Raw genomic sequence first — 144,179 nt, 5'->3', positions numbered from 1 at the left:
AAATCAAAGTACTAACATGACTTAATCAAAACCTTTGTCCGTCTGTAAAGCACATAACACTCATTGAATGAGCACACCTAGACCCATAAAGCATAAAGAACTCCTAGAAGGGCAATGGAACATCGTGTTGAGGGAAAAAATATGGAGGACTAGTGTAATTGAGTCAGAGATGAGAAGTAAGCAGCAGTCTACTAAAACTGTGCGTTATAATGAGTGTTCCTCTTGCGGGAGAACCACTTTCACTGCATGAGAGACTTACTATAACCAATTGGCTGGTTGAAAAGAGCGATGGACATGCATGTAAACTCAACATGAATGTCTAGGAGGCCCTCTTAATGAGAGGAGACCATTCACGCTTCTGGAAGAGTTCACAAGTGACCAGGATGGTGCACAAACCTTGCACAATGCTGTGCTTCCCCTTAAGGTGTCCTTCACCATGTTTCCCCTTAAGGTGTCCTTCACCATGATAACAAGTCCAGCATCTAAATGTTTATGTAGGAACTGAGTGTTGATGAAATCAAGACCAAAAAACTCTGCTGCCCAAACTATTGTCCCTCAAAACCATTTAGAAAAGTTGTGATGTTTGGTGTCGGTTGACTGTATTTACAGCAAATGGTAGGGAATGAATACGAATGGCATGGGTATGTTGACCGACTCGATCCCAAATTAAGAATTGCGTCTAATCCATCCTAATCTTTTTCATTTGTTTTTGTTTTTTCTATTCGCTACTTTGGGAATCACCTTGTCATAACTTGTGGATTGATAACAAGCTATAATTTTGCTTTCTTAACCTTCAGCTATTTCTTTCTTCATTAGGAAGCCTACTTGACTCGTGCCGATCATTTAAGACTCGTCGGTGAAGTCATTTCGGTCACTGGGGCTTTTATACTTTTGCTGAGTGAGGTAAAGAAACCTTTACCGTGTAACATTTGCTAAATCATTCAGGGTTGACCATGTTTTCCGATTCTCCAAGGACGTCCAGGATGCCCTTGGAAAAAAGGGAGACCTCCCAATCCCCTTGTGAAGTTGTCATTTCTCTCAGACGCCGCTGAAAGCTGGCATTTCTTTCTGAATATTTTATGCACATGGCAAAGTCCCGGTGTCCTGATGCACATTCAGAGGGAGGGAGCCAAGGGGGTGAAATGGGACATAGCCTGCAAAAGAGGGCATGGGTGTGTAAAACATATTTTCTCCCAACGCTTTTGACCAGTTTCACCCGTTGGAAGTGACCTGATCATTCATGTTGTGACTAAGTTCATATCTTAGCTCTGGCCTAAGGGTCTTCTCGCCTGCTGGTGGGCAAGTAAGCCCTCTCCTTTAATTATTTGGTCCATAATTCTTACAAAAATCTTTTTTTTTCTTTCTAGATTTCACAGACCTACAGAATAGGTGTAAAGCACTTCATCAGCCCTATGTTCTGGAGGGATCCATTCAACGTGATCAGGTAAAAATTTTGTGTCCTAAAACCCTGAGCGCATGCTCTATCAGAGACATATTTCAAATATTTAATTCTAGGTCCATAAATCTTTAGAGGTTTAGCGTTCTCTTTTGCAAAGCTGTATATCCTGTTTTTTTGCCCCTCGGCCATATAGTGATTATGCAACTCCCCAACCCGATCTGTCTATCACTATAAATTACGTCATGCCTTGATCTGTGTTGAACGTCCCCTGCCTCAGAGTAATCCTCGACTCCTTGTCTTTCACACCGCACATCCAAGATCTTGTGGTCTCCAACTCAAAAATATTTCCAGAATTCGTCTTTTGATCAACCGTCAATCTACAAAAATGTTAGTGCATGCCTTAATCATCTCACACCTCCACTACCTCCAGATCCAGTTCAAACTACTGACACTGTCCATAATGTCTCCTCCATAATCTTTGGTCCTCTCAAGACACCCTTTTCTCCTACGTTTATACGTTCCTCACCCGATTGCCTCCAAAACTTCTGAGTGTCCCCCATCCTCTAGAATTCTGTGCCTCCAAAACGTCCAATTATCCGCAACATTCGGAACTTTCAGATGGAACCTGAAAACCCATCTCTTCATGAAAGCTACAGCCTGCAATGGCCCAGTTGCCGCCTCACCAGCACCGGAGCTACCGCAACCCTCTCGACCTTCTGTCTCCTTCCCCAATTATCCTGTAGAATGTAAGCCCACAATGGCAGGGCCCTCTCTCCTCTGTCCTGCCCTTTTTTTTTTTTTTTAGTTTCTTGACTGTAATTTGTTTGTTTTTGTATGTAACCACATGCACGGCACCATGGAATCAAATGGTGCTCTATAAATTAATAGTAAAAAATAAATAAAATTCTGGCTGGTTGTTGCCACCACTAGGGGGAGCTAAGAAGTGAACTGTATACTTATTATTAAATTCATAATTCAACATAGAAGAGGATTCTTTACTGTTAGGGCAGTGAGAATCTGGAATTGCTTGCCTGAGGAGGTGGTGATGGCGAACTCAGTCGAGGGGTTCAAGAGAGGCCTGGATGTCTTCCTGGAGCAGAACAATATTGTATCATACAATTATTAGGTTCTGTAGAAGGACGTAGATCTGGGTATTTATTATGATGGAATATAGGCTGAACTGGATGGACAAATGTCTTTTTTCGGCCTTACTAACTATGTTACTATGTTACTATGTTACTATAATCGGGACCCAGAAATGCGCATTTTAATATTTTAAAAGAATCTTCCAATGAAAAAGAATGTTGCTAAATGAGCATAACTTATTAAACTTGGCAATTTACTAATATAGTTCCTGTCTGAGATGTGCCCCAATCCTCATCTGTAATCTCCGGCCTCAGATCAACAGAAGGCTTCTTACAGTTTCATTATCTGACATGGGACAGTTTGTGACCAGAGCTGTGTAAAATGGGGCTGGCTGACTGCTCATTTCAATAGCTAAACCAGCCCCCTTCTCTGTATCGAAGGCTGGCTTGGCTTGATAGCCTCCGCTTATCTGGTGACACATGTAGCATTATCCTGTCCTGTGCTTGATATTATTTAACCGCTTCCTATATTTTCAGAATTTGCTTTTCTTGTCTGATCGTGGCCATCTTCGTTCTGCGCTTGACCGATACAGAAGGAGAAGTGTTGCCCATGTCTGCGGCGTTGGTCCTGGGCTGGTGTTACATCATGTACTTCGCCCGTAGTTTCCAGATGCTGGGACCTTTCACCATCATTATACGAAAAGTAAGAATATAAGGGCAGTGTGATATAAAAAAAGAAAAAAATGGCATTATGGAATTTACCTGACTTGTATGGCATGGGGATCACGGCACCAAAATAAAATGGGAATGGTTAGTCATGTCGACTTCCTGTATGTGGCACATTAGTATATGGGAGGGGGAAAACTTTTCAAAATGGGTGGTGACTAGTGTTGAACATTCTGATACCGCAAGTATCGGGTATCGGCCGATATTTGCGGTATCGGAATTCCGATACAGAGTTCCGATATTTTTGCGATATCGGGATGAATATTCATGTGTAAAAATAAAGAATAAAAATAAAAAATATGGATATACTCACCCTCGGACGCACCCTGGTTGTAACCGCTGCAACCGGCAGCCTCCGTTCCTAAGAATGAGCGAGTGAAGGACCTGCGATGACGTCGCGGCTTGTAATTGGTCGCATGAGCGGTCACGCGACCAATCACAAGCCACGACGTCATCGAAGGTCCTTCACCCTGCATTCTTAGGAACGGAGGCTGCCGGTTACACCGCTAAGGTCCAGGGTCCGCCGGAGGGGTGAGTATATCCATATATTTTATTTTTATTCGTTATTTTTTACATGAATATGGATCCCAGGGCCTGAAGGAGAGATTTCCTCTCCTTCAGACCCTGGGAACCATTCCAGGATCACTTCCGATATTTGTGTCCCATTGACTTGTATTGGTATCGTGTATCGGCGATATCCGATATTTTTCAGATATCGGCCGATACAATCCGATACCGATAATTTGAAATATCGGAAGGTATCGCTCAACACTAGTGGTGACTAGTGATGAGCGAGTATTTGTGTTCAGAGATTGTTTTCATCACCACAGCTGAATGATTTACAGCTACTATCCAGCCTGAGTACATGTGGGGGTTGCCTGGTTGCTAGGGAATCCCCACATGTAATCAAGCAGTCTAGTAGCTGTAAATCATTCAACTATCGCGATGAAAACTAAATCTCTGAGCAGTCATAAATACTCGGAGGTCACCCGAGCGTGCTCAGGAAAACCCGAGCAACGAGTACACTCGCTTATCACTAGTGGTGACCATGGCAGCCATTTTGAAGTCGGCCATTTTGGATCCAACTTTATTTTTTCCAATGGGAAGAGGGTCATGTGACACATCAAACTTATTGAGAATTTCACAAGAAATACAATGATGTGCTTGATTTTATTGTAACTTTATTCTTTCATGAGTTATTTACAAGTTTCTCTTTGTTTACAGCCATTGACTTGTCGCAGAGGTTGACACGTGAGGAGCGGATTTCAATGCAAGACACCCTACACAAGAAAACGGTCACCATTCCCATGTTGTTTAGGTGCATCCATATAAATGGGCCCGCCCAAAAAAGTTTGCCTGATCACTGAACATAATGTTCTGTGTAAACCGAGGGTCCTGTTCCAATTTTTGTTTTGCACATTCAGCGTGCCGATCTGGCATCAGTCAAACATCCCTTTGGCGGATATTAGCTACTCACAAATGGCACCCTTACAAAACGCAGCTGCTGCAGCATCTCAACGAGGATGACCCAGATCGCCGCGCTGAATTTGCAGAATGGGCGAAACAAAAATTGGGACTGGATCCTCAGTTTACACAGAACATGATGTTCAGTGATGAGGCAAACTTTTTGGAGTGGGCCATTCATATGGAAACGCCTAAATAACAAGGGAATGGTGACCGTTTTCTTGCGTAGGGTGTCTTGCATTGAAATCTGCTGCAATGACCCAGGCACTGCGTTCACCAGACATCAACACAATTTCTATCTGCTCCTCACGTGTTAACCTCTGCGACATGTCAATGGCTATAAACAAAGAGAAACTTGTAAATAATTCATGAAAGAATAAAGTTAAGGTAAAACCAAGCACACCATTGTTTTGTTGTGACATTCTCAATAAGTTTGATGTGTCACATGACCCTCTTCCCATCGGAAAAAATAAAGTTGGATCCAAAATGGACAACTTCAAAATGGCCGCCATGGTTTCCCCCTGTCCCCCGCCTGCAGTTTATGAACAATAAAACATGGGACTTGCTCAACCTTGCCAGGTCCAGCCAATTAGTGACTTCTGCCTGAGCTGATAGCATGAGCCACTGATCTGTGATTGGCTGCAGCTCTGTCTACGAGATGTCAACACTGCAGACAATAAAAGCCACCAAGAGCAGCGGTGGAGACTCAGCACTGAACCTGGGGAGGGTGAGTAATAACCAAACTGGGAGACGGGGCATTTCAAAAACTAGGAAACCTCTCTTAAAAAAAAAAAAAAAAAAATTTAAAAATTTACCAGTTTTCAAAACAATTAAATCTTCTACCTTTATTTACATTGGCATTACTTTTTTAACAATTCTTTTTAATTTATTTTTTAATAGTCTTGCCCTTAGATTGGGCTTTTATAAAGTTCTAGGAATTGGTTTCCATCTGCCATTTATAAATTTGGATTTTTTTTTTTTTAATTTAACGCTTTGCTCTAGGTTTTTCAGATTTGCTGCTAACTTCATTAACGGTGAGTCTGAAATCCAAGTCCTGTGTCAGTTGCCTTGCAATGAAGCTCTGTCTGTTCAGGCGAGCTGATATGTAGAAGCTGAAGTTCTACACAAAATTGTTAGGAAGGAATGGGCACTGGCACAAAGATTGCAATCAATGAAACCATTAATCAGAGAAAAAAAAAATCTGGCTGTGGACCAACAAGACTGAGACCCCCAATAAAGAGGATCCCAAATATTGCACTTGATTACTATATATTAAGTCTTCTTTCTTCTGTAATACAGATGGCCGCCAGTGATCTCTTGAAGTTCTGCTGGCTCATGGCTGTGGTGGTTTGCGGATACAGTTTGGGTAAGCCACGTTGATCATCTGCTTTTGTACTAGTTTACATCACTTCTAATCCTAAATACGACCCTGTAAAAAATAAGTTAAAGGCATTATCTCTTAATGACATCCCCAGCCCATATACATTACAACTTAGGTTCCCAGCTTAGCACAACGGTCTATGCATCAGACCGGATAACCAGTCTGTAGCAGTGGCTCTCATTCTGGTTAAAATTCAGTACTTTCTTGTAATGTTGTCTTTCCCCTGCTGTGGTCATTCACGACTTTCTTAAGAATAGGCAATGATCGCAAGCCAAAAAATAAAGATAGTGACTGTCCGGTGGGGAAAAGTTTTCAGCACTATCCTCAGAATAGGACATCAGTATTAGATTCCAGCTCTCCATACCACTGTCGATAAAGCAGTCTAAATAGGTTGTGGCTCACGGCCAAGCGCCTTGTCCACTCCACTTTTTTTTTTTTTTTAATTTTTTTAATTATTATTGGTGAGTTGGATTGAGTTGCAGTATCAGAACGGCCACTATGAAAAAAAAATGAATGTTCCGAAGCAAAAAGGATGCAGCGCTAAATGAAGAGCCGCAGCTTCTTTAATGCGTTGACCACAGGAAGTCCTGGAAGTTAGACCCTCCTAACTGATCTGCTTGTAATTTAATAATGTGATAGTCCCTAAAACCTTTTTTAAGGTCTATTCTTATCTCTAGTATTTATGGACTATCCACCTCTGGGGCCCGTATTGTTTTCAAGAAATCCCAGTCGCCATCACTTGTTGCCATTTTTCACGACTTCCATGGGAGTTCAAAAATGTCAAGCACAAATGTTCAAAACACACCTAAAAGAAAAGAGAGACGCGCATGCGCAGCCACCTCATTATTCCCAGTGGTGTGAGATGGGTGCAGTCGTTAATTTGCCATAAATGCTCGAGAATGGGAATACCTTTACCTATGGTGGGCACATTTACTTGGCAATTGTCTGAACTCCTACAAAAGTGATGAGTGCTACGCATGCGCGGTGTTGTGAATTCTGTTGTCGGGCTCCCTCCTGTGGTCATGAATGGTACTTCGGCTGGTTCTGTCCATGGACTTCCTCTGGTGGGTGTTTCTGAGTTTCCTTCCACAGGTGACTAGGTTAATTCGTTAGCTGCTGCTCTATTTAACTCCACTTAGATATTTGCTCCTGGCCACCTGTCAATGTTCCAGTATTGGTCTAGTTCCCTCCTGGATCGTTCTTATGACCTGTCTTCCCATCAGAAGCTAAGTTCCAGCTTGTATTTCTTTGGTTTGCTATTTTTCTGTCCAGCTTGCTATTTAATTTGTTTTCTTGCTTGCTGGAAGCTCTGGGTCGCAGAGGGAGCGCCTCCGCACCGTGAGTCGGTGCGGAGGGTCTTTTTGCGCCCTCTGCATGGTCTTTTTGTAGGTTTTTGTGCTGACCGCAAAGTAACCTTTCCTATCCTCGGTCTGTTCAGTAAGTCGGGCCTCATTTTGCTAAATCTATTTCATCTCTGTGTTTGTATTTTCATCTTTACTCACAGTCATTATATGTGGGGGGCTGCCTTTTCCTTTGGGGAATTTCTCTGAGGCAAGGTAGGCTTTATTTTTCTATCTTCAGGGCTAACTAGTTTCTTAGGCTGTGCCGAGTTGCATAGGGAGCGTTAGGCGCAATCCACGGCTATTTCTAGTGTGTTTGATAGGATTAGGGATTGCGGTCAGCAGAGTTCCCACGTCCCAGAGCTCGTCCTTATTATCAGTAACTATCAGGTCATTCCGTGTGCTCTTAACCACCAGGTCCATTATTGTCCTGACCACCAGGTCATAACAGTGCGGCCACCTTTCCATTCCTATGAAAATGGTAAAAGGTTTTTAATTACTGAACTTTTCCTTTTTTCTTTTTACTTTCCAGCTCTTTATGTCACCTTCCAGACAGTAGATCCACAAGCTTTTGGTGCTTTCTTCCCCTATGCGATGTCCCTAATCAGCACCTACTGTCTATTCCTCAATATCCTCAATGGACCGGCCAACTATACCATTGATGCCCCGCAGATGTACAGCCCCCTTTATGGCTCCTTTTGTGTCATCGCCTTCCTTCTCATGTTCAATCTGCTCATCGCAATGATGGGGGACACGCAAGCAGCAATGGCTAAGAGGAAGGAAGAGTTATGGAAAGCAGAGGTGAGCTGTCGATAGAAGGAAGCATTGGCAACCTACTATATAGCATAAAGTGAGTGGTAGAGACTGCGTTTGCAAATAATGTATAAAATGGGAAAATATAATTTTTGCTGAGTGACAAACGAGGGTAATTTAGCGATGCCAGAAATGTCCCAATTTTTTACAAAATTTCGTAAAATTTTCATATTTGTCAGTGTGGTTACAAGACCATTATATTACGGAATCTAAAATCCAATCCTGCTGGATTTTTGGTAATAAATCAAACAAAATGTTGCCAATGTAAATGTGAATCACTGAAACTTTCACATTTTTGGGAAATGGGTCAGACCTGAATGTTATCGAAGGAACCTATAGAAGAGGGGCTCGTTATACAGGTAACGGCATAGACTGTTGCAAACTGTCATATACACAATCAACTCTTCTCAAGTGGATGGGATGATCAAGTGGCCACACGAAAGAAATCGATGGTGTAGACCCTAGGTCACAGGCTTACTATACCTGTCCCCCACTTATTATCAGATCCTGTGTACAAGATTATCTTATTCTCACAGATTACTTATCTCTGCTGCTTGGATTTCTCGTTGACATCAATTAACTTTAGATCTATTATATTGGATGATGTATCCTGTTGTAAAATGTAGGAATATTGTTGTTGTTTTTTTATTCCCTATAGATCAGTGGTGTCACAGTAAAGATGGAGCAGACCTTTCCAAACTGTCTGTGGTTTGACTCCCAATCCAGTGAGAATGACTTGGAAGAAAGACGATATATTGGGTATGGGACAAAAACCTGACCAATGAATCGACCGTGTCCATTGTTTTTAGGTTAAATACCAAAACCTCCACCGTCAAAACCTAGAAAGTGAGAGTGGAGCTTCATACAAAATCTTACCGGATGTAAAATTCTTCTTTAGTTTCACTTTTAGCACTGTCATATTTACAAGATAACTCTGCTTATTCTGTCCCAGTCTATGCAGTAGAGCTGGAAAGTGAAATGTAGAAAACAGGAAATGCCAAAACTTGTGGGTAGTAACAAAAACAAACATTTCCATTTCTAGATTTATATTTACAAAAACTGATATGATGAAACAGATCTGATTTTTTTGTTTTGTTTTTGCAGAATATCTTGATCCTATTTGAAAAATAAGATTTTTTTTTATTATTTACTTATTTAGACCTGTAAAATATTTTCTGAACTATTTGTCCTTTCTAGGGTGGAGGAGCGGAGGTGGAACCAATCCCACCCACATGAAGTCAGCGGGTCAACTAGTGATTATGAATCAGATGAGGACAGCCAAACTCAGAAATCATGAAAGAGGGATCTGGAGCAGGAAATTCCAAGACGTCAATAATGGAACTGAAGTTGATGGAAAGTTGACCAAAACGGTCATATTTTAGGAGAAGAGATCATCGAGCTGTGATCTTTTTGGATTAATCTATAATAATAATTTATAATAATCTGAGCTATTGTGCATTGTTTTCTTGGCCTGATGAAGGCTTTTGCGAGAATAATTTATAGAAGTGCTCCGCAATAATAAATTTTTTTTCAATATACTTAATTCTTGTCATGTTTAAAATTAAACTGGAAATTAAGGATGAGCTATCCCTCTAGATAGCCTTGAATGAGGACCCTAGAATTAAACTAATATACTCATTCGAAACCCCCATTCAAGTCTATTGAAAGGGAAATTCCATTTTCAAGACAAGATTAGAGACTGAGGGCCCTAATTGTCGCTAAGATTTGGAATCCCACTCTTCTTTAACGGGTTGTTTAGTACTTGGATATACTCTTCTTTAATTTTGTGGGCCCTACTACATTTAAAACTTTAGACTCACCTCATGCACTTGGCACCTTTCTAGTTGCATTGGGGCTGGGGCTGCCAGAACTTGTTGGACATTGTTATACTGATGGGCTGCAGCGCCTACTTCAGATGAAACTGCTACAGCTTCAAAGAAAATGAGCACTGCAGCCCATCAACATAAAGTCACGTGAGTGCTGGAAGATATAGAGCTGGCATGGCTAGAATGACACCGGTGTGAAATGAGTATAACTTTTTTTTTATTGTCTATGGGGCATTATTAGATTTTAAAAGGGGTTGTAAAAGTAGTGGACATAGTAACATAGTAACATAACATAGTAACATAGTTAGTAAGGCCGAAAAAAGACATTTGTCCATCCAGTTCAGCCTATATTCCATCATAATAAATACCCAGATCTACGTCCTTCTACAGAACCTAATAATTGTATGATACAATATTGTTCTGCTCCAGGAAGACATCCAGGCCTCTCTTGAACCCCTCGACTGAGTTCGCCATCACCACCTCCTCAGGCAAGCAATTCCAGATTCTCACTGCCCTAACAGTAAAGAATCCTCTTCTATGTTGGTGGAAAAACCTTCTCTCCTCCAGACGCAAAGAATGCCCCCTTGTGCCCGTCACCTTCCTTGGTATAAACAGATCCTCAGCGAGATATTTGTATTGTCCCCTTATATACTTATACATGGTTATTAGATCGCCCCTCAGTCGTCTTTTTTCTAGACTAAATAATCCTAATTTCGCTAATCTATCTGGGTATTGTAGTTCTCCCATCCTCTTTATTAATTTTGTTGCCCTCCTTTGTACTCTCTCTAGTTCCATTATATCCTTCCTGAGCACCGGTGCCCAAAACTGGACACAGTACTCCATGTGCGGTGTAACTAGGGATTTGTACAGAGGCAGTATAATGCTCTCATCATGTGTATCCAGACCTCTTTTAATGCACCCCATGATCCTGTTTGCCTTGGCAGCTGCTGCCTGGCACTGGCTGCTCCAGGTAAGTTTATCATTAACTAGGATCCCCAAGTCCTTCTCCCTGTCAGATTTACCCAGTGGTTTCCCGTTCAGTGTGTAATGGTGATATTGATTCCCTCTTCCCATGTGTATAACCTTACATTTATCATTGTTAAACCTCATCTGCCACCTTTCAGCCCAAGTTTCCAACTTATCCAGATCCATCTGTAGCAGAATACTATCTTCTCTTGTATTAACTGCTTTACATAGTTTTGTATCATCTGCAAATATCGATATTTTACTGTGTAAACCTTTTACCAGATCATTAATGAATATGTTGAAGAGAACAGGTCCCAATACTGACCCCTGCGGTACCCCACTGGTCACAGCGACCCAGTTAGAGACTATACCATTTATAACCACCCTCTGCTTTCTATCACTAAGCCAGTTACTAACCCATTTACACACATTTTCCCCCAGACCAAGCATTCTCATTTTGTGTACCAACCTCTTGTGCGGCACGGCATCAAACGCTTTGGAAAAATCGAGATATACCACGTCCAATGACTCACCGTGGTCCAGTCTATAGCTTACCTCTTCATAAAAACTGATTAGATTGGTTTGACAGGAGCGATTTCTCATAAACCCATGCTGATATGGAGTTAAACAGTTATTCTCATTGAGATAATCCAGAATAACATCCCTCAGAAACCCTTCAAATATTTTACCAACAATAGAGGTTAGACTTACTGGCCTATAATTTCCAGGTTCACTTTTAGAGCCCTTTTTGAATATTGGCACCACATTTGCTATGCGCCAGTCCTGCGGAACAGACCCTGTCGCTATAGAGTCACTAAAAATAAGAACTAATGGTTTATCTATTACATTACTTAGTTCTCTTAGTACTCGTGGGTGTATGCCATCCGGACCCGGAGATTTATCTATTTTAATCTTATTTAGCCGGTTTCGCACCTCTTCTTGGGTTAGATTGGTGACCCTTAATATAGGGTTTTCATTGTTTCTTGGGATTTCACCTAGCATTTCATTTTCCACCGTGAATACCGTGGAGAAGAAGGTGTTTAATATGTTAGCTTTTTCCTCGTCATCTACAACCATTCTTTCCTCACTATTTTTTAAGGGGCCTACATTTTCAGTTTTTATTCTTTTACTATTGATATAGTTGAAGAACAGTTTGGGATTAGTTTTACTCTCCTTAGCAATGTGCTTCTCTGTTTCCTTTTTGGCAGCTTTAATTAGTTTTTTAGATAAAGTATTTTTCTCCCTATAGTTTTTTAGAGCTTCAATGGTGCCATCCTGCTTTAGTAGTGCAAATGCTTTCTTTTTACTGTTAATTGCCTGTCTTACTTCTTTGTTTAGCCACATTGGGTTTTTCCTATTTCTAGTCCTTTTATTCCCACAAGGTATAATCCGCTTACACTGCCTATTTAGGATGTTCTTAAACATTTCCCATTTATTATCTGTATTCTCATTTCTGAGGATATTGTCCCAGTCTACCAGATTAAGGGCATCTCTAAGCTGTTCAAACTTTGCCTTCCTAAATTTCAATGTTTTTGTGACTCCCTGACAAGTCCCCCTAGTGAAAGACAGGTGAAACTGCACAATATTGTGGTCGCTATTTCCTAAATGCCCAACCACCTGCAGATTGGACAACCCTTTTAATTTAATAACCTATCTATTTTAGAAGACTTTCCAGAAATAATTCCTTAATTAAAATGTATCACCTAATCAAAGGACTGCTGGGGCCCCTATCGAGAACAGGTCTCGGAAATTTCCCAGTGGACTACAGTGGTGCCCACACATACACCACTGCTCCATTCAATCTCTACAGGACTGTTGAGGTTGGTTAGCTCAGAAGTCTGCTCTGATGAGGCATTTCAGACCTGCGTTCTCAGGATCGGATCAAACCCCAACTGATACGCAAGTTATCACCAATTCTTTGGATGATGGTAACTTTTCACATTGGTAATAATCCTTTAAGACATTTGACTTTTTTTGTCCAAGAAACATTTCTTGGCCAAGTGTTTTTTTTTGTTGTTTTGTTTTTTTTTTTCCAGATACTTCATCAGGAGTTAAAACGAGAATTGATTCACTTTTCTTGTATACATCAGCAGAGAAATTTTGGGCAAACAGACACTGCAGGTCCCCTCACCAATCCATGTGGAGGCTCCGAGTCCACAAACAGAGACAAGGCTAAACTGAAAACTTAAACAAAGAAGAATCCAAAACCAAAGTTGACTCCAAAATAAAATGCACACCTTCTTTCATACAAATTTAGGTGACTGCACAGGGAACACAATTAACCCAACTTGCATTTCTTAGGCATAAGCTATGACTACGAGAAAAAGTACTTTCCTGCTGCGACCAGGATCCAGAGTGTTAATTATCAATATATCTGATCACATAATCCCCCAATTCTGCGATCGGAGAGAGTCAAGAGGTCCCCATATAGAGTAGATGTTTGCTAAATTGTGACAAAAAGGGAAAACTGCTTTCATGAAGGACTGTTACGATTTTACCGCCACAGAGACCCAGAAGACCCCAGGGTCTGATTTCTCCTACTCTTGCACTTCACCTTCATATTATAAGTAGTGTCAATTTCTCCTGGAAGCTTTACTGCATTAAGGCTCAGCAGTGCACTGTTAGCCACTCCCATTTCCTATATAAATAGGTCCGGGCTAGCACTCATTGTCAGAGTTGGCTTTTCCTGCATGGCTGTAAGTTGTTGATTGGTGGTTGTTATTTGAGAAAGCATTTGGTGGATTTATCTGAGACTGCTGCTAAGTTTTGAGCTTGTGATAATGCCCTTCTCCTACGTTGGTTTAACACCATCCTCCAGTCCCAGTTGTTTACCTCTGTTGTTTGTGTGTATATTTGTATGATTAGTATTTTCTTTTATCCTTGTTCGTATTACATTATTAGTCTGGTTGGTGTATTATGGCACACTACTACTCCCCTTTAGCCTGGGTTGGGGAAGGGTACAGACTGAGAACAGATTCAGGAGCTAAGGTAAGGTATGTGGCCCCGGTGTCTTCTCCATCAGAAGTAATTCAGGGAACAGGGTGAGCTAGGGTGCCCTAGTCTTGGGAACAGAGAAGGAGCCCCTGATCCTGGGACACCTGACAACAGAGTCGTGACATTAGTTCTGACCAAAACCATTTTTTGATCCATTACGGATCCTATCACTGTTCTGACAGGGCAACTGCAGCAGCTCAGCCTGGAGGTGTCAGATTTACTGACTGTTGTTTTACAGCACCCTAACACATCAGGTTTGGGGACTGTGACTCCCAGGCAACCCTTAGTGGAGCCCAGGATCGCTTTGCCTGACAGGTTCTCTGGGGGAGTAACACGTTTGTTGTTTTCAGGGAGGCCTGTAAACGTTACGTCCTTGTTACTCAGGAACAAGCATGGGTATTCTCTCTCCCATCCGACTCCCAGACATTCCAGATGGTGGAGGAATTTTTTCTGGCACTGAGTCATATATAAGGTGACCACGACCGCATCTCCCTGGCTGAGTCCACACTAAGTCAACTTCAGCAGTGAGACAGGCCGGTGGAGGAGTATTGCTCTGATTTTTGGAGGTGGTCCACTGACACTAAGTGGAAAGACGCACTCTCCATAGCCAGTTCTGTGAAGAGCTATCAGTAAGGGTGAAGGATGCCTTGGCCCTGTATGAGACTCTGGTTTCCCTTGAAGTGGCCATATCTCTGGTTATCGGGGTGAATCGTTGTCTTAGCCAGAGACATAGACACCCTCAATGTGCGAGAGGGACGAGGCCAAGGGAAACTTGGTCTGAGTCATCTGAGGAACATATGCAGTTGGGTGGGGCAACTCATTCTGGAAAGCAGTCTGTTGTTCAACGCAAAGGGGAGCATGTTTTTACTGTGGTAAAAAGGGCCATTTCGTGGACACATGTCCTTCGTTATCTCACTGTAAACAGCTGCTGGAAAACTAAGAAGTCTGGGTTATGGGGAGGTTAGTAACCTGGGTGTACATATCTCCTCCACAGGTAGGACACAATTTTTTCTGCCTGAAATCCATCTGGGTGATAATAAGGTTATTTATTTCTGCCTTTCTGGATAGTGGGGTGGGGTTTAACTTGATTGACTCTAGGTTCATCCAGGGCCTCAAACCACATGCACTGTAAAGATCTATCCCTATATTCCATCGACTCTGCACCCTTGAGACGGGTATTTTACTGAAGTCTGATTGGCTAGCCACAATGTGCACGCATAAGGTTAGAAAAAAATGTTTACAAGCATGCCACTCCTCTGAGCTTTCCCCACCCTTCCCCTCATCAAACACGTGCCCCACGTTCATTATACATCACCACTATCCTAGCCAAAGTGCTGAAAATACTTTATTGGCAACGCAAATATTTTCCCGCACTTTTTACCGAATGTTACCGATTTTTTTTTTTTTTTTTTTCTGTTTTAAATAAAAATTTGCTTGTGTTGCCGATCACAAATATTAGGTGTTTTGCATCTGAGAATCAGGAGAATTGGGTTACCCACTTACCTTTAGCCGAATTTGCAGTAAATAATTGACATATGAGGAAGATGTGGTCCAAATATAAGAGTGTGGTTGATCAGAGAATTTTGGTGGGTCCAGACCTGTGTGTTGGTAACTTGGTGTGGTTGTCCTCAAAGAACATTATTTTGAAGGTTCCTTCTTGGAAACGGGGTCCAGGTTCATTGGTCTTTAAAAGATTATGACTGTCGTCAATCCTGTAGCATTCCGCCTTGCCACCCACTTTTAGGATCGATAGTGTTTCATCTTCACCATCAGAAGAAATATAGGGAACAGGGCGAGCTAGGCCCCTTAGCATTAGGGACAAGGAAGGAGTCCCTGGGACACCCAACAACAGAGTCGAGACAAGAACTTTTTCCACTAATATGGAGTTATTAATGTCTGTCCTGTGAGGTTTTGCCTTCCACTGGATCAACATGTTAGGCTATAGTTTGAACTCGATGGACTTAAAGGGAACCTGTCACCCTCAAAATCGAAGGTGAGCTAAGCCCTCCGGCATCAGGGGCTTATCTGCAGCATTCTGTAATGCTGTAGATAAGCCCCTGATGTATCCTGAAAGATGAGAAAAAGAGGTTAAATTATACTCACCCAGGGGCGGTCCCGGTTCTGTTCTGGTCCGATGGGCATCGCGTCGCGGTCCGGGGCCTCCCATCTTCTTACGATGATGTCCTCTTCTTGTCTTCAGGCTCCGGCGCAGGCATACTATGTCTGTCCTATTGAGGACAGAGCAAAGTACTGCAGTGCCCAGGCGCTGGGCCTCTCTGACCTTTCCCGGCACCTGCACAATGCAGTACTTTGCTCTGCCCTCCACCACAGGGCAGACAAAGTATGCCTGCACCAGAGCCACAGTGTGAAGACACGAAGAGGATGTCATCGTAAGAAGATGGGAGGCCCTGGACTGGACCGTAACGCCCATTGGACCAGAACAGAACCGGGACCGCCCCTGGGTGAGTATAATCTAACCTCTTTTTCTCATCTTTCTGGATACATCTGGGGCTTATCTACAGCATTCTGTAAGCCCCTGATGCCGGTGGGCTTAGCTCGCCTTCGATTTTGGGGGTGACAGGTTCCCTTTAAGTCTACCTTCAACATTAAAAAAAAAAAACTATGAAATATTGTGCGGGCTCCTTAAGGTTGGCTTTTATCACAAAGGGTAGAAAAATGAAGAAATTATGTGGTCTTACTTAAGAAAGTGACAGAATACCTCTACGATAGGACATCTATTTCTGATTGGTGGTGATCTAGCTGGTGAGTTGTGGCTCCCTACACAAGCGGTTGTTGGTAGATTATCTGCGCAGGAAATAGATGTGAATAGTCTGCAGTGGAAAACTAGTGGTGTTGCCTCTTTATTCTCAGCCTCAGTGGTGGTCTTGATTATCGGACCCCCACCCATCATAAAACAGTTTGTCAGAGCTGAAAATTATTTTAAGTTTATAAAATCCGGAGCTGAGCATACAGCTGCACAGCAATACATGGAGCTGCACGCTCCGTTCCGGAGTGCCGGCGCCAGAGCTTGGCTTTCACCTACGAGACTCGGCCTTATCTCGCGTATGTGGGATCCCGGCCTAATAGGGAAGGAGACAATAGGTTGAGAAAGCTCCGGTGGTGTTGAGGTGACTGCTCCGGTGGTAATGAGATGGCAGGGGGTTATTGCAGGTTGTAAGCTTTTTTGAAGAGGTTGGTGTTCAAGTTCCATCTGAAGATTCTGATTGTGGTGGATAATCGGACATTTCGATGCACAGAATTCCAGAGGACAGAGGAGACATTTTGGATGTCATTGGGTGAGGAACGTACTAGTGTGGAGGGGAGAAGGGGGTCTTTGAAGGACCGTACGTTGCGTGTTGGAAGATATAGGAAAATTTGCTCAGAGATATATATAGGGGAGACAGATTATGGACAGCCTTTTAGGTCTGGTTTTTTTAACTATTTTATGGCATATATTCCATTCAGGTAAATGTTTGCTCTCCTCAAACCTCTTTAAAATATGGTGGAACTACAACGTGGTGCAGACAGCCGGGGTTATGCAGTTTAATAAATCCTGAGTGACCCTGTGGCTAAAAACAACTCTACATATGCTAAATTATCTGAATCATGGCATGCAACCAAGCCGTGCTTGTGAGGTAGTAGGTTAAATACCTGTGCAGGAATCTGAAGCTTCTTCTCCGCATATAGATGAAGATGGAGGGATAACCAGCTGTCAGACCAGACCGACAACAAGATTCAGACACTGTCCTGACTGAACCCCTCCGATCTGCTGGAGAATGTTCTGCTGGCTGATTCTTGCTGGAGGGCTGTTACTGGGTGTTATGTAGAAACCCAACCAAACTCAATACAAAATCCTACTGTTTACCAATTGGAGGCAATAAAAGTAAATCTGCCGATGATTAGTAATTTCTCAACATCAAATGGTTAAACCAGAATTTCTGGTCTTCACCGGGGCTGAACATTATTAGTGTCTAAACATCCAAGATGTAGAAAGGAAGAAAGAGGGAAAAGTGTGAAATTCAATAACCTGCGGATCCTCCATCAGCAGTAATCATCTCCCATCAGCAGTAATCATCTCCCATCAGCAGTAATCATCTCCACCAATCCTTCCCTGTAGCCACAGAAAAACGATGCACAATATTTTTTTTTGTTTTCTTACGTGTGTTGTTTAAGTAATTTGTCCTTCAAAGATCACAAGGAGTCCAGGGAATGAGAAAGCAACAAATGATGTTCTCTCCATTTCCTCCTTCATGATGAACCCTACGCCCATGTGCTCCTTCCTACATGATGATGATAATTTTTATTTTTATAGCCCTGACAAGTTCGACAGCACTTTATAATTTAAAGAAGACATAAACAGACGATTACAGAGAATCATGTAGTTCATTAAATACCAAGTATCAGTGTTGACTAGATCCTTTGGGGATTTGGATGCCAAAGAAGGAATATGCAGAGGGGAGAAGCGGAGAAGTAGCGAGTTGTCGACGGACTGGAGAGTTGCGAGAGTGTTAGCGGGGAGTTCATCATATACCCAAGGTCAACTCTGAAAACTTTTTATACCCAATCCTATTTGAAAAGAATTTTTGTTTTCCATGGAAGCTAATAAAGCCATGGTTAACATAGATGCCTTGATTAAGGTTAACGATCCGACAGATATTGAAATAATTAATTTTAATATGGTTCTAAAAAGGGTTAGTTCTAACTAGTAACATAGTAACATAGTAACATAGTTAGTAAGGCCGAAAAAAAGACATTTGTCCATCCAGTTCAGCCTATATTCCATCATAATAAATACCCAGATCTACGTCCTTCTACAAAACCTAATAATTGTATGATACAATATTGTTCTGCTCCAGGAAGACATCCAGGCCTCTCTTGAACCCCTCGACTGAGTTCGCCATCACCACCTCCTCAGGCAAGCAATTCCAGATTCTCACTGCCCTAACAGTAAAGAATCCTCTTCTATGTTGGTGGAAAAACCTTCTCTCCTCCAGACGCAAAGAATGCCCCCTTGTGCCCGTCACCTTCCTTGGTATAAACAGATCCTCAGCGAGATATTTGTATTGTCCCCTTATATACTTATACATGGTTATTAGATCGCCCCTCAGTCGTCTTTTTTCTAGACTAAATAATCCTAATTTCGCTAATCTATCTGGGTATTGTAGTTCTCCCATCCTCTTTATTAATTTTGTTGCCCTCCTTTGTACTCTCTCTAGTTCCATTATATCCTTCCTGAGCACCGGTGCCCAAAACTGGACACAGTACTCCATGTGCGGTCTAACTAGGGATTTGTACAGAGGCAGTATAATGCTCTCATCATGTGTATCCAGACCTCTTTTAATGCACCCCATGATCCTGTTTGCCTTGGCAGCTGCTGCCTGGCACTGGCTGCTCCAGGTAAGTTTATCATTAACTAGGATCCCCAAGTCCTTCTCCCTGTCAGATTTACCCAGTGGTTTCCCGTTCAGTGTGTAATGGTGATATTGATTCCCTCTTCCCATGTGTATAACCTTACATTTATCATTGTTAAACCTCATCTGCCACCTTTCAGCCCAAGTTTCCAACTTATCCAGATCCATCTGTAGCAGAATACTATCTTCTCTTGTATTAACTGCTTTACATAGTTTTGTATCATCTGCAAATATCGATATTTTACTGTGTAAACCTTCTACCAGATCATTAATGAATATGTTGAAGAGAACAGGTCCCAATACTGACCCCTGCGGTACCCCACTGGTCACAGCGACCCAGTTAGAGACTATACCATTTATAACCACCCTCTGCTTTCTATCACTAAGCCAGTTACTAACCCATTTACACACATTTTCCCCCAGACCAAGCATTCTCATTTTGTGTACCAACCTCTTGTGCGGCACGGTATCAAACGCTTTGGAAAAATCGAGATATACCACGTCCAATGACTCACCGTGGTCCAGCCTATAGCTTACCTCTTCATAAAAACTGATTAGATTGGTTTGACAGGAGCGATTTCTCATAAACCCATGCTGATATGGAGTTAAACAGTTATTCTCATTGAGATAATCCAGAATAACATCCCTCAGAAACCCTTCAAATATTTTACCAACAATAGAGGTTAGACTTACTGGCCTATAATTTCCAGGTTCACTTTTAGAGCCCTTTTTGAATATTGGCACCACATTTGCTATGCGCCAGTCCTGCGGAACAGACCCTGTCGCTATAGAGTCACTAAAAATAAGAAATAATGGTTTATCTATTACATTACTTAGTTCTCTTAGTACTCGTGGGTGTATGCCATCCGGACCCGGAGATTTATCTATTTTAATCTTATTTAGCCGGTTTCGCACCTCTTCTTGGGTTAGATTGGTGACCCTTAATATAGGGTGATATTATAGTGATGAGCGAATATACATAAGAATCCCCACATGTACCTATGCTGGCTAACAGATGTAAATCATTCAGCTGCGGCAATAAAAACTAAATTTCTGAGCCCTAAAAAATACTCAGAGGACCCCTGAGCGTGCTCGGGAAATCTCGAGTAACAAGTATATTCGCTCATCACTAGTTCTAACTAATAGTGATCAAACCACTTGTAGAAATTGCTTGAATTTTTTTTATCAATTTTACGCTTGATTAAATTAATTTTCTGTGGGAGAAAGAATATTAATATTAAGCAAATAGTTTTCCAAATCAAAATAAGTAAATGGTGATTTTCTTTGCGTTGTGCTTTGATGAACTTTTGACGAGCGGTACGCAGTTATTGTAAGGAAGCCTCCACTGACCAGCTCAGCGAGAAATTTTATGAAAAGGTCATTTTTTTTATTTTATTTTACCATGAACATACAGTTGGAATGTGTTTTCTTGGAAGACAAAAGCAGTTTACCGGAGCGATAAAAGAAGGTTTACAGTAAACACCAGGTTTAAAGAAGTGCTTGACTGACACTGAGTTTGTGTCAACAAGAGACTGTCCTACAAAGAGACTAGAACTTCTTCCCTGGGGTGAGTCACATGCGGAATAGATATTTCTAGATCTGAAATTTCTGAGATTGTCCCATTTATCTAAATGGAGCTTCTAGAAATCCATGAGTCTGACGAAGGTCCGGAATTGTGGTAGAAACGTCACATACATGAATTATTTGTTGAGATTCCATAAGAATTAAAGTCTGTATCTACTTTATTGGAGTGCTGAGCTAGTCATGTGTAAACAGGAGCAAACTCGAGATCTGGATCTGCTACAGAAGAAGATTCTGTGGGGTTTTTCATTTAACGCAAATAGAAAGGAAGAGCCGGCTCACCACAAAAGCCTATAGTCTGCCTGAGATGGGAATAGCATGGAAGACAGGATGGATGGACCACCACGGAGATAAAATCTTGAACATTTATTGAATCATCATAAAATTGTGGTAAACATCAATAGTGTCCAGGTACTAAACACCAATGCGTTTCTGAAGTATATAGCACCTGACGTCATGCACCAGAAACGCGTCGGTGTTTGTTACATAATTTTACCATAATTTTATGATGATTCGATAAAAGTTAAAGATTTTATCTCAATTTTTTTTTTATTTTACTCACTTTTATAGCACCATTAATTTCACAGCACTTTACAGACATCATCACTGTCCCCACTGGAGCTCACAATCTACATTCCCTATCAGGAGGTATTTGACATGTGAGAAGAAACTGGAGAAGCCGAAGGAAACCCCCACAAAGCCGGGGAGAACATACAAACGCCTTGTAGATGTTGTCCTTGCTGGGATCTGAAACCAGGACTCCAGTGCTGCAAAGCAACAGTGCTAACCACTGAGCCGCCATACAGTGCTAACCACTAAGACACCATGAAGTCGGATCCATCCTTTCGTCTGTTGTTATTTAATCTCCAACTTATCACCTTCTTTTCTTAAAGTGTTTTAAAATTATAGCTAATAGCATTTTAATCATATTTGTTCCATCCTGCTGCCATTGGGATGCCCGCCAGGACCGTGGGGTACTCTGTACCGGGTCCGGTACTTAAAGGGATGTGTCACGGCGGCGGCGACCCAGTCCATGGCCCTGGGCCCCCATGTTACAGGGAAGGTCTTTAAAGGGATTTGTGAAATAATAAAAGTTTGTGACGCCACCTGTGGTATTCGGTCAGTGGAGGGGTCCACTGGGGCGATGTTACGGCAGCTGGGATGGTGTAGCTTCCCACAGGTGAAGCTGGGTCCCCAGGTCTCCCGATCTAATTGATGAAGATGGTGTAGTAAGAAACAGAGGACACAAGGTTGCAGTCTCTTTACTTCTTTACTTGGTTTAAGGCAGCCACAGTCCAGGGCACCAGATCACAGGTGCTGGTGGTGGTCCGGCTGGCTTGGAAGCATCTCAGGAATCCCCCTAACCAGGTGGAGTTGGAAGCCTTCCTCCTAGCGCTCTGTTGTAGTCCCTTGCTGCCTTAGGCCTCTCACAAGGTCCTCACGTTCTCTCTGTCCCCCTTTAGGTGGGACACTAACCTGTATGACATGTGGCTCGAGCCTTTTTACAGGATCTCTATCATGCCCCGAGCTCTATGCATTACTGTGTCTTCAGGTGTCTATAGTGGACAGGTGACTTGCATTCCAGCTGTCCGCCGGTTTCTGCCGTTGGGCATAGAGTTACCCCCACAACCTCGGTCTTCCAGCTACCAGTATACTGCATTCAGCATGGAGGAAGCTCACTAGCAGCTTCTCTCTCCAGCTTTTTACTTACTACCTCATGTGGCTGCACCATCCCTCCTTTCCTTCCTCACTCCTCTCTCTCCTCTCACCAACTGTCTCTCCCCAACTGCCTAGCAACTGACTCCTCCTCCCGACCAGAGAGAGCAGTTTCCTGAAGTCGGGTGTAGAGCTCCCCCTTCTGGCCTGGAGTCAGAACGGTGTTGTATGTGCTGAATACCTGTTTAAAGGGATCCTTCCTGGTTTCCAAGCGTGACATGACTCTCACGGGAAGAAAAACAATGCCACTGTAATAGCCAGGAACCTGGTGTGGTACACAATTTTAACAGTTTAAAGTTGTCATTTGGTCAGAGTCACCCAGGATTCATAAAAATGCATATTCCCTGCTGCCTCTTTTTCTCTGTGGCTCCACAGTATTTTAAAGGAATTCCCTGGGATTGCAAAAAATTGACATATAATGCTCCTCATTTACCACAGCTCAACCCATACAACATGATTTCGTCCTCCTCTACTAAAATTAATGGAACTTTAAAAATACTCCATCCCGACAGTTTCATGGCTCTAATGGCATCCATCCACATGACTGTGCAGCGCCCCAGAGTCCTGGTCATTGCAGTAATGTCGGTCTGCCGCTAAGGGGAGTGATGTTATGTCTGATTGCACTAAAGGATTTCACCTGACCAGGTATCACAGCACACATTACACTTCACACTCCGGCCATTAGGGGGAGCAAAAGGCACTATGTATTAGGCCACTCCTCACACTGGTAAAACAGGGGGTCGGATAGGAAGTTAGGACAGAACGCAGCCTGGGAGAGATCCAGAGAGGACATGTCAGGGGTGGGTTCCTGACAGGGGCCTAGCAGAACGAATAGAAAGCAACGGAACCGCGCCTGCACTACCTTGCGGTGGTATCCTAAGAAAGGACAAGAAGAGAAGGATATTGTGGAAAGTGAGAAACGAGATCAAGCACAAAGGAGAGCCAGTAGGAGTCGTGCCTCGAGAACGGCAACTTCCTACTGAGGTGCGTAGTCGGTGACTGGAACACTGAGGAAGTAACTGACTCTATGCCTTACTTCAAATACCGCAGGACAGTTAATTATAGGTTGGCTGTCTACCATACATCACCTAAGCAGACATAGGGGGCAAGCATGGAGAGGGGCGTCTCTAGTGTCCCAGAATAGCTCCGAGACTTCCCGTCAAACGGGTGCGTCCTATCCAGATAACTTGGGGGATGAAGAGAGAGAGAGAGAAAGAGAAAGAATGAGAACAGAAGTTGTGAGGACTATCCAGAATGCTCAGCAGGGAAGAACTACAACACACAGGCGCTAGTGGTAGGCACTGATTTCCACCTGCAAAGGGAACTCTGAATGTGCCTTCGGACCGGCCGGTCTCAGCCAGCCCTGTTAACAGTGCTCTTGATTGAGGATCCCGAAGTCTTCAGTAAAAGGTAAAGAGACTGCAACCCTGTGTCCTCGTTATTAACTGCGCCTCACACCATCGCCACCTACACTACTGGGAAGCCCTGGGGACATACTTCACCTGTGGGAAGGTATACCATCTAGCTGCCATTACATCATCCCAGCGGACCCCACAGCAGCGTCGGTCACCCTGACCGAACACCACAGGTGGCGTCACGAACCCTTGACAACTACCATCAACCCCTTTTATTGGATGCCCCTTAGCAGGGTCACGGACTGGGTCCAGCCACCGTGACAACCCCAGAACTAAGACAGAGAGGACCGGTACCGAGAACCTGTGGCCCTGTGTCTGGGGGCGCTCCAACTGCTCCAGCCAATCCCTTGCTCAGCATCACTGCTGAGGCTGGGGATTGGCTGCAGCAGTCACTTGGTTAGACGCCACATGATCCCTACAGGGAAGTAAACATCCGCTAGGACCTCCAGAGAAATCACTAAATTTGTGTGTGTGTGTGGGGGGGGGAGGGGGGAGGGTGTAAACATCCACAAGGACCTCCAAAATCATCATTGGAGCCAGAGGTGATTTGTAAGATAAGCATCGGCTTTTAACTATATATGGCATATAGTCAAATCAGGTAAATGTTAGCCCTCATCAAACCTCGTTAAAATACGATGGAACTATAAAGTGGTGCAGACAGCCGGGGTTATGCAGTTTTCTAAGTCCCAAGTGACCCTGTGAGTAAAAATAACTCTACATATGCTAAATTGGCTGAATTATGGCATGCAACCATGAGGTAGTAGGTTAAATACCTGTGCAGGAATCTGAGAGATGAAGATGGAGGGATAACCAGCTGTCAGACCAGACCGACAACAAGATTAATACACTGTCCTGACTGAACCCCTCCGATCTGCTGGAGAATGTTCTGATGGCTGATTCTTGCTGGAGGGCTGTTACTGTGTGTTATGCAGAAACCCAACCAAACTCAATACAAAATCCTGCAAAATTATAGTTTACCAATTGGAGGCAATAAAAGTAAATCTGCCGATGATTAGTGATTTCTCAACATCAAATGATTAAACCAGCATTTATGGTCTTCACAGGGGCTGAGTTCAAATCTATTAGTGTCTAAACATCCAAGGTGTAGAAAGGAAGAAAGAGGGAAAAGTGTGAAATTCAATAACCTGTAAATCCCCAATCAGCAGAAATCATCTCCCATCAGCAGAGATCATCTCCCATCAGCAGAGATCATCTCCCATCAGCAGAGATCATCTCCCATCAGCAGTAATCATCTCCCATCAGCAGAGATCATCTCCCATCAGCAGTAATCATCTCCCATCAGCAGTAATCATGTCCCATCAGCAGTAATCATCTCCCATCAGCAGAAATCATCTCCCATCAGCAGTAATCATCTCCCATCAGCAGAGATCATCTCCCATCAGCAGTAATCATCTCCCATCAGCAGTAATCATCTCCCATCAGCAGTAATCATCTCCCATCAGCAGTAATCATCTCCCATCAGCAGAAATCATCTCCCATCAGCAGAAATCATCTCCCATCAGCAGAGATCATCTCCCATCAGCAGTAATCATCTCCCATCAGCAGATATCATCTCCCATCAGCAGTGATCATCTCCCATCAGCAGAGATCATCTCCCATCAGCAGAAATCATCTCCCATCAGCAGAAATCATCTCCCATCAGCAGAGATCATCTCCCATCAGCAGTAATCATCTCCCATCAGCAGATATCATCTCCCATCAGCAGTGATCATCTCCCATCAGCAGAGATCATCTCTCATCAGCAGAGATCATCTCCCATCAGCAGAGATCATCTCCCATCAGCAGAGATCATCTCCCATCAGCAGTAATCATCTCCCATCAGCAGAGATCATCTCCCATCAGCAGTAATCATCTCCCATCAGCAGTAATCATGTCCCATCAGCAGTAATCATCTCCCATCAGCAGAAATCATCTCCCATCAGCAGTAATCATCTCCCATCAGCAGAGATCATCTCCCATCAGCAGTAATCATCTCCCATCAGCAGTAATCATCTCCCATCAGCAGTAATCATCTCCCATCAGCAGTAATCATCTCCCATCAGCAGAAATCATCTCCCATCAGCAGAAATCATCTCCCATCAGCAGAGATCATCTCCCATCAGCAGTAATCATCTCCCATCAGCAGATATCATCTCCCATCAGCAGTGATCATCTCCCATCAGCAGAGATCATCTCTCATCAGCAGAGATCATCTCCCATCAGCAGATATCATCTCCCATCAGCAGTAATCATCTCCCATCAGCAGTAATCATCTCCCATCAGCAGAGATCATCTCCCATCAGCAGATATCATCTCCCATCAGCAGTAATCATCTCCCATCAGCAGTAATCATCTCCCATCAGCAGTAATCATCTCCCATCAGCAGTAATCATCTCCCATCAGCAGAGATCATCTCCCATCAGCAGTAATCATTTCCCATAAGCAGAGATCATCTCCCATCAGCAGTAATCATCTCCCATAAGCAGAGATCATCTCCCATCAGCAGAGATCATCTCCCATCAGCAGAGATCATCTCCCATCAGCAGTAATCATCTCCTATCAGCAGAGATCATCTCCCATAAGCAGAGATAATCTCCCATCAGCAGTAATCATCTCCCATAAGCAGAGATCATCTCCCATCAGCAGTAATCATCTCCCATAAGCAGAGATCATCTCCCATCAGCAGTAATCATCTCCCATCAGCAGTAATCATCTCCCATAAGCAGAGATCATCACCCATAAGCAGAGATCATCTCCCATAAGCAGAGATCATCTCCCATCAGCAGTAATCATCTCCCATAAGCAGAGATCATCTCCCATCAGCAGTAATCATCTCCCATAAGCAGAGATCATCTGAGATGATCATCATCATGTATGAAGGGGCAGATAGATGTCAGATAGATGTAGGGCTCATCATGAAGGAGGTATGGAGAGAACATTATATGTTCCTTTATCAGGCTATGGACTCCTTGTGATGTTTGAGGGACACATTATTTAAAGAGCACAAGTAAGAAAACAAAAAAAATGTTGTGCAACTATTTTCTGCGGCTACAGAGAAGGGTTGGTGGAGATGATTACTGCTGATGAGAGAAGATCTCTGCTGATGGGAGATGATCTCAGCGTAGTGTCCAGAGGCTGGAAGTGCTACCAGGAGACAGGCCAGTACACCAGGAGATGTGGAGGGGGCCGTAGGAGGGCAACAAACCAGCAGCAGGACCGCTACCTCAGCCTTTGTGCAAAGAGGAACAGTAGGAGCACTGCCAGAGCCCTGTAAAATGACCTCCAAGAGGCCACAAATGTGCATGTGTCTGCACAAACGGTGACAAGCCGACTCCATGAGGATGGTCTGAGTGCCCAACGTAAACAGATGGGGGTTGTGCTCACAGCCCAACACCGTGCAGGACGCTTGGCATTTGCCACGGAACAACAGGATTTGCAAATTCCCCACTGGCGCCCTGTGCTCTACACAGATGAAAGCAGGTTCACACTGAGCACATGTGACAGACGTGACAGAGTCTGGAGACGCCGTGGAGAGCGATCTGCTGCCTGCAACATCCTTCAGCATGACTGGTTTGGCAGTGGGTCAGTAATGGTGTGGGGTGGCATTTCTTTGGAGGGCCGCACAGCCCTCCATGTGCTCGCCAGAGGTAGCCTGACTGCCATTAGGTACCGAGATGAGACCCTCAGACCCCTTGGGAGACCATATGCTGGTGCGGTTGGCCCTGGTTTCCTCCTAATGCAGGACAATGCCAGACATCATGTGGCTGGAGTGTGTCAGCAGTTCCTGCAAGATGAAGACATTGAAGCTATGGACTGGCCCGCCCGTTCCCCAGATCAGAGTCCGATTGAGCACATCTGGGACATCATGTCTAGCACCATCTACCAGCGTGACGTTGCCCCACAGACTGTCCAGGAGATGGCTGATGCTTTTGTCCAGGTCTGGGAGGAGATCCCTCAGGAGACCATCCGCCGCCTCATCAGGAGCATGCCCAGGCATTATTTGGAGGTACAGACACGTGGAGGCCACACACACTACTGTGCATCTTGTCCTTGTCATAAGGCATTTCCACTGAAGTTGGATCAGCCTGCAATTTGACTTTCCACTTTGATTTTGAGCATCATTCCAAATCCAGACCTCCATGGGACATTTATTTTGATTTACATTGATAATTACTTTTATTGTTCTGAACACATTCTACTATGCAATGAATAAAAATTTGCAACTGGAATATTTTATTCAGTTATATCTAGGATGTGGGATTTTAGTGTTCACTTTATTTTTTTGAGCAGTGTATATATTATCTATCTGTCTATTATCTATCACCTATCTGTTTGTCTATTATCTATTATCCATCTATGTATCTAGTTTTTGCTTCTAGAATGCAACGATTATTTTATAATTACATTACATATGATGTCTTTATCCTGCTGACACCTAACTCTCTAACACGTGTTTTGGTATCATCTCTCGTTATGTGAACTCTTACCTCTGACATTGGCTTCTGTCTCACATGATCTTAGCTGGCTGATCCGGTTTTAGTTTGTCCATTTGATCCCACATCTAAATCACATGGAGCCTGAGCGAGTGCACTCGTTGCTCTGGTTTTCCTGAGCACGTTCGGGTGACCTCCGAGTATTTGTTATTGCTCAGAGATATAGTTTGCGAGCCCCCACCTAATCCCTGGATACAGTGTGAGCTCCCACATAGCCTCCTATATACAGTATGAGCCCACCACATAGCCTCCTATATACAGTATGAGCCCGCACATAGGTTCCTATATACAGTATGAGCTCCACATAGCCCCCTATATACAGTATGAGCCCTCACATAGCCTCCTATATACAGTATGAGCCCTCACATAGCCTCCTATATACAGTATGAGCCCGGACATAGCCTCCTATATACAGTATGAGCCTGCACATAGGCTCCTATATAAAGTATGAGCCCCCACATAGCCCCCTATATACAGTATGAGCCCCCACATAGCCTCCTATATACAGTATGAGCCCCCACATAGCCCCTATATACAGTATGAGCCAGCACATAGGCTCCTATATAAAGTATGAGCCCCCACATAGCCCCCTATATACAGTATGAGCCCCCACATAACCTCCTATATACAGTATGAGCCCCCACATAGCCCCCTATATACAGTATGAGCCCCCACATAGCCTCCTATATACAGTATGAGCCCCCACATAGCCTCCTATATACAGTATGAGCCCTCACATAGCCTCCTATATACAGTATGAGCCCCCACATAGCCTCCTATATACAGTATGAGCCCGGACATAGCCTCCTATATACAGTATGAGCCTGCACATAGGCTCCTATATAAAGTATGAGCCCCCACATAGCCCCCTATATACAGTATGAGCCCCCACATAGCCTCCTATATACAGTATGAGCCCCCACATAGCCCCCTATATACAGTATGAGCAAGCACGTAGGCTCCTATATAAAGTATGAGCCCCCACATAGCCCCCTATATACAGTATGAGCCCCCACATAACCTCCTATATACAGTATGAGCCCCCACATAGCCCCCTATATACAGTATGAGCCCCCACATAGCCTCCTATATACAGTATGAGCCCCCACATAGCCTCCTATATACAGTATGAGCCTGCACATAGGCTCCTATATAAAGTATAAGCCCCCACATAGCCTCCTATATACAGTATGAGCCCCCACATAGCCCCCTATATACAGTATGAGCCCCCACATAGCCTCCTATACAAAGTATGAGCCCCCACATAGCCTCCTATATACAGTATGAGCCCCCACATAGCCCCCTATATACAGTATGAGCCCTCACATAGCTTCCTATATACAGTATGAGCCCCCACATAGCCTCCTATATACAGTATGAGCCCTCACATAGCCTCCTATATACAGTATGAGCCCTCACATAGCCTCCTATACACAGTATGAGCCCCCACATAGCCTCCTATATACAGTATGAGCCCCCACATAGCCCCCTATATACAGTATGAGCCCTCACATAGCTTCCTATATACAGTATGAGCCCCCACATAGCCTCCTATATACAGTATGAGCCCTCACATAGCCTCCTATATACAGTATGAGCCCTCACATAGCCTCCTATACACAGTATGAGCCCCCACATAGCCTCCTATATACAGTATGAGCCCCCACATAGCCCCCTATATACAGTATGAGCCCCCACATAGCCTCCTATACACAGTATGAGCCCCCACATAGCCTCCTATATACAGTATGAGCCCCCACATAGCCCCCTATATACAGTATGAGCCCTCACATAGCTTCCTATATACAGTATGAGCCCCCACATAGCCTCCTATATACAGTATGAGCCCTCACATAGCCTCCTATATACAGTATGAGCCCTCACATAGCCTCCTATATACAGTATGAGCCCCCACATAGCCTCCTATATACAGTATGAGCCCCCACATAGCCTCCTATATACAGTATGAGCCCCCACATAACCTCCATTATACAGTATGAGCCCCCACATAGCCTTCTATATACAGTATGAGCCACCACATAGCCTCCTATATACTGTATGAGCCATCACATAGGCTCCTATATACAGTTTGAGCCACCACATAGCCTCCTATATACAGTATGAGCCACCACATAGCCTCCTATATACAGTATGAGCCACCACATAGCCCCCTATATACAGTATGAGCCCTCACATAGCTTCCTATATACAGTATGAGCCCCCACATAGCCTCCTATATACAGTATGAGCCCTCACATAGCCTCCTATATACAGTATGAGCCCTCACATAGCCTCCTATATACAGTATGAGCCCTCACATAGCCTCCTATATACAGTATGAGCCCTCACATAGCCTCCTATATACAGTATGAGCCCCCACATAGCCTCCTATATACAGTATGAGCCCCCACATAGCCTCCTATATACAGTATGAGCCCCCACATAACCCCCATTATACAGTATGAGCCCCCACATAGCCTCCTATATACAGTATGAGCCACCACATAGCCTCCTATATACTGTATGAGCCATCACATAGGCTCCTATATACAGTCTGAGCCCCCACATAGCCTCCTATATACAGTATGAGCCACCACATAGCCTCCTATATACAGTATGAGCCCCCACATAGCCTCCTAGATACAGTATGAGCCCTCACATAGCCTCCTATATACAGTATGAGCCCCCACATAGCCTCCTATATACAGTATGAGCCCCCACATAGCCTCCTATATACAGTATGAGCCCCCACATAGCCTCCTATATACAGTATGAGCCCTCACATAGCCTCCTATATACAGTATGAGCCCCCACATAGCCTCCTATATACAGTATGAGCCCTCACATAGCCTCCTATATACAGTATGAGCCCCCACATAGCCTCCTATATACAGTATGAGCCCCCACATAGCCTCCTATATACAGTATGAGCCCCCACATAACCCCCATTATACAGTATGAGCCATCACATAGGCTCCTATATACAGTTTGAGCCCCCACATAGCCTCCTATATACAGTATGAGCCACCACATAGCCTCCTATATACGGTTTGAGCACCCACATAACCCCCATTATACAGTATGAGCTCACACATAGCCTCTCTATATGTAGGAATAGCCTCCACTGCGACAGTGAGTCATGCTTAGTAGTCAATCCTTTTAAGGTTAAGTCCATTCTAGTTTTTATTATGTCCTTCCATATGCAATGACATTTACTGTATGTTTCTTTTTTCACAATACTTTTTAACCATATCTGTGGCAGCCACCTCTCTCCTGTGATCATGGAGATCACAGTCATCCATGATCGAGTATAGTATCCACTCTTACCAGAGGCCATTGTGCGGAATAGATCTATACTTGGGGTATGACGGAACTTCAGGTGTTTGCCGGAGACTGAAAACTTGCTTCTAATTAGTGATCAGGGGGGCAATGAATTGATGATAGAAGCCAGAAAGTTTGTAAGCCGAGTCTCAGAAGTGCCCCAAGAGTGGAGACACTAAGCTCACCGGGGTTAGGATCCCACTGGTTTCATGTACAACTTTACAACTTTGCTCATCACAAGGGCTTTCTGCGAAGCAGTGCCCATAGAGGATTCTCTCCTAGATCGGATATGTGTGGTCATCATGTTCTTCACTCCTCATCTACCCTGTCCCCTTTTCTGGAGGAACCAAACCCAGACACTCACCTTAGGGTGTGAGAAGCAGCACAGACTGGTTTTCCCAATGAATCAGTAAAGGTTGGACATTGGTCTATGATCCCTGCAGGGCCTTCTGACGCACAGGGTTGTGCAATAGGTCAAGGGTCCTTCTTACCTTCTTATTTATGAGAAGGCTTGAGACAGACGTCATTTTTGTGAGCCTTTCGATAGAAAACATGCATTCTGGTTTCCAAAAAAGAAATGGATCGTGTGTGTCCTGCTTAGAGTCTATTGGCCATGTCCATCTGAATATTTTTGTTTTTTTAAAGTTTCATCCTCCATTGCAGATGCCTCTTATCAAGTGACGTCCTCATTGTAGGATAATATGATGGATTTACAAAAATTCCAAGTGTTCGACAATCTTGTTGCGTTTGTCTCTTAAAAATTAATGGGCGCAATTAATGTTACAAGAAATTAAAAAAATCTGAGAGCTTCAAGTTGTTGGATCTCCAAAGTTTTAATTGTTGAAGGGTTGGAGAAAGTATGAAATGGCTGGCAATTACTTCCAGTGTAGCATTTACTGTGCAGTATTTTCCCCACTCTCTGTAAAGTCCGTACCCCTTTATTTACCCTTATTCCTACCTATTCTCTCATCTTATTTGGGCTGTTGGATTTCAGCAGTTCCGCAAAATTTTTGGTCATTGTATGGAGCCATACAAAGTCTCAACTACTATTCTCAGGAGCTGTAGGCAATCCTTATACAACCATATTGTGTTACAGTGTTATACTGTAGGCCGGTTTCACACGTCACTGGCTCCGGTACGTGAGGTGACAGTTTCCTCACGTGCCGGAGCAACTGACACACGTAGACACATTGAAATCAATGCATCTGTGCAGATGTCATTGATTTTTTGCGGACCGTGTCTCCGTGTGCCAAACACGGAGACATGTCAGTGTTCATGGGAGCGCACGGATTACACGGACCCATTAAAGTCAATGGGTCCGTGTAAAACACGTACCACACACGGACGTTGTCTGTGTGCAGTCCGTGTGCCGTGCAGGAGACAGCGCCACAGTAAGCGCTGTCCCCCCCACTGGTGCTGAAGCCGCCATTCATATCTTCCCTGCAGCAGCGTTTGCTGTAGAGAAGATATGAATAATCCTTTTTTTTTTGTTTCTCGTGTTTAAAATAAAGATCCCTGTCCCCACCCCCTGTGCGCCCGCCCGCTGTTCTTAAAATACTCACCCGGCTCCCTCGCTGGCTGTTGCTGCTTCCTCTCCTGGCCGCACCTTCTACTGTATGAGCGGTCACGTGGGGCCGCCGACTATAGTCATGAATATGCGGCTCCACCTCCCATAGGGGTGGAGCCGCATATTCATTACTGTAATCGGCGGCCCCACGTGACCGCATACAGTAGAAGATGCGGCCAGGACAGGAAGCAGCGCCAGACAGCGAGGGAGCCGGGTGAGTATTTTAAGAACAGCGGGCGGGCGCACAGCGGGTGGGCGGGGGGTGGGGACATGGACCTTTATTTTAAACACGAGAAACAAAAAAAAAAAGGATTATTCATATCTTCTCTACAGCAAACGCTGCTGCAGAGAAGATATCAATGGTGGCTTCAGCACCAGATGCAGGGGACAGCGCTAAACTTTAGCGCTGCCTCCTGCACGGTGCGTGTGGTACCCAGTGGGCACACGGGCGGCACACGTGTGCCGCACGTGTGCCACACTGATGTGCCACAGAAACGCACGGGCACACGGACAATTCCGGTACCGGAATTATCTGGACGTGTGGGACTGCCCTTCCTCTGTAAGAAATCAGCGGTAGAGTGTGAGCCACATAGCCGATGGGTGGCGCAATACAGTCGTGTGAGCAGCAGAACAACACACCAAATAATTAACATTTCTAAATCTTCCAATCCTGGAACTCGTCAACAACATGAAATCCGTGAGTTTAAAAAAAAATCTCAATTATTCTCTTTTTTACCTATTGCCCCGGGAGCTATCTACTGATCTTTGTGAAGCAGCCGCACAGACCTGTCTTCTGCTTCCTATTTACTAGGTATTTCTAGAACATATCGTTAATATTTCCATCATGTCATTTGTTCAGCACTGCAGGACAGGTCCGTTTCCTCCAAACTTTGCTGCCTCGATCGGCTGAGGATTCATCGTTCGTTAGTATTGACCACACTTCTTGTTACTACACTTAATATTTTCTCTAGAAATTAAAAATGTCTAAAGATATAAATATTGTATTTCTATCATTGTTGTCGACTCTCAAAATATTAGAATTTTACCAGTGGTGTCATAGAGTCCAATGCATGCTTGTCTGATGTATGGGCCCTTGTAGCATTCCAGAATCCAGGAAGAGATATCTCCCATGTAACAATGTCCACCTTACTGTAATAATGTCCCTCATCCTGGGCCATGTTCCTGTAGTAATGTCCCCCATCCTGGCCCCTTTCTGTAATAATCTCCCTCATCCTGGGCCCTGTTCCTGTAGTAATGTCCCCCATCTTGGCCCCTTTCTGTAATAATGTCCCTCATCCTCGGCCCATTTCCTGTAGTAATGTCCCCAATCCTGGCCCCTTTCTGTAATAATGTCCCTCATCCTGGGCCCTGTTCCTGTAGTAATGTCCCCCATCCTGGCCCCTTTCTGTAATAATGTCCCTCATCCTCGGCCCATTTCCTGTAGTAATGTTCCCCATCCTGGTCCCTTTCTGTAATAATGTCCCCCATCCTGGGCCCTGTTCCTGTAGTAATGTCCCCCATCCTGGCCCCTTTCTGTAATAATGTCCCTCATCCTCGGCCCATGTCCTGTAGTAATATCCCCCATCCTGGCCCCTTTCTGTAATAATGTCTGTCATCCTGGGTCTCTTCCAGGCATAATGTCCTCCATCCAGGGCCTTTTTTTTGGTATAATTTCCCCCATCCTGGGCACTTTCCGGTAATAATGTCCCCAATCCTGATGTAATGTCCTCCATCCTGGGCTTCTTTGTCGTATAATGTCTCCCTTTCTTGGTATAATGTCCTCCATCTTGGTCCCCTTTCAGTAATATATGTCCCCCATCCTTCTGTACTGTCCCCTTTTATAGTAATACATTAAGGTATAACGGCCTCCATCCTGAGCCCCTTCCAGTATAATGTTTTCCTTTCCTGATATAATGTCCCCCATCCTGGGCTTTCTCCAGTAATAATGTCCCTGTTCTGCATCTCTGCCCCAACAAACATAACAAAAAAATAAATGATTCTAGTCCCCTTCCCCAACTCCCACAAGGTGCAACGTCTTCCATAGCCAGCGCAGAAACTGTTATCGGACATCAGTGAGCAGGTGATCGGCAGCACATGACATCACCTGCACTCCGACATCATCTGCCAGCGTCTGATTGGCCGGCAGCATGTATTGCAGTGCAGGGACTCCACGGGTCTCTGTGCCACAATGTAAATCCTTGGACGGATATCCAGCTGAAATAGCTGCTGACATCAGTGGGGCTCCCCTCCCGCATGGGGCTTTTTTCCTGAAAAATCAGGAAATCCAAAGAAATGAGCAGGAACATAACTTGGTAGACGTGCAGTGTGGAGGAGCAGGTTCACACTGTGGCAATTTCACAGACAAAACCCAAGAAAAGAAAAAAAAAAACATTTCTTGGGTTTAGGTTTTGAAAAATGCCTAGTGATGGGAAGAAAGTGCATGTTTCTTCCTTATTGGAAGAGTCTCCTGGTGGAATCTGCTCCATATTAGGCAGCCTTGTTTGTCTGATCAAAAGGAGACAAAAAAAATACAAAACTCTTCAAAAATTCTTCAAAATACCGTATTTTTCTGACCATAAGACGCACCTTTTTTTCCGCCAAATTTGGGAGGGAAGTGTGGGTGCGTCTTATGGTACGGATGTAGCATGTGGGGAGGGGGGCAGCAGTGAGTGGGATTGCACTGTTATCCCACTTCAGGATGTCCCCACAGTGCTGGGGAAACCATGTGGTCCCGATGATTAAGTGCAGTGAATATTCATTAGCTGCTTCCTGCCCACCTATCAGCTGAGAGGTGAGCTGGGAGCAGCAAATGAATAGTGCACTTAAGCAGGGACACACATGGCTTCCCCAGCGCTGATTCCTGCAGCAGCTGGGGAGATCCGTGTGTCCGGGGGAGGAGGAGGCAGCAGCAGCAGGGTCTGGGGGAGAGAAGATCGCTGTACCTTCCTGGGCTGGAGCTGAGTGCTGTGCAGTGTGCACAAGGAGGACCTGTGATGATGTCAGAAGTGGGCGGGCTGGAGCATCACATGGCAGCACAGAGCCCTCCCTCTTCTTGACATCATCACAGGTCCTTCAGACTCCAACACTAGAATCTGCTGGCTTCCATTACCTGTGCTGTGGAAAGGCAACAAGAGGGAGGGCTCTGTGTGCAGTCATGGGATGCTTTTACCTCACCACAGTGTGGCTGGCTGCCACAATTAAGAGGTTGGTCTTTCCAAAACACAATAAAGCACTCTGCCACTTCTTCAAAGAACTATAACTCCCAACATGTCATAGGATCTGCGGGACATGCTGGGAGTTATAGTTTTCCCATGGGATTTTAAAGCAGCACTCCAGTGTTATTTTGCAGTGCTGGAGTGGTGCTTTCAATATAAGCCCTGTGCCCCATTCTTATACTCACCCTCCAGCATCTTCATATAGTACTTCACAGACACCACACTGGTCCCGCAGCTTCCCATATAATAACATACTATTGTATGTGGTGTTATTATATATAATAGTATGTTATTAAATATTTTACCACATTTTTTTGCTTCAAATATTTTTTTCCCTATTTTCCACCTCTAAAACCTTGGTGCGCCTTATAGTCGGGTGCGTCTTATAGTCCGAAAAATACGGTAATACTAGGAAAAGAAAAGCTCTTCCCCCAAAAATGCATTTCCTAAAGTTGTCTCTTCTTGGAAAAACCCAATGTTTTCAACACGTGGAAAAATTCTGTGTGCTCGTAGCCGACGGGTGCGTTCACAGGTTGGGTTTGTGCTTTTCTGAGCTAAAAACTCATGGATTGCTAAGAAAATAGCAGCGTTTTTTACTTGTGGGTTTTTTTTTGCATTCATTTAAATAGGTGAAAAGCACCAAAGCAATTGACATGGTGCAGAGTCAAATGGAAAAAGCAACGTGTGAACGTAGCCTAAGGGTATGTGCACGCGTAGGTGGGATGTCTGCGGATTTTTCCCGCACCTGTTTTTGTAAATCCGCAGGTAAACCGCACTGCGGATTACCTGCGGATTTACTGCGAAATTATTGCAGATTTTCCGTGGTTTTTGTGCGGATTCCACCTGCGGTTTTACACCTGCGGATTCCTATTATGGAACAGGTGTAAACCGCTGCGGAATCCGCACAAAGAAATGACATGCTGCGGAATACACAATGCTGCGTTTCCGCACGTTTTTTTCCGCAGCATGTGCACTGCGGATTTTGTTTTCCATAGGTTTACATGGTACTGTACAACGCATTGAAAACTGCTGCGAATCCGCCGCAAAATCCGCAATGTGTGCACACAGCCTAATACTACAGGGGGTTCATCCAAGGAATCGTCCATATCGCTGAACCGAGCTCTACCTGTTTGAGGCCATGAAGGGTTAATGAGGCCCTTAATTGCTGATGATGACATCTCAGGTGATAATGAGTGAGGGGAAAGCCCTTTGTTTGAGTTTAACCCCCTGTGGACTGGTTGTGTGTAAAGTGCCTGTGCTCCCAGTAACCAGCCCAGCAAGTTTATTAAGTTCAGCTCAGTAAAGGCATTTGGAGGAAAAAAACTGGGTCTGACCAGAAGCGAGAAACGTGGGTCCACGGACCGGAGGAAGCAGGGCGGCCGCTTCTAAAACACGAGGTCCGGGAGTAATTCCAGGCCTGGGAATATTGTCCTTATCGTAGAAGATGTCGGCAATTCGCTTGCTTGGGTAAGTCTCCTATTTCTATCCATTAGGTGTTTTACATTTGTGATATATAGTATCTCAGCGGTCTACAACTCCTAGCTTTTTACCTTTTGGAAAAACTACATCTCCCAGCATACTGTATATTTTAAGCCTTCACATTTTCGTTTCACATGTTGAAGTTTTTAGACTTTTGTTTTTTTGTTTTGTTTTTTTTTTGTTTTTCATTCCTTAGTTTATTTTACTCTTTTTTTGTGCTGCCCATTTTACTTTTTTTTTTTTTTTGGTAAAATAATTTTGCAAAAGTACGGTACTTTCAAAGAAACTCTTGCAATCACTAATTAGAGAAATGTTCCATAGTGATGTGCTCTTTGTTTTGTTTTTTTTCATGTCCGTATTATATTTTACTTTTTTATTTTTGCTTCAGCTTATTCAGTATTTTATGTACAAGGTCTCTGCGTGCGTGTTTTTTTTTTTTTTTTTTTGTGTTTTTGCTTTTTCACAGATCAAACTTGTATTTATTCTAAGCGATGGAGCTATTCCCGGTATTTATGCTGACCCAAGTGGTTCCCAAAACAAGGAGACCTGTCCGATATTGATCCGATTCTCTGCTCAGTCTCTCCAATGCAAATCTATAGAGCCATGAAAAAATTGGACAGCTTTCTTTGTGGTATCCAATTTTACATATTGTTTGTTTGGAAAAGCTTTGAAAAAAATCAATTTTTTTTTTCCACAAAAATCTGCTGAAATTCTGAAGGTAAAATTGAACACAAGGGTCCAACTGTTGAAGATTGGATCAAAAACACGGATGAAACTTCTCGCCCTTAGCGATCAAACTCAACAATTAATTTCATTCGGGCCTTGGAAATAAAACAGCAGACTGATGCCATTCATGTGTCATTCGAGTGCTATCCAATTTTTATTGGGTAATTGGTAGGAGAAACTTAAACTATTTGTATATATTCTTAAAAACGCAAAAGTAAAAAATAGTGCCATAAAGATGGATCCACAGACAAAAATTGGATGAATAGATCCATATAATCTCAAAAAACAAAACAAAAAAAAAGCAAAACTGAGACCAAAGTGTGTTCCGAACATGTTAACATACCCTAAGGGTACGCTCACACTGGACTGGCCGTTTCGCCCTGTTGTTGGGGGCATTCTCGATCATCCAGTGTTCATAAGTAAAGATGAGAAAATATATTTGGAAAATGATTGCGGAATCTGAATTTGCCATATTTGTGCCGAACTTATGTTTGACGTTCATTTCTACTCCAATGATGGTCGGCGAATATTGCAAATACTGTGACTGTAATGTGAACAGAATATTGAAATATTCGCTATCTCCATTCGTAAGGAACACTTTAGGGGCAGCGCTATTAGGGCGGACATTACACTTTGTAGCTGACACTGATAATAAGGTTAATGCCTGGCACGGTTTATGGAGGCATGGTCATTGTGGGGAACTATGGAAAGTTCTGGGAGGAAATTTCTTTACAATGTTTCTAAGTTGTACATTGGAATTGCTTGTATCTGTAGACAAGACATGTGCCCTGACGCTATATATATGTTTGAACCTCACAGGTGTCTCCATATGATGATTGCCCATTGACGGCTGTGACGGTGACCCAGAAAAGAAACTCGTCAAACATCGTTGCCTGCATATTATTTCCCCAGCCTGACTGATGAGAGCCAAGAGTTTTGCCGAACTTTAACCACTTAAAGGGATCGTGCTACAGTTTGTTTGACAATAAAATTAGCCTGTGAGACAAAATAAGAGAACTCGGCACAACAATGACTTTGTGGTGGAAACAGAGTCCTAAGGAAAGCACTTGTGAAATGAACTTGCGCCAGCAGAAGAGGTGAGGGTTGTGTACTAGTCTGTGGATTCTGTTTGTTTAAGAGAGATCGCTTCTCGAGATAGAGATGTTGGCCATGCAGTGCTCCCTGGGACAAGGGCATGCAAATTGGCTCTCTCCCAAGAAGAGCAAAGCTAGTTCTCTATGCCACTTATCCTATATTAAATGTCTTCCCCCTTTAATGAGCCTTCCAACATGACCTGGGCTATTTATCCAAACCAGAATCTTCAAAAAAAGTCTTCATCTAAAGACAGCCGTTTGTGTTCCTATCCTGTGCCTGCTAAGGTAATGGTTTGATTTGAAAGAGAGTTTACCCCTAATTTTCAGTTGTCTGTGAGCTAGTGGAAGGAAAATAGCTTCTATAATGTCTCCCATATACAACACGCACAGACAAGAGGAATTCCTACTCTCCTGTCTAATATCTAGCACTAGTTCCGGAACAGCAGCTGGTTGAGATAAATGCTTGATAGAAAGCAGAAGAAGAGAGGACATCATACAGAAGTATAAGCTAGAATTGGTTTAAGATAAAATGCAGCAGCTAAATTTTACATTTTACAGCTTTACTGACCAGTATAGCTGTGAGTCCAACACTAAAGAAGCTGCAGCTTGGAGGACATTACACAGCAGTGTAGCTGTGGATCCAGCTTTTGCATTACACAGCAGTGTAGCTGAGGATCCAGCTCTTGCATTACACAGCAGTGTAGCTGAGGATCCAGCTCTTACATTACATAGCAGTGTAGCTGTGGATCCAGCTTTTGCATTACACAGCAGTGTAGCTGAGGATCCAGCTCTTACATTACACAGCAGTGTAGCTGAGGATCCAGCTCTTGCATTACACAGCAGTGTAGCTGAGGATCCAGCTCTTGCATTACACAGCAGTGTAGCTGAGGATCCAGCTCTTGCATTACACAGCAGTGTAGCTGAGGATCCAGCTCTTGCATTACACAGCAGTGTAGCTGAGGATCCAGCTCTTGCATTACACAGCAGTGTAGCTGAGGATCCAGCTCTTGCATTACACAGCAGTGTAGCTGAGGATCCAGCTCTTGCATTACACAGCAGTGTAGCTGAGGATCCAGCTCTTGCATTACACAGCAGTGTAGCTGAGGATCCAGCTCTTGCATTACACAGCAGTGTAGCTGAGGATCCAGCTCTTGCATTACACAGCAGTGTAGCTGAGGATCCAGCTCTTGCATTACACAGCAGTGTAGCTGAGGATCCAGCTCTTGCATTACACAGCAGTGTAGCTGTGAATCATTTTATTTTTATTTTCACAAACACATTCCAATTACCAAAACGTTTCACATTTCCCAATGAGGCTGCCGTCACACCAGCAGTATTTGGTCAGTATTTTACATCAGTGTTTGTAGCCAAAACCAGGAGTGGAACAATTAGAGGAAAAGTATAATAGAAACATCTGCACCACTTCTGTATTGATCATCCACTCCTGGTTTTGGTTACAAATACTGATGTAAAACACTGACCACATACTGATAGTGTGACGGCAGCCTGACAGAACTGAGGCATGTGTTTTTTGTTTTGCTCTGAGGCAGTGGCACAACTTGAAGCTGCTGAGATCAAAGGCAAAATCTCCAGCACGGCCCCAAACTGTCATAGGTCCTCAACCCCTTTCATGACCTTGTCCCGAGATCCACCCCGGCAGGTAAATGCCACCGTCAATCACTTACAACGGCATTTAACACTCTCTACAAGGAGTGTCACTCACCCATCGGTGCCCCTGTCGTGTGATCGCGGGCCGCTGATGGGTAGTCATGACAGCCAGTGGTCTGCAGAAGACCCCCATGCCTGCCAGTGCCAATCTCTATGAACACTGGCCCATTGCTGGTGTACATGGGAGATCGTGATTTCTTTTATATGTCTATAGAAAAATCAACAACAAAAAAAAAGCATCTGGTATCCCTGCTCTCAGCAATATCCGATCTAACAATATATAAAGTAAATTATCCTAATCGATAAATGGCGTAACATGAAAAAAATTACTTTTTTTTTATTGTCCGCCGCAACATTGCAATAATAAGCAATCAAACATCGTATCTACCATAAAATGGTATCCATTAATCAGCCAGCTTGGTGCGCAATAAAAAATGGAGACGCTGAGGGTCTCAGAAAATGGCGACATAGGCAAATTTTATTTTATTTTTTTCCAGGGTTAAATAAAAAAAACTATTCATTGGTATCTGCGTACTCGTAATGACCTGGAGAATCATATTGCCAGGTCAGTTTTAGCATTTAGCAAACATGGCAAGTTAAAAAAAAAAAAATAAGTTTAAAAAAATTGCAATGTCACTGCACTTAGAATCAATGGTGATGTTCAAAAGTACAACTTGTCCTGCATAAAAACGAGCCCTCGAGCAGCCATATTGATGGAAAAATAAAAAGCTAATGCTCTGGTAAGAAGGGGAGCAAAAAAGAATGACAACTCGCAAGCTGGTGAAGGGGTTAACAATATTATATTGACCAAAGGGACATTTTGGGCCACCCCTATAGGTTCCAAGGCCTGGGGAAGACTAAAACTCTTGCCCCTATTGTTACACCCCAGTCCTAGGGTCTGGAGAGACTGAAGAGTATAAAAAAAAAAATGTCCTTTTAAAATGGCAAATTCTGTTCGCATAGAATGAAATGAGTGCAAATAGAACTTTCCCAGGAGAATTTGATCAAATCTGTAGAACTTGTCAACGATTTCTGGTTTTTACCAACAGATTTCGCTCTCGCTCTCGCTCTCTAAAATATATATATATATATATATATATATATATATATATATATATATATGTCCTTCTCAAAAAATTAGCATATAGTGTTAAATTTCATTATTTACCATAATGTAATGATTACAATTAAACCTTCATATATTATAGATTCATTATCCACCAACTGAAATTTGTCAGGTCTTTTATTGTTTTAATACTGATGATTTTGGCATACAACTCCTGAGAACCCAAAAAACCTGTCTCAATAAATTAGCATATCAAGAAAAGGTTCTCTAAACGACCTATTACCCTAATCTTCGGAATCAACTAATTAACTCTAAACACATGCAAAAGATACCTGAGGCTTTTATAAACTCCCTGCCGGGTTCATTACTCAAAACCCCCATCATGGGTAAGACTAGCGACCTGACAGATGTCAAGAAGGCCATCATTGACACCCTCAAGCAAGAGGGTAAGACCCAGAAAGAAATTTCTCAACAAATAGGCTGTTCCCAGAGTGCTGTATCAAGGCACCTCAATGGTAAGTCTGTTGGAAGGAAACAATGTGGCAGAAAACGCTGTACAACGAGAAGAGGAGACCGGACCCTGAGGAAGATTGTGGAGAAGGACCGATTCCAGACCTTGGGGAACCTGAGGAAGCAGTGGACTGAGTCTGGTGTGGAAACATCCAGAGCCACCGTGCACAGGCGTGTGCAGGAAATGGGCTACAGGTGCCGCATTCCCCAGGTAAAGCCACTTTTGAACCATAAACAGCGGCAGAGGCGCCTGACCTGGGCTACAGAGAAGCAGCACTGGACTGTTGCTAAGTGGTCCCAAGTACTTTTTTCTGATGAAAGCAAATTTTGCATGTCATTCGGAAATCAAGGTGCCAGAGTCTGGAGGAAGACTGGGGAGAAGGAAATGCCAAAATGCTTGAAGTCCAGTGTCAAGTACCCACAGTCAGTGATGGTGTGGGGTGCCATGTCAGCTGCTGGTGTTGGTCCACTGTGTTTCATCAAGGGCAGGGTCAATGCAGCTAGCTATCAGGAGATTTTGGAGCACTTCATGCTTCCATCGGCTGAAATGCTTTATGGAGATGAAGATTTCATTTTTCAGCACGACCTGGCACCTGCTCACAGTGCCAAAACCACTGGTAAATGGTTTACTGACCATGGTATTACTGTGCTCAATTGGCCTGCCAACTCTCCTGACCTGAACCCCATAGAGAATCTGTGGGATATTGTGAAGAGAAAGTTGAGAGACGCAAGACCCAACACTCTGGATGAGCTTAAGGCCGCTATTGAAGCATCCTGGGCCTCCATAACATCTCAGCAGTGTCACAGGCTGATTGCCTCCATGCCACGCCGCATTGAAGCAGTCATTTCTGCCAAAGGATTCCCGACCAAGTATTGAGTGCATAACTGAACATTATTATTTGTTGGTTTTTTTGTTTGTTATTAAAAAACACTTTTATTTGATTGGATGGGTGAAATATGCTAATTTATTGAGACAGGTTTTTTGGGTTATCAGGAGTTGTATGCCAAAATCATCAGTATTAAAACAATAAAAGACCTGACAAATTTCAGTTGGTGGATAATGAATCTATAATATATGAAAGTTTAATTGTAATCATTACATTATGGTAAATAATGAAATTTAACACTATATGCTAATTTTTTGAGAAGGACCTGTATATATATATATATATATCTATATCTCTTCCTCTTCTCTCTCCCACCCAAAATAAGAGCTAAGAGGCCTCTCCATTACATAGTAACATAGTTAGTAAGGCCGAAAAAAGACATTTGTCCATCCAGTTCAGCCTATATTCCATCATAATAAATCCCCAGATCTACGTCCTTCTACAGAACCTAATAATTGTATGATACAATATTGTTCTGCTCCAGGAAGACATCCAGGCCTCTCTTGAACCCCTCGACTGAGTTCGCCATCACCACCTCCTCAGGCAAGCAATTCCAGATTCTCACTGCCCTAACAGTTGCTTCATCATAGTGACTGGTATTGAGTTAATATTTATACATTACTGCATGCACCGTCTTACTGCCAAAATCCCATGGATAATTTTGGATTATTTGTTTTGAAATTTGATATTTCATGACTGGCAGATGTAAACCATGCCCCTTCCCGCAATGCCAGGCTCCATTGCTAACAAACTACTCCCCTGATTGGGTCAGGCCTCAAACTCTAAATTAATGTCTTGCAGGACATGTGTACCCCAAGTGTCTTGGCACATTTATTTCTTATGTCTCCTCTATGTGAACCTGTCGTTAGAATTGTGCTGAGTAAACTTCAGACAGTGTCAGGTCGGCGTCATTATACTGATCACCTAGTGATGAAATCAGTCTTGTGGTTGTTGTCTTTATTTTCAGTTATTGAGATTCTCGTGCTCTGGGGCTATGTGGGGCTTTGCTTACATAATCATCTGTATGGGCTTATGAGAGGTCACTGATCCCTCAGTGACTTGCCTCCTATTTTACATACTGCATGGAATATTGTGTGGTTACAAAAAAAAATTAAACTTCATCAAAATGGCACCGGTGGCAGCACCTGCACGGTAGCATCCGTCTTGTTAGATCCTACAGTGCAAGTGCCACCACCATTTTTCTGGAGAGAAAAAAAATGTGGCGCCTGCACATTAGCATTGGCAATAGATGCCGCCGGCCCCTCTTTTTTCTAGAGTGGGGGGGGGGGATTTGGCTACTGCAAAGTGGCGGCACTTGCGCAGTAGCATTTATCAGCACACAACAGTTGCTACTGCATGAGCGCCACTACTGGTGCCATTTTGATGAAGAGAATTACATTTTCCTTTTTTTTTTTTGTTTTTTTTTCCTAACCTCACAATAATATATGCAGTAGGGAAAATAGGGCGCAAGTCACTGACGGATCAGTGACCTGTCATAAGAATGAATATCTAAATAGAGCGTGCCATAAAGACGCACAGCCCCTCCATATCATTAACTGAAAACTGCAAATAAAAATTAAACAACAACCACAAGACAGATCTCCTCACCATGTATCAGTGTAATCAGAATAACGGCGCTGACCTGACACTGTCTGTAGGGTACTGAGCACAATCCTGCTGACAGGTTCCCTTTAATGACTGCATGAAACTATTTTATTTTTTGCACCCCCCATTACAGCCTTCCACTTTTTAACACAATTGCCCATCTTGTTTGGTTAATAAGAAGCAAGCAGACAAAATTTTTCCCTACATCAGACAGTTCATTAAGGATTCCACCTGCACTGTTTGTAGGATCTGATGTCCCATTAAAAAATGAAAATTATAGTTTTTTTTTGGAGATGTTTACAATTTTATTGCAGATTATGAGGCCCCAACATTCTTAGAAAGAAGGCAAAATATAAAATATAGTTGAATGCAGAGCACTGACAACGAAGAAAAGACACTAATCGTGTAATAGAATAAGTCCCCATAACCTCCAGGTGCTTCTCACAAAATTAGACTATCACCAAAAAGTTAATTTTATATCAGTTCTTCAATACAAAAAGTGAAATTCATATTAAAGTCATTACAAACCAAGTGATCTATTTCATATATTTATTTCTGTTAATGTTGATGATTATGGCTTACAGCTAATGAAAACCCAATAGTCATTATCTGAGTAAATTAGAATAATAAAACTCCTACAAAGGCTTCTTAAGTGTTTAAAAAGGTTCCTTAGTCTGTTTCAGTAGATCCACAATCATGGGGAAGACAAGGGCTGCCACTAGAAATTTCGGGGCCCCACACTGGCAAAATTTTCATGGCCCCCTTGAGACTCCACCCCGGGTCCACCCCAGCCCCCCTCCACGCTACACCCGTCGACCTGTCCACAGTCCCACCGCTCTCTCTTGGAAAAACTCCACTTCTCACCTATCACACATTAACAGTTCCCATCACCAGATCACACATATAGCTGGCAGCTTTTGTTTTGGCAAAAAGATTTTTTTTTTTAAGCTGCCACCATAACAAGTTAGACACTTTTGGCCAGGCCCTACTCTACTGTAACCTATTAAATATTTGTTAAAATATGCAATACAATTTAAGTATATTTTTATTTTTCAACTTTTAAAATGACCAATAATATCACATTCAAAGAACAAATACCGCTATACCATGTCCAGACCACATATTACCACCACATAGTGACTGAATACTACAATACTGATCAGTAATAAAAAAATAAATAAAATAAAACACAATACCATCAGTTCCATTATACACAGGAGATCTGTACTTAGTATGCAGTGTCTGTGTACAGGTAATACAGTGATCACTGACATTATACACACGACCTCTGTACATAGTATACAGTGTATAGTGTCAGTGTATAGGTAACACACTGACTCACCAGTGACGTCTCTAGGTGAAGGCCTTCATCTTTGTTTTTCATCCAGCACAGACCACCATCACTTATTCCAGCCAGAGCTCATCTCTGCAGGAAATAAGTTCTCGAGCTCCACTTGTAGAACACATTTTTCCCAACTTCTACATTACACCACATGAAGAAAAAAAGGCGACATAGTATCACTCTACACAGTAACAGGACCGCCCCCCATTTAAAACAGTATACTCAAAACACAATTAAAATAAATACATCACTGCAGTAATAATATTCGCCATCCTGGCCCCTGTGTATCTCATTCCTGGCTGGCATCAGCCATATGTTCTCCCATCCTGCCCTCATGAGTATCCATTCTTCCCCATATGATCTCCCTATCCTGCCCCATCTGTCTCCATCGTATCCATCCTGCCCCATGATCCAATTATGGCCCCTATCTCCATTCTGCCCTGGGGCCTCCCGGATCGCCGCTCTCAATTAAAAAAATAAAAAATAAAAAAATAAATAAAAAAAAATTTTTTTTACCTGGCCACGCTCCTGCGGTGAAGGCAAAGCTCCCTCCACTCAGCTGAAGCGCTCACTCGCCAGTGACTGACAATGATGTCAGACGCCGGCAACGTGCACGCTGCGGCTGACGTCTGCTGCCAGCCTCCAATTGGCTGGCGGTTAACTATTGACGTGCCAGCATGGGACTGCACATCAATAGCTTTGATGCCACAACGCCGTTAAGGGCCCGGTTTAGCCTGCCAGTAGGGGCCCGGTGAGCAGATGAAACGGAGCCCGATGCGGGCCCCCTCTGCCCACCGGGCACCATACGCCAGTCAGGGCAGTAACGCCCTGATGGCGGCCCTGGGGAAGACTGCTGACCTGACAGATGTCCAGAAGGCAGTCATTGACCCACTCCACAAGGAGGGGAAGCCACAGAAGGTCATTGCTAAAGAAGCCGGCTCTTCACAGAGTGCTGTATCCAAGCATATTAATGGAGAGTGGAAGGAAAAAGTGTGGTAGAAAAAGGTGCACAAGCAACCGGAATAACCACAGCCTTGAAAGGATTAAGAAAAGGCCTTTCAAAAAATTGGGGGAGATTCACAAGGAGTGGACTGCTGCTGGAGTCATTGCTTCACCACACACAGACGTCTCCAGGACATGGGCTACAAGTGTCACATTCCTTGTGTCCGGCCACTCATGACCAATAGACAACGCCAGAAGCGTCTTACCTGGGCCAAGGAGAAAAAGAACTGGACTGTTGTCAGTGGTCCAAGGTGTTGCTCTCAGATGAAAGTAAATTTTGCATTTCATTTGGAAATCAAGGTCCAGAGTCTGGAGGAAGAGTGGAGGCCACAATCCAAGCTGCTGGAGGTCTGGTGTGAGGTCTCCACAATCAGTGATGGTTTGGGGGCCATGTCATCTGCTGGTGTAGGTCCACTGTGTTTTATCAAGACCAAAGTCAGCGCAGCCATCTACCATGAGACTTTACAGCACTTCATGCTTCCCTCTGCCGACAAGCTTTTTTTTTTGGAGATGGAAATGTCATCCTCCAGCAGGACTTGGCACCTGTCCACACTGCCAAAAGTACCAATACCTGGTTTACAAACAGTATCGCTGTGCTTGATTGGCAGCAAACTTGCCTGACCAGTAGTCCAACATTTCAGATTTTAAAATCATTTTTCAAGCTGGTGTTATAAAGTATTCTAATTTACTGAGATAATGACTTTTGAGTTCTCATTGGCTGTAAGCCATAATCCTCAACATTAACAGAAATAAACTCTTGAAATAGATCACTCTGTGTGTAATGATGACTCTCTATAATGAGTTTGTTTTTGTATTGAAGAACTGAAATGAATTAACTTTTTGATATTCTAATTTTGTGAGCACCTGTATATACCTATTGCTACATGTCTCCTCTTTCGTTTTAGTGAAAAAGCAATCCTGTCCTTATGACTCCCACAAAAGAAAAACTGCTCTGAGAAGAACATTATAGGTCCTTTCACTATGACCTTATAGCAGTTATAGTCCTGTACAGGAGGGGCAGTATTATCACTGCAATATAAGTAGTGAAAGTAGCAAAACAATTTAGTCTTGGGAGTGGAGGGGGGGAATAAAAATTCTAAATAAAAAATAATTCCCTTTTTTTATGAATGAATGAATGTGTGTGTGTGCGGGGGGAGGAAGTGAGGGAAATTACCTTGACATAATTGCTCAGAGGGGGGGGGGTAGTTTTAGATCTCAGAATGTTAGTACCTGAAAGCAAAAATGAAGGGTTTTTATTCCAAAAAGTATTTAAAATATAAAACCAGTAATAAAACTCTGCTTTTGTCAGATTAGTCATTACGGCACATACAATGCAGTGTGCTTTGTTTTGTTTTTTAGTGGATATGTATTCAAGACTGTCAAAACTGCTGTTTTTCCTTATTTCCCCCTTCTGGGCCAAATGGTTTTTAAAGTATTTGTATATACTACAAAATGATGTTAAGAATAAAACCCAAGCCCTTATATAGCAAAGCTGTGAGAAAAGTGAATGTTATGGGTCTTGTAAGGCAGAAATTAGAAAAATTTAAAGACATTGTTATCTAAAATACTGTGTAATTAATGGTTTTAGTAAAAAAAATAATTTAAACCTTCTCGGTAGATTGTCTTAAATTTAATGTGTATAGCCAGCCTATGTCGGCCAAACCCGACAGTGTAATGTGTATGGTAGGGGAAGATGTTATCGGACTTGTCAGATTTTGGACTGCCGATCACCTTTTCCTCCCTGAGAAAAGCCACAGGTCAATGTGTAGGCGGCTTTCTCATGGAGAACACGGGAGCGCTTGGCCGAACGAGTGCTGCGAGAATTGGGTGACATGACTCAGCCAAACAATCTTTCGGCCAACAGCCATTTCTGTGTGGCCAACCTTGGTTTGATAAAACTGGAACCCCACATATCTAGAGAAAACAAAATCCTAGAAATAAGCTAATTATTCAATCTGAGAGGCGCCCCTTATTGATGTCCATACAATAACCGCTGGCAGATACATAATAATGGACTGTTTGGGTTGCAGGATTCAGGAATTGCCCCTCTTGTTCTGTGCACAGAGGAATCGGGTTCGAGCTCTTAAGAAGCTTTTGTCCTGTAAAGCCGTTAATGCTCTACAGACAGGTAAGACACTGGTGGTGTGTTCATCTCCTAGATTTCCGAACATGTTTCCACCAATGGCATACAAATTTTTACACCTTTTTTCTGGTAGGTTGCAAACAGATCATTCGACCCTTTTAGATGGACCAAATTGCATTAGTATTGGTCCAACTGGACAGAAATCGATCAATGTACGTGTAAAAGAACTATAAACCTTGGATGTAAAATGTAAAGGCTCGTTGTCACATTACAGTTCCACATTGCTATACTGTAAGGAGCGTCAATGGGGCACAAAAAGACTTCTACGGAGTCCTAGAATTTAGGAGTCCCCGGACTAAACACTGAGCTTGTAATTAAAACCAAACTATATACTGAATCCTACAAAAAAATGGGGCAATTACCATGGAAAAAAAAAAGGTGGTAATCCCATAACTTTGCTTTCTCACAAGTATCATGCAAATATAATAATGTCCCCATACTTTGTCCCCAGACAATAATGCTATACTAAGATCACGGCAAATAAGAGTGCCAGCATCCTACCAAATCGAGAATTATTTAGTCCTGCCTTATCTCTCACCGGCTCATCGCGCCTTTCAGCACAGCAGCAATCTCGTGCCACTACAGATACAGGTGGTAGCATGTTTTTTATTAAGTCTTCGGTGTTGATTTAGTGTTGAATGCTCGTTAGGTGAGAACATAGGATTTGTCTGAATCCCAACCTGATGCAGAACCGGAGAGGACCGGCTGGTTTCTACCCCTATCAAGATAACAAGAAAATGACATTATCAATATAATCAGATGTGTTATCAAAACTTCGTGAATCGGGTGATTTTTGTTTTTTACTGGCTTTTACATGAAGCGGTAGACAACTATATAAGGGAAGATACGATATTAGAGGATGAGATCCTCTCTACTGAACATGTGTCCAGAATCTGCTCTCTGAGAAATGCTGATGCAGCCAACCGGGGGCTCCTCAGGTCCATCACAGCTGAGTGATTGTTTAGATTTTATGTTATGCTCCATTGTTCTTCTGTTTTTCTTTTCTTTTGTCATTTTGACCAAGTGTAGTACACTATCAAGCTTTGCTATTTTTTTTTTTCTTTGCATCTTCATTGCAGTGATGCTAAAATCCATCATAAAAAAGTGAAAAATGATCTAACATAAACGTGTCCTTGTAGAACCTTCTAATCTGGTAGATTACCAGGAATATCAAGCAATTGGCATTCATAAAGCCTGCTCTGTTAAACTTGGATCTCTCCATAACTTCTACCACCTTCTGTGTCTAACATTGATAAATGTTTTGCTAGGAGCCGTTGGTGAAACCGCGCTACATCTGGCCGTGCTACATGATAATTTGGAGTCCGTGAAGGTTCTGCTTCAACATGCTCCTGACCTGATAAATATGCCCATGACCTCTGACCTTTACAAAGGTGCGTAATAACATTTTCTAATTGTCTATTTCCAAAGAACTAACACATTCCATAATGCTGTTACTATAAAAGGAAGTCCTCCATTTTGAACCTCATCAAAAAAGTCAGACCCAAAAGTGGCTACAAGGAGGACCTGATACATTAATTCATTACGTAGACACTAGTGATGAGCGAAATGGAGTTAGCAACCTTGTGCTCCGTTACAACTCTTTTAACAGTGTGGGTGTCTTTCGACATGGATTATGTTAACACTGTAGCAGACAAGGCAGCCCACAACCAGACAGGCCCTTCTGGCATTTGCCAGATGGCCAGTCTGGCCCTGCTCTGCATTATGAAATTTTCAATTTTCTTTCCAGTTGTCTCCTTGTAGATGCTCCTCAGCTCACATTAAGCAATATTTTAGCTTGTATACTAGATATTTACCTGCAATCATTTGACATAAATTCCTTGAAACAAATGTTCTTGCACTTTGTCTGATAGGTCAGACAGCCTTACATCTCGCTGTCATGAGACAGAATGTGGCGATTGTTCAGGAGCTGATTAAGAATCGAGCCGATGTTCGCACTCCCCGGGCTGTCGGCACTTATTTCCAATTCAAGCCCGATTCCTTTTATTATGGTGAGTAACTATTCATTAAGTTGTAACGAAACTACTAATTGCCCACTCAAAAAATATTCTAAGTGTCATTAGTTCATACAATTTATCCCCACTTGCTAAATAAATGTTGGCAAAGAGTAAGGGGTGAATAGAATGGAGTATGACTGAAGGATCAGACTACATGGGTTTTTTTGTAGTCTAACCACAGAAACACATTGATCCGCATAGGAGCTGTAAACCTAAAACACTAGACGTATAGGAAACGTAGTTTAGGATTTTAAGATACCATACTTCTATTCAATTTGCTTTTACTTTTCTCAAAAACCATTTCAAAATGGCCTGAAAAATGTAAAAATAAAGCTATAGTCATCCTTGCCAATCCACTTTCTCCCAGCACTTTCTCAGGTTTCTAACTGACCCCATCTTGACACACTAGAAATGTCAGTGAGTGGCTCATCAGCCAACCCGTGACTAATCCTGGTCATCCCTGTAGCTGTGAATTTGCTGAGCTTTCATTTCAGCCATTTCCAGATGGGATCAAGAAGAGGATTGGTCATTATGAATTTTGCTTTTTATATTTTAACCAGCTGGCGCACTTTAAAAGTGTATTTCTATCCTCCAGACAAACTCTTTTTAAATTGATTATTTCAACACATTTTAACTCTTAATACAGGAAGTTTCATCTCTGGTCATCCATCTGCTTACTTCTCAGCTATGGACAGCCGCAAACACACGGACTGTCCATGGAACACATGGACAGCTTGAGTCTTCCAAAGCGGAGACTGTTCTCGTACAAAGCTCCTTAGCTTTGGTTCATGAAACTAAGTCCTTTCAATAAGAGTCCACGTCATCTGGTGTAAGGATGTAACTTTTCTTTTTTTTTCTCATTACAGGAGAGCACATTCTTTCATTTGCCGCATGTGTAGGTAATGCAGAGCTGGTTCGACTGATATTGCAAGAAGGAGCTGATGCTAATGCCAAAGACTCTAACGGTAAGTAATTTACACAAAGTTCACATGTATTATCATCTTGCACCAGCTTTATTTATTTTTTTTCATGTGCCAGGGGTGGCTCTCCTTAAGACCTTTCTGTTTATAGAGCGTTATTGGCTATGATTTTTGGGGGGCAGGAGAAAAAAAAGCACATTTCTCACAGAAAGAATAACCAATCGTTCGTGCCACCAAATATGTCAAGTTTTCGACCCTCAACTGAGCCTTGCAACACGACTATTAAAACAAGCGTGCGTCTTCAGACAAGTTTTAGGGTCCTTTCCTTCATTGGTGTGTAGCGTGGTTTCTCTGGATGATTAAGTAGCCCTTCAAGCAACTTTGGGTTGAGGTCTGCTCACCTTAAGTATTAGTAGGTTTTCATGGTAAATTAGGTCCCTCCCAGTAAGAATATTTATGGTGCAATCTATAGGGGTAGCATGCTATTATTTGACTGTAGCCAAGAAAATGTATTAGTTTTGGGGTTAGCACCGTTTTCATCTGTTCGTCTCTCTCCAGGTAATACCATCCTCCACATCCTGACATTACAGCCAAATAAGATGTCTGCCTCTCAGATGTATGATCTTATCGTGTGCCATCATAAAGAGAAGTATGGTGAAGGGCTTGAAGAAATATACAACAACGATGGCCTTACCCCATTAAAAATGGCAGCTGTGGAAGGTAACACTGTGGTATGTACGCAGAAGAGACCACATGCAGTTGGTATACAAATAGAAGTTATAACTTATTCTACTTGTATTTATATTAGTATTTTGGTCAATTTTCAAATTGGCTATATTAGACATCTGGTGGACTTTAAGATTTAGAATGAAAGTGGGCAAAGCATCTATCACATACCTATTCCGCTTTTACACAATACATTCACTTTCTCTGCTTGTCAATTTTTTTTTCCCCAGATGTTCCAGCACATGGTACAAAAAAGAAGACAACTTCAGTGGACATTTGGTCCCATTAGCTGCTTTCTCTATGACCTGACTGAGATTGACACGTGGGAAGATCCTCACTCCGTACTGGATTTGGTGATTTCGGGGAAAAAAAAAGAGGTGTGTATATAAAGCAATCTATCTATTAAAGTGTATTATGGTGCCTTGAGATTGAGGGGAAAATAAGTAGTTGTAAAGGTGTAAATAAATTTTTGGCAGTGCCGTGAAGCACCAAGCAGCGGTACTTTAGTTTGAATAGTCCTCCGCGCTGACAGCCCTTTTTAAGTAATAAATCAATGATGCAAAGGTGCTTGATACTTAATTAGTTGGAGCCTGTATTACATATTTTTCATGAAAATCTCCATTTTGTTTCCAGGCACGACGGATATTGGACCTATCTCCAGTAAAGGAGCTGGTCAGCACAAAGTGGCAGAAGTTCGGACGTCCGTATTTCTGGACCTTGGCTGCTCTTTACATTCTGTACATGACCATTGTGTCTCTAAGTTGTGTGTACCGACCTCTTAGACCAAGACCAGACAACAGGACTGATCCCAGGGACATCACAATTCTGGTGCAGAAGACCCTAAAAGTGAGAATCTTGTCTATATTTTACACACTGTCAAAATAACTTTTTTTTTTTTTTTTTTAAAGAAACCAGCATTTTTTTTTTTTTAATATATATAAATAGTTAGATTTGCTTTGAATGTGAATGGAGCAGAAAATTCGGACAACTCTAAATCATTATAAAATAAGTAAAGTAAAGGATTTATAATTGAATTTAGAATTTACATTCTGGGAAATATGTCTTATTGTTTTATTATTATGCACGACCTGACAAGGAGGCAGTAAATAAAAAGCTACCAGCTAGGGTTGTTTCTCTGACCCAGTGGTGAGGTCGCAATGCAGACTTCCTGCAGGCAGGAGGGAGGATCATAAGGGTTGTTTGAGTTTCTTGTAACTTCAAATACTTGTATAAATTCCTTGGTGATTGACAAGATGAACAATTTTTTTTTTCTTTTAGTAATGATGACAGATTTTAAGTATCTTTGGCCATGTAAAAAAACATTCGTAGCGTACCATTATGTGCGGTCTCATTGCCACTTGTCATAAATATGTTGTCAAAACGTTTGTAGAGTGTTTCCCCCTAAATATCGTAAAACATCCATAAATATAACTCCTTGAGTTCTCCTTGTCCGGCCATTTCTTTGTTGTTGTTTTTTCCATTTACACACAATGGCAGCTAATTTGACCAGACTCGTTTAGATGTACTAGAAATTTTTTTTTTTAATTCCATTTTTGTCGATGTAAGGGGAAGTTGGTGAAAATTCAATATTTGTAATATGCAAATATGTTAACTTTTGTCACAAGTGACCCTACTTTTGTATCTGCTTCAATACAACAACAAATCAAATCGCTACTTGGTTGATCTGCCCACTTTGTTTTTTTTTTTTTTTTAATTCTTTGGGCTTTGGCTGAAACGTTCCATAAACTTCCATGCACTTTGCTATGAGGGAACCCCTTTCATTGTTAGTTGTTTTTTTTAACCTTTTTGGGGGTGGTAATTTTAACAGAAATCCATATACTTGGAAATTTTGAGCCAGTTAATATTCCTATAACCAAAAGCATCTGGCTGAATAAGATTCACAGAACTATTACAAGATAAACGAAAAGTAAAAGAAAATGGTACAACAAAATATCTCACAAGTATTTCAACAATCTAAAATATTACAACTGATTTTGTTAAACAGTACCACAATGGAGGGCGAACAACGAACCTACCAAGGCTATCAGCGGTCTAGTTAGTATGCCCAGATATCTATTGCGGTACATTCCCTAGTGGTCAACTACATATTTTCTAGCATCATTTGTCTTTTGGTTTATCTTGTGATATTTGGGAACTTGATGAGACAAAAAACAAAGGCCCATTGGACATGTTGTGCCTCCCCTTTTTCTATTCATAGAAGAAAAGCCGAAAAATGGTCCCAGAAATGTGCATTAATTATATTGCTATATTGTACCTACATGAAAATGTCCCCAATAATAGTGTCTAGAGGGAACATGTCACGACTAAATATTTCTGATCAAACCAGTGCTGTGGATGCACAGGGTGCAGAATAACAATAAAAAAGTAATTACTCCAACATGGGCATCAATTTTCCATATCTGAGACATTGAACTTAAAAGCCACATGCAAATAAGACTGCAAGTGCGTTGATGACGTATAATCCACCTAAATCGTAAAATTGTCATGATAGGTATCCTTTCAATTCATAACATATATTTCTAGATGAGCAAATATTGAGGCCAATGACCATTGGTGGTGCTTTCAGTATTCTATTCCATAAAGAAAAGAACCAGAGGATAGCACAGTAATTTCAGCCTAATAGCACTGCCAAACCGTGCCAAATAGTAATACCTCCATAAAGTCGTTTAGATATTCCAGTCATAAAAATAATAAAATACAGGTAAGAATATGTTAACACGTGAAGGAAGTAGTTGGCTCAACCTCCTTTCACTAATGCATGTAGTTTTTTGTTTTTGTTTTTTTAATTGTAGGAATCGTATGTCACATCTGAAGATTACCTACGTCTGGCGGGAGAAATGATTAGTGTTGTAGGAGCAATTCTAATCTTATTACTAAAGGTAAGGACTGGACTAAGTTACATAGTCCACGAATACCGTTCTGCATTGTATTTTGTGCATCGCCGCTTATTTAAACAATGCAGTTAATGCTAGCTAACATATCTCCATAGATTCCGGACCTGTTTCAGATTCGAGAAGCAACATATCTGACCCATGCCGTACAAGGAGGACCATTTACCCTTATTATGTAAGAAGCTCAATGGTATCGCCAATGTCTCCTCTTAATCTTTATATGACCTATGTAAAAATGGCTGTTTCATCTTCGATAGGGGAAGTAATCTTATTTACTAGAGATGAGCGAATAGCTTCGGCTAACTCCTTATCCGAATAGCTACGAGGGGTGATCCAAAGTAATGATAATTAATACTAAACACAATGAATATAGTAAAAAAAAAAAATGTATTTTTCTACATAGTCTCCTAACAAGTCTATACATTTAGTCCATCTCTTTTTTTAAACTTAGAATTCCCTTCGAAAAAAAATTCTTGATCTTGACCCTCAAAAAAATCCCCAACAGCGGTTATCACGTCTTATTGTCGTCAAATTTCTTGCCCCGGAGGTGTTCCTTGAGCCGAGGAAAGAGAAAAGTCACTGGGGGCTACATCTGGCGAATAGGGGGGGGGGGTGTTCCACCAGTTCAAAGCCCGCTTCTTGAATGGTGGCCATGGCAACTGCAGCTTTGTGAGCCAGCACGTTATCTTGGTGAAACAACACTCCAGCCCGCAGTTTGCCGCGCCTTTTCTCATTGATAGCCTCCCGCAATCTTCTTATTTGTTCTGCGCAGTAGGAGCCCGTAATAGTGGCTCCCTTCTCCAAATAGTCCACCATAATACTTCCTTCAGCGTCCCAAAAAAACGGACGCCATAACCTTCCCTGCTGAGCTTGACACTTTGAATTTCTTCGGCGTCGGCTCGTTTCCATGTCATCGATTGTTTAGTTTCTGGATCAAAGTGGTGGATCCAGGTCTCGTCCATGGTCAAAAAACGTGACAAAAAATTTTCCTTGTCTGCTTGGAACTTTTTGAGATTTGCTATTGAAATGTCAACTTGTTTCTTCTTTTGCGCTTACTGAATAAAATCATTTATTTCTTTTTTAAAAAGTGCTGGAGAATAACCGAATAGAAGCGATTGTACCAGGATGGGGGGGGGGGAATGCTATAGCATGGAACCCAGAATGGGGGAGATTATTACAAGAAGGAGCCACGACGGTGTACATTATACGGGGGGCAAACACATGTCTTTAAGCGATCTAGAATGCTTTAAGGGCCCATACATCTGACCAACATGCAGGTGGGGGCCCAAATCCAAATTTTGCACCAGGGCCCATGGGACTCTAGTTACTGGTTCTTGTGTTCAAACCGCATAATGCGTCAGAGGTGGCTGTGTTGTGTGTGGTTTTGTTTTTCAAATCTTGACCTGTCTTGGATTTTTACGTTTTTCTGAAGTTATAAAGCTAAAGATTGCTATTTCACCTACGAGTGGAGGTCTCTTGTAGATTTTCAATTTTGTCCATATCCATTTAATTCTTAATGTGTGTATTCTGTGACCCCCACAGAATTTCTTTCCCATGTCTGGTTCTGGTGACACTAATTCTGAGACTTACCAACACCGATGGAGAGGTCATCCCAATGTCTATCATGCTAGTACTGGGATGGTGTTACGTCATGTATTTTGCTCGTGGATTTCAGATGCTTGGACCATTTACCATCATGATTCATAAGGTATTCAGATTTTATTACATCGCTCTCACCATAACGTCACCTTCAGATCAATAGACTGAGTAGACCCAAAAGAAAAACCCTTCAAACACTTGTCACATTGTATGTCTGCAAGTTGTCTGTCAAGGTACACGTGATGGATGTCTGGATTTGGCATAAGTTCCATTTGTTGCATGTGCCACCATCAAAAATAGTAGTGTTGAGAAAAGTTACAATATTTGTCTTTCTCCAGATGATTTTTGGGGACTTGCTTCGGTTCTGCTGGCTGATGGTTGTGGTCATTTTTGGATATGCTACCAGTAAGTAACATTTACTGACTTGTTTTACAATAATGGTACAGACCAAAAAGGCATTCATTTAAAAAAAAAAAATAAAAAAATAAATAAAAAGTCAATTCTTCCAAAAAATAGTTGCTTTACAATAGAACTTTGCATTCTTTTCTGCAGCTTTTTACATCATATTCCAGACCGAGGACTCTTCCCAGCTTGGACAATTCTACAACTACCCTATGTCGCTGTTCAGCACCTTTGAACTCTTCCTCAATGTCATCAACTCTCCAACAAACTATGATGTTGACCTTCCCTATGTATTCCACGTTGTGTATTTTACCTTCACCATCATTGCCAATCTCCTCATGTTAAACCTTCTTATAGCCATGATGGGGGACACTCACTGGAGGGTGGCACAGGACCGGGACGAGCTGTGGAGAGCTCAGGTACAGTAACTATAAAAGTTTGGGGGATTTGCATGTTGAAAAATATTCTTCTAGGGGAAAACAAAAGTGGCACCTTAGCATTATTTAGTGTGGTTGTAAACTTGAACTTACTATTGTAGTTTAATTATAAATATATATCTCAAGCTAGTCATATTAGACCTTTTGCACAAGGTTAAATTTCAGATGAATCTCATGTAGCCAGGTCATCTTGTGTGAATCTGGCTCTTGTACGGTTGACTAGTGATTTTCGAATATTACTTAAATCGCCTGCCCTTCTTCTATTACCACAGGTAGCTGCTACCACTGTTATGTTAGAAAGGAAGGTCCCTCAATGTCTCTGGCCACGAACTGGAGTGTGTGGCAGAGAGTATGACTTGGGGGATCGATGGTATCTCCGGTAAGTTCAGGTCAATAATGCCTAATTTGATCGCAAATGCTATATTATCAATTTAATGGTTATTTGGGTAAAAATTGAATATTGCAGAACAGAATTTGTTGCTAAACCATGGCATCATTTTGGGAAAAAAATGTTTGCTTCAAACAATTTCATAGGATTAATTTCGGTTTGAATTCCAGTGTGGTGCTGAAGAAAGACCCAAGTCCACACAAGATTCGCCGTTATGTTGACGCATTCAACGGACATGAAGGAGACCACCTCGATGAACAAGTCCACAATATCCCCAGATCGGACAGAACTTTTTCCTCAACCATAAATTCCAATCTTCCCACCCTGCAGGTCACAGAGATGGATTTACATGGGCTACCAAGTACATCAGAAACTCAACATAGAGAATTACATGGTGACGCAACAGGTATGCGCAAGACCTATCTTGAGCTGCCACAAGTGTACAAAGAACCGCAAAAAAGGGAATTGCCCGGTGAAAATGTGCCATCAGTAATACAGAAAGGTAACAGTCGTGGGTGGCAGATATTGAGATCACATCCTATACGAAAACTACAAGCGCCGGCACCACAAGATGCCAGTAGTGAAGCTGAGGAAGAAATATACCATGTTTGATAAAATGCATCAATGGTGTAGACAAAGTTAAATTGATTCTATGTAAGAAAAAAAAATTTACTCAATGAGTTAAAGTTAAGTATTAACCAGAAAACATTTATTGGCTTTCTAAAAGTATTGGCGGTATAGTCATCTAAAGGGACTGCGAAACCAAGAACAAAGTCAAGTTTTAAGAAATGGGTCGTTGTCCCAGAAGATTCAGTATTGTATCGCTTTTTTAACTATGGCTGCCAGAACCATGAGGAAGCGGTGATGTGATAGACATTGCCCTGTGATAAAGTTGTACAGCGATACCAAAGGACTACTTTGTATAGAATCTACTACAAGAGTTGATCAGTACTGTATATGGACCGATAAAATATGACACAATCTGTTTCCACCATCATTCTACCAGATAGTTCCATTAATTTTCTGTAATGACAACAAATATATTTTTTCTAATAAAATTTGCAAATATTTCTGATGTTTCCAGGAAAGAAGCTTGCAGCATACCGAAAAACATTTAAAAGATGAAATTCAGCGATTGGAGCCTCAGCTCCCTAAACAGTAGAGAACAACCATCCCAAACAATCCCCATTGAGACCGTAACTACAAAATCTAGAATGTTTTAGAATAAGGTCATAAAAGGAACATTGTGTACTTGGTGCAACTGATACCACTCTAGCCAACGCTTTTACTGCAAATTGGTATTCATTTAATATTTTGGTGCAGGTATATGAATCTTAAAGCTCCTCTCTTTTCCAGTCAAGTCTAAGCCATCCATGTGAAATTGCAGTCTCTTCGAGTAAGACAGAATGGCTTAAAAATGCACAATACAGGTCCTTCTCAAAAAATTAGCATATAGTGTTAAATTTCATTATTTACCATAATGTAATGATTACAATTAAACTTTCATATATTATAGATTCATTATCCACCAACTGAAATTTGTCAGGTCTTTTATTGTTTTAATACTGATGATTTTGGCATACAACTCCTGATAACCCAAAAAACCTGTCTCAATAAATTAGCATATCAAGAAAAGGTTCTCTAAACGACATATTACCCTAATCTTCTGAATCAACTAATTAACTCTAAACACATGCAAAAGATACCTGAGGCTTTTATAAACTCCCTGCCTGGTTCATTACTCAAAACCCCCATCATGGGTAAGACTAGCGACCTGACAGATGTCAAGAAGGCCATCATTGACACCCTCAAGCAAGAGGGTAAGACCCAGAAAGAAATTTCTCAACAAATAGGCTGTTCCAAGAGTGCTGTATCAAGGCACCTCAATGGTAAGTCTGTTGGAAGGAAACAATGTGGCAGAAAACGCTGTACAACGAGAAGAGGAGACTGGACCCTGAGGAAGATTGTGGAGAAGGACTGATTCCAGACCTTGGGGAACCTGAGGAAGCAGTGGACTGAGTCTGGTGTGGAAACATCCAGAGCCACCATGGGCTACAGGTGCCGCATTCCCCAGGTAAAGCCACTTTTGAACCATAAACAGCGGCAGAGGCGCCTGACCTGGGCTACAGAGAAGCAGCACTGGACTGTTGCTAAGTGGTCCCAAGTACTTTTTTCTGATGAAAGCAAATTTTGCATGTCATTCGGAAATCAAGGTGCCAGAGTCTGGAGGAAGACTGGGGAGAAGGAAATGCCAAAATGCCTGAAGTCCAGTGTCAAGTACCCAGAGTCAGTGATGGTGTGGGGTGCCATGTCAGCTGCTGGTGTTGGTCCACTGTGTTTCATCAAGGGCAGGGTCAATGCAGCTAGCTATCAGGAGATTTTGGAGCACTTCATGCTTCCATCGGCTGAAATGCTTTATGGAGATGAAGATTTCATTTTTCAGCACGACCTGGCACCTGCTCACAGTGCCAAAACCACTGGTAAATGGTTTACTGACCATGGTATTACTGTGCTCAATTGGCCTGCCAACTCTCCTGACCTGAACCCCATAGAGAATCTGTGGGATATTGTGAAGAGAAAGTTGAGAGACGCAAGACCCAACACTCTGGATGAGCTTAAGGCTGCTATTGAAGCATCCTGGGCCTCCATAACATCTCAGCAGTGTCACAGGCTGATTGCCTCCATGCCACGCCGCATTGAAGCAGTCATTTCTGCCAAAGGATTCCCGACCAAGTATTGAGTGCATAACTGAACATTATTATTTGTTGGTTTTTTGTTTGTTATTAAAAAACACTATTGGATTATTTGATTGGATGGGTGAAATATGCTAATTTATTGAGACAGGTTTTTTGGGTTATCAGGAGTTGTATGCCAAAATCATCAGTATTAAAACAATAAAAGACGTGACAAATTTCAGTTGGTGGATAATGAATCTATAATACATGAAAGTTTAATTGTAATCATTACATTATGGTAAATAATGAAATTTAACACTATATGCTAATTTTTTGAGAAGGACCTGTATATTGGTCTAAAACCTAGATGTGAGAATTCGCACCAAGATAAGCCAAAACTTCCAGCCGATGTTGGAGGAACCTGTAACGTGCAGCTATCTGGATGATCTTCAGATTTAGAGATGAGCAAAGCCGAACAGTAAAGTTCAGCATCTGTACTGAACACCTACTGTTCGAGCACGGACTTCATCAGGAAGTGCATGTTACTGTTCAGGTTCGGCTGACCAAACACCAGGTGTTTGTCAAAAGACAGCATGAGAGCTCAGCTATGATCGGAGTTATAAAGTTTTCCTCCGGTCACTGGTGTCTGCTCCCATCTGACAAAAGCTGCAGCTAACAGCGAGAGCAGAAGCAGCTGATGGGTGTATTCATTAGCCGACTCTTGTGCTCAGGGGCGGACTGGGCCAGGTGCCAGAAATGCATTTGCCCCCTGGGTCGGTGTCTGAGCCACTGCACAGGGCCGCTGGAGGACCTGTGATGAGCTGGAACATGAGGGTGGGACACGCAGTGTGCACCTGTGGCTGGAGCCATGGCCGGTTTATGTGCAGGCTGCAGTGAGAGGGGGCAGCTCCTGGCACACAATGGAGAAGATGAGGAGGAGGGGCGGTACTTACAGTGATTGCACGCAGCCTCCTCCTCTTGTGTGCAGACCTGCTCCGATGTCTGCTCAGCCAGGCCTGGAGGGGGAGGAGCTACAGCATGCAGACCAGAGCAGCAGCACAGGACGGCAGGAGATTAGAACTTGAAGATGAGAGGTAGGCAACCCTGTGTGCTCACTGCCTAGCACACAGCAGGTAACCTTTCCAGCAGCTCATCTCAACGTTTGCTGTGTTAAGTGGCAGGGGCATTTAACAAATTAAACATGGCAGGTCAGAGTATGTGTGGTTTCCTCAGTGTGTGTGAGTTTTCCTGAGTGTGTGTGCACGTGTGCCTGCACAGCAGCAGTTAAAGCTGCAAGCCAATCAGAGGTTGGCAGCTGACATCCGCGCGCACTTCGCCGGCGTATGACATCATTGTTATTCGCCGGCGAGTCCACGCTAAAATGCAAGGGATGGATGTCAGCACTGGACCATGGCCAGGTAAGGAGAAAGGTGTTTTTTATTTATTGAATGCGGCAACTCCGGGCCAGGAATGGAAACGACACTGGGGCCAGGAATGGAAACGACACTGGGGCCAGGAATGGAAACGACACTGGGGGCAGGAATGGAAACACAGGGGCCAGGATGAAGACACAGGGGGCAGAATGTGAGACACGGGGGCATGGGAGATATGGGGGCAGGATGGAGACAAATAGGGCAGGAATATGGAGACAGATGGGGCAGGATGGAGGCAGATAGGGCAGGATCATGGTGCAGGATGGAGACGTCATTGTTATTCGCCGGCGAGTCTGCGCTGAAATGCAAGGGATGGATGTCGGTGCTGGACTGTGGCCAGGTAAGGAGAAAGGTGTTCTTTTATTTATGGGGCAAGTTCAGGGCAGAATGGAAACAACACTGGGGGCGGGAATGGAAACACGGGGCAGGAATGGAGACACAGGGCAAGAATGGAAACTACACAGGGGGCAGGAATGGAAACAACATGGGGCAGGATGAAGACAATACAGGGGGCAGGAATGGAAACAACTCGGGCCAGGCATGGAAACAACACTGGGGGCAGGAATGGAAACAACACGAGGCAGGAATGCAAACGACACAGGGGGCAGGATGGAGACACGGGCCAGGATGAAGACACGGGGCAGAATGTGAGACACAGGGGCAGAATGTGAGACACAGGGGCATGGGAGATATGGGGGCAGGATGGAGACAAATAGGGCAGGAATATGGAGACAGATGGGGCAGGATCATGGTGCAGGATGGAGACACATGGTGCAGGATCATGGGGCAGGATGGATACGATGGAGACAGATGGGGCAGGATCTTGGGACAGATGGGGCAGGATGCGGAGATCATATGGGGGCAGAATGGATCCTAATGAGGGCAAAATGGGAGAACATAAGGCTGGAGCCAGGAATGAGATACACGGGGCCAGAATGGGGGATATTATTACCATAGGGGCTAATTAAGGGAAATTATTACTGCAGTGATGTATTCATTTTATTTTTTGAGGATACTGTTTTAACTGAGGGGACGGTCCTGATACTGACATTATGTCGCCCTTTTCTCTTCATCTGGTGCAGTGTAGAAGTTGGAAAAAATTAAGTAATGTGTTCTGCAAGCGGAGCTCTAGATAACTGTCTTATTTCCTGCAGAGACCCATCCTGGCTGGAAGATGTGATGGCGGTCTGTGCTGGTTGAGGATGAAAAGCGAAGCTGAAGGACTTCACCTAGAGATGTCACTGGTGAGTCAGTGTTACCTGTACACTGACACTATACACTATATATAGAGTTCCTGTGTACAATGTCACCAGTGATCACTGTATTACCTGTACACTGGCACTATATACAGAGGTCCTGTGTATATTGTCACTGGAGATCACTGTATTACCTGTACACTGACACTGCATACTAAGTACAGATCTCCTGTGCATAGTGGCACTTTTGGTGATAGTATTGTGTTTTTGTTTTCTTGTTTTTTTTTTATTAATCCTCAGGCAACACATAACCCTGGTTTGCTGTCTGATTCTCTTCAGGGGAACTTTGGCATCCGGACGAAGACATCCTGTCATTTTTTTTATTAATGATCAATATTGTAGTATTCAGTCACTATGTTGTGGTAATATGTGGTCCGGTCATGGCGTTGCAGTATTTGTCTCTTGTATGTGCTATTATTCGGTAACTGTGGTGGTAATATGTGGACTGGTCATGGTTTGGCGGTATTTGTTCCCTGTATATGGTATTATTGGTCACATGTAGTGGTAATATGCGATCTTGATATTGTGCGATGGTGTTTGTCCCTTGTATGTGATATTAGTCGGTCACTGTGGTGGTAATATGTGATCTGGACATGGTGTGGCAGTATTTGTTCCTTCTATCTGGTATTATAGGTCACTATGTGGTGGTAGTGTGTGGTCTGGTCATGTTGTGTTTTGATATTTGTTCCTTGTATGTGGTATTATTGGTCACCATGTGGTGGTAATATGTGGTCTGGACATGGTGTGGTTTTATTTGTCCCTTGTATGTAATATTGTTGGGTCACTGTGGTGGAAATATGGTGTCTGGTCATGGTACTGTGGCATTTGTACCTTTTGGATGTGACATTATTGGTCATTTAAGAAATTGAAAAATAAATAAAAATATACCTAAATTGTATTTTAACAAATTTTTAATAGGTTAGCGTAGAGTAGGGCCCGGCCAAATGAGTCTACCTTGTCGTGGTGGCAGATTAGAAAATTCCTTTAGCCAAAACAAAAGCTGCTGGCTATATGTGTGATCTGGTGATGGGAACGGTTAATGTGTGATTGGCGAGAAGTGGAGTTTTTCCAAGAGAGAGCAGTGGGACTGTGGACAGTTCGAGGGGTGGAGGCGAGGCTGGGGTTGAAGCCTGGGCAGAGTCTATGGTGGTGTTATGGAGGTTTTGTATGGTGCCATTATGGAGGTACTGTATGGGTGGCGAACAGCGGGAATGGTGAGCAGTGATCCACATATGAGCTGAAGATTACATGGCCTGACAAGGGGAGAGGAGAGAAGGGAGTATTGGGCAAAGTGTTTTACTGCTAGCGCTTTTTAAGGACTGTGGTGTGTGCGTGTCATTATACAGTGGGGCTGTGCGTGTGTGTCATTATACAGTGGGACTGTGCGTGTGTCATTGGTGCATTCACTCTGTGTCATTCTATGAGACTGCAGACTTGTGAATCCTCACATTGTTCGCAGTGCTGTGCTTATTCAGCGGGTGTGTGACTGCAAATTTGTGATTTGCATACATGTGGTCACATGCCGACTAGACTTGCATGGCATAATGCAACTGTATTGAACAAGGTCAGAAACAGTCTTGTCGGAATGTGGCTGGGAATATATATATTGCATGCTTGCGGTCACAAGACCATCTGTTCCCGGCGCCGGCACCAGAGAATCTTCACAGCGCACAGTGCGCACGATATGAGGATTCACACATAGTGACTGTAGACATGTAGCATAAGATCCGACAACCCCTTTAAGGATGGGCCGCTACTCATGGGCCACTGCTGTGCTCTTGCCCCCCAGGCTAAAATTTGCCAGCCAGCCCCTGCCTGTGCTGTAAATAAATAATTAAAAAAAAAAAAGTGAGTTCCCCTGTATTTTTGATAACCAGCCAGGCAAAACTTACAGCTGGGGGCTGCAACCTTCAGCTGTCAGATTGAACAAGGCTGGTTATCAAGAATAGAGGGGTCTCCATGTCATATTTTTTTAATTACTTAAAAAAAAAATATTTTTTTTTTTAAATGGCATGGGGTCCCCCCATTTTTGACAACCAGCCTTGCTGAAGCAGACAGCTGGGGGCTGGTATTCCCAGGCTGGTAAGGGGCCATGGATATTTCCCAAGCCTAAAAATAACAGACCGCAGCTACCCAGAAAAGGCACATCTACAAGATGCACCAATTCTGGCACTTTTCCTGGCTCTTCCCACTTGCCCTGTAGCTTTTGCAATTGGGGTTCATATTTATGGGGTTGATGTCACCTTTTGTATTGTCCGGTGACATCAAGCCCACGGCTTAGTAATGGAGAGGTGTCAATAAGACACCTATACATTACTAATCCTATAGTTATATGGTAAGTAAAAACAGCCAGAATACATTTTTATTAGAGATAAAACAAAACACACTAACTTTGTTGTTTTTAAATAAAAAAAACAAAACAAAAAAAAACATGGTTATGCTCAAACACTTATTCCACCGAAGCCCTCGTTCTCCTCTAATAAACCAAAAATAAACAACAACAATATCACTCGCCTATCCGTCGTTCTGTCCCATGCTGTAATCCATGTCTGGGGGAAAAATGGTTTTCAACCTGGATGGTGCCAAGATGCGACTGTCCAGGCTGAGAACCACTGGTGAATGAGCTGCTGCGAGTGCAGACTTGGTGACTGGTGGTGACATTATCGAGGTTGTCTCCGGTCATTGAGGCTGCGTTCCCAGCTGGGTTAAGCTGCGGTAACCTCAGTGAGATCCCCGCTAGCACCATGAGCCTAGTTAAAGCTGAGGGTTGCAGCCCCCAGCTGTGAGGTTTTTTTTTTTTTGCCTGGCTGGTTATCAAAAATACAGGGGAACCTACGCTTTTTTTTATTATTATTTCAATACAGCGCAGCAGCTGGCTAATGAGTACACCAATCAGCCACTCCTGCTCTCACTGTTATTGGCAGCAGCAGGTGTCGGCTGATGGGAGCAGTAGTCCCATCCGCTGACACTAGTTACTGGAGGTAAACTGTATACCTCCGATCACAGCAGAGCGGTCACGCTGTTTCTGACCGTGTGGGAACCGCGCCTCTCTGACAGGCAGGGATGATTTTACCGCCGATCAGTAGCGGTGCTTGCTGCGCTGTCATGCACATGACAGCGTGGCAAACACTGGAAGTTTGGGCCCCCCATTCAAGTGAATTGGGTCTGGGTACTGTTCTGGTACCCAAACTCGAACTTTTTGTAACTGTTCGGCCGGATCCAAACATCCAGGTGTCTGCCAATCTATATTCAGATTTATAGTGATACTAACCTGCCCGGAACCTGCTCTTAGAGGAATGCTGCAGGGAGAAAATTAACTTTAGAAAACAATTATTTTTTTCATTAAAGGGGACCTGTTGCCAGATCAAAAGCAGCTATTTTTGTGCTTGTTATTCTTGGTGATCCCTTGAGTATTCCTGGGGTTATTTTTGATTTTTTTTTAATGCTTTTATTTAAATCTGCCACACAGTTCCAGAGATGTTTTTGTGGGGGTGGGGGTTCGCCTCCATTTATTGCTTTGCTTTTTTTTTTTTTTTTTTTTTTAATGGTCCCTATGTAAGGTGGTGCTGTAGTCATGGGCAAGATCTTCATATCTTACGCCCCAACACAATACATCAAGGTCGAGATCTTGGCTGAATGTATGTAGAGTTCATCAAAAGGGGAGCTACACCCTTGCAAGCCACATGATGCTGATTACTCTGCCTGACCAGGACCAGATGTTGAACTGTTCAATGAGGGAGACAACCACTTGAAAATACAGTCTGTTATTGAAAATTAACTTGGTAGGAAATACAGTATGTACAATAGATAGTGAGTGCATAACTTCACAAATGTTGTTTTTTCACAATATGGCGAATCTTCATACATTGTCTCTCTAAGGCCGGGATCACACATGCGAGAAATACGTCCAAGTCTCACATGGTAATACCCATGATGAGAATGCTTGGTCTGGGGGAAAATGTGTGTAAATGGGTTAGTAACTGGCTTATTGATAGAAAGCAGAGGGTGGTTATAAATGGTATAGTCTCTAACTGGGTCGCTGTGACCAGTGGGGTACCGCAGGGGTCGGTATTGGGACCTGTTCTCTTCAACATATTCATTAATGATCTGGTAGAAGGTTTACACAGTAAAATATCGATATTTGCAGATGATACAAAACTATGTAAAGCAGTTAATACAAGAGAAGATAGTATTCTGCTACAGATGGATCTGGATAAGTTGGAAACTTGGGCTGAAAGGTGGCAGATGAGGTTTAACAATGATAAATGTAAGGTTATACACATGGGAAGAAGGAATCAATATCACCATTACACACTGAACGGGAAACCACTGGGTAAATCTGACAGGGAGAAGGACTTGGGGATCCTAGTTAATGATAAACTTACCTGGAGCAGCCAGTGCCAGGCAGCAGCTGCCAAGGCAAACAGGATCATGGGGTGCATTAAAAGAGGTCTGGATACACATGATGAGAGCATTATACTGCCTCTGTACAAATCCCTAGTTAGACCGCACATGGAGTACTGTGTCCAGTTTTGGGCACCGGTGCTCAGGAAGGATATAATGGAACTAGAGAGAGTACAAAGGAGGGCAACAAAATTAATAAAGGGGATGGGAGAACTACAATACCCAGATAGATTAGCAAAATTAGGATTATTTAGTCTAGAAAAAAGACGACTGAGGGGCGATCTAATAACCATGTATAAGTATATAAGGGGACAATACAAATATCTCGCTGAGGATCTGTTTATACCAAGGAAGGTGACGGGCACAAGGGGGCATTCTTTGCGTCTGGAGGAGAGAAGGTTTTTCCACCAACATAGAAGAGGATTCTGGAATTGCTTCCCTGAGGAGGTGGTGATGGCGAACTCAGTCGAGGGGTTCAAGAGAGGCCTGGATGTCTTCCTGGAGCAGAACAATATTGTATCATACAATTATTACGTTCTGTAGAAGGACGTAGATCTGGGAATTTATTATGATGGAATATAGGCTGAACTGGATGGACAAATGTCTTTTTTCGGCCTTACTAACTATGTAACTATGTGTGATCCTGGCCTTACTCTTCAAGTTTATTTGTCGTCACCTCCACTTAGCACACTACTACAGTCCAGTTTGTGTGAGACCTGTTCTCAACCTGCAGTTCCGGTCCTCCTCTCTCTTAAGAGAACTAGTTTGCCAATATGGCTGGTAATTAACTTTTCAAATTGCTGATGTCTTGGAACTCCCGCCCAGGACACCCTCTTTGTCTCACGTTCTCTGTTCCATCCTAGCCAGTTACCTCTCTGAGTTATAGACTCGGGGATGTACCGCTAGGCATCCTGTCCCAGGACATGTCTCCAGTACATCATTCTGTCCTTTTTCCACTTCTTTTTCTCTGCTCAGGATCACGCTATCTACTACCTTTGTCTCCACTCACATTGGTGACACCCATGTCATGCAACCCTTAGTACTCAGAAATAAAGATTCTCAAAAAACCTCTTCATGTGAACAGTAAGGTGCATCTTCCATACAAGTGAATAGAAAGCGTATTTCATGTGTTTATAAGCCAGTTTCTGAAAGGATTTTGAATTGAATCCATTAAAAAAAATCTTCTCTAAAAATGCCATCTAAACATAGCCTAACGGGTTGTACATCAGTCAATCAAATTAGTCATAGCCACAGCTATGAAGGAAAATCCCATCTTAAGTGACATTTTTTATAACTACTACAATATATAAAAAGGAGCCAAGTTTGGAGGATCTTTATTAAAAATAAATAAGACACAAGTTTTTCAGTTTCTACTTGTATGTCAGTTTTGTACACCCCGCGTTCCCTATTAGCTAGTTCAACTAGCCATACTAACCAATAGTATTGATGAGACAATTTATATTTGGTGTGTTGTGAAATTTTAGGAAACCTCTTCAACTGCTAAATTAAATGGCGCTCCTGATGTGCATTGCCCCGTAACTGGTCGATGGTTGCCCGGCGGACGATCTGCCATCCTTGACTGGATTTCCTTCTTGCAACATTGTTTACATTCTCTATATTATCCCTGTTGGATGAAGATGTGGAGTTTTTCAGTATGTTCTGTGCTGACATAGAAGTTAGATCTGACTCTTCCTTTTTGATGCTGAAACCAAAAAGATTTAGTCACACTCGCAAATAAAAAAAACTGACAATGAAAATTGGAGCTGCTGAAAACTGAATAGTTCCTTAAGAATTGTAAAATGTAAACACATATTTAAGAGGGTCATCTGGGGAATGGAAAGTAGTTTTTTGTATAATGCTGGAAATGGGCTAAAAAAACAAAAACAAATCACACTATACGTCATTGTTCAATGCGACTCTCATTTCAACATTGCCTGGTCTCTCGTTGGTCTTTGCTTCTCGCTTAAATGACAGTTCGCCAATGGAAGATGAGATCTCTGCAGCCGGTTACTGACTGTAATGAAACACTAATGTAGCCGGCGAGGGATTAGGCAGCATAGGAACGTGAGAGAAGCTCGTGCATACAGTGGGGGAAATAAGTATTTGATTCCTTGCTGATTTTGTAAGTTTGCCCACTGACAAAGACATGAATGGTCTATAATTTTAAGGGTAGGTTAATTTTAACATTGAGAGATAGAATATCAAAAATAAAATCCAGAAAATCACAGTGTAAATTATATAAATTTGCATTTTGCAGGGAGAAATAAGTATTTGATCCCCTACCAACCATTAAGAGTTCTGACTCCTACAGACCAGTTAGATGCTCCTAATCAACTCGTTATCTGCATTAAAGACTGCTGTCTTCCATAGTCACCTTTATAAAAGACTCCTGGCCACAGACTCAATTAATCAGTCAGACTCTAACCTCTACAACAAGGGCAAGACCAAAGAGCTTTATAAGGATCTCAGGGACTAGAGCAGTGTTTCTCAAACTCCAGAGCTCATGGCGCCCAACATGTCAGGTTTTCAGGATTTCCTTAGTAGTGCACATGTGAAGGAAGTATCATCAAGGCATCAGGATCTCTCTCACCTGTGCAATAGAAAGGAAATCCTGAAAACATGAGATGTGGGGGGCCATGAGGACTGGAGTTTGGGAAACACTGGACTAGATCATAAACCTGCGCAAATCTGGAATGGGCTACAAAACCATAAGTAAGTTGCTCGGTGAGAAAGAGACAACTGTTGGTGCAATAGTAAGAAAATGGAAGATATACAAAATGATTGTCAATCGAAATCAATCTGGGGCACCATGCAAAATCTCACCTTGTGGGGTATCCTTGATCATGAGGAAGGGGAGAGATCAGCCTAAAACTACATCGGGGAACTTGTTAATGATCTCAAGGCAACTGGGACCACAGTCACCAAGAAAGCCATTGGTATCACATAACGCCGTAAAGGTTTATAATCCTGCAGTTCCCGCAAGGTTCCCCTGCTCAAGAAGAATGTGCAGGCCCATCTTAAGTTTGCCGATGATTCTCTGAGTGATTGGGAGAAGGTGCTGTGGTCAGATAAGACAAAAATTGAGCTCTCTGGCATTAACTCAACTCGCCATGTTTGGAGGAAGAGAAATGCTGCCTATGACTCAAAGAACACCATCCCCACTGTCAAGCATGGAGGTGGAAACATTATGTTTTGAGGGTGTTTCTCTGCTAAGGACACAGGGCTACTTCACCACATCAATGGGAGAATGGATGGAGTCATTTACCGTAAAATCCTGAGTAAAAACATCCTTCCCTTCACCAGGACATTAACAATGGGTCGTGGCAAGACAATAACCCAAAACATACAGCCAAGGCAACAAAGGAGTGACTCAAAAAAAGCATATTAAGGTCATGGAGTGGCCTAGCCAGTGTCCAGACCTTAATCCCATTGAATACTTATGGAGGGAGTTGAAGCTCCGAGTTGCCAAGTGACAGCCTCAAAATCTTAATGATTTAGAGATGCTCTGCAAAGAGGAGTGGACAAAAATTCCTCCTGACGTGTGCAAACTTCATCATCGACTACAAAAAAAATCTGACTGCTGTGCTGGCCAAAAAAGGTTTTGCCACCAAGTATTAAGTCTTTTTGCCAGTGGGATCAAATACTTATTTCTCACTTATTTCCCCCACTGTACCTTATGCTGCCTCACATGAGTCTCACTATGTTTGCAGTAGACTCACCTATAATACCACTGGTTTCCAAGTCCATATTGAGATCCACAAATGCCGAGTCGGGGCCAGAATTGTTGTGGTATCTTACTTTCTAACATAACTGTAGTTGCTGCAAGCTGCAATGCATAAAAATCAATTAGTTATTGACTAAGGACAAAATCTGACTGTATAGGCAAATATTAATTTTTAGACACGCTGGCCACCTGACTCCTGGAATTTGCCCAGTGCTGATTAATTGCAATGAAAGATTCTTATCTACCGTTTCCACTGACCTGAGCCCTCCAGAGATCGTCTCTCTCCTGTGCCACCCTCCAGTGCGTGTCTCCCATCATAGCGATCAATAGATTTAGCATTAATAGGTTGGAAATCAAAGTGAAAAAAAAATAGATAATGCTAAAAATGAGTGGCAGGTCAACGTCATAGTTGGCCGGAGAATTAATCACGTTGACGAAAAGTTGATAGGTACTGTAAAGAGACATGGCGTAACTGTAAAACACTCCCATCTGAGTCGGGTCCTCTGTCTGGAATATTATATAGAAAGCTACAAGGAGAAAAGGGATGCAATTTATTAGGATTAGTAATAGGGAAAGGAAATTTGGTAACAAGGAAAGAATGTTGCTTCCAATAACCCTAATTTTAAACTTGAAACTTAATCTATTGAACAACTAGATGTGTAATAATGAAGTTACTTTGCGTTGATGCAAAATCGATTACAATGCTACTTATCTACGATGTGAGTTTTTTAATATTGATGTTTTGTTTAGTGTAAGAGGGAACTTGGACCCCTCAAATATCAGAGACTTGGCATAATTGTAAATTTGCAAAAGAAGTGGGGAGTCTCACAACAGGAAGTGAAGGCAGATCTTTGGTCCCCACTTACTGCACTGAGACAAACCAACCCACTTCCTGAAAAGAAACAATCTGCCTTTCTACAGGAAGTGGGGAGTTGGTCTTTGTCTTTCTACAGGAAGTTGGGGTGAGTCTTTGTCTCACTACAGGAAGTGAGAGCGGATCTTTGTCTCTCTTCAAGAAGTGGGGGGGTTTGTCTCAGTGCAGTAAGTGGGGACAAGTCTGTCTTTCTACAGGGAGTGTGGAGTAGGTCTTTATCTTTCTACCTGAAGTGAGGGGGAGTCTTTGTTTCACTACAGGAGGTGATGGTGGGTTTTTGGTTTGACTCAGTACAGGAAGTGACGGCGGGTCTTTGTCTCCCGTCTGGTAGTGGGGGGTTGTTTCAGTGCAGTAAGTGGGGACAAGTCTGTCTTTCTTCAGGGAGTGTGGAGTTGGTCTTTGTCTTTTTACCTGAAGTGAGGGGTAGTCTTTGTTTCACTACAGGAGGTGATGGTGGGTATTTGGTTTGTCTCAGTACAGGAAGTGATGGCTGGTCTTTGTCTCCCTTCGGGTAGTGGGGGGGTTGTCTCAGTGCAGTAAGTGAGGATGAGTCTGTCTTTCTACAGGCAGTGGGTAGTGGGTCTTTGTCTCTCTACAGGAAGTAAGGGTGGGTCTTTGTCTTACTACAGAAAGTGATGGTGGGTATTTGTCTCTCTTCAGGAAGTGGAGGGTTTGTCTCAATGCAGTAAGTGGGAGCAAGTCTTTGTCTACAGGAAGGGGGGCAGGTCTTTGCCTTTCTTCAGAAAGTAGGGATGGGTCTTAATCTCCCAGGAAGTGAAGGCAAATCAGGCTGTTTACAGGACGGGGGTGGGTCTTTGCTGCTCTAGAGGAAGTGGGTGTGGGTCTTTGTCTCTCTACAGGAAATGAATGTGGGGTTTTGTGTCTGCAAAATGTAGGGTTGAATCATTTTCTCTTAAGGAAGTAGAGGTAGGTCTTTTTTTTTCTTTACGGGAAGTACAGTTGGATTTTTATTTCTCTGCAGGAAGTGGAGCTGAGTCATTGTCTCTCGGCTCCCGTTTTCTGCACTACCTAACAGCGTAACAGAGAAATGGACTTTCATTTCAATTGGTAAGTAAGGGAAAGAATGTTTCAGCATTTACAGTTCTAGAAGAATGTTGCTTAAAGAACACTAAAAGAGTGAATGGCAAGCAGGAAAATCGCGAAAGAGGCTTGACATATTAGTGTAGAATGTGCACAAACCAAAGTTTTAACTTGTTGTTGGGGATGAGCGAATGCAGTAAGACAATGCTTTTCTACAAGTTTTGTATGAATGTACAGGAATACTTCAAGACAAATTGTATTCACAGTAACTGCCTCTGTTAAGAAATCCTCAACCTTGATAAAATTAGAGGTCGGTGAAAATGTGCAGATATAAAAGGGTTTTTTTTTTTCAAAATATTCCCATTAACCACTTACACTTGGTATTTTCCATCTCAGAGGTTTACCTAAGTCATTAAACTATAGAATAACTTGATAATTTTCCTATTATCTGTTAATGGAGGGCAGAAGATGCTCTGGTCATACCTATTCCAAATCCTAAAATGACAACCGTCATAAGCCAGAAAAACCTTAGGAGATCTCCAAATGCAATCTAAGATGGAAGAAAATCAAATGACAAGATAATTTTTTAACTTTATTGAATACAGGCAACATGCAAAGATATAAGACCAAATCTACTATTTTCAGTATTAATCCATTACTGAATGTTATACATCATAAAAAAAGGCAAAACAAATGAGAAAGGCCAGCAACCACCACTCATTCCCGCTGTCTGTCTATCAAGCCCTCCAGCCATTGACCTCAAAGGATTAGGACTAGTATAAAACCGTTCGTTATGGACGAGACTACGGGATCCATAACACTGCCCTCCAAGGGGAACTTTAGTTAGATAACACTGTTCAACAACAAATTTGTAAATTGACCAAAAGTACCGTAACTAATTCGTATATATTTCATGCTGCTAAGAAAAAAAATATGGATAAAATTGAGAATTATTTCTAGTTTTTATTTTAAGTGTTGTTGGTGGAGACTTGTAATACAGTTAATGTATGGATGCAAAGACATTTCTTCATATTCGGCTGTATTATATTGGCAATATCCGGGGAAGAGAAACACTTCAGCCTTGTACAGAAAATGTACAAAATGAAACATTGGTTGATTCGAAGAAAATGGTACTCCCTCCGCTACACATCAAACTAGAACTAATGAAAAACCTGGTAAAGAGCAACAAGGAGGTGAAGGGTTCAAGTATTTGACATCAAAATTTCCTTGAATAAGTCATTGAAAAGTTGAAAGCGGACATCTTTGTTGGAGCTTTACATGGACCTTCAGTTCGATGACGCACATCAGGTTGTCAAGAAGGCAACGTGGAATAGTCTTAATTCCTTCACCACCTTGCGATTTTTCATTTTTGCACATTTATTTTTGGCTCCCCTTCTTCCCAGAGCCATAACTTTTTATTTTTTGGCCAATATAGCCGTATGAGAGCTTGTTTTTTTTTAGCAGGACAAGTACTTTTGAATGACATCATTTATTTTACCATATCATGTACAGTAAAAAGGAAAAAAATCCGAGTGTGGTGAAATTGACAGGCATCGTCCGACGGGACTATTAGTCCCATCCGGCTATGGCTGCTACAGTGACAACTAGCCGTAACAATAAAGGCGTAACAATAAAGATGGGGAAAATGTGTTTAGTGTTTTATTTCATTAAAATACTTTATTCTGGCTGTGTCTTTATTTAACCCCTTAACATCTATAGGATTAGTAATGGAGAGGTGTCTTGTTGACACCTATCCATTACTAAGTCAGCTTGATGTCACCTTGCAATTCAAAGGTGGCATCAACCCCACAAATATTACCCCACATGCCACCACTACAGGGCAATGGGAAGAGAGGGGCTAAGTGCCAGATTACAGATGTGCCATTTCTAGGGTGGCTGTGTACTGGTGCTTGTAAGGGGGGCAATATCCAAGGTCCCTTCCCAGGGTATGAATATCAGCCTGCAGCTGTTTGCATAGCCTTTTCTGGCTATTAATTATAGGGGGACCCCACATCGTAATTTTTTTGGGGGGGCCTATTTTAATAGCCAGTAAAGGCTAAATATACAGCTATGGGCTGATATTCATAGCCTGGGAAGATCCAGGGGTATTAACCCCTTCCTAGGCTATAAATATTGGCCCCCAGTTGCTGTCTTTCCCTCTCTGGTGCAGAAAATTGCGCTGGAGCCCACGCCATTTTTAAAATTTTTTAATTAAACAGATATTGCGTTTAAGGCCGGGGTCACACTTGCGAGAAACTTGCACGAGTCTCTCGCATCAATACCTGGCACTGCCACTGGCACTCGGGACCAAAGTGTGCAGCTGCATGTATTTCTATGTAGCTGAATACTCCAGTCCAAGTGCCGGTGGCTGTGCCCGGTACTGAGGTGCGAGACTCGTGTGAGTTTCTCGCAAATGTGGCCCCGGCCTAACACAGATTTTGTGTGTGTATCTTTATTTAACTCTTTATGTACCATCTTATTATGTTTATTACTAAACATCGGGCTTGGTATTATCTATCTATCTATCCATCTATCTATAGATAGATAGATCTATAGATACATGGATATATCTATAAATAGATAGATAATAGATAGATCATAGATAGAACTATAGATAGATAGATCTATAAATCTATCTATTATTTATCTATGTGATTTCTGTTATGCTGTAATGTCTATTGTCTGTACAAATCTCCTCTATAATTTGTAAAGCGCTGCGGAATATGTTGGTGCTATATAAATAAAATGATTATTATATTATTATCTATTATTTATCTATTGATCTATCTCTATCTATCTTTCTGTGTGTGCAAACATTATTCTTCAATGGAGTATGTAAATGAAGAGGTTGGACAAGAAATTACATCACAATTCTTTTTTTTTGTTTGTTAAATAATAGATCTTTATTTGGCTTACAAAAACGCATACAAATCTGCATGAAAATTCGCATCAAAAATGCATCAAAAACGCATCAAATCCGTGTGGATTTTTACCTGTGTTTTCTGCCAATAGATGCAGAATCTGCGCAGAAAATTCCACAGGCAAATCTGCAACGTGTGCACCTACACATAATATTTTGACTAACTTTTTTTTCTTTTACTTTTTACTGGCTTCAATAGTCTCCTTAGAAGACTTGACACTGTGATTGTCCGATCTCTTGTGCTACACATAGAAGAGCTTCAGCCCTGTTATGTGTAGCAGAAATCATCATCTTCTATGAACGTCGGCCACAAGCAGATTCGCGGCTGTCATGACAACCCATCGGCACCGCCCCGTGATCATGTGACAGGGGCGTCAATGAACGGGACTTGTAATGCGCGTCCAGCCCGCGCGTCTTATATGCTGCTGTCAATGATTGACAGTGCCATCCCATGTAATTATAGTTTGGTATAAAAATTCCCAATAAATGTGTGGAAGCTTTTTGCAATTTTCACCTTGTAACCATAAATTGTGTATTTCACGAATTTCTTTGCTCCTATTTTAAATACTAGAGCTAATGATTTCGCGACACGGTAATATTCTGTTCCCTTATGGTCTTATATATGTAGATAACCTCATTTGAATGCATTCACAAAGAATTCAATAAAGTTTGTTGGACAGCGTAATTACATATTTATTTGCTTGGCATGGTAAGTCAAAATGTTTCCGAATGTTCTAATATTATAGCCACCAACCTTGTGTATCATGATCGCGAAAGGCCCAAACATGTAAAATCCTCTTGCAAAGTATATAGCAAAGCACCAGCCAAAAACTAAGGCCAGGGACATGGGGATGACTTCTCCGTTTGAGTTTGTGAGTCTCAGGGCCAGCGTAAAAAGTACCGAGCAAGAGAAGAAAGATCTGCAATAATGACAAAAAGAAAACAAATGAATAGTTTTAGAGTATAAGAAAAAGTGTGAAGTGTAAATGTGCAGCTCAGTGTGTGAGAGGTTGTCACGGGGGTATTGGGTAGACTAAGGCTGGTTACCCGGGCCCCTGCGATATCCCTCAGACTAGGGAAAACCCTGTCAGTCCCTCACCAAGAATTTACACAGATGGTGTGCTTGTCTGGGCCACCAGGCCTGACCCTGACTCCTGTTTCAGCCCTATGCTGAAACCTCCACCCGCCACCCAGTGATAAGACCACACACCAACCTACACAGAAAGTACAGACAGGGAAAACTAAAAACGCACCACGCCGCAAACACACAGGAAAACACTATAATATGCACAGGGCAAAAATAAACACAAATATAGGAAGGAGAAATATGACAAAGGATAATACACCACCAGATACGATACTTCAACTCCTAGACCACCACTCCAGACCGAGATCACCAGGCACAAGACACAAGCTATAATCGGCGACACCCAAAGTCCAGAATGACTATTTAAAGGCCACGGGCGTGACCCAGCCTCCAACCAGATTACCAGCCAGATTAACCCTGGATAACCTGGATAAAATCTAGCCGGCGCCACTGAGCGTATAGTGGACAAATGTGGAATTACCGCTGTCTGTCGGACGCCCTAGTGTGAACAGCGTCCGACATGACAGAGGTTTAGACTGCAAAATATTTTGCCTGATTTTTGTATTGGCTCTGATCTGTTTTAGCTGCAGGTTTAGGGCTCAGTGGTCCTTCCCTGTAAAATTAAATATTACAGTGACACAATAGGATGATGAAACGGATAATAAAAATATGTGATTCTTAGATGTGAATCTGTCTATATATTAAAGAGATTTAGGCTGCACTATGATTTGATTTTTCCACCATGCTCGAGCTGCAATTTCTGGGATCAGTGGGTGTTCCCTGCCAACCCACCATAGTGTTCAATTTCAAAACTTGCTTAGTAAAGATTTTCATACATTAAAGATATATTTGTACTTTAATGCTAAATCTGGGTAAAATTATAATTAAAAAAATCTCATAACTGATAATTCTTGTCATTTTTTTCCTGCATATCATGATTGCTAAAAACAATAAAGAGGGTCAAAATTAAATATACATACTTACAGAATAAAATGAAATATTCCCCCTGAAACTGTGTCCTGGAGTAAGGCAATACTTGGTGTACCCATTAACACTGGGATCTAGAGACAGTAAAATCATCATTTCAGAAGAGTTGTTTAGTCATCTAATGTGACAATCACTCATTTTAGATAAATGAGGTTTCCAATTTAAGAAAATCACTGTTCTCTCACCCTCCCCAGATCTACCACTGAGTTATCATTGGTGCTCTCGATGACTTTTATTGTCAGTCACTAGGAACAGCGGCAAAGAGTCGGCACTGGATCTGAGGAGGGTGACTAAAGTACAGTTTGCTTCTCTAAAATAAACTGCAGCCAGGGGACAGGATTTTTTTTCCGAAACTGGAAAATTTCCTTAACAATATATAGCAAGCTCAATTACAATTTCAGCATCCATGTCATTACCTCTAGGAGTAACATCACCAATGCCCCAATTACTGAGATAATTTCACCAAATAATCTGAGCTCATCCAGGGGTGTGTTGTAAGATTCCTAAAAAATAATTTAAAAAAAGTAAGCGTAATAAAAGAAAAAATTCTATTTCTCCATCCATCCTGCCTAGTTGCCCTCAGTGAGTTGCTGATGGTATTTACAGTTATATGAAAAAGTTTGGGCACCCCTATTAATCTTAAGCTTAATGTTTTATAAAAATTGTTTTTTTGGCAACAGCTATTTCAGTTTCATATATCTAATAACTGTTGGACACAGTAATGATTCTGCCTTGAAATGAGGTTTATTGTACTAACAGAAAATGTGCAATCTGCATTCAAACAAAATTTGACAGGTGCATAAGTGTGGGCACCGCACCAGAAAAGTGACATTAATATTTAGTAGATCCTCCTTTTGCAAAAATAACAGCCTCTAGTCGCTTCCTGTAGGTTTTAATGAGTTCCTGGATCCTGGATGAAGGTATTTTTGACCATTCCTCTTTACAAAACAATTCCAGTTCAGTTAAGTTTGATGGTCGCCGAGCATGGACAGCCCTCTTCAAATGATCCCACAGATGTTCAATGATACTCAGGTCTGGGGACTGGGATGGCCATTCCAGAACAGTGTAATTGTTCCTCTGCATGAATGCCTGAGTAGATTTGGAGCGGTGTTTTGGATCATTGTCTTGCTGAAAGATCCATCCCCTGCGTAACTTCAACTTTGTCACTGATTCATTATTGTCAAGAATCTACTGATACTGAGAGGAATCCATGTGTCCCTCATCTTTAACAAGATTCCCGGTGCCGGCATTGGCCACACAGCCCCAAAGCATGATGGAACCTCCACTAAATTTTACTGTGGGTAGCAAGTGTTTTTCTTGGAATGCTGTGTTTTTTGGCCGCCATGCATAACGCCTTTTTGTATGACCAAACGACTCAATCTTGGTTTCATCAGTCCACAGGACCTTCTTCCAAAAAGAAATTGGCTTCTCCAAACGTGCTTTTGCATACCTCAGCCGACTCTGTTTGTGGCGTGCTTGCAGAAACGGCTTCTTTCGCATCACTCTCCCATACAGCTTCTCCTTGTGCAAAGTGCGTTGTATAGTTGACCGATGCACAGTGACACCATCTGCAGCAAGTTGATGCTGCAGCTCTCTGGAGGTGGTCTGAGGATTGTCCTTGACTGATCTCACCATTCTTCTTCTCTGCCTTTCTGATGTTTTTCTTGGCCTGCCACTTCTGGCCTAAACAAAAACTGTACCTGTGTTCTTCCATTTCCTTACTATGTTCCTCACAGTCGAAATTAACAGGTTAAATCTCTGAGACAGCTTTTTGTATCCTTCCCCTGAACAACTATGTTGAATAATCTTTGTTTTCAGATCATTAGACAGTTGTTTGGAGGAGCCCATGATGCCACTCTTCAGAGGAGGTTCAAACAGAAGAACAACTTGCAAGTGGCCACTTTTAGTAGCTTTTCTCATGATTGCATGCACCTGGCTATAAAGTTCAAAGCTCAATGAGGTTAGAAAACCAAAAAAAGTGCTTTAGTAAGTCAGTAAAAAGTAGGTAGGAGTATTTAAAACAGGAAAACAATAAGGGTGCCCATACTTATGCACTGTCAAATTTTGTTTGAATGCAGATTGCACATTTTCTGTTAGTACAATAAACCTCACTTCAAGGCAGAAACATTACTGTGTCCAACAGTTATTGGATATATGAAACTGAAATAGCTGTTGCAAAAAAAACAATTTTTATAAAACATTAAGCTTAAGATTAATAGGGGTGCCCAAACTTTTTCATATAACTGTATTTGTCTTCTCTCCATTTGGTGTTTATTTTGACGTTCTAAAACTGCAAATTTCAATTAAGAAAAATGAAAAAATTTCATAATTTCTTACCAGAAGGTCCATCTCTTCCAGGATGGTAAAATCCCGAGGATTCGATGATCGGTTTTGTAAAGGCTTTAGAGGTCGATTAGCACAGCACAACGAGACACACGTCATATACAAAACATAGATTGTGGCCAAAAGCCAGAAATATGGCCTTCCAAACCTCTGCCACTTCTCATCGATAAGCTCCTTTACCGGCGAAATGTCCAAAATTTTACGTGCCTATAGTAAAAAAAAAAAAAAATCCCAAAGGAAATTCCTCCATGAAGTGATCCTTATACCTACAGTAAATACCTTCCTCTTAAAAACTTGCCACCAGAATGATTTATAAATTCATACTAACAAAGTTATAACGCCCCTTTGAGTAAAAGAGATAAATGTCAAAAATATAAAGTAAAGTTTAAACAAAATGTGTAATAAATATATAATAAAGTTTTGTCCTTTTTGTCTAGAGAACTTACCTCAGGCTTACTGGAGGTGGCAATGAGATGGAGAACAGAACATGGAGTTCCCCAGGAGTCAATCTCCGTCAGATCATACAGGGTGTACACTGTTGGACCTATTGACTGCACCGTCCTGACTCGTTTCTTGAGGAGATGTTGAAACATCTAGAGATGACGGTTAATAAGTAGTAAGCAAAATTGGATACGGGGCCCCAAAATATTCCAACACTGATCACTTTTGACACAAGCCACAAACTTTACTTAGAAGATCTCAGGCTTCTACAGATGACAGAAGGAGCTTATTGACTTAATGTGGTCAAGTCAGGGTCAGGTTTCTTCATAGTTTCAGCTGTTTTGAAAGAAGTATTTTGAGCTATTTTGGTCCAATATTTTTCTAAAACAGCAACAGGGGAGTCCAAACTAACCTCCTGATGTATTGTAAACAAATGCTTACGATTAATTTAAGTTTATATTTGCTTAGGAGTCTTCATCACAAATTTTATCAGATGTGGCGCACTGTACTTGCTGGCAAATTGATGGACACCACAACTCCACTTTGACAAATCCTACCGCAATGAGATTCTTTGGAACAATTTGGCAAATGATGGACTTCCATTACAAACAGAAGCCATGATGTACTGTTAATGTAAACATTACTTTTCTACGTCACTGCACTCAACATTAATAGCGTCTTTCCGTAAAATGATCCACTCCTTTCAAAATACAATCTCTTACCACAATATTTCCTTCAGCTGCAGCCATCTTAAATGGGGTGAGACCCTCATTATTCATTACTTGGTCCAAACGAGGGCCACTTGGCTCAGAGTCCAGTGAGAGGAGTAAGTCATACATCTGGCAGTACCTAGACTTATTGGGCTGGAGGGTCAGGATGTGTAGGGCGGTGTTTCCTGCAAGATGGAGTTGGTCATAAGTGAGAACGTCAACACAGGTTTGATATTTGAATAGGAGGTATGAAATTTATTGGACTCTCACCCCAGCAGTCCTGAGCGTGCATTTTCGCCCCATTCTCTACCAGTATCTTGACAATTTCTGTGTTTCCAATGCAAGCAGCAAAGCTTAAAATATGTTCTCCTAAGGAGAAGAATACAACATGTAGACAGCAAGTTACTGAAGCTATAACTATGTAAAGAGCTTGTCCTCTGGAATCTAGGGCTTCATGCTCATGCACACCCATAATGTACAGAAAACAAATGGGGTAAAGCTGTGACCTTCATTGATTTACTATACAATTAAATAAGCAATTATCCTCATGAGTCTTGGAAAAATATTTTTTGCATTGAGCATAGGGTCATTTGTGGCCCAAAGTAGGTACAGATAATCTGTGATTTACAAAAATTTCCAGGTAAAGATGAGAACATCTAAAGAAATGAGTTTTGAGCAGTTTTGTTCTTTGGCCATCCCATTCATTTTGATCCTATAAAGTGGGTCTGAATTGAAGGAGCCAGATCACCATTTCTAATTTCTCTAGACCACAAAGCGTAATGAATAACGGAAAGAAAGGGGTTAAAAATATAAGGAAAAAACACATGTTCACCTGTCCTAGACCCTCATCTGACTCTTTATGCCCCCGCAACTCCAACCATCCCCGATCCTCCCTACAGGTCTTTGGTTCTTCTAAGGGGCAAAGCACATAATTGACGAATCAAAGAGCAGGGACGGGGGTTAGTTGTGGCAGCAAAGGAAGTGTAAAAAGTCAGGTGAGGGCCTGAGTCACATGTTTATGATGCGTTTCTTTTCTGTCATCCTCTTTCTGACCCTCAAACAAATCCTTCAAAGCGGCATCCAATTGGATTTATGCAAATCAAATTTTTAAACATTTTTTTGGGGAAAAATTGTATTAAATTTGATTCATAATGAATCGTTTCTCTCATCTCTACATAACGTAGCGCAGACAGTAGCCGTGGGCAAGGTACTCGTCTTCCACATTCTGGTACATTACAGGAAAATGGAGGTAGGTCCTGGCTGGGTGTGTAGGCTATATCTGTGGAAGCACTACCCCTTGCAGACCGCATGATGTCGTTGACTTCGGCTGGCCAGGACCAAATGTTGCAGAGTTCATTGAGCGAGACCACCAATCAAAAATAAACTGTCTTTTTGTAAACAAAAACTCTTAGAACATGTGACATCTTCATACATGTGTCATACAGTCTCTGTCAGCCATATCCTCCTTCTTTTCCTCTCGCTTCCTCAAACTCAATGTGGACAAATCTGAACTCATCATCTTTCCTCCATCTCATAGTTCTTCCATACCTGACCTATCTATCGCAATTAACGACATCACGCTTTCCCTCATATTGGAAGTCCGCTGCCTATGAGTAACCCTTGACTCTGCCCTGTCCTTCAAACCGCACATCCAAGCTCTTTCCACCTCCTGTCGCCTCCAGCTCAAAAATCTCCAGAATCTGTCCTTTCCTCAACCATCAATCTACTAAAATGCTTGTGCATGCCCTCATCATCTCCCGCCTTGACTACTGCAACATCCTTTTCTGTGGCCTCCCTGCTAACACCCTTGCACCTCTCCAGTCCGTCCTTAACTCTGCTGCCCAACTAATGTATCTCTCTCCTCCTCCACTTCCCCCTCTGCAATCTCTTCACTGGCTCCCATTCCCTCAGCGTATCCAGTTCAAATTACTAATACTGGCTTACAAAGCCATCCACAACCTGTCTCCTACATGTATCTCTGAACTAATCTCCCGATATCTTCCCTTACGTAATCTCCGGTCCTCCCAAGACCTCCTTCTCTCCTCCACACTTATCCGCTCCTCACCCAACCGCCTCCAAGACTTCTCCAGAATATCCCCCATCCTCTGGAATTCTTTACCCCAACACATCCGACTATCAACCACATTTGGATCCTTCAGACGGAACCTGAAAACCCACCTCCTCAGGAAAGCCTACAGCCTGCACTGACCCCACTGCCTCCTAACCACTACTGAAGCTACCGCCTCACCAACATCGGAGCTCCAACAACTCTCAACCTATTGTCTCCATCCCACCATCCTGCAGAATGTAAGCCCGCAAGGGTAGGGTCGTCACCCCTCTGTATCAGTCTATAATTGTTAGTTTTCTTACTGTAAGTGATATCTGGAATTTGTATGTAAACCCTTCTCATGTACAGCACCATGGAATCAATGGTGCTATATAAATAATTAATAATAATAATAATAATACATTTTCCCATTCTTTCCTGAGCACACTTCACTCTCTCGTTTGTTTAGCCTCTCCCTTTAGCATCAACCCTGTGCAGCACAGCACTTCAGGAGCTTCCCTAGTGACCGACAACAGCACTACTAACCGGTTAGCAAGAGCCCTGTTTCTTAACTCCCCATTAGGGGAGCTACTTTTGCCACTATAGCCGTTACTTCGCTTCTCTGCTTGATGACACTATTGTACGGCGCACTCACTCTTCTTCCCACTTTCTTTCTCAGCACTGCTCCTTCACTTAACTGTTAGATAGATCCATACTGTCCCTCTAGACTTCCTGCCACAGGTCACATATTCCGAAAATCACTCACTCCTTCTATTACGTTTCATTGTCTCTACTACGGATCACACAATCTGTTGCCTTGGTCGCCACTCACTTCTAGAGACACCCACTTCATGCGGCTCTGCTGATTCATCAGACTAGAGGTCTGCTCTAGTTGTAAGCTATGTCCTATCTGACTCCTGACTTGGTATGAACATCAGGTTCATGTACAGACACTGAAGAAACAAGGGAATACTTGGAAATATGAAGTCAGAGCTGAGAAGAAACCATCAGAATTATTATAGAGTATAGGTAGGTAACTTATTATACCAAAATAGAAAAGGTTTGTGGGTTTTCGAGTGAAGAAACTGCCGGTGGCTCTTGGAGAAGAGACGTCCGCCCCTCTGTTTATGAGCATCTTGATGAAATTCATGTTCTGATTGACAGTGGCAATGTGAAGAGCAGTCTGTCCTGTAGAAAAAGTAGCGACAAAGGGAGATTAGAGTGAGAATATTACCAGGAGCTCAAAATACTACAACTTCAATGGCTGGATACATGTTTAAAGCTTTTGGAACATTTGTTTTGTTTGTGTTTATCATTTTTTTGCTTTTTTGACATCAAGTGACTTGAACATGCAATCTCTTGATCGATAGTACAGTTCACCGAAATACCTCGCTATTTCACTGTATACTTCTATGACTGCTCATCGTTTCAGACAGATCGGATTGGAAATTATGTAGGTCTATACACCTCTTTTCTTTCCCTAAGAGAAAGCTAGCCACTTCTGCCCTTATGTTTAAGAAGTCAGAAGGATTCTTAAGACCTGTGTCCCCAACAGATGAAAAACTACTAAACATTGGCTACAACATCAAACAGTTTGTAAAGTTTAGTTACCCTTTGATAGATTTTTTATGGTGTTTACAGTGTTATAAAATACATTTGCATTCTAATTCATCATTTGTGGGGGGGAGGGGTAAGTTATTTTTCATTTTTTGGCTTCCTATGGTCATTGACTATTTCGACTTCAAATTCTTCTTCGAAATGATGCAAGCGTTGCATGAATTTTGCAGAAAATAAAAAATGCTCTTTAGTTTTGTCTAGCATTTTTGCTACTTTGTAGTGCAAAAAAGTCAATTATTCCGCTAAAACTTTGCAATAGTTCAGGAGGTCATAAAATTACTCCAATAGGGGGACTAGAGTAAATTTGTGCAAACAAATTGCAACTTTTTAAACAGTCTCAATTAATGAATCAGCCAAAAACCATCTGTGAACCCCAAGCACCTCCCAGGATGAAGAACATAAAAAGGCCAACACATTTAAAATAGAAAATAAAGTGCAAATTAAAAGAGAAATGAGTTCACAATGAAAAACAGACACAAAACATCAAAAACTAGACGAGGTGCAAATGCAATAATGAATCGAGCCACATTTCAGTTTCACAGGAGTGCAAACCAGATGCATTTTAAAAAAAATCTTTTAACCCCTTCCCGACCTTTGACGCATACGCTGCGTCATGAAAGTCGGTGCCATTCCGACCCATGACGCAGCATATGCGTCATGGAAAGATCGCGTCCCTGCAGATCGGGTGAAAGGGTTAACTCCCATTTCACCCGATCTGCAGGGACAGGGGGAGTGGTAGTTTAGCCCAAGGGGGGGTGGCTTCACCCCCTCATGGCTACGATCACTCTGATTGGCTGTTGAAAGTGAAACTGCCAATCAGAGCGATTTGTAATATTTCACCTAAAAAAATGGTGAAATATTACAATCCAGCCATGGCCGATGCTGCAATATCATCGGCCATGGCTGGAGACACTAATGTGCACCCACCCCACCCCTCCGATCGCCCCCCCAGCCCCCCGATCTGTGGTCCGCTCCCCTCGGTCCTGTGCTCCGCTCCCCCGTCCTCCTGCCCGCTCCCCCCGTGCTCCAATCACACCCCCCGTGCTCCAATCAAACCCCCCCGCACTCCGATCCCCCCCCCGCACAGCGATCCCCCCCACACAGCGATCCCCCCCGTGCTCCGATCCACCCGCCCGCACAGCGATCCCCCACTCCGTGCTCCAATCCACCCCCCCCCGTGTTCCGATCCACTCCCCCGTGCTCCGACACCCCCCCCCGTGCCCTGATCTCCCCCCCTTATACTTACCTGGCCTCCTGGGGACCGTCCGTCTTCTTTCCTGGGCGCCGCCATCTTCCAAAATGGCGGGCGCATGTGCAGTGCGCCCGCCGAATCTGCCGGCCGGCAGATTCGCTCCAGAGTGAATTTTGATCACTGAGATAGGTTATATCTCAGTGATCAAAATAAAAAAAAAGTAAATGACCCCCCCCCCCTTTGTCACCCCCATAGGTAGGGACAATAAAAAAAATTTTAAAAAAAATTTTCCCACTAAGGTTGGGGTAAGAACTAGGGTTAGGGGTAGGGTTAGGGTTAGGGTTAGGGGTAGGGTTAGGGTTAGGGGTAGGGTTAGGGTTAGGGGTAGGGTTAGGGGTGGGGTTAGGGTTAGGGGTAGGGGTAGGGTTAGGGGTAGGGTTAGGGTTAGGGGTAGGGTTAGGGGTAGGGTTAGGGTTAGGGGTAGGGTTAGGGGTAGGGTTAGGGGTAGGGTTAGGGGTAGGGTTAGGGGTAGGGTTTCGGTATGTGCACACGTATTCTGGTCCTCTGCGGATTTTTCCGCTGCGGATTTGATAAATCCGCAGTGCTAAACCGCTGCGAATTTATGGCGGATTTACCGCGTTTTTTCTGCGCATTTCAATGCGGTTTTACAACAGCGATTTTCTATTTGAGCAGTTGTAAAACCGCTGCGGAATCCGCAGAAAGAAGTGACATGCTGCGGAATGTAAACCGCTGCGTTTCCGTGCAGTTTTTCTGCAGCATGTGTACAGCGATTTTTGTTTCCCATAGGTTTGCATTGAACTGTAAACTCATGGGAAACTGCTGCGGATCCACATCGTTTTCCGCAGCGTGTGCACATACCTTTAGAATTAGGCTATGTGCACACGGTGCGGATTTGGCTGCGGATCCGCAGCAGTGTTCCATCAGGTTTACAGTACCATGTAAACATATGGAAAGCCAAATCCGCTGTGCCCATGGTGCGGAAAATACCGCGCGGGAACGCTGCGTTGTATTTTCCGCAGCATGTCAATTCTTTGTGCGGATTCCGCAGCGTTTTACACCTGTTCCTCAATAGGAATCCGCAGGTGAAATCCGGACAAAAAACACTGGAAATCCGCAGTAAATCCGCAGGTAAAACGCAGTGCCTTTTACCCGTGGATTTTTCAAAAATGGTGCTGAAAAATCTCATACGAATCCGCAACGTGGGCACATAGCCTTAGGGCTAGGGTTGGGTTGGAATTAGGGTTGTGGTTAGGGTTAGGGGTGTGTTGGGGTTACGGGTGTGTTGGGGTTAGGGTTGTGATTAGGGTTATGGCTACAGTTGGGATTAGAGTTAGGGGTGTGTTGGAGTTAGAATTGAGGGGTATCCACTGTTTAGGCACATCAGGGGGTCTCCAAACGCAACATGGCGCCACCATTGATTCCAGCCAATCTTGTATTCAAAAAGTCAAATGGTGCTCCCTCACTTCCGAGCCCCGACGTGTACCCAAACAGTGGTTTACCCCCACATATGGGGTATCTGCGTACTCAGGACAAACTGGACAACAACATTTGTGGTCCAATTTCTCCTATTACCATTGGCAAAATAGGAAATTCCAGGCTAAAAAAATCATTTTTGAGAAAAGAAAAATTATTTTTTATTTTCATGGCCCTGCATTATAAACTTCTGTGAAGCACCTGGGGGTTTAAAGTGCTCAGTATGCATCTAGATAAGTTCCTTGGGGGGTCTAGTTTCCAAAATGGGGTCACTTGTGGGGGAGCTCCATTGCATAGGCACACAGGGGCTCTCCAAATGCGACATGGTGTCCGCTAACAAATGGAGCTAATTTTCCATTCAAAAAGTCAAAAGGCGCGCCTTCCCTTCTGAGCCCTGCCGTGTGCCCAAACAGTGGTTTACCCCCACATATGAGGTATCGGCGTACTCGGGAGAAATTGCTCAACAAATTTTAGGATCCATTTTATCCTATTGCCCATGTGAAAATGAAAAAATTGAGGCGAAAAGAAATTTTTTGTGAAAAAAAAGTACTTTTTCATTTTTACGGATCAATTTGTGAAGCACCTGAGGGTTTAATGTGCTCACTAGGCATCTAGATAAGTTCCTTGGGGGGTCCAGTTTCCAAAATGGGGTCACTTGTTGGGGAGCTCCAATGTTTAAGCACACAGGGTCTCTCCAAACGCAACATGGTGTCCGCTAACGATGGAGATAATTTTTCATTCAAAAAGTCAAATGGCGCTCCTTCCCTTCCGAGCCTTACCATGTGCCCAAACAGTGGTTTACCCCCACATGTGAGGTATCGGTGTGCTCAGGAGAAATTGCCAAACAAATTTTAGGATCCATTTTATCCTGTAGTCCATGTGAAAATGAAAAAATTGAGGCTAAACGAATTTTTTTTGCGAAAAAATAGTACTTTTTCATTTTTACGGATCAATTTGTGAAGCAGCTGGGGGTTTAAAGGGCTCACTATGCATCTAGATAAGTTCCTTGGGGCGTCTAGTTTCCAAAATGGGGTCACTTGTGGGGGAGCTCCAATTTTTAGGCACACGGGGGCTCTCCAAACTTGACATGGTGTCCGCTAAAGAGTGCAGCCAATTTTTCATTCAAAAAGTCAAATGGCGCTCCTTCCCTTCCAAGCCCTGCCGTGCGCCCAAACAGTGGTTTACCCCCACATATGAGGTATCAGCGTACTCAGGACAAATTGGACAACAACTTTCGTGGTTCAGTTTCTCCTTTTACCATTGGGAAAATATAAAAATTGTTGCTGAAAAATCATTTTTGTGACTAAAAAGTTAAATGTTCATTTTTTCCTTCTATGTTGCTTCTGCTGCTGTGACGCACCTGAAGGGTTAATAAACTTCTTGAATGTGGTTTTGAGTACCTTGAGGGGTGCAGTTTTTAGAATGGTGTCACTTTTGGGTATTTTCAGCCATATAGACCCCTCAAACTGACTTCAAATGTGAGGTGGTCCCTAAAAAAAATGGTTTTGTAAATTTCGTTGTAAAAATGAGAAATCGCTGGTCAAATTTTAACCCTTATAACTTCCTAGCAAAAAAAAATGTTGTTTCAAAAATTGTGCTGATGTAAAGTAGACGTGTGGGAAATGTTATTTATTAACTATTTTGTGTCACATATCTCTCTGGTTTAACAGAATAAAAATTCAAAATGTGAAAATTGCGAAATTTTCAAAATTTTCGCCAAATTTCCGTTTTTATCACAAATAAACACAGAATTTATTGACCTAAATTTACCACTAACATGAAGCCCAATATGTCATGAAAAAACAATCTCAGAACCGCTAGGATCCATTGAAGCGTTCCTGAGTTATTACCTCATAAAGGGACACTGGTCAGAATTGCAAAAAACGGCAAGGTCTTTAAGGTCAAAATAGGCTGGGTCATGAAGGGGTTAAAGCTGCAAATCCCGGCTAAACGGCAGCTGTCATACATCCCTATAATGCTGTTAGTTACATGTGTAACCGGCCTTCCACAAATAATCTATGCCCCACATAGTATTTACATTCAATGGTCTTTTAACAGATTCTGAATATTTTTGTTGAGCGTCAGCATTGACCTTGGTAGATCTCAGAGGTCATGGGAAGGTTCAGCAGATACGGAGCCTCGGTAAGGAGAATTTCCCCTGCCTCCAGGTTATCGTGTGAAGCCGCAATGTGCAGGGCTGTTTCCCCTAAGGCACCTATTACAATAAAAGACAAAATAATTTGGTGAAGTCATAATAATCCATCAGGGTCAACTGCATTGCTGTCCACTAAGTTTACGTCTACCCTATTGTGCCATATTCTAATTTGAAGACCTAATATGAACTGGAGGATCAAGACAAGTACTAAAGACAAAAAAGGAACATTTATTACCCCCTAAAATGCAAAAATATAGCAGTTTGGCCCCAACATCTGCATTTTTAAGCTCTTGGTAAGCAGTGGTGTAACTTGAAGCTTGTGAGCCCAAATACAAAACTTTCAAAAGGGGTTCCCAATTAATAGTAATGGTAGAAAAGATACAGGTTGGACCCCCCAAGCTCCAGGTCCTGGGGGTAATTGCCGACCATAGTTACACCCCTGTTGGTAAATATACTAAACTTTTCTTAACTCTTGAAGATGGGAGTTTATCACCACATAACTAGATGTTAAAGCCACGAGGTTAACCACACTGGTTGAAAGAAGCTTAACTGGAGACCGATATCATTAGCGTTCCTCCATGCACAAGGGGAAGATCGAAATCCACAAGACAGGTTATAACTTGCTGATGGGTGGGGGATGGTGTTCATCTGCTGGGACTCCTACCGGTCCCGAGAATGGGATTTTGAAAAACCTTGCTGGAGCATTGCAGTAGCTGAGCATGCACGCCACCGTTCCATTCATTGTCTATAGGGCTACCGGAGATAATCAATGTTGTACTGCTGTCTCCAGAACAAATGGAGCTTTAATGCGAATGACCGCTGCTCCATTTTGGCAGCACACTACTTTCTATGGATAGTAACTTTCAATGTTGGCCATCGGCGTCAGTGCTAGCAAATGTACAGTTAGGGCCAGAAATATTTGGACAGTGACACAAGTTTTGTTATTTTAGCTGTTTATAAAAACATGTTCAGAAATACAATTATATATATAATATGGGCTGAAAGTGCACACTCCCAGCTGCAATATGATAGTTTCCACATCCAAATCGGAGAAAGGGTTTAGGAATCATAGCTCTGTAATGCATAGCGTCCTCTTTTTCAAGGGACCAAAAGTAATTGGACAATGGACTCTAAGGGCTGCAATTAACTCTGAAGGCATCTCCCTCGTTAACCTGTAATCAATGAAGTAGTTAAAAGGTCAGGGGTGGATTCCAGGTGTGTGGTTTTGCATTTGGAAGCTGTTGCTGTGAGCAGACAACATGCGGTCAAAGGAACTCTCAATTGAGGTGAAGCAGAACATCCTGAGGCTGAAAAAAAAGAAAAAATCCATCAGAGAGATAGCAGACATGCTTGGAGTAGCAAAATCAACAGTTGGGTACATTCTGAGAAAAAAGGAATTGACTGGTGAGCTTGGGAACTCAAAAAGGCCTGGGCGTCCACGGATGACAACAGTGGTGGATGATCGCCGCATACTTAATTTGGTGAAGAAGAACCCGTTCACAACATCAACTGAAGTCCAGAACACTCTCAGTGAAGTAGGTGTATCTGTCTCTAAGTCAACAGTAAAGAGAAGACTCCATGACAGTAAATACAAAGGGTTCACATCTAGATGCAAACCATTCATCAATACCAAAAATAGACAGGCCAGAGTTAAATTTGCAGAAAAACACCTCAAGAAGCCAGCTCAGTTCTGGAAAAGTATTCTATGGACAGATGAGACAAAGATCAACCTGTACCAGAATGATGGGAAGAAAAAAGTTTGGAGAAGAAAGGGAACGGCACATGACCCAAGGCACACCACATCCTCTGTAAAACATGGTGGAGGCAACGTGATGGCATGGGCATGCATGGCTTTCAATGGCACTGGGTCACTTGTGTTTATTGATGACATAAGAGCAGACAAGAGTAGCCGGATGAATTCTGAAGTGTACCGGGATATACTTTCAGCCCAGATTCAGCCAAATGCTGCAAAGTTGATTGGACGGCGCTTCATAGTACAGATGGACAATGACCCCAAGCATACAGCCAAAGCTACCCAGGAGTTCATGAGTGCCAAAAAGTGGCACATTCTGCAATGGCCAAGTCAATCTCCAGATCTAAACCCAATTGAGCATGCATTTCACTTGCTCAAATCCAGTCTTAAGACGGAAAGACCCACAAACAAGCAAGACCTGAAGGCTGCGGCTGTAAAGGCCTGGCAAAGCATTAAGAAGGAGGAAACCCAGCGTTTGGTGATGTCCATGGGTTCCAGACTTAAGGCAGTGATTGCCTCCAAAGGATTTGCAACAAAATATTGAAAATAAAAATATTTTGTTTGGGTTATGTTTATTTGTCCAATTACTTTTGACCTCCTAAAATGTGGAGTGTTTGTAAAGAAATGTGTACAATTCCTACATTTTCTATCAGATATTTTTGTTCAACCCTTCAAATTAAACGTTACAATCTGCACTTGAATTCTGTTGTTAGAGGTTTCATTTCAAATCCAATGTGGTGGCATGCAGAGCCCAACTCACGAAAATTGTGTCACTGTCCAAATATTTCTGGCCCTAACTGTAGAAACCGGGCAAGTGCCAGGTTTCCTTTGATGACATCCCCAAACTATGTACTGCGGGTGTGCACTGTATGCATACAGCAGGTTCAGAAGGTGAGCCCACTCCATACAGTGCAGGTGATAGCCATCTAGCCCCAACCTATTAGATGCTGCCATCATTCTTGACAGTGGCATTTAAAAGGTTGGAAATTGGAATAAATGGCTACCATGAGAATTCCCTCACTCTTTTGTTCCAGGCGTGGGGCTGATGGAAGTCAGAACTCAGAAGAGACACCTTCTCCCATTCCCAACCTCTGAAATGCTGTTGTCACAACTAATAATAATAATAATTTTTATTTATATAGCGCCAACATATTCCACAGCGCTTTACAAATTATAGAGGGGATTTGACCAGACAATAGACATTACAGCATAACAGAAATCACAGTTCAAAATAGATACAAAGAGGAATGAGGGCCCTGCTCGCAAGCTTACAAACTATGAGGAAAAGGGGAGACTTGAGAGGTGGATGGTAACAATTGCTTTACTTATTTGGACCGGCCATAGTGTAAGGATCGGGTGTTCATGTAAAGCTGCATGAACCAGTTAACAGCCTAAGTATGTAGCAGTACAGACACAGAGGGCTATTAACTGCATAAAGTGTATGAGAACATGTTACGAGGAACCTGATTATGGTTTTTGTTTTTTTTGAATGGGCCACACAGGGATAGTTAGGTTAATGCGTTGAGGCGGTAGGCCAATCAGAACAAATGAGTTTTTAGGGCACGCTTAAAACTATGGGGATTAATCGTATTAACCTAGGTAGTGCATTCCAAAGAATCGGCGCAGCACGTGTCTTGGAGACGGGAGTGGGAGGTTCTGATTATTGAGGATGCTAACCTGAGGTCATTAGTGGAGCAGAGGGCACGGGTAGGGTGGTAGACTGAGACCAGAGAGGAGATGTAGGGTGGTGCTGAGCCATGGAGTGCTTTTTGGATGAGGGTAGTAGTTTTGTACTGGATTCTTGAGTGGATGGGTAACCAGTGTAATGACTGGCACAGGGTAGAGGCATCGGTGTAACGGTTGGTGGGGAATATGATCCTGGCAGCAGCATTCAGCACAGATTGGAGCGGGGAGAGTTTGGTAAGAGGGAGGCCGATTAGTAGAGAGTTACAATAGTCCAGATGAGAATGAATAAGTGAAACAGTAAGAGTTTTTGCAGAGTCGAACTAAAACAAAACAACATTGAAATGACAGAATTGCTGTTTTTTTTAACAATTAGCTTTCTAAAAATTGGAACAGAAGAGATCAGAAAGTCGTACAGATGCCAAAATGGTAATTATACAAACTTCAGCTCTTACCACAAAAAACAAGTCCTGATACACCTCTATTAACTGATAAAAGTGATTTTGCTTTTGTATGAAGAAAAAACAAAAAATGAGGAGGGGCCCACTGGGTCTCTGCCCAAGGGCCCACATACAGTAAAGAGCAAAAGTGCAACAATGTTTTGAACTTTTGACTTTCAGGCTCCATATCTCATTATCTAATTCTGCTTTGAACTTGAGTCTGCCATCTAGTAGTGGATGGTGACATATGAAGCATGAAAATCAAAAGTTCAAAACATTGTTACCCTTTTGATCTTCACTGTATACCTAGAGCTGACCATGTTGGTCTTTAAGTGCCTGCAGAAAATCAGTGAGGTGCCATATTCTTTTCTAAAAGTAATGTTTCTATAGGAGAATCCGTCCATAAAATAGCATAAATTACGTCACAATCCATTAAAAAAACAACATTGTATAAAATTGCTCCACGTACACGGACAGTATGGGCCAGTCTCAGGCAATGGGTGCCATGTTACAGATCTGTAGAATAGACATATAAAATAATGTGTGGGGGATGTTAAATGGATCTCCCATAAATAACATTTATCTCCCAACCTCAGGATATAAATGTATGATCATTAGGAGTCTAGGTGTTAAAACCACTACCCACACTGAGGAAGAGGGGCCTAATGATCCCCTCGTGAATGGAGCTTCATTGAGCATGTGCGACCACCGCTCCTATAGACAGTAAATGGAGCCGTATTGAGCATGGGCGACCACCACTCCTATAGACAGTAAATGGAGCCGTATTGAGCATGTGCGACCACCACTCCTATAGACAGTAAATGGAGCCGTATTGAGCATGTGCGACCACCACTCCTATAGACAGTAAATGGAGCAGTACTGAGCATGTGCGATCACCACTCCTATAGACAGTAAATGGAGCAGTACTGAGCATGTGCAATCACTACTCCTATAGCCAAACAATGGAGATTTATAGAGCATGTGCGACCACCACTCCTATAGCCAAACAATGGAGATTTATTGAGCATGTGCAACCGCCACTCCTATAGACAGTAAATGGAGCAGTATTGAGCATGTGCGACCACCACTCCTATAGCCAGACAATGAAGCAGTACTGAGCATGTGTGATGATCCTCACAAGATCTCCTTCTCTACTCCCCTCTTATCTCCTCTTCCCACAATCGTATACAAGATTTCTCTCGCGTATCACCCCTACTCTGGAACCCTCTACCACAACACATCAGACTCTCGCCTACCATCGAAACCTTCAAAAAGAACCTGAAGACCCACCTCTTCCGACAATCCTACAACCTGCAGTAATCACCGATCGACCAAACCGCTGCATGACCAGCTCAACCCTCGCCTACTGTATTCTCACCCATCCCTTGTAGATTGTGAGCCCTCGCGGGCAGGGTCCTCTCTCCTCCTGTACCAGTTATGACTTGTATTGTTTAAGATTATTGTACTTGTTTTTATTATGTATACCCCTCCTCACATGTAAAGCGCCATGGAATAAATGGCGCTATAACAATAAATAATAATAATAATAATGATCACCACACCACTCCTATAGCCAGAGAATGGAGCAGTTGAGCATGTGCATGGAAAAGTACTATAGACAGTAAATGGAGCAATTGTCGCACATGCTCAGTACTCCTCCATTCAAACAAGGATTTTTGATCTCTCCTTTCTTAAAATCTTAAGATTGGTGTGGGTTTTGGCAGCAGGGCTAACACTAATTATACATTTATTATCTGTCCTTTGGATAGGTGATAAATCTTTATGAGACGACCACATTTAGAAACAGCTGACTCAGGGCTACCCCATAAGTTATTACTGCAGGGACTTTTTTTTGCTTTTTTTGAGAGAGGGGTGGACTTTTTTCTGTCAAATACAAGACCATGTCAGTATAGGATGAGTATATCAGAAGCTCTATCTCCTTGCCTCTCTCGAAGGGATCACATTTGTCAGATGACAGGATCTTCCTCACATGATCCACGTTATTCTCTTTGGCAGCTCGAAGGATCGGCGTCTCCTTTATCCTAGAATGTCAAAAAATAATACACAAAGTAGTAAAGGAGTCACACAGGGGGGTCAGCAACAAACCACAGGGCCCTATCTACCATGGACTATTAGTGTCTTGTTATGTAGCATGGCAGCCACTCAGACACCGCCAAGTATGGCTGATCCACATTCCTGTCAGGATTTACATCTCTGCGCTCTGTAAACATTTCCCACAAATTTGTTCTAAATCGTTGAGAGATTTCAAAATCGATCATTTTTTTAATGGGGTAATGATATCAATGAACGAATTAGACAGGTCACTAAAATTTATTAAAATGGTTGATGTGGCGTTATTTATTATTTGGTCTGACAGGCCAGATTCATCAAAACTATCATTGTTGCCTATAGCAACCAATCACAAGGCAGCTAGCATTTGATCAGTGCTGTTTTAAAGATTAAAGATGGACTCTGATTGGTTGTTATGAGCAACAAAGAAAGACATTTTTGGTAACTGAGGCCTACTCTCCCTTCTGCCACCTCATTTCTGCTGCACATGGACCACTATAATATGCAGCAAATAAATAATAAATAAAAAATAGAAGAGACCTAATATATTTCGGCCATTTTATTGTAAAACATAATTACTTGTTGTTTAAATAAAAAAAAAATGGTGTAGTATTACTATAAAAAGAAGTGGTTAATGGAAAGGGTGTGGTGTCACCATATAAAGGGATGTGGCTAAGGGAAAGGGCGTGGTATCACCATATAAAGGGATGTGGCTAAGGGAAAGGGTGTGGTGTCACCATATAAAGGGATGTGGCTAAGGGAAAGGTCGTGGTATCACCATATAAAGGGATGTGGCTGAGGGAAAGGGTGTGGTATCACCATATAAAGGGAAATTGCTAGGGAAAGGGCATGGTATCACCATAAAAGGGGATGTTGCTATGGGAAAGGGTGTGGTATCACCATAAAAGGGGATGTTGCTATGGGAAAGGGCGTGGTATCACCATATAAAGGGATGTGGCTAAGGGAAAGGTCGTGGTATCACCATATAAAGGGATGTGGCTAAGGGAAACAACGTGGTATCACCATATAAAAGGATGTGGCTAAGGGATAGAGTGTGGTATCACTCTAAAAAGGGATATGGCTAAGGGAAAGAGTGTGGTATCACCATAAAAGGGGATGTTGCTATGGGAAAGGATGTGGTATCACCATATAAAAGGATGTGGCTAAGGTAAAGGATGTGGTATCACCATGTAAAGGGAAGTGGCTAAGGGATAGAGTGTGGTATCACTCTAAAAAGGGATATGGCTAAGGGAAAGAGCGTGGTATCACCATAAAAGGGGATGTTGCTAAGGGAAAGGATGTGGTATCACCATATAAAGGGATGTGGCTAAAGAAAAGGGTGTGGTATCACCATATAAAGGGACATGGTGTGGTATCACCATATAAAGGGAAGTGGCTAGAGGAAAGGGTGTGGGACATGGCTAGGGAAAGGGCATGGTATCGCCATAAAAGGGGTCATTGCTAAGGGAAAGGGTGTGGTATCACCATATAAAGGGATGCGGCCAAGGGAAAGGGCGTGTTATCACCATAAAAGGGGACGTTGCTAAGGGAAAGGGTGTGGTGTCACCATATAAAGGGATGTGGAAAAGGGAAAGGGCGTGGTATCACCATATAAAGGGATGTGGCTAAGGGAAAGGGTGTGGTATCACCATAAAAGGGGACGTTGCTAAGGGAAAGGGTGTGGTATCACCATATAAAGGGATGTGGCTAAGGGAAAGGATGTGTTATCACCATAAAAGGGGATGTTGCTATGGGAAAGGGTGTGGTATCACCATAAAAGGGGATGTTGCTATGGGAAAGGGTGTGGTATCACCATATAAAGGGATGTGGCTAAGGGAAAGGTCGTGGTATCACCATATAAAGGGATGTGGCTAAGGGAAAGGACGTGGTATTACCATGAAAAGGGACGTTGCTAAGGGAAACAACGTGGTATCACCATATAAAAGGATGTGGCTAAGGGATAGAGTGTGGTATCACTCTAAAAAGGGATATGGCTAAGGGAAAGAGTGTGGTATCACCATAAAAGGGGATGTTGCTATGGGAAAGGATGTGGTATCACCATATAAAAGGATGTGGCTAAGGTAAAGGATGTGGTATCACCATGTAAAGGGAAGTGGCTAAGGGATAGAGTGTGGTATCACTCTAAAAAGGGATATGGCTAAGGGAAAGAGCGTGGTATCACCATAAAAGGGGATGTTGCTAAGGGAAAGGATGTGGTATCACCATATAAAGGGATGTGGCTAAAGAAAAGGGTGTGGTATCACCATATAAAGGGACATGGTGTGGTATCACCATATAAAGGGAAGTGGCTAGAGGAAAGGGTGTGGGACATGGCTAGGGAAAGGGCATGGTATCGCCATAAAAGGGGACATTGCTAAGGGAAAGGGTGTGGTATCACCATATAAAGGGATGCGGCCAAGGGAAAGGGCGTGTTATCACCATAAAAGGGGACGTTGCTAAGGGAAAGGGTGTGGTGTCACCATATAAAGGGATGTGGAAAAGGGAAAGGGCGTGGTATCACCATATAAAGGGATGTGGCTAAGGGAAAGGGTGTGGTATCACCATAAAAGGGGACGTTGCTAAGGGAAAGGGTGTGGTATCACCATATAAAGGGATGTGGCTAAGGGAAAGGATGTGTTATCACCATAAAAGGGGACGTTGCTAAGGGAAAGGGTGTGGTGTCACCATATAAAGGGATGTGGCTAAGGGAAAGGGCGTGGTATCACCATATAAAGGGAAATTGCTAGAGGAAAGGGTGTGGTATCACCATATGAAGGGAAATTGCTAGAGGAAAGGGTGTGGTATCACCATATAAAGGGACATGGCTAGGGAAAGGGCATGGTATCACCATAAAAGGGGACGTTGCTACGGGAAAGGATGTGGTATCACCATATAAAGGGATGTGGCTAAGGGAAAGGGCGTGGTATCACCATGAAAAGGGACTTTGCTAAGGGAAACGACGTGGCATCACCATATAAAAGGATGTGGCTAAGGTAAAGGATGTGGTATCACCATATAAAAGGAAGTGGCTAAGGGATAGAGTGTGGTATCACTCTAAAAAGGGATATGGCTAAGGAAAGGGCATGGTATCACCATATAAAGGGACATGGCTAAGGGAAAGGGCGTGGTATCACCATAAAAGGGGATGTTGCTAAGGGAAAGGATGTGGTATCACCATATAAAGGGATGTGGCTAAGGAAAAGGGTGTGGTATCACCATATAAAGGGACATGGTGTGGTATCACCATATAAAGGGAAGTGGCTAGAGGAAAGGGTGTGGGACATGGCTAGGGAAAGGGCATGGTATCGCCATAAAAGGGGACATTGCTAAGGGAAAGGGTGTGGTATCACCATATAAAGGGATGCGGCCAAGGGAAAGGGCGTGTTATCACCATAAAAGGGGACGTTGCTAAGGGAAAGGGTGTGGTGTCACCATATAAAGGGATGTGGCTAAGGGAAAGGGCGTGGTATCACCATATAAAGGGATGTGGCTAAAGAAAAGGGTGTGGTATCACCATATAAAGGGACATGGTGTGGTATCACCATATAAAGGGAAATTGCTAGAGGAAAGGGTGTGGTATCACCATATAAAGGGAAATTGCTAGAGGAAAGGGTGTGGTATCACCATATGAAGGGAAATTGCTAGAGGAAAGGGTGTGGTATCACCATATAAAGGGACATGGCTAGGGAAAGGGCATGGTATCACCATAAAAGGGGACGTTGCTACGGGAAAGGATGTGGTATCACCATATAAAGGGATGTGGCTAAGGGAAAGGGCGTGGTATCACCATGAAAAGGGACTTTGCTAAGGGAAACGACGTGGCATCACCATATAAAAGGATGTGGCTAAGGTAAAGGATGTGGTATCACCATATAAAAGGAAGTGGCTAAGGGATAGAGTGTGGTATCACTCTAAAAAGGGATATGGCTAAGGAAAGGGCATGGTATCACCATATAAAGGGACATGGCTAAGGGAAAGGGCGTGGTATCACCATAAAAGGGGATGTTGCTAAGGGAAAGGATGTGGTATCACCATATAAAGGGATGTGGCTAAGGAAAAGGGTGTGGTATCACCATATAAAGGGACATGGTGTGGTATCACCATATAAAGGGAAGTGGCTAGAGGAAAGGGTGTGGGACATGGCTAGGGAAAGGGCATGGTATCGCCATAAAAGGGGACATTGCTAAGGGAAAGGGTGTGGTATCACCATATAAAGGGATGCGGCCAAGGGAAAGGGCGTGTTATCACCATAAAAGGGGACGTTGCTAAGGGAAAGGGTGTGGTGTCACCATATAAAGGGATGTGGCTAAGGGAAAGGGCGTGGTATCACCATATAAAGGGATGTGGCTAAAGAAAAGGGTGTGGTATCACCATATAAAGGGACATGGTGTGGTATCACCATATAAAGGGAAGTGGCTAGAGGAAAGGGTGTGGGACATGGCTAGGGAAAGGGCATGGTATCGCCATAAAAGGGGACATTGCTAAGGGAAAGGGTGTGGTATCACCATATAAAGGGATGCGGCCAAGGGAAAGGGCGTGTTATCACCATAAAAGGGGACGTTGCTAAGGGAAAGGGTGTGGTGTCACCATATAAAGGGATGTGGAAAAGGGAAAGGGCGTGGTATCACCATATAAAGGGATGTGGCTAAGGGAAAGGGTGTGGTATCACCATAAAAGGGGACGTTGCTAAGGGAAAGGGTGTGGTATCACCATATAAAGGGATGTGGCTAAGGGAAAGGGTGTGGTATCACCATAAAAGGGGACGTTGCTAAGGGAAAGGGTGTGGTATCACCATATAAAGGGACATGGCTAGGGAAAGGATGTGTTATCACCATAAAAGGGGACGTTGCTAAGGGAAAGGGTGTGGTGTCACCATATAAAGGGATGTGGCTAAGGGAAAGGGCGTGGTATCACCATATAAAGGGAAATTGCTAGAGGAAAGGGTGTGGTATCACCATATAAAGGGAAATTGATAGAGGAAAGGGTGTGGTATCACCATATAAAGGGACATGGCTAGGGAAAGGGCATGGTATCACCATAAAAGGGGACGTTGCTACGGGAAAGGATGTGGTATCACCATATAAAGGGATGTGGCTAAGGGAAAGGGCGTGGTATCACCATGAAAAGGGACTTTGCTAAGGGAAACGACGTGGTATCACCATATAAAAGGATGTGGCTAAGGTAAAGGATGTGGTATCACCATATAAAGGGAAGTGGCTAAGGGATAGAGTGTGGTATCACTCTAAAAAGGGATATGGCTAAGGAAAGGGCATGGTATCACCATATAAAGGGACATGGCTAAGGGAAAGGGCGTTTTATCACCATAAAAGGGGATGTTGCTAAGGGAAAGGGTGTGGTATCACCATATAAAGGGATGTGGCTAAGGAAAAGGACATGGTATCACCATATAAAAGGATGTGGCTAAGAGAAAGGGTGTGGTATCACCATATAAAGGGACATGGTGTGGTATCACCATATAAAGGGAAGTGGCTAGAGGAAAGGGTGTGGGACATGGCTAGGGAAAGGGCATGGTATCACTATAAAAGGGGACATTGCTAAGGGAAAGGGTGTGGTATCACCATATTAAGGGATGTGGCTAAGGGAAAGGGCGTGATATCACCATTAAAGGGGGCGTTGCTAAGGGAAAGGATGTGGTATCACCATACAAAGGGATGTGGCTAAGGTAAAGGGCGTGGTATCACCATATAAAGGGACACGGCTAAGGGAAAGGATGTGGTATCACCATATAAAGGGAAGTGGCTAAGGGATATGGTGTGGTATCACTGTATAAAGGGATATGGCTAGGGAAAGGGCGTGGTATCACCATATAAAGGGACATGGCCAAGGGAAAGGATGTGGTATCACCATATAAAGGGATGTGGCTAAGGGATAGGGTGTGGTATCACTGTATAAAGGGATATGGCTAGGGAAAGGGAGTGGTATCACCATAAAAGGGGACGTTACTAAGGGAAAGGATGTGGTATCACCATACAAAGGGAAGTGGCTAAGAAAAAGGGTGTGGTATCACCATATAAAGGGACATGGCATGGTGTCACCATATAAAGGGAAGTGGCTAGAGGAAAGGGCGTGGTATCACTGTATAAAGGGACATGGCTATGGAAAGGGCGCGGTATCACCATAAAAGGGGATGTTGCTAAGGGAAGGGGGGTGGTAGCACCATATAAAGGGATGTGGCTAGGGGAAAGGGTGTGGTATCACCATATAAAGGGACATGGCTAAGGGAAAGGGTGTGGTATCGCCATACAAAAAGACGTGGCTAGGGGTAAGGGTGTGGTATCGCCATATAAAGGAACATGGCTAAGGGAAAGGGTGTGGCATCACCATATAAAGGGACGTGGCTAGGGGTAGGGGTGTGGTGTCACCATATAATGGGACGTGGCTAGGGGTAAGGGTGTGGTATCGCCATATAAAGGGACGTGGCTAGGGATAAGGGTGTGGTGTCACCATATAATGGGACATGGCTAGGGGAAAGGGTGTGGGTTCATTGTATAAAAGGACATGGCTAGGGGAAAGGGTGTGGTATCACCATATAAAGGGACGTGGCTAGGGGAAAGGGTGTGGTATCACCATATAAAGGGACGTGGCTAGGGGAAAGGGTGTGGGTTCATTGTATAAAAGGACATGGCTAGGGGAAAGGGTGTGGTATCACCATATAAAGGGACGTGGCTAGGGGAAAGGGTGTGGTATCACCATATAAAGGGACGTGGCTAGGGGAAAGGGTGTGGGTTCATTGTATAAAAGGACATGGCTAGGAGAAAGGTCATGGTATCACCATATAAGAGGACGTGGCTAGAGGAAAGGGTGTGGCATCACTGTATAGAGGGACATGGCTAGGGGAAAGGTTGTGGTATCATTGGAAAAAGGCATGTGGCTAGAGGAAAGGGTGTTGTATTACTGTATAAAGTGACCTGGCTTGAATTTGGGAAAGCAATAATAAATCTTCCTCCTTGGTGGGAGATTTCCATACGCAGGACATGCACTTAACCCCTTCTAGGAAGGATACCTTCTTTTCTGTAGCAGGTCTGCATTCATATCCAGTTCCTTCATGTCTAAGCAGCAAAAATAGAAGCAAAGTTAATGTTTAGACTTCTTTCTCACATTCCTATCATATCAGAAATATTGTAAAAAAAAATCAAATTATAAATGAAAAGCATTAATGATAACATTAGAAAAGATTGAAAAAATATAATAACCTATAAAAAATCCAGCCTTCATAGAGTAAATAAACAATTAAATAAAAAATTAATAAAAAAAAAATGTAAAAACAATAATCAAGACAGACTAAATTATTTGGTGGGACAATTTCAGTACTCTTAATGGTGAATTTGAAAGAAGATGAAAAGAAAATGTATGTATGGTGCATTGTATACATTGACACTACTTTTTTCATACAGTTGAAATACTGTATTATGGGTAAAATAAGCTAAAAATGGCGATTTTTGGCATACACCGATAGTTTCCAAATCTTTGGACATATATCCTACAATTCACATAGTCATCTATATGAACATCCTGACGGCAGCTGCTGTGCCTGTCCTATCCGCAGCGGGAGCTGACGGTATTATACAGCTGAGCCCCCTATGTATGTGCTGGGACCGGAGAAAGCTCGGACCCCAGCATTCTTACCCCTCAGATGCCAATGTCTATAGTGACACCGGCATGTGAAGAGTTTGACAGAAAGAAAAATGAAAAAGTTGTGAACCTCAGAAAAGAATAATCTTTTAAACTAAGTGATTTATTTTTAGCAAAAAGTACTAAAACTTACATAAACTACATAAATTTGGTATTTGCATTACCATATCAACCTAAAGAATGACGTTAACATGTTTGTTCACAGAACTGAATGATGAACAGTGTTCAATTATAAAAAAGAAAGCATCCTGATTTGCTGATTTTTCAGTTAATCTTACCTCCCGAAAAACATGCAATAGTACACTGAAGATTACATTTTGTTGTGGGAAAAAAAAAAAAAAAAAAAAATGTTGAAATTATGGTGACATAAACACAAATCATTTTATTTGGGTGTCTTTATGTACAAAAGTAAAAAAAAAATAGTAAAAATTTTTTTTTGCAAATTTGGTATAATTGTTTTAACCCACAGAAAGTTACATTTAAATTTAGCAGTGCATATATAGCAATATACTAAAACTGTCAAAGACCTTTAGTGGGTGTTTTTTTTACTGTAAAGGGTTAATAAAATTTAAGTAATAAGTTATATATATACACAGGTGCTTCTCACAAAATTAGAATATCATCAAGAAGTTAACTTATTTCAGTTCCTCAATTCATAAAGTGAATCTAATATATTCTATAGAATTATTACACACAGAGTGATCTATTTCACATGTTTATTTGTGTTAATGTTGATGATTATGGCTTTCAGCCAATGAATACCCAAAAGTCATTATCTCAGTAAATTAGAGTAATTAACAAAAAACACCTGTAAAGTCTTCCTAAGCTTTTAAAAAGGTCCCTTATTCTGTATCAGTAGCTCCACAGTCATGGGGAAGATTGCTGACTGACAGATGTCCAGAAGGCGTCATTGACACACTCCACAAGGAGGGTAACTCAAAAAAGGTAATTGTTAAAGAAGCCGGCTGTTCACAGAGTGCTGTATCCAAGCAGATTAATGGAAAGTTGAGTTGAAGGAAAAAGTGTGGTAGAAAAAGGAGCACAAGCAACCGGGATAACCGCAGCCTGGAAAGGATTGCTAAGAAAAGGCCATTCAAAAATGTGGGGGAGATTCACAAGGAGTGGACTGCTGCTGGAGTCATTGCTTCACCACACACAGACGTGTTCAGGACATGGGCTACAAGTGTCACATTCCTTGTGTCCGGCCACTCATGAGTCATGACCAATAGACAACGCCAGAAGCGTCTTACCTGGGCCAAGGAGAAGAAGATTGTTGTCAGGGGTCCAAGGTGTTGTTTTCAGATGAAAGTAAATGTTGCATTTCATTTGGAAATCAAGGTCCCAGAGTCTGGAGGAAGAGTGGAGAGGCCACAATCCAAGCTGCTGGAGGTCTAGTGTGAAGTCGCCACAATCAGTGATGGTTTGGGGAGCCATGTCATCTGCTGGTGTAGGTCCACTGGGTTTTATCAAGACCAATGTCAGTGCAGCCGTCTTCCAGGAAATGTTAGAGCACTTCATGCTTCCCTCTGCCGACAAGCTTTTCAGAGATGGAAATGTCATTCTCCAGCAGGACTTGGCCTCTGTCCACACTGCCAAAAGTACCAATACCAGGTTTACACACAACAGTATCACTGTGAGAATCTATGGAGTATTGTCAAGAGGAAGGTGAGAGACACACGACCCAACAATGCAGATGAGCTGAAGGCTGCTATCCAAGCAACCTGGGCTTCCATAACCCCTCAGCAGTGCCACAGGCTGATCGCCTCCATGCCACGCCGCATTGATGCAGGAATTGATGCAAAAGGAGCCCCGATCAAGTATTGAGTGCATTTACTGAACATACATTTCAGTAGGGAACGTTTCGGATATTAATATCATTTTTCAAGCTGGTATTCTTGAAGTATTCTAATCTACTGAGATAATGACTTTTGGGTTTTCATTGGCTGTAAGCCATAATCATCAACATTAACAGAAATAAACATGTTAAATAGATCACTCCGTGTGTAATAATTCTATATAATATATGAGTTTCACTTTTTGTATTGATAAACTGAAATAAAGTAACTTTGTGATGATATTCAAATTTTGTGAGAAGCACCTGTATATATATATATATATATATATATATATATATATATATATATATAAAAATAAAGGGAGCTCTTAAACAACTGAATATAACTCCAAGTAAATCAAACTTCTGTGAAATCAAACTGTCCACTTAGGAAGCAACACTGATTGACAATCAATTTCACATGCTGTTGTGCAAATGGAATAGACAACAGGTGGAAATTATTGGCAATTATCAATACACACTCAATAAAGGAGTGGTTCTGCAGGTGGGGACCACAGACCACATCTCAGTACCAATGCTTTCTGGCTGATGTTCTGGTCAGTTTTGAATGTTGGTTGTGCTTTCACACTCGTGGGAGCATGAGACGGACTCTACAACCCACACAAGTGGCTCAGGTAGTGCAGCTCATCCAGGATGGCACATAAATGCGAGCTGTGGCAAGAAGGTTTGCTGTGTCTGTCAGCATAGTGTCCAGAGGCTGGAGGCGCTACCAGGAGACAGGCCAGTACACCAGGAGATGTGGAGGGGGCCGTAGGAGGGCAACAACCCAGCAGCAGGACCGCTACCTCAGCCTTTGTGCAAGGAGGAACAGGAGGAGCACTGCCAGAGCCCTGCAAAATGACCTCTAGCAGGCCACAAATGTGCATATGTCTGCACAAACTGTTAGAAACCGACTCCATGAGGATGGTCTGAGTGCCCAACATCCACAGATGGGGTTGTGCTCACAGGACAATTGGCATTTGCCAGAGAACACCAGGATTGGCAAATTCACCACTGGCGCCCTGTGCTCTTCACAGATGAAAGCAGGTTCACATTGAGCACATGTTAGAATAGGACGTGAGCACTACTGTAAAGGGTGCACAGGTAGGTTCCCACACCATGTGAGGTAGATATAAAGAGAACCTGGCACTCAACTTAAGTTCTCTTTATATCTATGTCACACTGAGCACATGTGACAGATGTGACAAAGTCTAGAGACGCCGTGGAGAGCGATCTGCTGCCTGCAGCATCCTTTAGCATGACTGGTTTGGCAGTGGGTCAGTAATGGTGTGGGGTGGCATTTCTTTGGAGGGCCGCACAGCCCTCCATGTGCTCGCCAGAGGTAGCCTGACTGCCATTAGGTACCGAGATGAGATCCTCAGACCCCTTGTGAGACCACATGCTGGTGCGGTTGGCCCTGGGTTCCTCCTAATGCAGGACAATGCCAGACCTCATGTGGCTGGAGTGTGTCAGCAGTTCCTGCAAGATGAAGGCACTGAAGCTACAGACTGGCCCGCCCGTTCCCCAGACCTGAATCCGATTGAGCACATCTGGGACATCATGTCATGCAACATGCAGTCACATTGCACCACAGACTGTCCAGGAGTTGGCAAATATTTTAGTCCAGGTCTGGGAGGAGATCCCTCAGGAGACCATCCGCCGCCTCATCAGCAGCATGCACAGGCATTGTACAATAGGGAGGTCATACAGGCACGTGGAGGCCACACACACTACTGAGCATCATTTCCTTGTCATGAGATATTTCCACTGAAGTTTGATCAGCCTATAATTTGATTTCCCACTTTGATTTTGAGTATCATTCCAAATCCAGACCTCCATGGGATATTCATTTTGCTTTACATTGACAATTGTCATGTTTTATTGTTCTGAACACATTCCACTATGCAATGAATAAAAATTTGCAACTGGAATATTTTATTCAGTGATATCTAGGATGTGGTATTTTAGTGTTCCCTTTATTTTTTTGAGCAGTGTATATAAATATACATATATATATATATATATATATATATATATATATATATACAGATATATATATCTATATATCTATATATTAAAGTGACAAATACAACGTATCATCAAAAAGTACAAGTCTTCATGTAGCCACATAGACAAAGTAAATAAATAAACAAGATAATTCTTGGGACTGCGACAATTTATAAAAATATATAAGTATGGGAAATATGGCCAAATTATGGCATATACTAAAGAGGTTAAAGTAATTATCAAAATTGAAAAGATTTTTACAAGTGCACAAGAAAGTGAGATTTATAACATTTGTAGTTTTTTTTATCTTGAGCCCAAATTTTGTGGTTACCAATTTCAGGCACTTCTTCATATCAAACAATAAATCTAATTATTTAAGTAAAACTTATATACCGTACGTGTTATTAAATATTTATGTGAAATACATTTTAAATTTATTGTTTTTTACTCTCATTATTTTCAACTATTAATGAGGTGCAAAGGGTAACTAAATAGTAACTTCTGAATATTCAGGAAGAGCCGAACAAACATTTATTAAGATATTCTGCAAACGAAAAAAAAAAAAATCAGGAAACTTTTATAACAAATATATATAATCTAGTTATATAACATTTATAACCTGTGAATGCAAAGAATGTCATTTTTTTTATATACCGTATATTGATCGTGATTCAGTTACTTATTCAGGATTAGTACTGTCATAAATCATAATTGCACAAAGTGATGACCCTAATTGTTGGAATATTCTACTCACCTTTCAATACTTACTAATCTTACATGCCATTTGATTTTACATCAGCTTTGCCTTTGGTTTGCATTGTCAAATGAGTGATAAATTCCAGATTTTGTGTAGACATTGCTACTTTGGGTCCCGCTGATCCAGGTGGTGGGCGACCATGATCCGAGCTCCTCGTCTTCCAGAACCAAAGACTTGGTTCTGTTTGAGCAGATGATGATTTTTCGAGATGGGATAGGGGAGGGGGAAGTGTTTATTATCCAGACCATGTGGAGGAATGTGGTGAGACCTGTTCGGGAACTTGGGTCAGGTACAGAAGATGACAAACTGTTCCAAACGTACACACGACACGAACTCATCCACCTAGACAAATGGATGGTAAGGGTCTTAAAGGGATGTTCCACTACTTTTATACTGATGACCTATCTTTAGGAAAGGTCTTCAACATCATATTGGTGGGGGTCCGACACTTGGCACCCCCACTGATCAGCATTTCTGAGTGGTGGCTGAACGTGAGCAGCTATGGAGCTGAACAGCAGGGCTCCATCGTAGTGGCCACTGCCGAATACTGCAGATGTTTTTGATCTGCAGTACCTGGAGGTGGCCACTACAGAGTTGACAGACCTCTGCTTTTCAGCTCTACACCTGCTAACATCCGTCCTCTGCCAGCACTGAGAACAGCAGATTTGGGGGGACGCCGGTTATCGGTCCCTCACCAACCTGATAATGATGACCCATCATTTTAATGACTCATTGACACATGTAAGTAGTAGAAAAATCCTTTCATTGTCTCCAACAATCATGCATCGTGGTAGTAGGATCTGGCTGCGTGTGTATCAGCCTTATCACCCGTTCTTTGCCTGCACACGACCTAAATTTGAGAACCCTGCTGCAGTGTAGGAGATTCCTATAATGGCTTTAATGCAAAAAAACAACAAGAGGGAGCGCACATGAGCTTTAATGGCATCTACGTTATGTATATACATCATAAACAGCACATGGTAAGTTAACGTCTGTCTACAGGATAATGATAACTTACAGTGCCTTGAAAAAGTATTCACACCCCTTGAACTTTCCCCTTTTTTCATGTTCCACCCACAAATGTAAATGTATTTCATTGGGATTTCATGTGATACCAACACTAAGTAGCAAGTATCTGTGGCGTGTAAATGAAATGATACATGAATTTCTAGATATTTTAGAAATATAAACCTGGAAATTTTGAAGTGCATTTGTATTCATCCCAAGTGAGTTCACACTTTGTCGGACCACCTTTTGAGGCAATTACTGCCTTTTAGGGTCTGTCTCTCCAGCTTTGCATGTCTAGAGGTGACATTTTTGCCCCTTCTTTTTTGCACAATCAATCTCACTCAATGAGAATGGATGGAGACGTCGGTGATCAGCAATTATCACATCTTGTCTCAACTTCTAAATAAGATTTTGGTTTGGACTGCAACTGGGCCGTTCACGCACATTAATATGTTTTGATATAAACTCTCCATTGTTACTGTGGCAGGATGTTTAGGGTTCTTGTCCTGCTGGAAGGTGAACCTACACCCCAGTCTCTACAGTAGTCTATTACATTCACTAAAGGATTGCCCTGTATTTAGCTCCATCCATCTTCTCATCAACTCTGACCAGCTTCCCTGCCCCTGCTGAAGAAAAGCCTCCACACGGCAGGATAATGCCACCATCATGTGTGATGGCAGGGATGGTGTTTTCAGGGTGATGTGCAGTGTTACATTTTCGCCACACATAGCATTTTGCATTTAGAGCAAAAAGTTCTCCTTTGGATGCATCTGACCAGAGCCCCTTCTTCCACGTTTGCTTTGTTTCCCCTACATGGTAACAGTTGAAAATAGAAGTTTACATACACTATATGAAAAAACACATCTGAAGGTTTTTTTCAACATCTGACATGAAATCAGAATAAACCATTCCTGTTTAAGGTCAATTAGGATTACTATAATTATTAATATTTGCCAAATGCCAGAATAATGAGAGAGAGAGAGCGAGAGAGAGAGAGAGAATGTTTCAAGGCATTTTTATTACTTACTGCAAAGTCAAAAGTTTACATATACTAAGATTACTATGCCTTTAAACAATTCTGGACTGCCCATATGATGATGTCATGTGTTTGCAACATCTGAGTTAATTAGAGACACACCTGTGGATGTATTTTAATGCACATCTGTATCACACTGCTTCTTTGTGTAGCATCATGGTAAAGGCTCAAAAAATAGACCAAGATATCAGGAAGAGAAATGTGGACTTGAACAAGTCTGACTCATCCTTGGGTTCAATTTCAAGATACCTGAAGATGCCTCTTTCATCAGTACAAATAATTATACGCAAGTACAAACAAGATCGGAATGTGCAGCCATCATTCCGCTCAGGAAGGAGATGGGTTCTGTGTCCCAGAGATGAACGTGCTTTGGTCAGACATGTGCATACCATCCCAAGGACAAAAGCAAAAGACCTTGTGAAGATGATAGTGGAAACTGGTAAGATTGTATCAATATACACAGTGAAACGAGTACTGTATCAACATGGGCTGAAAGGCCACTCTGCCAAGAAGAAGCCATTACTCAAAAAGAAACAAAAAAGCCAGATTAATGATAGCAAATACACACAGGAACAAAGAGCTTAATTTTTAGGGACATGTCCTGTGGCCTGACCAACATAAAATTTAACTTTTTGGGCATAATGACCATCATTATGTTTGGAGGAGAAAGGGAGAAGCTTGGAAGCCTGAGAACACCATCCCCACTGTAAAACACGGGGGAGGCATCATCATGTTGTGGAGTTGTTTTGCTGCAGGACGGACTGGTGCACTTCACAAAATAGATGACATCTTGAGAAAATAAGATTATTGTCACAACACAGTTGTCGAGTGACCTGGGGACCAGTGGCTATTTTCCTGGCCTTAACACTAGGGGGTGCCCTAGCTCGCCCTGTTCCCCGGGATACTTCAGATGGCAAAGATGCCGGGGCCTTCCCCCTTGCCTTATCTCCTAAGTTAGCCCTTCATATGTCCCCTTCTCCCACAGAGTGAAGAGGGGGTGCTGCTGTGCACCGCAGTACATCAACCCGACAAACAGGGCAACAAAGACAAGGGGAAAGACAAAGGGAAACTGAAAACTCCACACACTCACACAAACTATTCATTCACATATAACAGAGGAATCCACCAGGGTGTGCAGGAAGGGGAAAAAAGCAAAACGGGGAAGGATAAGGGATTATCAAGAGTACAAATCAAACAACAGTCGCTTATATCATGCAGATGTGTCTTTTTATATAGTGTATGGAAACTCCTGGTTTCAACTGTACGTGCAAACTGAACTGATTATAGCTTGCTATTAAAAATGGCTTTCTTCTTGCCACTCTTCCATAAAGGCCAGACTTGTGGCGTATATGACTAATACTTGTCCTGTGGACATATTCTCCCCCTGAGCTGTGGATCTCTGCAGCTCCTCCAAAGTGACAATGGGCCTGGTGGCTGCTTCTCTAATTAGTGCTCTCCTTGCTTGGGATGTCAGGTTAAGTGGACGGCCATGTTTTGGTAGGTTTGCAGTTGTGCCATACTCCTTCCATCTGTGGATGATGGATTGAACAGTGCTCCGTGACATGTTCAAAACTTGCACAATTTTTTTTTTTTCTTTTACAACTTAACCATTCCTCTCTACAACTTTATCCCTGACCTGTCTGGTGGGCTCCTTAGTTTTCATGACACTGTTTGATCCCTAATGTTCTCACACAAACCTCTGAGGCCTTCACAGAACAGCTGTAGTTATACTGAGAAGAAATTCCACACAAGCGGACTCAATGTACTAATTATATGACTTCTGGAGGCAATTGGTCACTAATGATTTTAACTAGGGGTATCACACTACAGGAGGCTGAATACAAATGCAGCGCCCCAGAGACCTGGTCATTGCAGTATGACACTCTGCCGCTAAGGAGAGTGGCGGTACGTCTGATGGCACTAAGGAGTTCTCCTGACCAGGTATCACCAGAACACATTACACTTCACAATCCGGCCACTAGGGGGAGAAAAAGGCTTTATTTATTGGGCCACTCCTCACACTGGTAAAACTAGGGGCTGGGGAGGAAGTTAGTCAGAAGCTGACTGGGTTGGAACCAGGCAACATCCCGTGGCAGGGGGTGTTGCAGGGAGAAGGCACAGGGGGGTCCCTGTCAGGCGTGGGAACCTGGCAGGTGCCTAGCGAACAGAACAGAACGTAACGGAACCGCGCCTGCACACCCTGTGGCGGTATCCTGAGAAAGAGACATGAAGGGAAGGATATTGTGGAATAGTGTAAACGAGATCAAGCACAAAGGAGAGCCAGTAGGAGTCGTGCCGAGAGAGAGAGGCAACATCTTACTGAGGCGCGTAGTCGGTGGCCGGAACACCGCAGGAGTAACTGACTTCAGGCCTTACTTCAAACTCTGCCGGACAGTTAATTATAGGTTGGCTGTCTACCTTACTACACCTACGAAGACATAGGGGGCAACGCATGGAGAGGGGCGTCTCTAGGGTCCCGGAAGAGCTCCGAGCTTTCCCGTCATACGGGTGGTGTCCTAGCCATAACATACCTAGGGGACGTTAGAAACTAGTAACATCTGGAACCAAAGAACGAGAGAGCTGTAGAGAACGAACGAACGAGAACAGCAGTTGTGAGGACTATTCCGAATGCTCAGCAGGGTAGGACTACAACACACAGGCGCTAGTGGTAGGCAACGATTTCCATCTGCGAAGGAAACTCTGGATGTGCCCATCGGACCGGCCGGTCTCTGACAGCCCTGTTAAGCGTGCTCTGGATTGAGGATCCTGAAGTCTTCAGTAAAGAGGTAAAGAGACTGCAACCCTGTATCCTTGTTATTGCCTGCACCCTACACCATCACCATCTACCTTACTGGGAAGCCCTGGGGACATACTTCACCTGTGGGAAGATATACCATCTAGCTGCCATAACATCACCCCAGCGGACCCCACAGCAGCGTCGGTCACCCTGACCGAACACCACAGGTGGCGTCACGAACCCCTGACAGACTTATTTCCCCCTTTACTGGACGCCCCTTAGCAGGGTCGCGGACCGGGTCTAGCCACCGTGACAGCCTCAGCACCGAACCAGAGAGGCCCGGTACCGAGAACTCGTGGCCCTGTGTCTGGGGGCGATCCACAAACACACCTTACGATTTACAGATTTTTTTGTAATATTTAGAAAACCATGTATCAGTTCATTTATACATCCCAAATACTTTCTACTTTGTGTTAGTACATGAAAAACTCAATAAACAAATCTTAAAGTTTTTGTTTTCAACATGAAAAAGTTCACGGGGTATTAATACTTTTCGAGGCACTGTATTAATCAGTAAGGGTTTATCCACTGGGGTCAGCACAGATCGGCAGAACGGGGCACTTTTTTCCCAGTTAAGTAGAGCAGCATAGTGCATCTTTGACCACTGGTCTATTCACTCACTATAGGGGGGCTGAGCGCTGTGCTCAACTTTTTCAGCAGCATCCTGTAGATGGGTGATGATAACTTGATTTCATGAGAGAACCACTAAAATCCAGGAGCTTCAGTATAAATTTATTTACCGGTATTTTATTTCTCCTTTATTTAGTTCACATTATCACACTGAATGGTATAATTTGTTTTCAGCACTCAATTCAGCCATTATCTGCCTACTAGCACCACCTGCAGTTGACTACTAGTTATAGAAGGCTACAAAGCTCAGGAAAAATTATCTCCAATCACGGCACTTGTTCATTCATACTGTACGGTTTGTTTCGTTTTTGCCGCTTGTTATTGTCAGAATCAAAAAAGGAAAATAAAATACATTATTTCAGTTCATTAAAGAAATCTGAAAATTAAACATCCTTAAAAGAAAAAATATGCTTTTGTATATATTTTTTTTCCTCAGATGTTTAAAAAAAATGAATTTAGCACTTACAAAAATAAACTTTTTATCATTTTATATTCAAATAAAAAGTCAATATAAGCACTACAAAGAAATCACATCTATAATTAGAAAGGAAAACCAGTATTATAGTAGTTCTATTCTTGTACATAGGAGCAGTATTATAGTAGTTATATTCTTCTACATAGGGGCAGTATTATAGTAGTTATATTCTTGTACATAGGGGGCAGTATTATAGTAGTTATATTCTTGTACATAGGAGACAGTATTATAGTAGTGATATTTTTGTACATAGGAGCAGTATTATAGTAGTTATACTCTTGTGTATAGGAGCAGTATTATAATAGTTATATTCTTTTACATAGGGGCAGTATTATAGTAGTTATATTCTTGTACATAGGGGCAGTATTATAGTAGTTATATTCCTGTACATAGGGGCAGTATTATAGTAGTTATATTCTTGTACATAGGAGCAGTATTATAGTAGTTATATTCCTGTACATAGGGGCAGTATTATAGTAGTTATATTCTTGTACATAGGAGCAGTATTATAGTAGTTATATTCTTGTACATAGGGGCAGCATTATAGTAGTTATATTCCTGTACATAGGGGCAGTATTATAGTAGTTATATTCTTGTATATAGGTGCAGTATTATAGTAGTTATATTCTTGTATATAGGGGCAGTATTATAGTAGTTATATTCTTGTACATAGGGGCAGTATTATAGTAGATATATTTTTGTACATAGGAGGCAGTATTATAGTAGTTATATTCTTGTATATAGGGGCAGTATTATAGTAGTTATATTCTTGTACATAGGGGCAGTATTATAGTAGGTATATTTTTGTACATAGGAGGCAGTATTATAGTAGTTATATTCTTGTACATATAGGGCAGTATTATAGTAGTTATATTCTTGTACATAGGAGCAGTATTATAGTAGTTATATTCTTGTACATAGGGGCAGTATTATAGTAGTTTTATTCTTGTACATAGGAGGCAGTATTATAGTAGTTATATTCTTGTACATATGGGGCAGTATTATAGTAGTTATATTCTTGTACATAGGAGCAGTATTATAGTAGTTATATTCTTGTACATAGGAGCAGTATTATAGTAGTTATATTCTTGTACATAGGAGCAGTATTATAGTAGTTATATTCTTGTACATGGGAGCAGTATTATAGTAGTTATATTCTTGTACATAGGAGCAGGATTATAGTAGTTATATTCTTGTACATAGGGACAGTATTACAGTAGTTATATTCTTGTACATAGGGACAGTATTACAGTAGTTATATTCTTGTACATAGGGGCAGTATTATATTAGTTATATTCTTCTACATAGGAGCAGTATTATAGTAGTTATATTCTTGTACATAGGAGCAGTATTATTGTAGTTATATTCTTGTACATAGGAGCAGGATTATAGTAGTTATATTCTTGTACATAGGGACAGTATTACAGTAGTTATATTCTTGTACATAGGGGCAGTATTATACTAGTTATATTCTTGTACATAGGGGCAGTATTATACTAGTTATATTCCTGTACATAGGGGCAGTATTATATTAGTTATATTCTTGTACATAGGAGCAGTATTATAGTAGTTATATTCCTGTACATAGGGGCAGTATTATAGTAGTTATAGTCTTGTACATAGGGACAGTATTACAGTAGTTATATTCTTGTACATAGGGGCAGTATTATAGTAGTTATATTCTTGTACATAGGAGCAGTATGATAGTAGTTATATTCTTGCACATAGGAGCAGTATTATAGTAGTTATATTCTTGTACATAGGAGGCAGTATTATAGTAGTGATATTCTTGTACATACGAGCAGTATTATAGTAGTTATATTCTTGTGTATAGGAGCAGTATTATAGTAGTTATATTCTTGTACAAAGGGGCAGTATTATAGTAGTTATATTCTTGTACATGGGGCAGTATTATAGTAGTTGTATTCTTGTACATAGGGGCAGTATTATAGGATTTATATTCTTGTACATAGGGGCAGTATTATAGTAGTTATATTCTTCTACATAGGGGCAGTATTATAGTAGTTATATTCTTCAACATAGGGGGAGTATTATAGTAGTTATATTCTTCTACATAGGGGCAGTATTATAGTAGTTATATTCTTGTACATAGGGGCAGTATTATAGTAGTTATATTCTTGTACATAGGGGCAGTATTATAGTAGTTATATTTTTGTACATAGGGGCAGTATTATAGTAGTTATATTCTTCTACATAGGGGGAGTATTATAGTAGTTATATTCTTCTACATAGGGGCAGTATTATAGTAGTTATATTCTTGTATATAGGGGCAGTATTATAGTAGTTATATTCTTGTATATAGGGGCAGTATTATAGTAGTTATATTCTTGTACATAGGGGCAGTATTATAGTAGATATATTTTTGTACATAGGAGGCAGTATTATAGTAGTTATATTCTTGTATATAGGGGCAGTATTATAGTAGTTATATTCTTGTACATAGGGGCAGTATTATAGTAGGTATATTTTTGTACATATGAGGCAGTATTATAGTAGTTATATTCTTGTACATATAGGGCAGTATTATAGTAGTTATATTCTTGTACATAGGAGCAGTATTATAGTAGTTATATTCTTGTACATAGGGGCAGTATTATAGTAGTTTTATTCTTGTACATAGGAGGCAGTATTATAGTAGTTATATTCTTGTACATATGGGGCAGTATTATAGTAGTTATATTCTTGTACATAGGAGCATTATTATAGTAGTTATATTCTTGTACATAGGAGCAGTATTATAGTAGTTATATTCTTGTACATAGGAGCAGTATTATAGTAGTTATATTCTTGTATATAGGGGCAGTATTATAGTAGATATATTCTTGTACATAGGGGCAGTATTATAATAGGTATATTTTTGTACATAGGAGCAGTATTATAGCAGTTATATTCTTGTACATAGGGACAGTATTATAGTAGTTATATTCTTGTACATAGGGGCAGAATTATAGTAGTTATATTCTTCTACATAGGGGCAGTATTATAGTTGTTATATTCTTGTACATAGGAGCAGTATTATATTAGTCCTATTCTTCTACATAGGGGGCAGTATTATAGTAGTTATATTAACAAGGAACTAATGCATCCTTTTCTAATTATTTTCAAAATAATTGTGACATAAATGTTTATTCAGCCCCCTGAGTCAATACTTTGTAAGGCCACCTTCAGTGGTAATTATTGCTGCAAGTCTTTTGGGGTCTGTGTCTGTCAGCTTTGCATATCTACAGGTGACATTTTTGCCTATTCTTCTTCACACACTCGTTTTAGTTCAGTGAAATTAAATGGAGACATCTGTGATCAGCAATTTTCAAATCTTGCCTCAGATTCTTAATGAGATTGCGGTCTGCATTGTGACTGGGCCGTTCGCACACAGAAATATGCTTTGATCTAAACCCTCCATTGTAGCTCTGGCAGGATGTTTAGAGTTGTTGTCCTGCTGGAAGGTGAACATACGCCCCATTGTCAAGTGTTTTGCAACCTCTAACAGGTTTTCTTCCAGGATTGTCCTGTATTTAGCTCCATAAATTTTCCCATCAACTCTGACCAGCTTCTCTGTGCCTGCTGAAGAAAACCCTCTCCACAGCAGGATGCTGACACCACCATGTCTGATGGTGGGGATGGTGTTTTCAGGGTGATATGCAATGTTAGTTTTCTGTCCTACATAGTGTTTTGCATTTAGCCCACACAGTTATCACTTAATCTCATCTGACCATAGTCCCTTCTTTCACGTGCTAGCTGTGCCCCTTACCTAACTGTGCGCTAACTGAAAACGGAACTTCTTATGGCATTTAAAAAGGTCTTTCTTCTTGCCACTCTTCCATAAAGGCCAGATTTGTTGCGTATACAACTAATAGTTATCCTCTGCACAGATTCTCCCACCTGAGCTGTGGATCTCTGAAGCTCCTCCACAGTGACCATGGGCTTATCTGCTGCTTCTCTAATTAGTGCTCTCCATGATTGGGATGTCAGTTTCGGTGGGCGGCCATGTTTTGGTAAGTTGCCTATTGTGCCATCCTCCTTCCATTTTTGGAAAATAGATTGAACAGTGCTCCGTAAGATGTTTAGAGCGTGGGTTATTTTTTTATAACCTAACCCTGCTTTGTTCTTCTCCACAACTTTATACCTGACCTGTCTGGTGTGTTGCTTGGTTTTCATGATGCTGATTAAGTAGACAAGCCAATTGATATTTTCCAAAGACATAACATGAATCTCCTGTGCCCCTGATGCAAATTCTGTACCAAGTTTGTAACCTACTTTTTGCCATTTATGTCTTTTTGGCTGAGATCCTTTTGTATATGAAAAAGTTGCAAACAGATTAGGAAATAATAGATTGTGTGTGAACAAAGCAAATTTTAATTATAAGTATTAAAAAACACCTACCTAGTGTAACAAACAATGGTTAAAAATAACCATAGCATTAATAAAGGCATGGACCTGATAAACATACAAAATACCTGCCAGAACCCTATAATAGTCCTGACTGACTCCTGCCTGTCTGTGGAGGTTGACACACTTACGCTACGTTCACATTTGCGTCTTTGGGCGCAGCGTCGTCGACGCAACGCAAAACGCATATACACAACGCAGCGTTTTTTTGACGCATGCGTCTAGACACTTCATCAATGTGTTTTTTCTCAAAAGGTGCATGCGTTGTACAACGCAGGTCAACGCAGGCACCTGCGCCCTATGCGTTTATCATAGACACTAATGTGTTTTTTTGGGGCGCATGTACGACGCAAGTGCGTCGCATGCGTTTTTGTTTGGAAATTCGGTGCAGGCAAAATGCTACATGTAGCGTTGCCTGCGCCCTGTCTGGTGCACCAAAATAACGCATGCGTCGAACAACGCTTCACAACGCATACCGGCGCATGACCATGCTTCCCACATGTTAAAGATAGGGGCGCATGACGCATGCGTCGGTATCCGTTGACGATGCTGCGCCCAAAGACGCAAATGTGAACGTAGCATTAGGGAAGTAGAAATCCTTTTGGCCTTAGGCACCAGTGCCCGATGCGACTATTGCCACCACACCCTCTACAACTAACCCCCATAGTTTTCCTACAAGTTTAAGTAAATTATCAAAAGTCAGAAGGAGAAATTTATTGTCACTAACTTTATTTTAGCCTGAATAGACATAGCAGGGAAGACAGAGAGCCCCGGTCAGACAACGCTTTTCCGCATGAACACACGTTTATCATATCGAGAGCCGCTAAATTTCTCCTTCTGGATTATGGGTCATTACTTTCTGTAAACTGAGCACCATTACCTGTGCCTCTTGATGCCTGCACTAGGGGATGGTTTGATGGGCAGCACCGTGGCTCCGTGGTTAGCACTGCAGCCTTACAGCACTGGAGTCCTGGGTTCAAATCCTACCAAGGACAACATCTGCAAGGAGAGTGTATGTTCTCCCGTGTTTGCGTGGATTTCCTCCGGGTTCTCCGGTTTCGTCCCACATTCCAAAGACATACTGATACGGGATATAGTTTGCGAGCCCCAATGGGGACAGTGATGATAATGTCTGTAAAGCGCTGTGGAATTAATGGAGCTATACATGTGAGTAAAATAAATAAATAAATGGTCCGTGGACATTGTGGTTTTCCTTTATTCTGTGAAGCTGGAGCTTTCACTGTTGGCGAGCGATTCTTCCTTTGTAAATTACCAAAAGTCCAACCAGCAAAGCATTCGCACCTCCAACTCACATTCTCTTGAACATTCAAGCACCATATACCATCCTTTCTAATTACATTAAAACCTTTTTATTCTTTTTCTGGATTTGAGAGTCTAAACTCCAACCCAAGCATCCCTCGCTTCATGATTGACACCCTAATTTGACCTCCTCTCCTCTCTAAAAACATTCCAGATATATTATTCCTCTTTGCTCCTTGAAATTCTAGTTTTCTCCATGATTTTAACACCCCATTATCTACCACAGACATCTCTTAGGCTACGTTCACATTTGCGTCTTTGGGCGCAGCGTCGTCGACGCAACACAAAACGCATGTCAAAACGCATACACAACGCAGCGTTTTTTGACGCATGCGTTGTCCTATAGAATTGAAGAGCAAAAACGGTTAAAAAAAAACCCCATTACTTGCATTATACTCAAAAGGCGCATGCTTCGACCAACGCGGGTCAACGCAGGCACCTGCGCCCTATGCGTTTTACATAGCCACTAATGTGTTTTTTTGACGCATTTACGATGCAAATGCATTGCATGCGTTTTTTATCGGAAATGTGACCCATGAAAAATGCTACCTGTAGCGTCGTCCGTGCCCTGTCTGGTGCGTCAAAATGAGGCATGCGTCGTAAAACGCATGACAACGCATACCGGCGCATGTCCATGCGCCCCCCCATGTTAAAGATAGGGGCGCATGACGCATGCATCGGTATCCGTCGATGACGCTGCACCCAAAGACGCAAATGTGAACGTACCCTTATATTCTCCATAACTCTCATGGATTTTCTAGGTGCATGAGGAATCGGAAAAAAAAATCATATGGGACACTCATCCGTTCTTCCACTGTCTCCCACCCACCCTTTGGCTCTGTTTTTTTCTCTTTAGCCCTCACTCTTTGGCACTCATTATGGCTCACATGTTGTCATCATGACATGATCTATGAGGCCTATTGAGCACAAAACAGTGAAGACTGGAGAGTAGACAAGAACGGGGTCAGCAGATGACCGTGCGGGAAGCTGCAGCGGCGGGACAGGTGAGTGGCGAAATTAGTGTAGTATTTTGTATCTTGTAATCCTTCCCAGGCCTTATAAGAAAAAAATCCAGCGAAATTGCAAAAAAAATTGAATTATGCCCAATTAGCATTTTTTTGTGAAACTCAAAATTCAATTCACTCAACTCTGCGCGTGATAACATTTTAATAACTGTGGGTCCAACCTCAGGGCCATGCATGGGCATCCCTACTCTATTCTTTGTCCATAGGTCTGCCAGAGATAGTCAAGTTTTAGCGATTGGCTATCTCCATGACACGCGGTCAATAAATTGAGCTCTGGCTTACATACGCAGCCACTTCTTCATTCTATCGAGGCATTAGAGCCTTATTCTCAGGAACAATGGGGTCCATTGATCAGACCCCCAGCAAGTAGGGAGCAATGACAAAACCAAAGATCAAGGGTCCCAAAACAAAATCTTCAAAAATTATGGGTCTTTAATAGAATTGGTTTTCCTTTATGAACCACAGGGACCTTTTGGGCCCCCCAGACTTTATGACTCAGGTTCAAAATTAACTCCTGCCTCCTCTGGCAAACCCTCTAAGCCATTGCCTATCAGTCAGTACGGTTCTTAAAAAATGACACAAATATTTGCAGTAATAATGCAGTTTTATTTTGATCCATCATGCATAGATAGTCGCTTTACAAGTATTCACCCATGGACCCAGCCGAGGCTTACATCATCACTACAGTCCCAGTCACTACAATATTGTCCCATTATATCCATTATATATTACAGATTTCTGTCTGGAACATTGTATGAGGTTTCAGCATTTTCCTCTGTAGTAAAATAAAGAAAAAAAGACAATTCATCAGTTTAGCAGCGCCAGAATATGAAAAAGCTTCACGTAAAAGGATCTGGGTCTCAAAAGCTTCTGCAAATATTCTCAGCTAATCAGCAGAACTGAATGGGATGCCATGACACATTTCCCTAGTTCCACATCCAGACAGGAAGTCAACTGGTTGCCCGTAAAGATGAGTGACTCGGCGGAAATGCAAATTCATAACATTCACTCAAATTCAACTAGGAAATGCAATTTGCTGGCCTCTCAGAGCATAATATATGTAGAGTTTATTATACTCACCTTTCACTGGTTCACAAGACTCACCTACTCTGTGCAGTCCCTGACCTGTCTGGTCTTCAGCCCCTCAAGCCCTGACCAAGCCCCACAACATCATGATGCCATGGGATGGTGACGTCTAGTGAGGCATAGTAGGCCTACGAAGTGTGTCCTTCTGTGACGCCATGACGTTACAAGGCCTACTCAGAGCCGGAGGTGGAGAAGACTTGACCAGGACTGAATGGATGGAGACCAAAGACCTGTGATGAGAAGAAAGGAGTGGACGGGAATTGTGAGAACTAGGTGAGGAGCTGCACAGAGAAGGTAAAAGCGAGTAGAGATGAGTGAACATAATTAAAGTGGACTTGAAATCCCCTTGAATTTTACAAAAATTCGGGTTCTCCCGAATAGAGTTTTTGTGATTTGCTCTACAGAAATTCAGCAAAACGGAGGTTCAGCCGTTATGTTAAACCATAGGGAGTCCAATAAATGGTTATAAAATCAATCATAGTCCCTTCACCACTCATCTGTCTCATTGCCCCAGAAGTGCACCGACCGGTCCTCTGCACCTCTCCCTTTTCCCCGTAGCACGCAACCTCTTTGTCCACTTCACTCCAGACCATAGCTTATGGTGCGACTGAGCCTCTAACATCTATGTGCAGATCGTGATGCAATGATGTCACGGTGCTCGTAGCATGAGTGACATCACAACATGGCATGCGATGACATCAGAGGACTAGATGTGTCTGAAACCATAGCCACGAGTGAGGCATCTAATGAAGTTGAGCATGACAAGAGATGAAGAACAGAAGAGGTGTTGAGGTCTTGGCGCCAGGCTGTGTGGACTTCCGGCAGGTGGGAGGTGAGGTAAGTATTGATGTCTTATTATTTTTACATCTTCATATATTATGCTCTGGGTTCTGGAGAACATTCAATTTACATCAAATAACTGCGGCTCAAATCGAATTTCCCTATAAGATCCACGTGATTTGGCAAATTCGATTCTCTGTAGATTCCATCATTGCCCTTAGATAATGGATTTTTTATGACAAATCTGAAGATATCATAGCAGCAAATCCTCTTTTCAAGACTCTTAAGCCTCGATTCATTAAAGTCTTTTTGTCAGAAATTTGTCATAACACACTTTGTTAAGTCGCAAAATTTTTGCGCAACGCAAGTTTGCACCACAAAAATGTTGCGACTTTTGACATTTTCATTCTAGTTTCAGCCCAAATGGGAAAAGTTGTGGAGTGACGTTACAGCTCATCTAATTCATGATGATGAGATGTGGGGTACTTTACTCTAGAAATGTTACCCCAATCACTGAGTAGAGTAAGATTTGTCACGAGATAAATCTCCAGCACACGCCATCATTCAACACTGGCATGAACATGAATTGGGTCTTCATTTTTGGTTAGATACAAAGAGTGTCTAAACTTTGGAGGACCTGTCCTGTCTAAACTTTGGAGGACCTGTCCTGTCTTGACTTACACAGAGATCCTATAGATGTAAATGGACACTGGGTAATATTTAATGCCCCCCTGAGGTGGCAATGCAGCGACACTAGATGTATATTACCAGGACTCCCAACATATTAACACTTTGGGCCTGGCTTTTTTTGTAAGGAATTCGTCTAACAAGTGGTAATTGTCCAAAGCCGAGACCCCTTTTGACTTCTAGATGGTTTCTTACCTGGCAGATAATAGTCATATATTATAATATTTGCTGGTTTCAAGGCACGGACACAGATCTCCTGCTTTATTGAAATGGAGAATTCATGTTGTTCTTCTAAATAGAGCTTAAGGCAGATAAAGAAGATTGATGTTATGCGAACAGCAGTATATCAGGCAACTTTCAATAAATGGAACTGATTAACAAATTAAGAAATTAATTGATCATCCCATAATATGAGAAGCAGCAAATGTACCAGACTTTTGCTCATGACCAATGCCAATTAATGGTTAATAATCGATGGGCGTTGGTTTATAACCCTCTTATACGGGTTTAAACTATGTAGGGGCAGATGAATGGACGCTTGTCCGATTGCTTGGTTCCCATTTACATGGGGGCCTTAAATTAAAGCGACTCTGTCACCTGAATTTGGCGGGCTCTGTTAACAGTCCGATGGACGGTGTTTTCTGTTCTTTCATGCACCCCTTCCTTTCCCGCTGGCCGCAATATTGTCTTGAATTTGATTAGGTTTCCTCCATAGTACACACGCACTATGTCCCGGAAGTATTTCACTGTGTTCCGGGACATAGTGCGCCGGCGCATGCGCACTAATGCTTTTTGGCTTTGCCCGCAGTTTGGCATAGCATACTGCGCATGCGCAAGGCTATAAACTGTGACGATATTTAAAACCAGTAAGAACCAATCACATGTGAACAAGCACGTAATGTGCATAATTAATTTAGGAAACACTTGTATAATTTCTATAATTTAATCCATTAGGCCGTTTGGTGTTTAGAAGCAGAATCCAATATATTTCTCGCATTAATAATTTTTTTGCGCCAATCACCTCCCCTTTCTGGGCAAGGTCACTTTTTCCAACCCATAACATTCCAAACTACTGATACTTTTTTTTGTTTCTCTATGAACTACTTGTTTGCCAATGAATACGTAATATTACCATTTATGAAATTATGTGTATGTTCAGACACATGTTTCTTAACCCCTTCACCCTCGGGTGATTTTCCGTTTTTCGCTTTTACCTTTCCTTCTTTCAAGAACCATAACTTTTTTTTAATTTTAACGTCAACATAGGGATGACTTGTACTTTTGAATGACACCTTTGATTTTGCCATAACGTGTACTAGAAAACGGAAACGAAATTCTGAGAGCGGTAAAATTGCAAAAAAAAAAAAAGGGCAATTCTACAATTGTTTTTTGGCTTTTTTATTTACAATGTTCACCATATGGTAACACTGACCTGGAAATATGATTCTCCTCGTCAGTACAAGTGCGAAGATACTAAACATGTGTCGTTTATTATTTAAGTGGTGGAAAAAAAATTCCGAAATTTGTATAAAAAAAACGTTTTTGCTGTCATTTTCCGAGACCTGTAAACGTTCTCATTTTTCAGGGTATGGGCTGGGTGAGGGCTTATTTTTTGCGCACCGACCTGATGCTTTTATTGATACCATTTTGGGGTGGATACGATCATTTGATCGCCTGCAATGTTGCGGAGACCCGACAAAATGTACCGTATTCTGGATTTCTGATCGTTTTCTCATTACGCCATTCGCCGATCGGATTAATTTACTTTATATTTTGATAGATCTGGCGTCTTAGAATGCGGCGATACCAAATATGTGTGTTTTTTTTATATTGTTTTATTTTTAATGGGGCAAAAGGAGGGTGATTTGAACTTGTGTTTTTTTTTTATTATTTTTTTATTAGTTTTTCTTTCACTTTTTACTGTATTTTTTTTTTTTAATCCCCTTAGGAGACTCGAGGCAGCTCGACCAATCGCCTGCACTACACTGGCTTCAACATTGTAATGTATAGCAGAAATGATTATCTCTTATGAACGTCAGCCACAGGCCGGCGTTCACAGAAGTATCGAGATGACCAACGCGGTGGTCTCCTGCAGACCCGTGGCTGGTATGACAACCCATTGGAGACACGCGATCATGTGACAGGGGCGCTGATGGGCGTGACTTGTTACACACTTTCTGGCCAGTGCGTGCTAAATGCCGTTGTCAGTGATTGACAGCAGCTATTAACTTGTTAACACCAGCGGGTGGATCTCTGATTAACCCCTCAGCTGTTAGAGGCATTTGTTTCAAGGACAAATGTGGGGTCAGCATTGCAGCCAGCATTAAAGGCAGGGACACGACCGATGACGTATATATATGTCATCGGTCGTGAAAGAGTTAACCTTCCCCAAGTGCAACCTACATATAATAAGTTACAATCTGTACACTTAATGCAGGATACGATATATTCTGTATCACAATTCATGACGTTGTTAATAATTTGGTCTTCTTTTGAGGAATTTCTATAGTTTTTATCTTTCGTTTCTATTGACAGATGCTACATTTAGTTTTTCCACACTTACAGAAACCTTTTTTGCCATCGCCGTGTTTTTCTGTTACTGCTGCAATCTTTGTCTAAACTAGGAGATAAAACGGTTCGCTAAGGAAAAACCTCATTTAGCCACAATCATATTTCCTCAAAAAGGATTTTAAAAAAAAAATTCCACCTTACACCGTGTTCCAAATTATTATGCAAATTGGATTTAAGTGTCAAAGATTTAAGTGATTTGTTTTTCAAATAAACTCGTGGATGGAATTATGTCTCAAGGCTCAATGGATCACTGAAATCTTAAACACATGTGATAATTAGTTTTCCAGGTGATTCTAATTAAAGGAAAACTACTTAAAAATGATGTTCCACATTATTAAGCAGGTCACAGGTTTCAAGTAACATGGGAAAGAAAAAGGATCTCTCTGCTGCCAAAAAGCATCAAACAGTGCAATGCCTTGGTCAAAACATTAGATATTTCCCCAAAACTTAAGCGTGATCATCATACTGTAAAGAGATTTGTGACTGAAACAGAGCACAGACCGAGTTCATGCAGATAAAGGCAAAATGAGGAAGGTTTCTGCCAGGCAAGTCCATTGGATTAAGAGAGCAGCTGCTAAAATACCATTACAAAGCAGCAAACAGTTATTTGAAGCTGCTGGTGCCTCTGGAGTCCCTCGAACCTCAAGGTGTTGGATCTTTCAAAGGCTTGCTGTGGTGCATAAACCTACTATTCGGCCACCCCAAAACAGTGTTCACAAGCAGAAACGGTTGCAGTGGGCCCAGACATACAGGAAGACTAATTACCAAACAGTCTTGTTTACTGATGAGTGTCCAGCAACCCTGGATGGTCCAGATGGATGGAGTAGTGGATGGTTGGTGGATGGCCACCATGTCCCAACAAGGCTGCAACGTCAGCAAGGAGGTGGAGGAGTCATGTTTTGGGCCGGACTCATGGGGAAACAGCTGGTAGGCCCTTTAAGGTTCCTGAAGGTGTGAAAATGACCTCTGCAAAGTATATAGAGTTTCTGATTGACAACATTCTTCCATGGTATAAAAAGCAGAAACGTGCCTTCAGGAGCAAAATCATCTTCATGCTGACAATGCCCCATCTCATGCTGAAAAGAATACCTCTGAGTCATTAGCTGCTATGGGCATAAAGGAGATAAACTCATGGTGCGGCCACCACCTTCACCTGACCTCAACCCTATAGAGAACCTTTGGAGGATCATCAAGCAAAAGATCTATGAGGGTGGGAGGCCGTTCACATCAAAACAGCGGCTCTGGGAGGGAAGAAATACGAGCAGAAACTCTCCAAAATCTCACAAGTTCAATGGATGCAGGAATTGTGAAGGTGATATCAAAGAAGGGTTCCTATGTTAACATGTAACTTGGCCTGTTAGGAGGTTTTGGAGTTAAATAGCTTTTTTGTTCAGTGAATGTGACCTCCTAATGCCGCAAATTCCACAAATGAGCATTTTCAGTTTTTTAAAACATATCAAATGTATAGAAATTCTACTGGGCCTAATAATTTGGAACAATGCATTGTGAGGTTTAATTCATTTTGGAGATTATACTGTTATCATTGGGAGGTTTCTTCAATAAAATTCGATGTATAATCTAATGGGTGATGACCGACCATTTAGGAAAATCCGACAAAAATATCATTTGCATAATAATTTGGAACATGGTGTATATAAAATAAGTAGATATTTGTATTTTATTATGGACTAGCTGAAGAGCCCGGCGTTGCCTGGGCATAGTAAATATCTGTGGTTAGTTATAGCACCTCACTTCTCTTATTTTCCCATCATGCCTCTCATTTTCTCCCTCACTCCTCTCATTCCCCACTAACACTTGTCATTTCAACCTCACATCTGTCATTTTCTGATCACTCCACTATTTTTCCTCACTCCTCTCATTTTGCACTCACACCTTTTCATTTTCACCTCACACCTCTCATTTTCACCTCATCACCTCAGTATATACATGTTTGTCATCTCCCTTATATATAGTATACATCTGTATGTCATCTCCTGTATATAGTATATACCTGTATGTCATCTCCCCTGTATATAGTATATACCTGCTGTGTGTCATCTCCCCTATATATAGTATATACCTGAATGTCATCTCCTTCTATATATAGTATATACCTGTATGTCATCTCCTCCTGTATATAGTATATACCTGTGTGTCATCTCCCCTGTATATAGTATATATCTGTGTGTCATCTCCTCCTGTATATAGTATATACCTGCATGTCATCTTCTATATATAGCATATACCTGTATGTCATCTCCTCCTGTATATAGTATATACCTGTAGGTCATCTGCTCCTGTATATAGTATATAGTATATACCTGTGTGTCATCTCCTCCTGTATATAGTATATACCTGTATGTCAGCTCCTCCTGTATATAGTATATACCTGTGTGTCATCTCCCCTGTATATAGTATATATGTGTGTGTCATCTCCCCTGTATATAGTATGTACCTGTATGTCATCTCCTCCTGTATATAGTATATACCTGTGTGTCATCTCTCCTGTATATAGTATATATCTGTGTGTCATCTCCCCTGTATATAGTATATACCTGTGTGTCATCTCCTCCTGTATTAGACCTTGTTCACACGTTATTTGCTCAGTATTTTTACCTCAGTATTTGTAAGCTAAATTGGCAGCCTGATAAATCCCCAGCCAACAGGAAGCCCTCCCCGTGGCAGTATATATTAGCTCACACATACACATAATAGACAGGTCATGTGACTGACAGCTGCCGTATTTCCTATGTGGTACATTTGTTGCTCTTGTAGTTTGTCTGCTTATTAATCAGATTTTTATTTTTGAAGGATAATACCAGACTTGTGTGTGTTTTAGGGCGAGTTTCGTTTGTCAAGTTGTGTGTGTTGAGTTGCGTGTGGCGACATGCATGTAGCGACTTTTGTGAGATGAGTTTTGTGTGGCAACATGCGTGTAGCAACTTTTTGTGTGTCGAGTTGCATGTGACAGGTTATTGTAGCAAGTTGTGTGCAGCAAGTTTTGCGCATGGCGAGTTTTGCGCGTGGCGAGTTTTATGTGTGGTGCCTTTTGAGTATGTGCAAGTTTTGTGTGAGGCAACTTTTGCATGTGTTGCAACTTTTGTGCATGTGGCAATTTTTCCGCGTGTGCAAGTTTTGCGTGTGGCGAGTTTTCCATGAGGTGAGTTTTGCACTTGTGGCGAGTTTTGCAAGAGCCTATTTTTTGCATGTGGCGAGTTCTGCGCGTGGCGAGTTTTGAGCGGCGACTTTTGTGTTTCGACTTTTATGTGGCGAGTTTGGTGTATTTGTGGTGAAATGTGTGCTGAGGGTAATATGTGTTCAAGCACGTGGTAGTGTGTGGCGCATTTTGTGTGTGTGTTCATATCCCCGTGTGTGGTGAGTATCTCATGTCGGGGCCCCACCTTAGCAACTGTACGGTATATACTCTTTGGCGCCATCGCTCTCATTCTTTAAGTCCCCCTTGTTCACATCTGGCAGCTGTCAATTTGCCTCCAACACTTTTCTTTTCATTTTTTCCCATTATGTAGATAGGGGCAAAATTGTTTGGTGAATTGGAAAGCGCGGGGTTAAAATTTCGCCTCACAACATAGCCTATAATGCTCTCGGGGTCGAGACGTGTGACTGTGCAAAATTTTGTAGCTGTAGCTGCGACGGTGCAGATGCCAATCCCGGACATACACACACACATTCAGCTTTATATATTAGATTTACGGTAATTTGATTAAACTGGAGACTATACAGCACGGTGTACTGAAAGGCACCGAGTATATTAATTGATGTTTTATTATTGATTTTTTTTATTTTATTTTTATTTAAAAGTTCGGATCAATTTATTTTCTTAACTTTTTTTTTTTTTACAGATTTATTGATATTACTACTATTATATTCACATTCCCTCAATCACCTTGTAATAAAATTACTTTCATCATTGACATTTTTTTTTTTATTAGAACAAACACGGCGTGCATGTACAGTATAAATTCATTATATGGGATTGTCTGTGTGTTCTGTTAGCCGGCAGAGTTGTATGGCCGCAGAAAGGACTGCGGTATATAGTAATATGTAATATAGTATTGAGGGTTGTATCAGCTTCCATCAAAATATCCCAAAAACATCGTTTTTTATTTGAATAGGAGAAATTTTATTAATTGTGGTTCAAATATCCAATGAATTTCGGCACAGTCGCTCCCTCCTTAAGACCAGGAAATCACCCACGTACCGACCGTACCAAAAAACGTCAGCCATGAAAGGGTTACTTTCTTCCCACCATGCCGCATATAGAATAATGAGGAATCCTGAGCCCATTGTCGAAAAAATGATGTTAGCAAAACCTGGGTGGCCATTATGATGACTTGTTTTAAGTTGTCCTCATATTTGCTGCATTTATTTAAATGGAATCCTGTACTGTAAGAAACAAACTGTCCCCAGTCAATCACCCCCCTGGATCGTCCACCGCACGGTCGTAGAGATGATCCAGTCACATAAGGAACCAACACGTGAATCTCCTTACTTCACCATACAATCATTTCTCACGTGACGGGACATTCACTCACCTCGTCTAGGTAAATGACACAAACGCCTTTCTGGAAGGAAACTTTCTTCACCACATCTAATTTCAGGAGCTGTAAAAGCAACGAAGGTTGGAATGTAAATATATATATATTTTTTAATGAATTTGGTTGTGTCCTATTTTCTTTACCAGTTGTCCCCAATCTATGACTCTGCTGTCAGTGCATGCTCCAGAAGTGGAAAGCAACAAATGTAACATATAATTTTGCCTCTTGCTTTAGATCATAAATATCAGACCGTACCATCACCTGCCCCTGCCACCCGCAGCACAAAATATATGTCACCAATTCAATGTTTCCAACCAAACTTCTTGTATATGACTCATCATCACGTCTATACTGAAATATCCCCGTCTGTGGCCTCCGCACTTTAACAGTTTTGCATCCCCTTAATTCACCATCATGTCAATTTACAAAACTCCACTGCCTATAACTGTTCTGTCCGTACACATCTGCCCTAATCTCCTGATACCTCCCCACACATAATCTCCAGTATATAACCTGTCCTCTCCATTCATCTCTGCCCTAATCTCCTGATACCTCCCTATACATAATCTCCAGTATATAACCTGTCCTCTCCATACATTTCTGCCCTAATCTCCTGATACCTCCAACACATAATCTCCAGTATATAACCTGTCCTCTCCATACATCTCTGCCCTAATCTCCTGATACCTCCCACACACAATCTCCAGTATATAACCTGTCCTCTCCATACATCTCTGCCCTAATCTCCTGATACCTCCTACACATAATTTCCAGTATATAACCTGTCCTCTCCATACATCTGCCCTAATCTCCTGATACCTCCTACACATAATCTCCAGTATATAACCTGTCCTCTCCATACATCTCTGCCCTAATCTCCTGATACCTCCTACAGTTAATCTCCAGTATATAACCTGTCCTCTCCATACATCTCTGCCCTAATCTCCTGATACCTCCCCACACATAATCTCCAGTATATAACCTATCCTCTCCATACATCTCTGCCCTAATCTGATACCTCCCCACACATAATCTCCAGTATATCACCTGTCCTCTCCTTACATCTCTGCCCTAATCTCCTGATACCTCCCCACACATAATCTCCAGTATATAACCTATCCTTTCCATACATCTCTGCCCTAATCTCCTGATACCTCCCCACACATAATCTCCAGTATATACCCTGTCCTCTCCTTACATCTCTGCCCTAATCTCCTGATACCTCCCCATACATAATTTCCAGTAGATAACCTGTCCTCTCCATACATCTCTGTCCTAATCTCCTGATACCTCCCCATACATAATCTCCAGTATATAACCTGTCCTCTCCATACATCTCTGCCCTAATCTCCTGATACCTCCTACACATAATCTCCAGTATGTAACCTGTCCTCTCCATACATCTGCCCTAATCTCCTGATACCTCCCCACACATAATCTCCAGTATATAACCTGTCCTCTCCATACATCTCTGCCCTAATCTCCTGATACCTCCCCACACATAATCTCCAGTATATAACCTGTCCTCTCCATATATCTCTGCCCTAATCTCCTGAAACCTCCCCACACATAATCTCCAGTATATACCCTGTCCTCTCCATACATCTCTGCCCTAATCTCCTGATACCTCCCCACACATAATCTCCAGTATATAACCTATCCTCTCCATACATCTCTGCCCTAATCTCCTGATACCTCCCCACACATAATCTCCAGTATATCACCTGTCCTCTCCTTACATCTCTGCCCTAATCTCCTGATACCTCCCCACACATAATCTCCAGTATATAACCTATCCTCTCTATACATCTCTGCCCTAATCTCCTGATACCTTCCCACACATAATCTCCAGTATATACCCTGTCCTCTCCTTACATCTCTGCCCTAATCTCCTGATACCTCCCCATACATAATTTCCAGTATATAACCTGTCCTCTCCATACATCTCTGTCCTAATCTCCTGATACCTCCCCATACATAATCTCCAGTATATAACCTGTCCTCTCCATACATCTCTGACCTAATCTCCTGATACCTCCCACACATAATCTCCATTATATAACCTGTCCTCGCCATACATCTCTGCCCTAATCTCCTGATACCGCCCCACACATAATCTCCAGTATATAACCTGTCCTCTCCATACATCTCTGCCCTAATCTCCTGATACCTCCCTACACATAATCTCCAGTATATAACCTGACCTCTCCATACATCTCTGCCCTAATCTCCTGATACCGCCCCACACATAATCTCCAGTATATAACCTGTCCTCTCCATACATCTCTGCCCTAATCTCCTGATACGTCCACACATAATCTCCAGTATATAACCTGTCCTCTCCATACATCTCTGCCCTAATCTCCTGAAACCTCCTACACATAATCTCCAGTATATAACCTGTCCTCTCCATACATCTCTGTCCTAATCTCCTGATACCTCCCCACACATAATCTCCAGTATATAACCTGTCCTCTCCATACATCTGTCCTAATCTCCTGATACCTCCCCACACATAATCTCCAGTATATAACCTGTCCTCTCCATACATCTCTGCCCTAATCTCCTGAAACCTCCTACACATAATCTCCAGTATATAACCTGTCCTCTCCATACATCTCTGCCCTAATCTCCTGATACCTCCCCACACATAATCTCCATTATATAACCTGTCATCTCCATACATCTCTGCACTAATCTCCTGATACCTCCACACACATAATCTCCAGTATATAACCTGTCCTTTCCATACATCTCTGCCCTAATCTCCTGATACCTCCCCACACATAATCTCCAGTATATAACCTATCCTCTCCATACATCTCTGTCCTAATCTCCTGATACCTCCCACATAATCTCCAGTATATAACCTGTCCTCTCCATACATGTCTGCCCTAATCTCCTGATACCTCCTCACACATAATCTCCAGTATATAACCTGTCCTCTCCATACATCTCTGTCCTAATCTCCTGATACCTCCTACAGTTAATCTCCAGTATATAACCTGTCCTCTCCATACATCTCTGCCCTAATCTCCTGATACCTCCTACAGTTAATCTCCAGTATATAACCTGTCATCTCCATACATCTCTGCCCTAATCTCCTGATACCTCCTACACATAATCTCCAGTATATAACCTGTCATCTCCATACATCTCTGCCCTAATCTCCTGATACCTCCCACACATAATCTCCTGTATATAACCTGTCCTCTCCATACATCTCTGCCCTAATCTCCTGATACCTCCTACAGTTAATCTCCAGTATATAACCTGTCCTCTCCATACATCTCTGCCCTAATCTCCTGATACCTCCTACACATAATCTCCAGTATATAACCTGTCATCTCCATACATCTCTGCCCTAATCTCCTGATACCTCCCTACACATAATCTCCAGTATATAACCTGACCTCTCCATACATCTCTGCCCTAATCTCCTGATACCGCCCCACACATAATCTCCAGTATATAACCTGTCCTCTCCATACATCTCTGCCCTAATCTCCTGATACGTCCACACATAATCTCCAGTATATAACCTGTCCTCTCCATACATCTCTGCCCTAATCTCCTGAAACCTCCTACACATAATCTCCAGTATATAACCTGTCCTCTCCATACAGCTCTGTCCTAATCTCCTGATACCTCCCCACACATAATCTCCAGTATATAACCTGTCCTCTCCATACATCTGTCCTAATCTCCTGATACCTCCCCACACATAATCTCCAGTATATAACCTGTCCTCTCCATACATCTCTGCCCTAATCTCCTGAAACCTCCTACACATAATCTCCAGTATATAACCTGTCCTCTCCATACATCTCTGCCCTAATCTCCTGATACCTCCCCACACATAATCTCCATTATATAACCTGTCATCTCCATACATCTCTGCACTAATCTCCTGATACCTCCACACACATAATCTCCAGTATATAACCTGTCCTTTCCATACATCTCTGCCCTAATCTCCTGATACCTCCCCACACATAATCTCCAGTATATAACCTATCCTCTCCATACATCTCTGTCCTAATCTCCTGATACCTCCCACATAATCTCCAGTATATAACCTGTCCTCTCCATACATGTCTGCCCTAATCTCCTGATACCTCCTCACACATAATCTCCAGTATATAACCTGTCCTCTCCATACATCTCTGTCCTAATCTCCTGATACCTCCTACAGTTAATCTCCAGTATATAACCTGTCCTCTCCATACATCTCTGCCCTAATCTCCTGATACCTCCTACAGTTAATCTCCAGTATATAACCTGTCATCTCCATACATCTCTGCCCTAATCTCCTGATACCTCCTACACATAATCTCCAGTATATAACCTGTCATCTCCATACATCTCTGCCCTAATCTCCTGATACCTCCCACACATAATCTCCTGTATATAACCTGTCCTCTCCATACATCTCTGCCCTAATCTCCTGATACCTCCTACAGTTAATCTCCAGTATATAACCTGTCCTCTCCATACATCTCTGCCCTAATCTTTCCTAATCTTACTAATTATGGAAGCAAATCAAGGTACCAGTGCTGTTATATTACCCTTATTTCCGTTTGGTCCCATATTATGAATCCTGATAGCATTCCCACTTCAATAAGGACCATATTAGTCACATTTCTTTGTCCAATGTACCTGTGGCAAAAGAAATTACAGGTAATGTTTTAATGATATGACAGTGATCTGATATTAGGGACAATCTTCCGAAGATAAAAATGAAGGGGCCTTCATGGGTCTCCTTCCCAGCTGTGCACCCTGCCGTCTGCCTGTGCAGGGAACCACATCAGGTCCCATGAATGAGAATGGAGAAGCGTAGTGTGCAAACGGGATACTGTGAAGGGGCAACAGAAATGATTATCAGATAGACAGATAGATAATAGATAATACATAGATAGATAGATAATAGATAGATAGATAATAGATAATACATAGATAGATAGATAGATAGATAATAGATAGATAATAGATAGATAGATACATAGATAGATAGATAGATAGATGGATAATAGATAGATAATAGAGAGATAGATAATAGATGATAAATGGATAATAGATAGATAATAGATAGCTGATACATAGATGATAAAGACGTAAATAGAACATAAAAAATTACTCTTTATTAAGGATTGATAGTTAAAATACAGACAATGCTAAACTTAGTGCTAATAAGATGCATGGTGGAAAGGCGAAAAGAAAGTAAGTGGCACCACCAGGAGCTAGGCAAGGATGCAAAATAAATCCCAATATTAATAAATAGGTAGCAGTCCAAGAAGTGTCTAATCAATGCAGGATTAGATATTAGTATATCCAGAGAATATAGAGGCTAGAGCAGCCAAAGACATCAAACAGAACGCTAAAGCCTCGGTACACAGGACTGTTCAATAATACATTACTATCTAAAGAGTACAGACAGTCCTTACCAAACCATGCGATGGTGCCACTTCCCCTACGCGCGTTTCGGCGCCGTGCCTTCGACACTCACCTGATGAAGGCACGCCGCAGGAAAAGCAACAGATGTCTTTGGCTGCTGTAGCCTCTATATTCTCTGGATATAATAATATCTAATCCTGCATTGACTAGACACTTCTTGGACTGCTATCTATTTATAAATATTGAGATTTATTTTGCATCCTTGCCTACTGTACCTCCTGGTGGTGCCACTTAGTTTCTTTTCGGCTCTCCACCATGCATCTTATTAGCCCCAAGTTTAGCATTGTCTGTATTTTAACTATCAATCTTTAATAAAGAGTATTTTTATGGTCTATTTGTTTTTTCCATATGCATTTGTGGTTCTGATGTATGTACAGTTTTTTGCACAGTCCTTATTGTTATGCTAGTTAGCTGCTTTCATCAGGAGATATATACAGTAAATTTAGAAACTTTCAATGATTTATCAATGATTATCAATGATAGCTACTAGCATTTCTCTTTAGGGATCCAATTTTTTCTTTCCGTAGATGATAGATAATAAATAGATAAATAGATACTAGATAGATAATGGATAGATAGATAATAGATAAATGATAGATAATAGATAGATAGATAGATAAGATAGGTGATAGATAAAAACAGATAATAGATAATAGATAGAGATAGATAGATGATAGATAATAAATAGATAGATAATAGATTATAGATAATAGATAGATAATATATAGATAATAAATAGATAATAGAAAACTAGATAGATAAATAAACTGAATGATCGATCACAACTAATTTGACCAATTCGCACTTTTCTCTACATATTTTCTGTTATTAGTTGCTGTTGCTGTTGTAGGATTTTGTTCATCTTTTGGCGCAGTGGAATTATTTTTATTTCTATGGTTCATTTATATTTCAATATATAGATTACCTGACTGTTATAACAATAGTAAAAATACAAGAATTCCAGTCACCAAAAACTCCGACATCAATAGTAAATGCTGATCCGACTTTCACTGGGTCCAAATTGTATTTTGTGACGCTCTGTAAGAAATAAAGGTCAGGAGGTGACTGATATAATAGAAATAAAAAAAAAAAATGTTCAATTAAAAGGAAAATTAACAAGAGTCTCCCAAACATTGCAGCCACCATGTATCACCTCTACAGGGTGGGCCGTTTATATGGATACACCTAAATTAAATGGGATTCGTTGGTGATATCAACTTCCTGTTTGTGGCACATTCGTATATGGGAGGGGCAAAACTTTTCAAGATGGGTGGTGACCATGGCGGCCATTTTGAAGTCGGCCTTTTTAGATTCAACTTTATTTTTTCCAATGGGAAGAGGGTCATGTGACACATCAAACTTATTGACAATTTCACAATGGTGTGCTTGGTTTTAACGTAACTTTATTCTTTCATGAATTATTTACTAGTTTATGACCACTTATAAAATGTGTTCAAAGTGCTGCCCATTGTGTTGGATTGTCAGTGCAACCCTCTTCTCCCACTCTTGACACAAGAAATACTAGCACAGGCTTCCAGTATCCGTTGTTTCAGATGCTTTTGGGTCATCTGAAGGCAATTGTCTATACTGTGAAGATACGAGATGTGCAGCTGTATGCCCACGGTGTGGGAACTGTGGGCACAGGAACGATAAGCTGCAGGCACAGGGCAGGTGAACTGCGGGCCCAGGGCAGGTGAGGTGCGGTCCCAGGGTAGGAGAGCTGCGGGCCCAAGGGCACAGGACAAGTGAGCTGGTGGCCTAGGACAGGTGAACTTTGGGCACAGCGTGTGAGAACTGTTGACACAGGGCAGGTGAGCTGCGTGCCCAGGACGGGTAAGCTGGAACCCCAGGATGGGTGAGCTGAAGGCCCAGGACGGGTGAGCTGGAGCCCCAGGATGGGTGAGCTGAAGGCCCAAGGGGAGTGAGCTGCGGGCACAGGGCAGGAGAGCTGCGGGCACAGGGCAGGAGAGCTGCGGGCACAGGGCAGGAGAGCTGCGGGCACAGGGCAGGAGAGCTGCTATTTATTGAATACTATTAGCAACAAGGACATTTTTACTGTATACCAGTTTTCTGATAAATGATTCCCGATAAGCATCATCCTGTGCAAACTTCACAAGAAAACTAGGCCCCGTTCATCAAAACAGTCTAAAAGGATAACTCTTTGTATCTCATAGCAACCAATCAATGTTCATCTTTCATTTTGCCAGAGTAACCATTAACAGCTCAGGTTTCATTTTTTTAAACAGCTCTGGTAAAATAAAAGCAGCGTTGGGATTGGTTGCTATGGACGATCGGTTTACTGGGCTACAGATGTGATGAATGAGGCTTTATTCAGTGCAAAGCACATTTTAGGCCTCATTTATGAAAACTGAGCCCGGCTTTCACTTTTTCATGCAGTTCTGGCAAACTATAAGCTGCACGGTGATTGGTTGCTGTGGCAGTTTTTCTTATAGACCCCTCAGGGGGTCAGTGCTTGGGACCCACAAATACATACATGAAGCCCTTCGTAAGTCACCTGAACATGCACGCATCCATTTCCTTCAACGAGCAGCCTGTATTTGCCGGGAAGGTTTGGTAGTGGCGACTTCTGGGGGACAAGACGATTGGTTTGAGCCACCTTGAACGTCGCCACAGTTGTTCTGCCGCTATAAACCGTAATGACAAAGGAACTTCTCGCGTTGAACGTAAGAGCCATGTACTTGGTCACAGCCTGAATGGCAACAACCGTGTCCTGTGAAAGGCAGAAATTAGTACTGTACAAGAAGAAGATGGCGCAAAAGACACCAAACGTTCTGGAAACTTTACCTGCGTGGAGCCATATCCCCCCTGGGGACTCTGCTGTTTGATCAACCAAATAACAATTCGACGGGCTTTACCGATGTCACTTGCCGGAATCGCGGAGCCAGTAAGTAACGCCAGCGCAACGTATGCAGTTAACTCCACACTGGCGGTGCCTTGATAGTTCTGAAGGGAGTACGTCCAGTACAAGTCGTCTCCTGAGTGAGAGACATGTTGCGTGGACGTCAACAACAGGAATAATATATTTGATGACATTGGATAAAGTTTTTTTTTTCCTACAACCACTGCAAAAATGGAAGATTTCCGACACTTTCTCACCTGGCAAAAAACAACCACTGCGGACCTAAATCCACAGTCAATTTCCGTATCTATCATGTAGAATTATATAGTGGTTTTAATTCAAGTATCGCTATCAATTTTAACCTACAGTTGCCATCAAAATAATACCCTAGATTTATTAGCAAAATGTACAAAATTTCTGCTGTTTTCAATAAACTAATGAAACAAGAACAACACAAATACAGTAGCTCAAGTCAACACGACTACTATAACAAGTGATTTCTCCAAATTCGGGAAGAAATGCCACTTTTACTGACGACTACAGTCTCAGAATAGTGCACACCCTTCATGACCAGCATCTTTAATACTTAGTAGAGCCTCTCTAGCTGTTATGACTTGCTGACCCTCTGACTGTCCTGTCCTGATGCACAAGTTATGCATGGCCAGACAGCAGCATCTAGTAGCGTTTCTGTGGAATCTTAGCCCATTCCTCGTGGGATATGGCCTCCTGGTTGCTAATATTCTTGGGTTGTCAAGAGAGTGGTCCAAAAAGTTAGGAGAAGATCAGGATTCAGGTGCATGGAATGATCTTAAAGTTACAGCTGGAAGCAGAAGTTGCAAAGCCCAACTACCTGGATGCAGCAGAAAGAGGAAGCCATCACTGTCTGTCACCAGATTCCGGAGGAGGACATTGGTCAACGTTTTCAAGTAACTACACACCACCTCAAGCAGGTTTCAGTGTGTATAGTATGGTGCATATTAAACGATGAAGTTCCTTTTACCTGAACTCCAAGATGCCAACTCTACTGACTCAAAGCACACAAAAAAAAATCATCTTCAATATGTTCAAAACCATATAAATAAGCCACACAAGTTTAGCTGCTCTTTTATGTTGACCAATTAAACAAAACCTGAACTTTTCAGGCTTATAGGTCAGCGGTACGTTTGAAAAAAGGAATAATGACTGAAAAGGACAACCTCACTAAAATGAAGCTTTGTGGCAGTTTGGGGATGCCTACAGTGATGAATAGCAGTGGCTCATCGCCTACAATGACTCTACAGTGACGTATAGCAGTGTTCGGTGGTCTACAGCGAAGCATAAGTTTCCAGGTCAGAAGAAGCAAATCAGAGGAAAGAGATTATTGATGCCTACAGGGAAACATGGCAGTGACTCAGAGATGACTGACTACAGAGAAGAATGGTGATGGCTCGGTGATGCCTACAGTGAAGGCTGCTGATGGCTTACTGATGCCTACAGTGAAGCATGACGATGGCTCAATGCTGCCTACTGTGAAGTATGCAAAGACTTGGTAATGTCTATAGTGAAGCATGGCGGTGTCTAAAGCTGCAACAATCTCACAAAGGCGTCCAGGTGACCACAGAAGTTACTACCTAAACAGGAGCATCTTCTGATGACAAGTGTGGAAGAAGGTTGCAAGCAAGTTCACTGCAGTTTCCTAAAGAAGTAGAAAGCTGAATGGGGGTGAGTGTTTCCTGTCACCCATACATGGGTGTCATCCACGAAGGAAGCCTCTCCTAAAGTCCGTGCACAAAAAAGCCACCTATTATTTGCCAGGGTCCATGCTGAAAAGTATGAAGACTACAGGGACTTTATACTCTGGAGGGATGAGACCAAGATAAATGTTTTTGGAACTGATGGTTTCAAAACTGTATGGTGTAAAGGTCCGAGGAGTCCAAAGTCCTTTGGTAGACGTGCACTTCTCCAACATGACTGATCAAAAACACACGTCTAAGGCCACTGCTGCACTTCTGAAGAAGAACAGGGTGAATGCAATTCAGTGGCCAAGTGTCTCCTAATCTGACCCCAACCGAACACCTATGAAGAATTCTGAAGAGACAAGTTGTCATCTAACTTTTTAAAGGGGTTGTACTGATTTCTGGTGATCATGGTACATTTTCTATTTTCCTTGTTCGTTTCCAAAAGAAGAAACTTTGCATGTTTTGCTGATAAACTGAATTAGGATTGAGGGTTGAATCATCTCCATCGCATCTGTAGGTGCTACAAAAAGTCAAATTCGTTGTAAAAACATGTTCCCATGTGGCAGAACTTGCTTATAGATTTTGCTACTGTAAATAAGTAAAAAAAAAACAAAAAAAAAAAACTATAAACTTCTCTCCTGGCGCTTCCGTGAAAGCTTTGCCTGATCCCCTTTGTACAACCGGCCTTCTGCAATAATGTTTCAACATCTCTAACTGGATTAGTCACATGGAAGGAGACATCATCACAGGAGAACAGACGCATAAAGACTAGCAGGGATCCGTCAAAGGAACTCTCAGAGAGTTAGGGGGTTTCAGGTTTAAGATAATCTCTGTTCCCCTACAGCAGTTTATTTAAAATAAAAAGCCTTACTCACCCTTCCCAGGTCCAGCGCTGAGTCTCTGCTGTTGCTCCAAGTGACTATGGTTGTCTGCAGCAGTGATGTCACGTTGACAGCGCTGCAGACAATAACGGAGCCCAGCGTCTCGTGCGGTCATCTCAGGCAGAGCGGCTGAGCTTACTTATTGGCTGCAGTGCTGTTGGAATATTGTAGGCGCTGCAGACAATAACAGACACCGGGAGCAGCGGTGGAGACTCAGCGTTGGACCCAAGAAAGGTGGGTCAAGCACAGTTGGGGTTTTTTGGATTTTTTCAATCAAACTAAAGCCATTAAGACAGGGTTTTCCAAATTCCAAAATTTATTTTGTTTTGTTTTTTTTCCACTTTAAACTTTTTGAAAGAAACATTTTCTAGACTTTCCATTGAACACAGCAATGGATTTAAATTTCACCACCTAACTCGATGAAAATTCACAATAAATTCCCAACATTAATTAATTTTCTACTGATTTAGCATATTTACGGTAAATCCATTCGGGAGCAGATTTTTTTTTTTTTGCATTGCGTGAATAAGAGTTGTTAAAATCTCATCCATTTTGATGCTGCCGACTCAAAAATTCCTCCAAAATTCGTGCAGAAATTCCACATTGTATCGTCCCTGTGTGAACATGTTCTAAAACCATGGAAGGCTCTATGGCCAT

At 42.2% G+C, this 144,179-nt stretch overlaps 4 protein-coding genes and 1 long non-coding RNA gene across 8 annotated transcripts in view; 2 read left to right on the top strand and 3 right to left on the bottom strand.

Moving 5' to 3' along the window:
* Positions 1-9,655, top strand: part of LOC138666082 (transient receptor potential cation channel subfamily V member 6-like) — a 23,460-nt gene extending 13,805 nt beyond the window's left edge. The window contains exons 9-15 of the mRNA XM_069754209.1: positions 817-903; positions 1,368-1,444; positions 3,022-3,187; positions 5,974-6,040; positions 7,928-8,196; positions 8,867-8,967; positions 9,406-9,655. Of these exons, the coding sequence (XP_069610310.1) occupies positions 817-903; positions 1,368-1,444; positions 3,022-3,187; positions 5,974-6,040; positions 7,928-8,196; positions 8,867-8,967; positions 9,406-9,505 (867 nt within the window). The 3' untranslated portion in view covers positions 9,506-9,655. The remainder of the gene's footprint in view (positions 1-816; positions 904-1,367; positions 1,445-3,021; positions 3,188-5,973; positions 6,041-7,927; positions 8,197-8,866; positions 8,968-9,405) is intronic.
* Positions 9,656-37,973: 28,318 nt separating this feature from the next.
* Positions 37,974-60,704, top strand: LOC138666080 (transient receptor potential cation channel subfamily V member 6-like). Of its 2 annotated transcripts, XM_069754207.1 has the most exons (16): positions 37,974-38,180; positions 39,738-40,015; positions 50,123-50,220; positions 51,504-51,626; positions 52,107-52,244; positions 53,117-53,215; positions 53,729-53,901; positions 54,127-54,273; positions 54,530-54,742; positions 56,710-56,796; positions 56,907-56,983; positions 58,351-58,516; positions 58,746-58,812; positions 58,960-59,228; positions 59,519-59,625; positions 59,805-60,704. In XM_069754207.1, exons 2-16 carry the CDS (start codon positions 39,948-39,950, stop codon positions 60,244-60,246), a joined length of 2,274 nt encoding a protein of 757 aa, XP_069610308.1. In that variant the 5' UTR covers positions 37,974-38,180; positions 39,738-39,947; the 3' UTR covers positions 60,247-60,704. The 2 variants fall into 2 exon arrangements, with proteins under 2 accessions (XP_069610308.1, XP_069610309.1); XM_069754208.1 differs by lacking the exons at positions 37,974-38,180; positions 39,738-40,015; positions 50,123-50,220 and adding an exon at positions 50,328-50,387.
* A 10,016-nt stretch (positions 60,705-70,720) lies between these two features.
* LOC138666079 (transient receptor potential cation channel subfamily V member 6-like) lies at positions 70,721-110,442 on the bottom strand. 3 transcript variants are annotated; one of them, XM_069754204.1, is made up of 17 exons: positions 110,243-110,442; positions 106,884-107,222; positions 105,005-105,050; positions 97,855-97,952; positions 91,972-92,094; positions 86,624-86,764; positions 83,800-83,898; positions 83,542-83,714; positions 82,825-82,971; positions 82,373-82,585; positions 80,452-80,538; positions 80,033-80,109; positions 78,716-78,881; positions 75,525-75,591; positions 73,385-73,653; positions 73,122-73,228; positions 70,721-71,104 (listed from the first exon to the last, which is right to left on the bottom strand). In XM_069754204.1, exons 1-17 carry the CDS (start codon positions 110,256-110,258, stop codon positions 70,903-70,905), a joined length of 2,370 nt encoding a protein of 789 aa, XP_069610305.1. In that variant the 5' UTR covers positions 110,259-110,442; the 3' UTR covers positions 70,721-70,902. The 3 variants fall into 3 exon arrangements, with proteins under 3 accessions (XP_069610305.1, XP_069610307.1, XP_069610306.1); XM_069754206.1 differs by lacking the exon at positions 106,884-107,222 and having other exon boundaries at positions 110,229-110,440; XM_069754205.1 differs by lacking the exon at positions 106,884-107,222 and having other exon boundaries at positions 110,243-110,440.
* Positions 110,443-123,596: 13,154 nt separating this feature from the next.
* Positions 123,597-132,676, bottom strand: LOC138667831 (uncharacterized). The gene is made up of 3 exons (XR_011318948.1): positions 132,607-132,676; positions 125,678-125,783; positions 123,597-123,704 (listed from the first exon to the last, which is right to left on the bottom strand). It is a non-coding gene; the product is annotated as an uncharacterized lncRNA (long non-coding RNA).
* Positions 132,677-137,168: 4,492 nt separating this feature from the next.
* LOC138666858 (alpha-2-macroglobulin-like protein 1) overlaps positions 137,169-144,179 on the bottom strand; it is a 7,457-nt gene continuing 446 nt past the window's right edge. The window contains exons 2-5 of the mRNA XM_069755039.1: positions 140,869-141,059; positions 140,579-140,794; positions 138,989-139,101; positions 137,169-137,268 (exon numbers count right to left, since the gene is read on the bottom strand). Coding sequence (XP_069611140.1) covers positions 137,169-137,268; positions 138,989-139,101; positions 140,579-140,794; positions 140,869-141,059 — 620 coding nt within the window. The remainder of the gene's footprint in view (positions 137,269-138,988; positions 139,102-140,578; positions 140,795-140,868; positions 141,060-144,179) is intronic.

This window comes from Ranitomeya imitator, chromosome 2, assembly GCF_032444005.1.
Source record: "Ranitomeya imitator isolate aRanImi1 chromosome 2, aRanImi1.pri, whole genome shotgun sequence".
Lineage (NCBI taxonomy): Eukaryota > Metazoa > Chordata > Amphibia > Anura > Dendrobatidae > Ranitomeya > Ranitomeya imitator.
This window is presented reverse-complemented; position numbering and strand designations above follow the sequence as displayed.

Bases quoted from the DNA above. Each gene is read 5' to 3' on its own strand.
- LOC138666080 (XM_069754207.1), top strand. From the start codon at position 39,948: ATGACTTTGTGGTGGAAACAGAGTCCTAAGGAAAGCACTTGTGAAATG. The intron at 54,743-56,709 runs GTGAGAATCTTG...TTTTAATTGTAG, and splicing joins TGGTGCAGAAGACCCTAAAA to GAATCGTATGTCACATCTGA. The intron at 56,797-56,906 runs GTAAGGACTGGA...ATATCTCCATAG, and splicing joins TTCTAATCTTATTACTAAAG to ATTCCGGACCTGTTTCAGAT.
- LOC138666079 (XM_069754204.1), bottom strand. The intron at 82,586-82,824 runs GTAAGTTCTCTA...TTTTTACTATAG, and splicing joins CCACCTCCAGTAAGCCTGAG to GCACGTAAAATTTTGGACAT. The intron at 75,592-78,715 runs GTTGGTGGCTAT...CTTCCATCTTAG, and splicing joins TCGCGATCATGATACACAAG to ATTGCATTTGGAGATCTCCT.